General features: G+C 54.9%; 3 protein-coding genes across 3 annotated transcripts; all 3 read left to right on the top strand.

Annotated features, from left to right (window-relative positions):
• The first annotated feature begins 21,370 nt into the window (after window positions 1–21,370).
• Window positions 21,371–41,131, top strand: NLRP4 (NLR family pyrin domain containing 4). Its single transcript, XM_070063467.1, has 8 exons — window positions 21,371–21,710; window positions 25,247–26,816; window positions 28,652–28,813; window positions 29,165–29,332; window positions 34,638–34,808; window positions 36,082–36,252; window positions 36,333–36,503; window positions 40,820–41,131. The coding sequence occupies exons 1-8, from the start codon at window positions 21,431–21,433 to the stop codon at window positions 40,908–40,910; spliced, it is 2,784 nt and encodes a 927-aa protein (XP_069919568.1). The 5' UTR covers window positions 21,371–21,430; the 3' UTR covers window positions 40,911–41,131.
• A 12,864-nt stretch (window positions 41,132–53,995) lies between these two features.
• NLRP8 (NLR family pyrin domain containing 8) lies at window positions 53,996–76,964 on the top strand. Its single transcript, XM_070063471.1, is given in 9 exon segments — window positions 53,996–54,350; window positions 60,742–62,375; window positions 63,692–63,834; window positions 64,344–64,511; window positions 65,314–65,466; window positions 67,106–67,276; window positions 73,100–73,270; window positions 75,244–75,414; window positions 76,865–76,964. Coding segments are annotated over 9 exon segments (3,066 nt in total).
• Window positions 76,965–79,827: 2,863 nt separating this feature from the next.
• On the top strand, window positions 79,828–124,459 carry NLRP5 (NLR family pyrin domain containing 5). Its single transcript, XM_070063470.1, has 15 exons — window positions 79,828–79,884; window positions 80,633–80,780; window positions 86,817–86,876; window positions 88,346–88,705; window positions 91,945–92,022; window positions 94,989–95,045; window positions 99,336–100,941; window positions 103,829–103,999; window positions 105,830–105,997; window positions 109,214–109,384; window positions 113,565–113,729; window positions 114,000–114,170; window positions 116,729–116,899; window positions 119,521–119,691; window positions 124,009–124,459. The coding sequence occupies exons 1-15, from the start codon at window positions 79,828–79,830 to the stop codon at window positions 124,139–124,141; spliced, it is 3,687 nt and encodes a 1,228-aa protein (XP_069919571.1). The 3' UTR covers window positions 124,142–124,459.
• The last annotated feature ends 3,791 nt before the right edge of the window (window positions 124,460–128,250 follow it).

Genomic DNA, 128,250 nt, shown 5'->3' with positions numbered 1-128,250 from the left:
ACGAAATCCACTGGCCCCACGCTTATTTCTGTATGTGCAACCGCTTTACGTAAAGCCCAGATAAACAGACTGCTTTGGTCCTTTAGGTCCTGTCTGGGTTTCATACCCCACTGAACTTCGTTCAACATCTGCCAGCAGCAGATACAACCCAGGCCATCGAAGCCTCCAGACACGGCTGTGCCTCCTTGCGGTGCTGCAGGGCAGGGCCACCTCTCCAGTCCTCTCCTGCCGAGCTCTCTAGCCTTCCTCCGCCTCTCAGCAGGCAGCCCTGCTCTGGAGCCTCCAGCCAGCCTCCTGCTCTGAGCGATGTCCCCCACGTGCACGCCTGTCAAAACGACACCCGACACGTCAGGTGTGGTCACCTTATTCCTTAAGAGGCACCCACATGGCTTGGGCCCCCCACACCTCTGAGTTTCAGTGCCCATCTGACTGTTACCATTTCATGTTGTCATGGTGAGGACAGGCATCGCAGAAAGGTGTCTAAACAAGGACTCATGCCGGGGTGGTGTAGTAGGTAAAGATGCCGCCTGAAGTACCGGCATCCCATAAGGGCGCTGGTTCAAGTCCCTGCTGCTCCACTTCCCATCCAGCTCTCTGTTATGGCCTGGGAAAGCAGTAGAAGATGGCCCCAGTCCTTGGGCCCCTGCACCTAGAAGAACTGGCTTTGGATGGGTGCAACTCTGGCCATTGGAGCCATCTGGGGAGTGAACCAGCACAGGGAAGACCCCCCCAACCCCGGCCTCTCCTTCTGTGTATAACTCTGACTTTCAAATAAAATTTAGAAAAAAGAACTACCGTATGTGTGATCCAGATGGCAAAGGGCTCACAAGCACCCAAAAAGGGGCAAAACACAGGCACGCGGCCCTGTCTCCATGGTGCCCACGTACTACAGTCAGGGTAGGTGGGCTCCAAGGCCCAAGCCCTCTCATCCCTAGGCCTAAGCAGCCTTGTTTTCTCCCTCCCTGACTTAAATATGCAGTGGCGCTGGCAGAAACATAAGGAGGTCGAGACCCAGAGAGCAGTACAGTGCTGGATCAGGGGCGGCCGAGGGAACTCTGGCGGCCTGGAAACGCAGGGTTAGGGGTGTGGGACAAGACAAAGCGAAGCCCGGCGCTGTGGGCGACAGGTGAATCACTGAGGAAACTGCACAGAGCAGAACGTGGCGTGGTGTGCTCCCTTCACAGCCACGTGCCGTGGGGTGGTACGCTCCCTTTGTGGCCACGTGCCATGGGGTGGTGTGCTCCCTTCATGGCCACGTGCCGTGGGGTGGCGTGCTCCCTTCGTGGTCACGTGCCGTGGGGTGGTGCGCTCCCTTCATGGCCATGTGCCATGGGGTGGCACGCTCCCTTCATGGCCATGTGCTGTGGGGTGGCACGCTCCCTTCATGGCCATGTGCTGTGGCGTGGCATGCTCCCTTCGTGGCCACGTGCTGTGGGGTGGCGCACACCCTTCATGGCCACGTGCTGTGGGGTGGCACACTCCCTTCATGGCCACATGCGGTAGGGCCGGAACGGGACGGCTGACAAGCATGGCCTCTGTGTTCCACACTCAGCACGGTTGGGTAGAAGGCACAGTGTCCAGGGTTCTAGAGCCCGCAGGACAGCTACGATTGACAACGGTGAACTGTGTGTTTGCAAACAGCTGTGGAGAGGATTCTGCTTCCAACTCAAAGAAATGATCAACTTTGAGGGGGGAATATGCTAATTAACCTACTGTGCTCATGGCACATAGCACACACGTGTCAAATGCCACACCGAACCCCGTAAATACAATGGGGTTTCCTTGTAGAACAGGGCTTGTTGAGCCGGCGCCGTGGCTCAATAGGCTAATCCTCCACCTTGCGGCGCCGGCACACTGGGTTCTAGTCCCGGTCGGGGCGCCGGATTCTGTCCCGGTTGCCCCTCTTCCAGGCCAGCTCTCTGCTATGGCCAGGGAGTGCAGTGGAGGATGGCCCAGGTGCTTGGGCCCTGCACCCCATGGGAGACCAGGAGAGGCACCTGGCTCCTGGCTCCTGCCATCGGATCAGCACGGTGTGCTGGCCGCAGCACACCAGCCCCAGAGGCCATTGGAGGGTGAACCAATGGCAAAGGAAGACCTTTCTCTCTGTCTCTCTCTCTCACTGTCCACTCTGCCTGTCAAAAATTAAAAAAAAAAAAAAGAGAACAGGGCTTGTAGTGAGGAAACTATGCATGAATGTCAATAACTTTTGCATCTGAACTTATTTAAGATTTATTTGTTAACTTATTTTAAATGCGGAGTTAGAGAGTTAGAGAGTCAGAGAGAGAGAGAGAGAGAGAGAGAAGTCTTACATCCACAGGTTCACTCCCCAAATGGCTGTAATGCTGGAGTTGGGTCAGTCTGAAGCCAAGAGCTCCTTCTGGGTCTCCCACATGGGTGCAGGGACCCAAGCACCGGGGCCATCCTCTGCTGCTTTCCCAGGTGCATTAGCAGGGAGCTGGATCAGAAGTGCAGCAGCCGGGACTGGAACTGGTGCCCATATGGGATGTCAGCATGCAAGCAGCAGTGTAACCCACTAGGCCACAATGCCGACCCTGAACTTATTCTTAAACTCCCTGTTCCATGAAGTGCCCTTGCAATACTGTTACTGTGCATCAGTTGAGCCCTCTTAACTATAGATTTTAAAAGTGAAATTCTTACTGGCTCAGTTTTGGGTCTGAGAAGAACAAAAAAATGTGGTATCGGTTTGGAGTTTCTGAACTTGAGCCACATTTATCATCTGCATGTACTTGTATCCTGGACCCAAATGCACACACGTGTGTCGAAAAACAGCCTATTTTCATCATCTTTCTTCCCAGTATCAGCTAAAAAATTAATTTTTACATGAATAAACTAGACCACCAAGCCACAAAACACTGGTTATGGGTGAGTAATTGGTGTCCCAGAAAGAGATTTATGACACACTAGTGAGGTAAAGAGCAACGAACGGAAGCAGCATCTCCCCAGATCCACACGGGCCTCATTTCAGCCCAAGTCAGCGCTGTCAGGGGCACACAAGAGAGTGAACACAGGGAACTGGCAGGCGCCACCCTGAAGAAGCGTGCGCACGAGCCTGGCCCCTGGAGGGCATCTGGGAACTCGGGGTGTGGCAGGGCCCTACCTCACCCAGGGCTGGGAGGGGCGGCTCATGGGGCCCGGACAGGTTGTGTCCTGCCGACTCCTGCTTACCTTCTAGGAGTCTGGAGTCTGACATAGGCCGTCAGGGCTAGGGAACCTTTTCTCTACCAAGGGCCATTTAAATATTTACACCATCATTTGCGGGCTACACAAAATTATCAACTTAAGACTTAGTCTGGGCTGGCGCCGCGGCTTACTAGGCTAATTCTCCACCTTGTGGCGCCGGCACACCGGGTTCTAGTCCCATTCGGGGCGCTGGATTCTGTCCCGGTTGCCCCTCTTCCAGGCCAGCTCTCTGCTGTGGCCAGGGAGTGCAGTGGAGGATGGCCCAGGTGCTTGGGCCCTGCACCCCATGGGAGACCAGGAAAAGCACCTGGCTCCTGGCTCCTGCCATCGGATCAGCACGGTGCGCCGGCCGCGGCGGCCATTGGAGGGTGAACCAACGGCAAAGGAAGACCTTTCTCTCTGTCTCTCTCTCTCACTGTCCACTCTGCCTGTCAAAAAAAAAAAAAAAAAAAAAGACTTAGTCTGGGGGCTGTCGCTGTGGTGCAGCAGGTTAAGCCTCCGCCTGTGATGCCCGCATCCCGTACAGGCGCCAGTTCCAGTCCTGGCTGCTCCCCCTCTGATCCAGCTCTCTGCTAATGCACCTGGGAAAGCACAGAAGATGACCCAAGCTTGGGCCCCTGCACACACGTGAGAGACCTGGCAGAGGCTCCTGGCTTCGACTTGGCCCAGCCCAGGCCGTTGTGGCCATTTGAGGAATGAACCAGCAGAGGGGGAACATATCTCGCTCTGTCTCTCCCTCCCTGCTATGGATTCATCGAATTTCCAGTCCTGCCTGAGGTTGCCTGGGCAGGGCCAGACCAGATGATTTCTCAGGCTTTGTGTGGCCCATGGGCTGGACGCTCCTCCCGGCCCGGGACACATGGAACAGCACTCTATAAGGTGACCACACGAGCGTGTTACGAGCTTCTGCAGGGGCTGTATTGCATGTTTCTGTGTTGTGGTTCAGGTGTGCCCTGTGTGACCCCACGGGGAGAGGGCTCTTGGGAGCCTGATCCTTTTGACCTTTGTTTCTTCCCTTTGGGCAATGTTGCTTTGTTTTTTTTGTTTTTTTTTTTTTTTTTTTTTTTTTTTTTTGGACAGGCAGAGTTAGTGAGAGAGAGAGACAGAGAGAAAGGTCTTCCTTCCGTTGGTTCACCCCCCAAATGGCTGCCACAGCCGGCGCGCTGCGCTGATCCAAAGCCAGGAGCCAGGTGCTTCTTCCTGGTCTCCCATGTGGGTGCAGGGCCCAAGGACTTGGGCCATCCTCCACTGCACTCCCGGGCCACAGCAGAGAGCTGGACTGGAAGAGGAGCAAGCGGGACAGAACCAGCACTCCGACCGGGACTAGAACCCAGGGTGCTGACGCCGCAGGAAGAGGATTAGCCTAGTGAGCCACAGTGCCGGCTGCTTTGTGTCCTTTTACAATGCACGAGCATCATGCATTAATTTAAAACTCAAAAATAATGAGAACTGGGGCTGGCACTGTGGCATAGCAGGTAGCGGTGCCACCTGTGACATTGAAATCCAATATGGGCACCGGTTCATGTCCCAGCTGCTCCACTTCTGATCCAGCTCCTTGCTAATGGGCCTGGGAAAGCAGTGGAGGATGGCCCACATATGTGGGCCCCTGGCACCCATGTGGGAGACCTAGATGCAGCTCCTGGTTTCAACTTGGTTCATCCCGGACCATTGCAGCCATCTGGGGAACAAACCAGTAGATGGACTCTTTCAAATAAATAAATTTATTAAAAAACGAAGACACCAAATCAAATACTCAAGATGAGCAGAAGCCACGAGTGTGTCCCGTGCATCCTCCCAGCAATCACCAGACCAGAAACTGCTTTGTGACCCCTGGGAGGCAGGCAACCATGAAATATCTTGTGACCTGAATTACGTTTCCCACAGATGAAGAGAATTCAAAAATTACATGAGAAATGGAATTAAGATAATTTTAGGGGCTATTGCTATGGCGCAGTGGGTTAACACCCTGGCCTGAGGCGCCCGGGTCCTATATGGGTGCCAGTTCGAGACCCGGCTGCTCTGCTTCCGATCCAGCTCTCTGCTGTGGCCTGGGAAAGCAGTAGAAGATGGCCCAAGTCCTTGGGGCCCTGCACCCATGTGGGAGACCTGGAAGAAGCTCCAGGCTCCTGACTTCAGATCAGCGCAGCTCTGGCCGGTGTGGCCAACTGGGGAGTGAACCAGTGGATGGAAGATCTCTCTCTCTTTCTCTTCCTCTCCTCTCTCTGTGTGGCTCTGACTTTCAAATAAGTAAATAAATAAATCTTTTTTAAAAAAAAAGATAATTTTAGGGGCCAGGGTTGTGGTGTAGTGGGTAAAGCTGCCACCTGCAGTGCCAGCATCCCATATGGGTGTTTGTTCTAGTCCCGGCTGCTCCTCTTCTGATCCAGCTCCCTGCTGTGGCCTGGGAAAGCAATGGAAGATGGCCCAAGTCCTTGGGCCCCTGCACCTGTGTGGGAGACCTGGAGGAAGCTCCTGGCTTCAGATTGACACAGCTCCAGCCATTGTGGCCATTTAAGGAATGAACCAGTGGATGGAAGACCTCTCTCTCTGCCTCTCTGTAATTCTACCTTTCAAATAAATAAAACTTAAAAAAAAAAAAAAAAAGAAAGAAAGAAACCACAGATGAAGAAAATGAAGATGAAGTGAGAAGCAGGTTTTTTTTTTTTTTTTTTTTTTTACAGGCAGAGTGGACAGTGAGAGAGAGAGAGAGAGAAAGGTCTTCCTTTTTCTGTTCGTTCACCCCTCAATGGCCGCTATGGCTGGCGCACCATGCTGATCCAAAGCCAGGAGCCAGGTGCTTCTCCTGGTCTCCCATGGGGTGCAGGGCCCAAGCACTTGGGCCATCCTCCACTGCACTCCCTGGCCACAGCAGAGAGCTGGCCTGGAAGAGGGGCAACCGGGACAGAATCCGGCGCCCCGACCGGACTAGAACCTGGTGTGCCGGTGCCACAGGTGGAGGATTAGCCTAGTGAGCCGTGGCGCTGGCCAAGAAGTAGGTTTTTAAAAATTTGTCTTACCCAGGGCTCGAGCTCTGGCGTGGTAAGCTAAGCTTCCACCTGTGGTACTGGCCTCCCTGTGGGCACTGATGCACATCCCGGCTGCTCCACTTCCAATCCAGCTCTCTGCTATGGCCTAGCAAAGCAGCAGAAGATGGCCCAAGCCCTTGGGCCCCGGAATGCGTGTGGGAGAACTGGAAGAAGCTCCTGGCTCCTGGCTCCTGGCTTTGGATCAGCACAGCTCTGGCCGTTGCTGCTACTTGGGGAGTGAACCAGTGGATGGAAGACCTTGCTCTCTGTCTCTCTGCCTCCTTGTCTGTAACTCTTCCTCTTAAATAAAATCTAAAAGACAAGAACTCTTGAGAGTTCTGTTTATAATCATTGAAGAAATGCCAACAACCCATTAGATACAGAATTTACAAACAGGAAGTTGTGGGTGGCTAAGACATCCATGCTCAGAACTGTGGTGGAATGAGAAGGTGAGAAGGTCATGCCAAGACGGCCGCTGACAACAGAAACTGCCTGGCAACAGGCTGTGATTGGGTGGCTTCAGAAACCACATGACAACAGAAACTGCCTGGCAACAGGCCGTGATTGGATGGCTTCAGAAACCACATGACAACAGAACCTGACTGACAACAGGCTGTGATTGGATGGCTTTGGAAACTGCCTGGCAACAGGCTGTGATTGGTTGGGGCACAGACCGGCCCTTGACCAGATTGGCTAGTCTTGGCTATATAAGATGTTGTTCCAACTGTAATAAACGAGTCTGTGGGCTGCTCGCCTCAAGCCTGCTTTCACCTGACTCCCGGGGTCTGTGTGGTGACTCTGCGCCTCTGGCCCCCACCACGCTCCTCCTCCCAGAAATGAATCCACAGCAACATCTGGTGCGCCAATGTGACCAAGAGAAAGACAGCGTGTGATACTCGGCGAGGGCCCCCCTGGATTTCGGCAAGTAGGCCCCTCGGTGTTTTGTGCGCTGTTCGGTTCTGTGAGGGTGAGCACAGAACCCCCTCCTATGCCCCTTTCCGAATCCACAGCAACACAGAACTTTTTTTTTTTGACAGGCAGAGTTAGACAGTGAGAGAGAGAGAGAGAGAGAGAAAGGTCTTCCTTTTTCCGTTGGTTCACCCCCCAAGTGGCTGCTACGGCCAGTGCACTGCGGCCGGTGTGCCGCACTGATCCGATGGCAGGAGCCAGGTGCGTCTCCTGGTCTCCCATGGGGTGCAGGGCCCAAGCACTTGGGCCATCCTCCACTGCACTCCCGGGCCACAGCAGAGAGCTGGACTGGAAGAGGGGCAACCAGGACAGAATCCGGTGCCCCAATCAGGACTAGAACCCCGGGGTGCTGGCATCGCAGGTGGAAGATTAGCCTAGTGAGCCGCGGTGCCGGCCCCAGAACAGTCATCTTACACACAGCTCAGTCAGAGGTCAATTGAAGCAATCAGTTTAAAAAGCGAATGCTGGTGTAAGGCAGCATCACACTTGGCAAAGCTAACGCAAGGCCTTTGTGAGCTTAGGGACTCTGGGCTCACTTTTCATGCTGAAATAACCCATGAAGCAGAATTGCTAGGCACTGCACTTCTGTGCTATGTCTTCTTCTTTGGACTACATTCTTTTTTAAAAAATTTTATTTATATGAAAGAGTTACAGAGAGGCAGAGGTGGGGTGGGGGGTCTTCCATCTGCTGGTTCACTCTCCAGTTGGCTGCATGGCCGGAGCTGCGCCAATCTGAAGCCAGGAGCCAGGAGCTTCTTCCAGGTCTCCCACACGGGTGCAGGGGCCCAAGCACTTGGGCCATCTTCTACTGCTTTCCCAGGCCACAGCAGAGAGCTGGATGGGAAGTGGAGCAGCCGGGACTTGAACTGGCGCCCACATGGGATGCCGGCAATGCAGGCGGTGGCTTTGCCTGCCACACCACAGCACCGGCCTCTGTACTACATTCTTTAAATCATCTACATTTAAATAAATGTAGAAATCAGCAACAGATGAAGACTGACAAGGGCACGGTTGACTATCCCTGGTATCTCAGCAGCATGTGTTTTTAATCCACTGAAAAAGTCACCAAGGAACCTAAGAGGTGCCCAGCCCACAGTGTGGAGGGAATGGAGGCTGGGAGCTGCCTGCCGCCCAGCCAGCACCTCTGCCGCCACAGAGAAATGTGTTCCTCAGGTGCATGGCGGTGAACGAGGCCTCATGAGGCCTTCAGCACCCCCGTCATCCTCTTGCCAGTACCCATTTTATTCCAGCTCCATCCCTGCGACTCAGGTTAGGAGCTCCGACCCTGGTGTTATCGGCGGAAGCCGAGGCTCACGGGCTGAATGAGCACCACGTCAGGATAACCAATGCTGGAAGCTCCAAGCGCCACAAACCAGACCCTTTGAAGGATTGATTGCTACACAACCACGCTGCTGGGGGCGCTCTCAAACACCCCAGAGCCCAGGAATACACACCCCAAGCTGGCTATGAGTCAGGACCCAGGAACTGGGGAATGGCTGCCAGTCCCCAGCCATCACTGCCTCGGGCAGCCAAAGTGGAGCAAAAAGGCACAAAGGCTCATCTGGGCCTTTCTCCAGCAGCAAAGCTGTGACTTTCAAACACCCCTTCTGCTTCCAACCTTCCACACGCCAACTAGACGAGGGACCGGTTTCTGGTTAGGAAAAACAGCCTAAATAAAGAGCAGTAGAGAATGGGAGTGATGATGTGACTCAGGGACATTGGAAATCCAGAGGCAAAGGAGAAGTACATGGATTGCAACAGTCAGACACGGAAGCCATCCAAGTGTCCACCAAGCGGTCAACACACACGATGGAGTATTACGCAGCTGTGACAATGGCGAAATCCTGTCGTTTGCGGCAAGACGAAGCACATGAAGATACCGAAGCCAGACACAGCGAAGTAGGCGCAGCGTGTTCTCCTCGTTGTGGCAGCAAAAGTCATGCGGAGGAGGGGGAGGAGGAGGAGGAGGGAGGAGGGGGAGGAGGAAGAGACGAGGGGGAGGGGGAGGAGACGAGGGGGAGGGGGAGGAGACGAGGGGGAGGGGGAGGCGGAGGAGGAGACGAGGGGGAGGCGGAGGAGGAGCAGGAGACGAGGGGGAGGAGGAGGAGGAGCAGGAGACGAGGGGAAGGAGGAGGAGGAGCAGGAGACGAGGGGGAGGAGGAGGAGGAGGAGACGAGGGGGAGGAGGAGGAGGAGGAGGAGGAGCAGGAGACGAGGGGGAGGAGGAGGAGGAGCAGGAGACGAGGGGGAGGAGGAGGAGCAGGAGACGAGGGGGAGGAGGAGGAGGAGGAGACGAGGGGGAGGAGGAGGAGCAGGAGACGAGGGGGAGGAGGAGGAGCAGGAGACGAGGGGGAGGAGGAGGAGCAGGAGACGAGGGGGAGGAGGAGGAGCAGGAGACGAGGGGGAGGAGGAGGAGGAGGAGACGAGGGGGAGGAGGAGGGGAGGAGGAGGAGGAGATGAGGGGGAGGAGGAGGAGCAGGAGACGAGGGGGAGGAGGAGGAGGAGCAGGAGACGAGGGGGAGGAGGAGGAGGAGGAGACGAGGGGGAGGAGGAGGAGGAGGAGACGAGGGGGAGGAGGAGGGGGAGGAGGAGGAGGAGATGAGGGGGAGGAGGAGGAGGAGCAGCAGACGAGGGGGAGGAGGAGGAGGAGCAGGAGACGAGGGGGAGGAGGAGGAGGAGACGAGGGGGAGGAGGAGGAGCAGGAGACGAGGGGGAGGGGGAGGAGCAGGAGACGAGGGGGAGGGGGAGGAGCAGGAGACGAGGGGGAGGGGGAGGAGCAGGAGACGAGGGGGAGGGGGAGGAGGAGGAGACGAGGGGGAGGGGGAGGAGCAGGAGACGAGGGGGAGGGGGAGGAGCAGGAGACGAGGGGGAGGGGGAGGGGGGAGGAGGAGGAGATGAGGGGGAGGAGCAGGAGACGAGGGGGAGGAGGAGGAGGAGCAGGAGACGAGGGGGAGGAGGAGGGGAGGAGGAGGAGGAGATGAGGGGGAGGAGGAGGAGCAGGAGACGAGGGGGAGGAGGAGGAGCAGGAGACGAGGGGGAGGAGGAGGAGCAGGAGACGAGGGGGAGGGGGAGGAGCAGGAGACGAGGGGGAGGAGGAGGAGCAGGAGACGAGGGGGAGGGGGAGGAGCAGGAGACGAGGGGGAGGGGGAGGAGGAGCAGGAGACGAGGGGGAGGAGGAGGAGGAGCAGGAGACGAGGGGGAGGAGGAGGAGGAGCAGGAGACGAGGGGGAGGAGGAGGAGGAGGAGACGAGGGGGAGGAGGAGGAGGAGGAGGAGGAGACGAGGGGGAGGAGGAGGAGGAGCAGGAGACGAGGGGGAGGAGGAGGAGCAGGAGACGAGGGGGAGGAGGAGGAGGAGGAGACGAGGGGGAGGAGGAGGAGCAGGAGACGAGGGGGAGGAGGAGGAGCAGGAGACGAGGGGGAGGAGGAGGAGCAGGAGACGAGGGGGAGGAGGAGGAGGAGGAGACGAGGGGGAGGAGGAGGGGGAGGAGGAGGAGGAGATGAGGGGGAGGAGGAGGAGCAGGAGACGAGGGGGAGGAGGAGGAGGAGCAGGAGACGAGGGGGAGGAGGAGGAGCAGGAGACGAGGGGGAGGAGGAGGAGGAGGAGACGAGGGGGAGGAGGAGGGGGAGGAGGAGGAGGAGATGAGGGGGAGGAGGAGGAGGAGCAGGAGACGAGGGGGAGGAGGAGGAGGAGCAGGAGACGAGGGGGAGGAGGAGGAGGAGATGAGGGGGAGGAGGAGGAGCAGGAGACGAGGGGGAGGGGGAGGAGCAGGAGACGAGGGGGAGGGGGAGGAGCAGGAGACGAGGGGGAGGGGGAGGAGCAGGAGACGAGAGGGAGGGGGAGGAGGAGGAGACGAGGGGGAGGGGGAGGAGCAGGAGACGAGGGGGAGGGGGAGGAGCAGGAGACGAGGGGGAGGGGGAGGGGGGGAGGAGGAGGAGATGAGGGGGAGGAGCAGGAGACGAGGGGGAGGAGGAGGAGGAGCAGGAGACGAGGGGGAGGAGGAGGGGAGGAGGAGGAGGAGATGAGGGGGAGGAGGAGGAGCAGGAGACGAGGGGGAGGAGGAGGAGCAGGAGACGAGGGGGAGGAGGAGGAGCAGGAGACGAGGGGGAGGGGGAGGAGCAGGAGACGAGGGGGAGGGGGAGGAGCAGGAGACGAGGGGGAGGGGGAGGAGCAGGAGACGAGGGGGAGGAGGAGGAGGAGGAGACGAGGGGGAGGAGGAGGGGGGGAGGAGGAGGAGATGAGGGGGAGGAGGAGGAGCAGGAGACGAGGGGGAGGAGGAGGGGAGGAGGAGGAGGAGATGAGGGGGAGGAGGAGGAGGAGGAGATGAGGGGGAGGAGGAGGGGAGGAGGAGGAGGAGATGAGGGGGAGGAGGAGGAGCAGGAGACGAGGGGGAGGAGGAGGAGCAGGAGACGAGGGGGAGGAGGAGGAGCAGGAGACGAGGGGGAGGGGGAGGAGCAGGAGACGAGGGGGAGGGGGAGGAGCAGGAGACGAGGGGGAGGGGGAGGAGCAGGAGACGAGGGGGAGGGGGAGGGGGGGAGGAGGAGGAGATGAGGGGGAGGAGCAGGAGACGAGGGGGAGGAGGAGGAGCAGGAGACGAGGGGGAGGAGGAGGGGAGGAGGAGGAGGAGATGAGGGGGAGGAGGAGGAGCAGGAGACGAGGGGGAGGAGGAGGAGCAGGAGACGAGGGGGAGGAGGAGGAGCAGGAGACGAGGGGGAGGGGGAGGAGCAGGAGACGAGGGGGAGGAGGAGGAGCAGGAGACGAGGGGGAGGGGGAGGAGCAGGAGACGAGGGGGAGGGGGAGGAGCAGGAGACGAGGGGGAGGAGGAGGAGGAGGAGACGAGGGGGAGGAGGAGGGGGGGAGGAGGAGGAGATGAGGGGGAGGAGGAGGAGCAGGAGACGAGGGGGAGGAGGAGGGGAGGAGGAGGAGGAGATGAGGGGGAGGAGGAGGAGGAGGAGATGAGGGGGAGGAGGAGGGGAGGAGGAGGAGGAGATGAGGGGGAGGAGGAGGAGCAGGAGACGAGGGGGAGGAGGAGGAGCAGGAGACGAGGGGGAGGAGGAGGAGCAGGAGACGAGGGGGAGGGGGAGGAGCAGGAGACGAGGGGGAGGAGGAGGAGCAGGAGACGAGGGGGAGGGGGAGGAGGAGCAGGAGACGAGGGGGAGGGGGAGGAGCAGGAGACGAGGGGGAGGGGGAGGAGGAGCAGGAGACGAGGGGGAGGAGGAGGAGGAGCAGGAGACGAGGGGGAGGAGGAGGAGGAGCAGGAGACGAGGGGGAGGAGGAGGAGGAGCAGGAGACGAGGGGGAGGAGGAGCAGGAGACGAGGGGGAGGAGGAGGAGGAGCAGGAGACGAGGGGGAGGAGGAGGAGCAGGAGACGAGGGGGAGGAGGAGGAGGAGGAGACGAGGGGGAGGAGGAGGAGGAGACGAGGGGGAGGAGGAGGAGCAGGAGACGAGGGGGGGGAGGGGGAGGAGCAGGAGACGAGGGGGAGGGGGAGGAGCAGGAGACGAGGGGGAGGGGGAGGAGCAGGAGACGAGGGGGAGGGGGAGGAGGAGGAGACGAGGGGGAGGGGGAGGAGCAGGAGATGAGGGGGAGGGGGAGGGGCAGGAGACGAGGGGGAGGGGGAGGGGCAGGAGACGAGGGGGAGTGGGAGGGGACGAGGGGGAGGGGGAGGGGACGAGGGGGAGGGGGAGGGGACGAGGGGGAGGGGACGAGGGGGAGGGGGAGGGGACGAGGGGGAGGGGGAGGAGGAAGGGGAGGAGATGAGGGGGAGGGGGAGGGGGAGGAGGAAGGGGAGGAGGGGGAGGAGGGGGAGTGAGGAGGTGGAAACCGGGTAACCCAGCAGTTGGAGGGAGGGAAGTGATGGTACTGCTATGTGAGCAGTCCAGAGTTCATGGACATCGGTATTATGAATCTATGCCTACGTTTCAAAACAGTCTGCACCAGAAGCATCTTTTAGCTGCATTTCCCGAAACCTTTCTGAAGCGCAGTAGGATAATTACAGTCTACAACAATTAATTACAGTTCCAAATAACCACAGACGAGGTTGCAGCTTCCCAACACAGAGAAATCGTGTTTGAGATAAAAATGCTAATTATCCTGATTTCATCACTACACGTGGACTCCAAGTTAGAGTCACGTACCCATAAGGAGGTACAAATAGTATATGTCAATTAAAAATAAATAAAAAAATCCAAGGAGGTGAACTGGCAAAAGTAACTCACCAAACCTGACACCAGGACTCCCCGGCGGGGTCCCAAAGCGACCAAGCCAGGAAGTAGAACAGAAAGCGCTCGACCCACTCAGCGATTGCCTGATGGGTCTCCTCTGTTTATCGGCTCACGCAGGCTCTCGATGGGCACAAAACACCGCTGCACCTGGGCGTCCCTGCCCTGTCTACACCCTCTGGGTTTCACAGGCTCTGCTGATTGGAAGATGGCCCAGACCCACCTGGATCCAAACGACTGATTCGGGCCATACCAGCGGGGAAGAACTCTGCCGATAATCTCCACCCCGACTACCACCTATGCCACACGCATAGTGAGGAGTGCACTTGACGAAGGAGCCGTGCAGGCCTCACGGATGCGATAAACACTGTGGAATGACTGCTTTAACCGGTGGCAGAATGTGCAGAAGCACTTCCTGGCTCGGCCCTGCCCGGCCGCAGACTGGAGCCCCTGGGAATCTCTGAGGCTTGCTGGTGACCCGTCCCCACCTGGAGGCACTCTCGTTAGGGCTGGGACTGACAAATTCAACTCCCCCTACTAAACAGATTCAAGGAGAAAAAGAAAGGGAAACACAGAGGATTCAACATCTTTTCATGCTCTTGGGCGGAGCTTTGTAAGTTAGGAAACAAATTTCCTTAACACAATAAAGGGCTCCGAAAAGGCAACCAAAAACCTCACAAGGAGCGGAAAAGTCATACAAGGGTGGCTTTTAAAGCAAGGTGCAGGACAAACGTGCCTTCTGCTGCCTCTCATTGCAACATAGTGCTAGAAGTACAGGCATTTCAGCGGGACAAGAAAGCGATTTGAAAGAAAGGCAAAATGACCGCAGAGATAATTTGAATATCTATGTAAACTTCCTCCCCCCAAGTCTATAGAAAAACCGGGCTTTGACAAGTATATTATATAAAAAATCTGATTAATTTCTATGAAACTATCCATGGGGGACCTGTTCCAAAACCCCTGGTCAATGACTAAAGCTGCATACAGCACTAAACCCATAGGTACTGGACTTGCCCTTAGCTTACACATCGATGATAAAGTTTATTTACAAATAAGCAGAGGAAGAGATTAACAAGAGCAACCAATAATAACGTAGAACACATCACACTACATTGTAATAAAGTTTATCTAGAACTTGGGAATTGTTTGTTCTGGGAATTTTCCATTTAATACGTTTAGACTGCAGAAAATGAGCCTTAGATACAGGAGACTACCATAGTTAGATTTTGAAATTTAAAAGGACTCCATGTTTAGTGATAAGAAAAATGTAAAATCCCTTGGAATGATTCTAACAGATGACAAGTCTGTTGAATAAAATATAAAACTTTAATAGCCATATAAAAGATGTTTAAAATGAAGAATGGGGGCCAGCACTGTGGCACAGCAGGTTAAAGCCCTGGCCTGAAGTGCCGGCATCCCGTATGGGTGCTGGTTCGAGACCCGGCTGCTCCACTTCCCATCCAGCTCTCTGCTATGACCTGCGAAAGCAGTGGAAGATGGCCCACGTCCTTGGGCTTCTGCATCTGTTCGGGAGACCTGGAAGAAGCTCCTGGCTCCTGGCTCCAGATCGGATTGGTCATTGTGGCCAATTGGGGAGTGAACCAGCAGATGGAAGATCTCTCTCTCTCTCTCTCTCTCTCTCTCTCTCTCTGTGTGTGTGTGTGTGTGTAACTCTTTCAAATAAAAATAAATAAATCCTAAAAAAACCTTTAAAAATTAAAAAATAAAATGAATGACACCAAATTCCTATAAAGGAATGCTTATTATTGTAAGTCTATCAATACTCCCCCAAATCTCTGTATTCTACCAAACACCAATAAAATATCAATAGGAATCTTCATGTCAAGATACAAGGCACGTGGCAAACAGGGCAGCTAGGAAAAGCCAAGAGATGTGTGAAGCACAACAGGTGTGTTGGGGGAGGGGTGGAGCTGTTGCTTGAATTGGACCTAATTTACAAAGACTTTATTAAAATGCTATGCTACGGAAGACCTGTTTTTATACGTGGATATACAAACAAATCAATGGAATAAGGCAGAGAGCCCTATCCAAAGGCAGACAAGTATGAAAAATTGATTTATACCAGATTGCAGGACACGGCACCAGGTGAACTCTTCATTCAATGAAGCTAGTGCTATTTTTATTCAAATTGAAAAATATTGGATCCCTTCTCTCTATCCTAGAGAATAACAATTCCAGTGCGTTAATATTTCAAGGCAAAAAGCAAAACTCTACCGTGTTTTGAAAGTTAGTGTAGGATACCCCTATGACTTGGAGTAGGGACTGATTTTTAAAACAAGACTTAATTTATAAAACAGAAGGTAAATCTTCATTTCTTTTCTTTTTTTTTTTTTTAAGACAGGCAGAGTTAGACAGTGAGAGAGAGAGAGAAAGGTCTTCCTTCTTCCGTTGGTTCACCCCCCAAGTGGCCGCTACGGCTGGTGTGTTGCGGCCAGCGCACTGTGCCGATCCGAAGCCAGGAGCCAGGTGCTTCTCCTGGTCTCCCATGTGGGTGCAGGGCCCAAGCACTTGGGCCATCCTCCACTGCACTCCCTGGCCACAGCAGAGAGCTGGACTGGAAGAGGAACAACCAGGACAGAACCAGCACCCCGACCAGGACTAGAACCCGGGGTGCTGGCGCTGCAGGCAGAGGATTAGCCTAGTGAGCCACGGTGCTGGCCGGCAAATCTTCATTTCATTAAAAATAAATACTGTCCAGCAAACAACCCTTATAAAAAAAAAGATATAAGCCACCAATGGGGAGAAGATATATGGATTACACATAACTGCCAACCTGTTATACCAGAATACAGAGAGCAGCTCTACACACCAATTCAGACAGAAAACACCACTAGAGACCTCACAGTGAAAAGGCGTTTCCTAAAAGAGGCAACAAGTGGCCGTGAACGTGTCAAAAACGCTCACCTGTGTTAATAATCAGGTAAAGGTGAGTGAAATCGACAACAAACTACTTTTTCCAATCAACGTGTGGCCACTATTGTAAAATTTTGACAATAGCAAGAGTGGGCTGTGATGGGGATAGCCATGAAAACCTGGTGCTCGTGTGAGTTGGTCAAACTATTATGGGTAGGCAGTCAGTGGGAGACCTGTGCCTGTGTGACCAGCAGTTCCGGAGGGCTGCGGACCAGGGACTACGTACACGAGTGTTCAAAACAGCATCGTTCACGTTAGGGGACACCGAGGAACAAGCCAGCTGTCTCTCACCGAGAACGGATACACTTAAGTATGTAAGGCCGTGACTAGAGATTGACTGCAATAGGAAATCTCAGAGGTGTGAGGATAAGCCAGAGAATCAAGACACGGGATTATACGCTATCATTCAAAACCAGCAGAAACTAAGCCTGCCTCCTTGGGGAACCTGTGTCAGTGCAAATGTGAAGAGGTCCAGGGGCAGACCCTTCACTTTAGTGGAAACTACCGAGGATGGAAGGGACGTGCAGCTGGCAGCCAGGGTCTGTGACGGCCCCAACAGAGCCTCGTTCTCCATCGGGGCCGTGGACGGGTGCTGGTGCAGCTAAGACAGTGGCCGCTCCTCAAATTTCCCGTCATGCTCTCCACACTCCTTATACACACTGTGTGTTCACAACCACCCTACTGAGAAAGCAGAATCTCGCACGGAGGAAGCCATGCGGGGGTTCTAGAAGCACAGTACCTGGAACCTGACCATCTCCGATGAACATCACAGATTAGTGTGATGGCGCTAAGGATGCTGGGACACAGGGGAACGTGTGCTCACCACCCAAGTGTTGACCTCACCCCTGAAAACCACAATGCCCTTCTCCATACTCCCAACAACGGTAGCCAGCACTCACCGGATACGGCGGCCGCAGAGAGATGATCAGGATGCAGAAGTATTCCTCAGGAGTCTGGGTTGTGGGAAGGAATCACACGCTATAGAGCACGGGCAGTCATCCCCGCTCCCAAGCCAGCCTTCCTGGAGGGGGTGGCAGAACCTCCGTGCAGTCAGAAGCCCTGGGGACCTCAAATCAGAAGCTCACTCTGAAATATCCACCATTCTCTTGGGTGCCGGGGCAAAAGCTAGACTGACACCCAAAGTGGGGGTGGAGAAAGCTCTGGTTCACCTGTTCCCAGCGCCAATTAGCAGCAAGTCGTCCTGAGCCAATGGGAAGGGAGGAACTTGTTGGCCAATGAAATGGCCCCACAGAGTTTTTCCTCTGGGCTCCAGCTGCCCCCCATCAAGGACCAGCCGGGGAGACCTGGAGGGTGAGTCAGGGCCCCTGTGGCCGGGCGTCTCTTCCGTCGGTTGATTTCCGTGGCTGCTGCCCGTCTCCATTCTCCCCTCTTCTTGCTGTCTCCTTTCTCACCTGGCCGAGAGGGTCCGTCAGGTCCTCACCTCGAGGTGCTCTCTCCACTTTCGCTTCTCTAGCACGTTCAAGGGCGGCTCGTGGCGGCGATGCTTAACCCCCTGGGTTCAGGAGTAGTCGACGTCCGAGCCTCCCAAGGCTGGTCCCCCTGGATCCAGGGCCAGGCGGCTCCGCTCTGTTGGCTGGCTTTTTTCGACTCTAAGTTAGTGGTGCAGAGGAGCTACAGGTGCCGCAAGCCTCAAGGCTGCCAGGTGAGCTGAGGCCGACCAGCGAGGGCTCTCGGAAACGCAGCCCAGGGAGTGGATCATGGGGCGAGACCTGGCGTGCAGAAGGTGGCCGCCTCTTTCTGGGATTCCTGACGCCGCTCGAGACGATCAGGAAGCAGAAGCTGGAGCACCCATAACGGAATACGCGGTTTTCCATCATCCTGGTTGCTGATGCCTGGTGTGCGTGAATTTCCAATACTTTGGCACCAAGGTAGATTTACCTGGTGGCTCCATTTCCTTGTGAGTCTTCTGAAGGCTTCTGGGCCCTGTGTTCCAGGTGTGCCTGCCTGGGCTGCCAGCACTCAAAATGGCAGGAATCTGTCTTCTCGCAGCCCCTGAGCCTGGGAGTCAAGCCAGCTTCCCGAGGAGATCTGCTCTTTGGCTTTCCCAGTGGCAACTAGGCAAAGCCCCTCCAGCCGTTGGTTTCTCATCTCACCAGAAGCGTGGCCAGTCCTTTCAGTAGTGTGTAGCGGCATCGCACCTCTCCGAGGCTTCATTGTGCTGAAGATGATGTCACTCATCTTTTCGTATTCTTTCTTGCCGCCGTGGATCTTCTTTGATGAAGTAGTTGATCTTTTGCTTATCTTTTATTGGGTTGGTGATTGTCTTGTTGAGTTCTAAGAGTTCTTTGTATATTCTGGATACGAATAATCAGATTGGTCATTTCAAAGGCATTTTCCCCTGGGATGTGGGAAGGCGTCAAGCACTGTATTCATTCTTTTTAAGGCCAAGAAGTGATCTAAACCATGTATTCTTTTAAAGATTTATTTTTTTAAAGATTCATTTATTTGAAAGGCAGAGTTATAGAGATGCAGAGGTAGAGAGAGAGAGGTCTTCCATCGCTGGTTCACTCCCCAGATGGCTGCAAATGACTGCAGCCCTACTGATCCTGAGCTAGGAGCTTCTTCCAGGTCTCCCATGCAGGTGTAGGGACCGAAGGACTTGAGCCATCTTCTACTGCCCTCCCAGGCCCTAGCAGAGAGCTGGATCTGAAGAGGAGCATCCAGGACTCGGAACGACACCCATATGGGATGCCAGCACCGCAGGTGGTGGCTTTACCCGCTACGCCACAGCGCTGCCCCTCTCGTGTTCACTCTTAGCAGTGTCCTCCACTGAGGAAATGTCTCTAAGAATGTCTGTCTGTCTCATGGATTGTGCCTTTCATGTTTTACCTAAAAAAGCTCGTAACGATGCCTTGGGTTCAGTAGATTTTCTCCTGCATCGTCATCTGAAAGTCTTAGTTTTTTGCATCTCCCATTGAGCTCTGTAGCCCGTGTGTACTTGAGTCCTTTTTCTCTTACAGACGGAGAGTAATCGCACGTGCTGTGGGGCACGGTGTGCTTGCTGCACTTACACGGGGCCTTGGGCCACTCGGGGCACTTGAACTATCCACTGTCGCAAACGTTTATTGTTTCTTTGTGATGAGACTATTCAAATCCTGTTCCTGGCTATATTGGAGTGCGTGATTCTTGAGTGTTAACCATACTCCCTCACTGTGTGATAAACACCAGAACCTACTCCTCTACCTGGCCGTGACTTTATACTCATTAACCAAGCTCTCTCCGTTCCTTTACTCTCCCACTGCCCAGCCTTTGATAACCACCATTCTGCTCTCTGCTTCTATGAGCTCAAGGTTTTTTTTTTTTTTTTTTTAAAGAAAAGATAGCTTCTTTAAAATTTCTTTGAAAAGTAGAATTACACAGAGGGAGAGAGAGAGGTCTTCCATCTGCTGTTTACTTCCCAAATGGCTGCAATGGCCAGGGAGCGCTCCATCCAGGTCTCCCAGGTGGATTGGCAGGGGCCCAAGCACCTGAACCATCTTCCACTGCTTTCCCAGGCGCATTAGCAGGGAGCTGCATCAGAAGTGGAGCAGCTGGGACTTGAACCAGGGTCCATGCGGGGTGCTGGTGTCACAGATGGTGACCTAACCAGCTGTGCCATGACGCCGGCCCTGAGCTCAGATGTTACATTCCACATGAATGAGATCATGGGACTTACTTTTGGGTAAGATGTGAAGTCTGTATCTAGGATATTTTTTTCTAATCTGGACTTCGTTTCTCCTGCGTGATTTGTGGAAGAGCTCCTCCTCCTCCATGCTTTTGTCACACACCAGTGGTGTGTTGGGGGTAACCACGCCATCTCTGACTACTGAGAAGGGATGTAGTCTCCCACGACTTACGGCTTGGTCTACGTTTGGTTCTATGTTGAAGAGGGGCCCTATGAGAACAGGCTGAGTGTATCCTCTGGATTCCTCCATCTGTGGTCCTCCTGGGAGGTCCTCCTTGTCCATTATCACACTTCTGCCTTCTCGTTACACACTGTGACTATGGAAGCCTTCGTCTGCAGTCTGGGCTCCCATGGTTGATTTTTCCAGCTAGTTGATACTGGCAGAGTGGACAGTGAGAGAGAGAGACAGAGAGAAAGGTCTTCCTTTGCCGTTGGTTCACCCTCCAGTGGCCGCCGCGGCTGGCGTGCTGCGGCCGGCGCACCGCGCTGATCTGATGGCAGGAGCCAGGTACTTATCCTGGTCTCCCATGGGGTGCAGGGCCCAAGCACCTGGGCCATCCTCCACTGCACTCCCTGGCCACAGCAGAGAGCTGGCCTGGAAGAGGGGCAACCGAGACAGAATCCGGCACCCCGACCGGGACTAGAACCTGGTGTGCCGGCGCCGCAAGGTGGAGGATTAGCCTAGTGAGCTGCGGCGCCGGCCGATACTGGCATTTATTGTAAGGTTTCATCAGGTCGTCCTGGATACTCAAACTGAGTGCTGTGTATGCTGTCTCTCATCAGGCATCAGCAGAGCTGGGACCAGCGCCATCCTTTTGAGTCTTCTCTCTTAGGTGGAGTTTTCCAGGCATCATTGTGTCCATGGCCCTTCCAATGAGAAGGTGAGGGAGGCTCAGTCTTGTCTGAAGGATTCCTCACCCCCATGCCCTGGAGCTAGCAAGGGACTGGACAAGAAGTTGGTGTTTGGGGCCGGTGTTGTACCATACCAGGTTGAGCACACCTGCAACACCAGCATCCCGTTTGGGCTCCGGTTCGAGTCCCGGCTGCTCCACTTCTGATCCAGCTCCCTGCTAATGCACCTGAGAAAGCAGGGGAAGATGGCCCACGTGCTTGGACCCCTGCACCCATGTGGGAGACCTGGTTTTGGCTTGGCCCAGCCCCGCTGTTGCAGCTGTTTGGGGAATGAACCAGTGGATGGGACATCTCTCTTGTTCTCTCGCTCTCTCTCTTTCCCTCCTGCCCTCTGTAATTCTGCCTTTCAAATAAATAAAAATAAAAACAAGAAGTTGGTGACCACCTGAAAGAACTTGGGACTGCCTTACATTTTCTACAGGTTGCACTTCTGTCTTATTTCTGGCCACCGCCTCGTTGAAGACCAGCACCTCTGTCCCGGACAAGATGGCATCCTCCTTCTTCTCGGACTTCGGCCTTATATGGTACCTGGGGGAGCTGAGAAGGGAGGAGTTGGCCAAGTTTAAGGAGCTCCTCAGGCTGGAGACTTCGCAACTTGGAATCCAGCAAATCCCCTGGGCGAAGGTAAAGGTGGCGTCCCGGGAAGTTCTCGCGGACCTGCTGACCAAGCACTATGGGGAGCAGCAGGCGTGGGACATGACCTTGAGGATATTTCACACGATGGGCAGGGAGGACCTCTGTGAGAGGGCCAGAAGAGAGAGCGCAGGTGAGTGGGCCCGCGGGGATGAGGCTCGGGCCACAGCTGGGGTGGCTTCTCCCAGCAGAGCCAGACTGTGCGGTGGGAAGATGCTTTTCTGGTGGGGAGGACACAGAACACGTGGCCTTGGTGGTTCTGTGTGGTGGAACATCGGCGTGTGCCTGAACCTGGGTTGTACCTCTCTCTGGCTCTCCCGGGATTTCACCCTAACTGGAGAACTTGCATCCAGGCCAGGAGCTCTCCAAGGAGACGCTGTGGTGCGGGAACTGTGGGTCTGGCCCACCAAGAGCAGCAGTCGGCAGCTGCCGTACATCATATATGATGTCTATACGTGTATAATGCATGTATGACGTAGACCTGCGCAATGTGTGTAAATACACTGAGGCTCACTGATTGTCACGTGTGCTTCCTCTGCCATCAAGTGCAGCGCTCCACGGGATTTCTGAGTTGTCTCGAATGCATGCATTGTAGAGAGAAGCTCTTGTTGGAGAAGCTGTGATACACGAACGATGTCTTCTTTTTGTGTGTATTATTTAGCTTTAGCATTGCACAGTCTTTAACACTCCACCACATCCGCTTCGTATGCAGACAGTGTACACGGACACATGGATGCTGCTTTTCCTGACAGCAGGGCTGCTAACATCACAGCCGGGGATTCTTGACAATGGTCGTGTGGGGAGAGCGGGGAGGGGCGTGTGGGCAGAGCGGGGAGGGGCATGTGGGCAGAGCGGGGAGGGGCATGTGAGGAGAGTGGGGAGCGGGGAGGGGCGTGTGGGGAGAGTGGGGACGGGCAGGCGTGTGGGGAGAGGAGAGCGGGGACGGGCGTGTGGGGAGAGGAGAGCGGGGACGGGCGTGTGGGGAGAGGAGAGCGGGGACGGGCAGGCATGTGGGCAGAGCGGGGAGCGGGGAGGGGAGGGGCGTGTGGGGAGAGGAGAGCAGGGACGGGCGTGTGGGCAGAGCGGGGAGGGGCGTGTGAGGAGGGCGGGGAGGTGGCCATGGCTGTGTGCTCAGGGAAGCAGTGTTTCCTCTGAAACCCAGTGAAGACAGGAACACAGCTTCTACACTTTCTATGTGTTAACTTCCACAAATAAGAGAAAATGTGGTGTTTGCCTTTCTAGTCCAGCGTACGTCACACATAATGATCTCCAGGCCCACGCAGGGCAGTCCTTTTTAAATTGTACATTTTTGTGGGGTGTAACACGAGACTCCAATACTCGTGTGCAGTATGTAATAATCAAATTGGGATGGTTACTGTTTCTGGTTCCTTTTTTTTGTTTGTTTTTTACTCATATATAGTAGTTACACCCCATTCTGCAATGCAGTGTGATACTTCAGTACATGTCTATAGTTCATACTGATCAAGTTGGGGTGGCTAATATTTCTGTTTCTTTAAGGATCACATTTATATCTATCCTGGCATAAATTGTTACTGTTTCTTTGCATTTTTTTTATTTGACAGATAGTTAGACAGTGAGAGAGAGGGAGACAGAGAGAAAGGTCTTCCTTCCGTTGGTTCACCCCCCTAATGGCTGCTACGGCCGGAGCTGCGCTGATCTGAAGCCAGGAGCCAGGTGCTTCTCCTGGTCTCCCATGGGGTGCAGGGGCCTAAGCACTTGGGCCAGCCTCCACTGCCCTCCGGGCCACAGCAGAGAGCTGGACTGGAAGAGGAGAAACCAGGACTAGAACCCAGCGCCCATATGGGATGCCGGTGCCACAGGCAGAGGATTAACCGAGTGAGCCACAGCACCGGCCCCATCTTTGCGGTTTTTTAAAGATTTGCTTATTTGAAAGGCAGAGTTACAGGTATGCCATAGAAACCGGGGGTAAGAAAGCTCCCTTGGTTCAAACAGGCGCCAGAGACGGTGGTGGGTCAAGCGGTTGATGAGGCCATCAGGCTCAGCTGGAATCCTCAGAGCTGGGCAGCAGTCCCTGTCTTCTACAACATGCAGCCTCCGCATCAGACCTTAGCCGTCACAGCATTGCTGGGTTTAGACTGCAGCCTACATGACCTGGGACCACACTCCAGTAGTCGGTGGGGCCAGTATGTTTGTAAAAAAGATACCAGGGGCAGATTTCTTAGGACAGACTTCTGACTGGAGTTCACAGACACAGAACTTAGGACGTCTTCCCTCCCTAGACAAAATCCCAGTGGCAGCTGCTTCACTAGTTAACTGGGGGCAGCTGCTTTTCAAAGTGAGTGTGTGTGTGTGTGTGGGGGGGCACCTGATTTCCTTCCTTTGTCTCTGTCTATAGGCAGAGAGGTCTTCATCCCAAATGGCTGCAGCAGCCCGAGCTGGGCCTATCTGGAGCCAGGAGCTTCTTTTGAGTCTTCCATGTGGATTAGGGGCCCAAGCACTTGGGCCATCTTCTACTGCTTTCCCAAGCCACAGCAGAGAGCAGGATGGGAAGTGGAGCAGCCGGGACTAGAACTGGCACCCGCGTGGGATGCCGCACCTCAGGCAGAGGCGCGGGCCGCATTCTTTGCATATTTCAAGCTTCTCTGGCAGGAGGTAGCTCTCTGTTAGACTTTGTTCTTTGCCCTCACAGTGACATGCTCCCCAGATAGCTTCAGTAGCCAGAGCTGGGCGGCAGGGATTCACCTAGTGCGGCATCACCCTCTGCCAGGCATTCCAAGAGAGGTGCAGGCGTCCGAGCCACCAGGCCCAACACCCGCCCCGTCACCGTGTTTGACTTGTGAAAAGTGATTTATGCGAAGAACACTCTTTGAACTTGCAACTTCAATACAACAAAAGGGCGTTGCTGGAGTGTACTTCAGGGAGGTCTGAAGGTAGACCTTCCTGTGGGTGGCTGAGCCTTTACCTCCCTCCACAGCCGGGCCAAGGTCGTGCCCATGTAGTTTGTCCTTGGAGAGTTACGAAACACGGAACTAAAATCGTCAGAGCAGTTGACAGAACCAGGGGCGCAGAAAGGCACTAAGGGATGAGAAAAATGCCTAATAAGCCTGGGGCGCTGGTGGATCCTCGCTGACACCAGGCTGCCACTTGGAGCAGCTAGGAACTTCCGGGGGTGGAAAGATTGGGAGAAGCCATTGTCCTGCCTGCCCGGTGGGTTAGTGCGGCATCACCTGCCTTCCCAGGGGCGCTAGATCAGATCCGTCACCTACGTCCAGGCAAACCCATTAACAGTCACGCAGGGACGTAGCGAAAATTTCTCTTCTACAACAGCCCCCCACATACTTGGTCCATCAGCCACCATTCACTCACAGAAAGCAAAGACCACCCCACTTGTGGAAAGAAGAGTCCTTTTTATAAGGGAGTTTGTTTCCAATACTTTCGGGATGGCTGAAGGATCAAGTTCCAGTCTGGTGCGCCTGAAATACAGCTCTGAATTTCACCACCAGGGCAATCTCCCTCTCCCCTCGCCCTCCCCACCTCTCTCCCTCCCCCCTCCCCCCTCCCCCCTCCCCTCCCTCTCTCCTCTCCCCCTCGGCCTGAGGGCTATAGTCTGCAGATCCCCGAGAAGAAAAGCTGCTGTAGAAATGAGTGTCCACCTCTAACACGCGGTGCTGTCTCTCGCCCTCCCAGACTCAAGGCCGACAAAGATGTATCAAGACCACGTCAGGAGCACATTTCCCCACGTGTGGTCCAGAGACTCCTTGTTTAGAAGTCACGAGTTCGAGTGGAAGCTGACCCAAGAGGAACGGGAGACTTTAAAATTCGTCTTAGCTCCGACGGACACCGGAAGACAGTTCCATACCGTGGTCTTACAGGGATCCAGAGGGATCGGGAAGACGGCACTGCTGAGGAAGCTGATGCTGGCCTGGTCGGACGGCAGCATCTACCAAGACAGGTTCTCGTACGTTTTCTACCTCTGCTGCCGAGAGGTGAGGCAGCTGGCCAGCACGAGCCTGGCGTCGCTCATCTCCAGAGACTGGCCTCACCACTCCACTCCCCTGGCGGATGTCGTGTCCCAGCCTGAGAGACTCCTGTTCCTCGTCGACAACGTCGAAGAGATGAGCGGTGACATGGCCGGGCCCCCGTCCGATCTGTGCAGCCACTGGTTGGAGCCGCGGCCGGGGAAGGTGCTTCTGCGCAGCCTGCTGGCGAAGTCCCTGCTCCCGGCCGCCTTCCTGCTCCTCGCGGTCACGCCCCAGTGCCGAGGGGAGCTGCTGAGTGGGCTGCAGGATCCGAGCGTTAAAACAGTCTTGGGATTCAGCAGGAACAGCAAGAAGCTGTATTTCGGCAGCTTGTTTTCAAACAAGCGTAGAGCCTTGGAAGCCTTCCAGTTGGTGAACAGAAACGACCGCCTCTTCTCCATGTGCCAAAACCCCATCCTTTGCTGGCTCGTGGGCACGTCCATGAAGCAGGATATGGACAGGGGCAGAGATGTGGCGCTGACCTGCCAGAGCGTCACCTCTACGTTCATCTCCTTCATCTTCAACGCGTTCACACCCAACGGTGCTGCGTATCCAACCCAGCAGAGCCAGGAGCAGCTGAAGAACCTGTGTTCCCTGGCTGCGGAGGGCACGTGGACACACATACAGTTCTTCAACCAGGAGGTGCTCGGGAGAAACGGGATCGGGGACACGGCCATCCCCACACTGCTGGACACCAAGGTGCTGCGGTGCCGGGCGCCCGAGAACTTGTACGGCTTCCCCCATAAGGCTCTGCTGCAGTTCTGCACCGCCCTGTTCTACCTGCTGCAGCACCCCAGCGCACACCCTAACCCTGCAGTCCAGTGCACACGGACGCTACTGCTGACCGTTCTGAACAGAAACAGGTCTTCGATCTTGCTGGGGTTGTTCCTGTTCGGCCTGTTAAACGAAAGGGAGCGACAGAAGCTGGATGCGTTCTTTGGCTCAAACCTGTCCCGACAGAGAAAAGAGGAACTGGAGCAGTTGCTGCAGAACATAAGTGGGTGTGCAGATTTTCACCCGCAGGTGGATTTCTTGGTCTTGTTTTACTGTCTCTCGGAGATTCAGGACGACGTCTTTGCAGGGCAAGTGATGGCCTGCTTCCAAGAACTGAACTTGACCTTCCTTTCCAGCTCCGACCTGGGGATGGCTGCCTCCTACTTAAAACATTGTTACAACCTGAGGAAGCTTTGCTTTTCCATCCAAGCCCTGTTTAGGGGAGAAGACCCGAGGACGTACAGGTGAGCCCCTCCGTTTCAGAGTCCATCCGTGTGCTCAGACGGGTCTCTTGATGGAATAGTGCCTACTTGTATAGGGTCATGGTTAGACTCTTGCCTTTTCTGTCAAACAGGAGTTAGTTCAAGTCCCCAGTTGGCTCTCTGTGGAAAATTTTTAAGGATGTATTTACTTATTTGAAAGGCAGAGTGATGGAGGTAGGGGAAAAAAGAGAGGGAGAGAGCTCGTTGAGCCACTAGTTCACTCCCCAAATGGACACAACCGCCAGGGCTGGGCCAGGCCAAAGCCAGGAGCCAGATGCTCCATCCGGTCTCCCGAGTGGATGTCAGGGTCCCAACACTTGGGCCGTCTCCCACTGCTTTCCCAGGTGCATTAGCAGGGAGCTGGACTGAACGTGGAGCAGCCAAGACCCAAACCCCTACTAGGACTGGGCTGCCGGTGTTGCAGGCGGTGGCTTAACTGTGTACCACGACACTGGCCTGGTGTCTGACTCCAGTCACCGAACGTGTGTCCCCCAGTCCTGTACATTTTGCTGCAAATCAGAGTTTCATTCTTCTTGTGTTCAGACAACGTAACTGACGCTCAGTGACCTTGTCCCTGAGACGCATGCTTTCCTAGCTGCCGTTGTCCCATGAGGAAACTGGCCGTGGGGTTAGCGTTGGGACTCCCCATAAAGAAGACGTGATGGGATTTTGAGGTCATGGTCATGCTTTTCACCCTGAGTGGGTCACTGAGAACACTGCATTGTGTCTCACATACACCTGCCCATCATTCAGAAAAGCACCCAGAATCAATACTTACATCCCTCCCACTGGATCATAACTGGACTCCTTCTTCACATCCCAGCTTCAAAATACACTTTGAAAGTTACTCTAAGGATCTTATGGGGGTCGGCACTAGGGCTTAGTGGGTAAAGTGACCGCCTGTAGTGCCAGCATCCCATAGGGGTGCCAGTTCAAGTCCAAGCTGCTACACTTCCAATCTAGCTCTCTGCTATGGCCTGGGAAAGCAGTAGAAGATGGCCCAAGTCCTGGGGCCCCTCCACCTGCGTGGGAGACCTGGAAGAATATCTTGGCTTCTGCCTGGCTCTGCCCTGGCTGTTGGAGGCAATCTAGGGAGTGATCCAGCAGATGGAAGACCCCCCCCCCACACACACACACCTCTGCCTCTGCCTCTCTGTAACTCTGCCTTTCAAATAAATAGGTCTTTAAAAAAAATCTTGCAAATTCCAATTTGGTACTAGGCAAGATGGCTAAGAGGTGGATTGTGTTATGGCCATGGGACAGGTGAGGTGTCGCACCCCAAATTCAAGGGAGCTGGCCGGTTCCCAAGGGGAGGACGCTGCACACAGGCTGTTGGGGCTGAGGCAGGGGTGTCAAAGGTTGGGCTCAGCTGTGGTGTCTGGACCCACCTTTCACTGTGGAACGACGGGCACTGGACACAGGCAGGGCTCCTCAACCTTGGCACCAGAGGTGATTTTGGAGTGGCCTTCCTGGGGGTTGAAGGAGACTGTTCTGTGCGTTGTGGGGGGTGTGGAAGCATCCCTGGCCTCTTTTATATGCCAGAAACGCCGCTCCCTCCGGGGAACAGCCAAGCACGTCTGCGGCGTTGCAAGATGACCTGCGCTGACCGGGCTTCTCCCTGACTGCAAGAGGGGCTGGGTCACGTGCCTCCTGCCGCTGTGTCAGTGGAGGGGTGGGCGGGGGGCAGCTTCAGCATCGGTGGGCGGGCGGCTTTGGCCATGGTGGGGGGTGCCTTCGGCCGTCGGGGGCGGGGGCGGGGGCGTGGCTTCGGCCCTCGGCTCACTCGTGGAAAGCGTGTTCTTCCTTCTCCGCGGCAGGACGAGGCAGAACTTCTTGTACTGGTCTCAGATCTGCTCTGTGCTCGCCTCCAGTGAGCACCTCCAGGAACTGCAGGTGGTGGACAGCAGCTTCACGGAGCCTACCTTGGTGATCTTCTGTCATCAACTGAGGCAGCCCGGGTGCCGCTTGCAAAAGCTCATGTGAGTGCAAGGCAGTCCGGACCTGTAGCTCTTGTCTCGGACCAGCTGCGTAGACGGAGAGCTGCAGCCCAGGGCACAGACGCGGAGAAACGGGGTCCTGGCCTCTGCCCTCCACCGAGCGGCGGTCGCTCCTGGTTGGGGTCACAGCCGTCTGCAGTCGTTGGCAACTGTTCTGTGCGGGTGACTGGAAAAATCGGCTGGGGTTGAGAACCACCGGGCTAGCTGGCTGGGTGGTGAACAGTCTGAGCTAATTACGAAGTTGTCGTCGGAAGCCATCAAAGACAGACAGGCGCTCAGGCTGGGCTCCGGGGCCAGAGAGCAGGAAAACCTTAACAACGTTGGTTGTTGCAGGATGAATAAAGTCACCATGACGTGTGAGAAGCTGGCTTTCTTCGAAGTGTTCACTCACAACCCAGGCTTGAAATACCTGAGACTCAACCGCATGGCTCTCTCGTGGGATGACATGAAGTTGCTGCGTGAGGCCCTGAACCACCCGATGTGCGGCGTGGAGGGGCTCCTGTAAGTCTCCCTGGTCCCCAGGTCCCTGGCTGGAGGCCAGAGGGGACCGCGCGCTGTTCTCACTGCCCACCTCTGTCCACCTGTCTGCTTCCTGCCTGTCGTATGCAAACTAAACCTGCTGGGAAACCGAGGGCAGAGTACGGAAGCCAGTTAGTGACGCACGTTCTTGGGAAGAACAACTTGGCTATCATGTGACCCGGAAATTCCACTGTTCGGCGCGTGTTTGGCAGTTGCCTGGTTCCGTTTGCTAAAAGACAGACATGAAACGTTCGTGTCCGTTATTCATAACACTGAAAAAATGTCAATGAACCCTAGCGGCGAGTTCCATGAGAGAGCTGTGGTTGTATGCTCATCTTCCACGAGGGGGAACGGTCTGCAGCATAGGAAAAAATGGAGAGGAAACTCGCATGTCAGTGACGGGACTGTGTCAGACTTAGGGCAGACCGTGTGGTTTTATTGACATTCAAAGAACAGTGGAGATGTTGGTTAGGTTGGCGACAGGTGGGGAGCACAGGACGTAAGGGATGTGCCCACCTGGATGTGTCTAGACCTGGACGCTGGTAGCACAAGTGCATTGACCTTCTGAACGCACTTACAACTGGTGCGGCTTTTCCCTGCTGTACATGTGGTATATATATGCCAAGCATTTTTTAAAATCAAGTAAGAATCCCCCCCCTTTTCAAGACTTATTTTTATTTATTTGAAAGGCAGAGAGACAGAGACAGAGATCTTCCATCCACGAGTTCACTCCCCAAATGGCCGCAACGGCTGGGGCTGGAATGATCCGAAGCCAGGAGCTTCTTCTGGGTCTCCGACGTGGGTGCAGGGACCCAAGCACTTGGGCCATCCTCTACTGCTTTCCCAGGAACACTAGCAGAGAGCTGGATGGGAAGTGGAGCAGCCAGGACTCGAACTGGCGCCCATATGGGATGCTGACAATGCAGACAGGAGCTTAACGCTCTAAGCCACAGTGCCAGCCCCAGAATCCGCATTCATATTTAGTCTCTACTTAGTGCATTGGCATCAACAGGTTCAGATACTTCGCCTTTCGATGCTTTGCTATTTCTCTAAGCTCCCATCAGTCAAACACACAAAGATTCAAAGAGAATTAATGATACAATTCTCATACCAAAAAGCTTGTGCTTTTAAAATATGCAATGTAGCGATCTTAGTGTATAGTCACAGTGACGTGGAACCATCCTGGTCCTCTAATTCTGGAACATTCTCATCGCCTTGATAAGAAACCCCTGGCCTGTGGAAACCACTCCATGCTTGATAGGTTTTCCTCTTCTGGACATCTCATAGACATTGAATTACACAATGTGTGGGTTTTAGTGAGTGGTTTGCTTTCACTCAGCGCCATACTTCCAAAATTCATCAGTTTTACCACGTATCGGTGCTCCACTCCTTCTTGTCGCTAAGTAGTCTTCTTTTGTATCAGTAGAAGTGGTTTTGTTCATCTACTGAGAATATTTACATTGTTTCTTTTTTTTTTTTTTTTGACAGGCAGAGTGGACAGTGGGAGAGAGAGACAGAGAAAGGTCTTCCTTTGCCATTGGTTCACCCTCCAATGGCTGCTGCAGCCGGCGCACCATGCTGATCCAAAGGCAGGAGCCAGGTGCTTTTCCTGGTCTCCCATGGGGTGCAGGGCCCAAGCACTTGGGCCATCCTCCACTGCCTTCCTGGGCCACAGCAGAGAGCTGGCCTGGAAGAGGGGCAACCGGGACAGAATCCGGCGCCCCGACTGGGACTAGAACCCGGTGTGCCGGCGCCGCAAGGCGGAGGATTAGCCTAGTGAGCTGCGGCACTGGCTGCATTGTTTCTGACTCTTGACTCTTCTGAACAGTGTATCATGAACATTTTGGTTCAGTTCTCTTGGGCTAGTCTCTAGGAATGTAATTGCTGGGTCACATTTAACTTTCGGAGACACCATCAAATTACTTAGTGGCTGCACAATTTTATGTTCCCTCCAGCAATGTATAAGGGTTCTAATTTCTCCAATCCTTGCCAATATTTATTTTCCTTTTTCACATTATTATAGCCATCCTGACGGGTGTGAAGTAGAATCTCGTTAGGGCTTTTTAAACAGATTTATTTTATTTATTTGAAAGGCAGAGTGATAGAGGTAGGGGGAGAGATCTTGCACCTGCTGGTTTACTTCCCAAACAGCCACAGTGGCCAGGGCTGGGCACTCCAAAGCCAGAACCTAGAGCGCCCTCCAGCTCCCCCATGTGGCTGGCACAGGGGCCATCACTGGCTGCTCTCCCAGGCTCATGAGCAGGAGCTGGACTGGAAGCAGAGCAGCCAGGTCTCAAGCTGGTTCTGCAACATGGGAGGGGTGTCACAGGCAGGAGCTCAACCCGCTGTGCCACATGCCGGCTCTCGGTGGTTCAGGCTTTCTTTCCCCGGATGACCTGGTGAGGGTGAGCACCATCTCCTGTGCTTTCCGACCACGGTGGATCCTCTCGGGAGAAACTTCACCCCAGTCCGTCTCACGTTTTTAGTTGTGCCTTTGTTGGGTCACGAGAGTTCTTCATATATGTTGACATGCACGTGTGCTGACTGTGACTTACTGCATCCCATTCGGAGTTGTCTTTACTTGGAATTTGTTATTTTGGGTCTCTAGTACTTCTGGTGACCTGTGTCAGAAATCATTACGTAACCCAACATCGTTACGACGAATGCCGCTGTCTTCTAAAGTTTCGTTGGTTCTTCTTTTTCAAATAAATAAATCTTAAAAAAAAAGTCAGAATTAGAAGGAGAGGCAGAGAGAGAGAGAGGTCTTCCATCCGCTGGTTCACTCCCCAGATGGCCACAATGGCCGGAGCTGCGCTGATCCAAAGCCAGGAGCCGGGAGCTTCTTCCGGGTCTTCCACATGGGTGCAGGGGCCCAAGGACTTGGACCATCTTCTACTGCTTTCCCAGGCCACAGCAGAGAGCTGGATCGGAATTGGAGCAGCTGGGACTCAAACCAGTGACCATTTGGGATGCTGGTGCTGCAGGCAGTGGCTTTACCTGCTACATCACAGCACTGGCCCCTGGTTCTTCTATCTGAAGATTCATTCTGAGTTCCATTTTGTGTGCAGTCTGAAGTAGGCTCATCCTGTTCTCACTTCCTGAACATCAGGTCTGGAATCTGGGAATAACTTTGAAACACACCTTCCCCAACAGTCTTCCCAGAGCGATGTGAGCAGCCATGGGCGGGTGACTTTCCAGCTACACTTTCATTTTTATTTTTTATTTGACAGAGTCCGACAGTGAGAGAGACAGAGGTCTTCCTTTCACTGGTTCAGCCCCCAAATGGCCTCTACGGCTGGTGCTGTGCCGATCCAAAGCCAGGAGCCAGGTGCTTCTCCTGGTCTCCCATGCAGGTGCAGGGCCCAAGCACTTGGGCCATCCTCCTCTGCCCTCCCGGGCCACAGCAGAGAGCTGGACTGGAACAGGAGCAACCGGGACTAGAACCCGGTGGCAGCATGGGATGCAGGCACCATGGATGGAGGATTAACCAAGTCAGCCACGGCGCCGGCCCCCAACTTTCATTTTTCGATAACAACCATGGCTGTTTATGTCTTTGCTCTGTTGTCCCTGAGCCTGGTTTATTTTCTGTGGCAGCAGAGGTAAGGAGAGTGCAGGACTTAATAAACCATACCCCTGGCAGCACAGAGCTGCTTGGTCGGACCACAGCAGCAAGCCCCGGGACGCCCGCTCCAGGCTTCCTCTGGGGAATGCTCTTTTAGGAGACGCCTCTTGCCCAGAGGCCCCTTGTTCTAGAGTGGACACGTGCAAAACCTAAGTGGGGCCCAGCTGAGGGGTGAGTTTGGGAATAGCACACAAGCGTCCCTTTAAAACACTCACACATACATTGTGGTCAAGCATGGTTGCCCCGTGGGGATTCAGAGGGTGGGGTGGGGTCCTTGCAGACTACACTGTGTGTTTCGCATGTCTCCCAGGTGCAGGGAGAGGAGTCCCTGGCGGGGGTGGTGCTAAGAATAGATAAGCTGGGACCGAGCGAGTCCCAGTGGACTTCCATCAGGGCCTAGGCGACGGGTCAGTGGGCATCGGGGATGGACTCGAGTTCAGTGCGGTTTACGTGGACAGCAGATGTTTGCTTCTTGTCTGTGGTAGGGTTAGGGGCGGAGACGTCAGTCCATGGGATTTCCCCTTCCCGCAGGCCGGCGAGCTGTGGCCTTGCCCCTGACGACTGCAGAGTCTTGGCCTGGGTCCTCTTCTCCGGCCAGAGGCTGCAGCAGCCCCCTTAGGGGAGGGATGCACCTGCTGCCCGGCCTGTGTGTAAGCAGGCGTCGGGTGGTCTGTCCGTCAGCAGAGGTTTGTCAAGGCGCGGAGCCTGAGAATCAAAGCCTTGGGTTCTAGCCCCGGGTCTGCAGGTGCGCACGACCTCTCGTGCGAGTTGTGTAACCTCTCCCTCTCGGCTTGCTCCTCTGTAAACAGAAGGGGCAGTGACCAGCACGTGAGGTCAGCCCAGGCTCGGGGGGATCCACATCTGTGAGTCCCACCCACCGCAGACCACAAACATCAGAAAACATGGCATCTCATTATTCCCTGAACACCAGACAGTGAAACTCCTGCTGACCTGGTATTGTCATTGTGACGCATTGGTGTCGTAAGTGACCGCAGAGGTGGCTTAAAGTACTCCCTCCCCCTCCCCCCCTTTCCCTCCTTCTCCCTCCCTCCCCTCGTTCCCCCTCCCTCTCCCCCTCACTCTCAGAGCAGTCATGATGATCCAAGGGGCACACCTGTAACCAGTGTGTCCTCAGGGTGTTTGTCTTCCTGTGATCCAAGGTTTCCCCTATTCCACCTCGGCTTTGGGACTCTATCAGTACCCTGGGGTGACCCTCCAGGGGGCAGTGTTGGCTGGGGTTGGGGGGCTCACAGAGAGGCTGGGATGGAAGGTGGCTTCCCGGACCAGGTTCTGATCCGTGTGCACAGCGCAGAGGCCTGGGAGGAGCCTTCTGCGGGGTTCGGGGGATCTGAGCCTGGGGCTGTGGGGCACAGTGCTGTGCCGTCGGCCCAAACCCTCTGCGATCCGGAGGCACCAGGTGGAGGACCCAGAATGGACCCACGCAGGGAAGGAGATGGAATTAGCTTTAAACTCAGCGCTACTCTTATTAAAAAAAAGAATTCTTCAAAGCGAGACCTAGAAGGATCAAGAGCAAGGAAAAGACCGGGTTTGCGGGGGGATTCTGTGTGCGAGGCCGCAGAGCCGTCGGCTGGAGTGGGTGCATGTGCCACGCCGTCCTGGGTGCCTTTTCCCTGCTCTCAGTTCACCTGTGCTTCCGTCCTACAGGTTGACCAGTTGCCACCTCAGTGAGGCCGCCTGGGAACTCCTGGCTCAAGTCCTCATTTCCAACTGCAGGCTGCTGTACCTGGACGTTAGCATCAACATCCTGGGAGACGCGGGGCTGAAGCAGTTCTGTGACGCCCTGAGACACCCCAGCTGCCGCCTGCGGTCTCTGCGGTGGGTTCCCCCGGGGCCAGGATGTCTGCCAGAGCTGGGAGGCGCTCGGTGCCGGGGAGACTGCGGGTCTGTGCTGAGGATGCGGGGTGGGGAGTGGGGGGCGGCTCCAGAGCCCCTGGCTGGGTTCTGTGGCATTGTCCCGGGGACAGATGCACAGCCTGACTCCCGTGCTGCAGGCTTGGCTCCTTGAGAGCGGCCGCACTATGCAGTCAGTGTGCAGAAAGGCTTGGGGGTGGGGGAGTCTGACTAGGCACAGGGGATGGTTTTATGGCTAGAACCATGTCTGCCAGTGTTCTCTGAGAGGGATAAATACCACGGGTGGGTGGAAAAATAGATCCCAAATCCCAGATACAAGGGTAAACCATGGAGGCAGGGTCCCCAAACCACGCGTGGGAATTAGCGTGGATGGAACAAGGGATGCTTTAGAGAGGAATGGGGGAGGAGGGCGTGAGGAGACCACCACATTCGTGCTGTGACAGTCAGGAGAAGGAACTCGTACAGTAAAACCAGCAGAAAGGGTGACATCCAACACGTAGAAATTATCAGTATAATTAAGACTGTAAGAGAGGGGTGAGGCAGGAGATCAGACAAAAGTAAAAGATGGGGACACAGAAGATAGATCTAGCAGGCAACATGGAAGAGAAAAACATGCAAACTATAAAAGAGAAAATGGAACTTGGAGGATGGTGCCAACTCACTTAGTGGGAATCCCCGGGGTGAAGGAGTTAGGCTGGTGCCAGTGGCCAGCAGAACCCATCAAGGAGACAAACTCAGACGTGCGCAGGGCAGAGTGAGCGGTGAGTCTTGGCAACGTGTGGGCGGCGTCCAAAACCAGCCCTGTGCTCAGGACTTCCGACGTGCGACAGCAAGAGCGAAACCCACCAGGGAGCCAAGTTGACGTCCTAGGGCCAGAAAGCGGTAAGGGGATCGCTGGGCTGAGGTGAGGACAGAGTGAGTGTGGGCATAGAGGTCTCCAGCCCGGACACTGCACCCTGGATGTGCCAGCTCTCAGCTCTGCAGAGAGGGGGCACAGGACAGACGGACCTGACCCCAAACAGAGGCAAAAAAGGACCAGATTAGGACTTGCGTCCTTCTAGTCGTATTGAATACTAAGAACGAGTGTTTCCGGATTTTTTTAACGTGCATGGGTTTGGCACAACCTCAGGAGTGTGGTAAACGCCGCTGAGCTGTTCGGCAGTTAACTTCCCGTGATGTGGATCTCCCCCACGCAAAGAGACGCGTGGGGGAACGTGAGACCATTCTTCCTTTGCAGCGTGTTCGAATGTTTGATCACCGCCGCCGGCTGTGGAGACCTGGCCCAGGCTCTGGTCGGCAGCCAGGACCTCAGGTGTCTGCAGATTGGGAGCAACGCTATAGGGGACGCCGGCGTGAAGCTGCTGTGTGAGGCGCTGGTGCAGCCCAGCTGCCACCTGGAGACCCTCGGGTAGGTCCTGCCAAGGCTCCCATCCTCACCATGCGTTGCTTCTCGGCTCACCTGCTTCTCACCCTGTGTCTTGATTGCAGGCTGCAGATATGTGGGTTAAGCAGCGCCTGCTGTGAGGATCTGGCTTACGCTCTCACCGGCAGCAGGACTCTGCAGGATTTGGACCTGTCCTGCAACGCCCTGGACCACAATGGGCTGGCTGTGCTGCTGGCAGCCGTGAGCCACCCAGGGTGTGCCCTGAAGGTGCTGAGGTGAGCTGCCAGGGGTCCTGCTTGGTGGGAGGCATCCTTGGGCTTGGAAGGGATGTGCTGGGACCGGAAATGCACTCTGACCCTTTGCATTTCAAATGCAAATACCATGCCCCCTTTGAGGGGCAGTGAGTGCAAAGTCCTGGCCACCAGTGATGCTCCCTAAATGACCGTTCTTGGTACTAGTATAATGCAAACGGTCACTGCACAAGAGTGGCACACTTACAAATGCAGTTGTGTATCCGTAGATCTCTATGTTGGTAAACATAGCCTCTGTTGACACAGAAGGCCCTGAGTTAGGACATTTTGACTTTACAAAAGTGTTGGTTTGCACTTTCTTTTTTTTTTGTAAAGACATTTATTTACTTGAAAGACTGAGTTGGAGAGAGCAAGAGAGAAGAGAGTGAGAGAGAGAGAGAGCAAGAGAGATATTTCATTCACTGGTTCAATCCCCAAGTGGTGGTAACGGCTGAGACTGGGCCAGGCTGAAGCCAGGAGACTGGAACTTCATCCAGGTCTCCCACATGGGTGCAGGGACCTAAGCACACAAGTCCTCTTCCTCTGCTTTCCCAAGTGCATTAGCTGGGAGCTGCACCAGACGTGGAGCAGCCAGGACTCGAGTCAGTGCTCAATGGGACGCCAGTGTTGCAGGTGGGCAGCTAAACCCACTCTGCCACAGTGCTGGCCTCAGACTGGACAATGTTTGCCATTTTTCCATATTCACTTCATGTGTAGGTGTTGAACACGTATGCATGGATACCTTTTTTCTCAAACAGGGACATGAGTACGAAATGTGGGGTCATGACAGTGATTACAGAGTGAGGAAAGACGGGTATTTTGTCGTGCAGATGATAGCATTCAGTGGAGACAATGTTGATGATGATCTGTATGCCCATATGCCGTCACGTGTCTATGCTCTGCATCTGTTGACTTCCACATACGAGAGAGAGCACGTGGCATTTGTCTTGGTGGGTCTGAGTTGTCACTTAGCACCCAGTTTGTTGCAGATGTCAGGATTTTGTTCTTGTTTATGGCTGGATAGTATTCTATTGTGTGTGTGTGCACACATTTTCTTCATCCAGTCATCAGCTTATGGACCTCTAGCTTGGTTCATATCTTTGCTGTTGTGAATTGAGCTGCTATAAACATGGAGTTGGATGTGGCTCTCTCATACGCTGACTTCACTTTCCAGAAATGGGATAGCCAGGCCGTATGGAAGATCCGTATGTAGCTTTTGAAGAATCTCTATAGTGTTCTCCATAATGATGGCACTAATTAGCATTCCCAGCAACCATATATTAGGGTACCCTTCTTGACTTAGGGTTTTTTTTTTTTTTTTGACAGGCAGAGTGGACAGTGAGAGAGAGAGAGACAGACAGAGAGAAAGGTCTTCCTTTGCTGTTGGTTCACCCTCCAATGGCCGCCGCGGCCGGCGCACCGCGCTGATCCGATGGCAGGAGCCAGGAGCCAGGTGCTTCTCCTGGTCTCCCATGGGGTGCAGGGCCCAAGCACTTGGGCCATCCTCCACTGCACTCCCTGGCCACAGCAGAGAGCTGGCCTGGAAGAGGGGCAACCGGGACAGAATCCGGCGCCCCGACTGGGACTAGAACCCGGTGTGCCGGCGCCGCAAGGCGGAGGATTAGCCTAGTGAGCCGCAGCGCTGGCCTGACTTAGGGTATTTTTAATTAATCAAGATGTATCACACCATGAGTCAAGGAGGATCTATTCTTGTACATACACAGGTATTATAATTGACAGTATGTAAATGTAGAGTTGATGTAATTTTAACTTGCAAAGATATAAAACAAATTATTTGTATGTTATTATTTATTAGGTAACTACACATAAATCCTTAGCATTTCTCTTTCTCTTCATTTTCCTTTACCCTTTTCCGAGAAATATGTGGTCGAGACAATCCTAAGCAGTTACTAGGCCATTCCTTTCTGGAAAATGGATGTATAAGATGTCAGGTTAAAACTGCTGAAACTCCAGAGTGGGGGGGTTGGCGTGGCCGTTGAGGCTGCACTTGGCATGTCCACATTCCACGTTGGAGGGCCTGGGTTCAAGTCCCGGCCCCTCTCCTGATTCCAACGTCCTGTTAATGTGCCGCTGGGGGAAAGCAGGTGACGGCTCAAGTATTGGGTTCCTCCTGACCTGTGTGTTAGACCTAGACAGAGTCCCAGGCTCCTGGCTTCAGTGCTGCCCACCCAGGCCACTGCACATGTGGGTGTCTGGGGAGTGAACCAGTAGATGGGTGGTGTTCTCTCCCCCCCCCCCCTCAAAAATGAAAAAACCATAAAGAACCTTTGAACTGCAGTGCTGGAAAGCAGTCTCTTCTCTTCTCTGCTGAAAGGTTCACTTGCTGGAAGCCCGTCTTTGTAATCTCCGTCGGGGCTGGTGCTGGAAGCCCGTCTTTGTAATCTCCGTCGGGGCTGGTGGTGGAAGCCCGTCTTTGTAATCTCCGTCGGGGCTGGTGCTCTCTCTCTAACTTGCGCTCACAGCTCAAAACGTTCCTCTCTGAGTCTTGGAGATCTGTGTGGATTCCTAGCTTTTTCGTGTTTGGCTCTGTGGCCTGGGCCAGGCACCTGTTCTGTCTGTGGGTCAGTCCTCTTTGAAGAACAGGAATAATTATCTGACGTGGTGATTATGAAAATAGACACCGGATGGTAAGATAAATTTGATGAAACCAGATAGGTGATTTTCACACTCACGTGAGGGTTTTGCTTTGGTTTTTCCCTGACGTGGAATCTTTGTGGGTTTTGACGGAAGACAGTGTAATCTTTCACCACACATCTCAGGTCAGGTCATTAGCATTTCCATTTCCTTATTTCTGTTTGGAGTCTCTCCACTTCTCCCCCATGGACAAACTCACAAAGATGTGTACTAAGACACTTGGGTACACCAAAGAACATAGCTTACTCTGGCAATGAGGTGGAGCGACTTGGAACCTTTGCAGCTAAACAGATACCAGGGACAGGGAGCATTTACGTCTAAGAAGCGAGACAGGATCTTCAGTCCTCTGTCGGATGCAAGGCAACAGAGTGTGGCATACAACAGCAGGGACCCCAGAACCGCGTGGCTGGGATGGGTAGCCTCACCCTAGCACACTCAGGTTTTGTTTAACTTGGGCCAGTTCCTTAACATTGCTTAGCCTCAGTGTCTGCATCACAAATAAGAATGTGAAACTTTCATGAAATAAGCATGTGGGGCCAGTGTTGTGGTGTAGTGGGTAAAGCCACCACCTGCAGTGCTGGCATCCCATATGGGTGCCGGTTTGAGACCTGGCTGTTCCACTTCCAATCCAGCTCTCTGCTATGACCTGGGAAAGCAGTAGAAGATGGCCCAAGTGCTTGGGCCCCTGCACCCACATGGGGGACCTGGGAGAAGCTCCTGGCTCCTGGCTTTGGATCGGTGCAGCTCCGGCCATTGGGGCCAATTGGGGAGTGACCCAGCAGATGGAAGACCTCTCTCTCTGCCTCTGCCTCTCCTTCTCTGTGTAACTCTTTCAAGTAAATAAATCTTTTTAAAAAAATATGCACATAAAACCCTTCACAGAGGGTTGGACCAGGCTCTGGGATGATGGGAACTAGTGCTATTTTGTCTTTATTTTTTTCATCTACCTGGAAGGCAGAACAACAGAGATTTTCATCCACTTTCGGTTCACTCTCCAAATGCTTGCGACAGCCAGGCGTGGCCCAGGCCAAAGCCTGAAGCCAGGATCTCCATCCAGGTCTCTGATGTGGGTGGCAGGGGCCCGAGCACTGGAGCTCATCTGCTGCCTCACGGAGGTGTTGCAGGAAGCTGGATCTGAAGCTGACGAGTGACGACTCGGCCCGGCACTACAATACGGGATACGAGTGTCCCAAGTGGCACCTTAACCCACTGTGCCTCGATATCCACTCCGTTCTACCTCTTCAAAATAAACACAGCTTCAGGCTTCCGCCCCGGCTTCCCGACTCCTCGTGCAAACGTTAATGTTTCCGTGGAGTCAGAGCTTTGGGTATCACAGATTCCGGACGTGTGTGCTGCTGGACCGGGGTGCAGGTGGCAGGGGAGGGGAGACCTGCGTAAGCCTTGGCGCCCCTGTGTGCATTGACATCAAGTCCATTGCTTGAAGTCCGTCATGTGTGGGCTGGAGGACTTAGACATGAATGGGGGCTGCTGTGTTTTCTTTTTTGGAGAGTCGGGAGTGGACACTTTGCAGATCCCACCGTGTGGTGGCCAGGCCCTTCCCCTGGTAGGAAGGGATGGAGAAATTAGGTGCAGAGGGGAGTCCTAGAGAGGTGGGGACTGAACAGGGCCTCTCTTGTATTTGACAGGCTGAAACACATGGAACTCGGAGAGGAAACCCAGGCGCTTCTGACGGCTGTGCAAGAGCGGAATCCCTACCTGAGGGTCATCAGCCAATGACACGGACAGGCCGGGCTCATGAGAGCAGACTCCGCCTGCAGGCACTGTCATCCCATGCGGGAACCGATTGGGGGCTGGGCCTGGGCCCCCGGTTGTCTGCGCTCTGCACTCGGGCGCGGTGGCTGTGCTGGGAACTCGGGCGATGCGGTTTCCCTGGGAGTGAGGGTTTTAACTTGCTCGGTGGCCTTGGACGAGCCACGGACAATTTTAAACGCTCAATAAAGTAGTCTTTGTTTAAACACTTGGCAGACTCTTGAAGTGGGCTTCCTGCTGGTGAATGCCTGCAGCGGAGTGCGGGTTGCAGAGGCTGTGGCCCTCTCCAGGATCCTGGCTGCGTGGGGAGCCCCAGTGAAGCTGGCCTGACTCCACCACCTCTGTCGGCCCCACTGTGGGGCAGCTCTGCCTCTCTCTTCTTTGTTCCTATGAAGGTGTTTTGAAAGTTAGTTGTTGGGGCTGGCGCTGTGGCATAGCAGGTAAAGCTGCCACCTGCAGTGCTGGCATCCCATGTGGGCGCTGGTTATAGTCCTGGCTGCTCCACTTCTGATCCAGCTCTCTGCTGTGGTCTGGGGAAGAAGTTGGAGGATGGCCAAGTGCTTGGGCCCTGCACCCACATGGGAGACCTGGAGGAAGCTCCTGGCTTTGGATGGATCCAGCTCTGGCCATTGCAGCCAGTTGGGGAGTGAACCAGCAGATGGAAGACCTCTCTCTCTCTGCCCCCTCTCTCTGCCCCCTCTCTCTCTCTGCCCCCCCTTCTCTGCCCCCTCTCTCTCTGCCCCCCTCTCTCTGCCCCCTCTCTCTCTCTCTCTGCCCCCCCCTCTGCCCCCTCTCTCTCTCTCTGCCCCCCCTCTCTCTGCCCCCTCTCTCTGCCCCCCTCTCTCTCTCTGCCCCCCCCTCCGCCTCTCTCTCTTTGCCTCTCCTCTCTCTCTGCCTCTCCTCTCTCTGTGTGTGTAACTCTGACTTTCCAGTAAATAAATAGATCTTTTAAAAAAAGGAAAGTTGTTGAAATTCAGAGAGGTTGACATCACCCCTTCACCCCTTCCCTCTTGCAAACACCACAGGTAAGGCAGGGGCCTGGTGAGCAGCACTGCCGTCTCACTGCTGTCTCCCACGTCCCCCGGCCAGGCCTGTTGCGGGATTCCTGCAGAGCCCCAGTACAATTCCGTGTTCCTCTGTAGTGCTGGAGTGCAATGGTTCTTTACATGAGAGGAAGTCCCACCCACTGGCTCACTCCCCGTCGCTGTACCACAACGTGCACAAATAGACAGAAATCTGTTTCAGTTACAGTGAGGGCTTGGTGTGTGGTACAGCAGGTTTAGCCGCCACCTGGGATGCTTGCGGCCCCTACAGAGTGCCGCTTCAAGTCCCAGCAGCTCGAGTTCCGATCCAGTGCCCTGCTCATGTACCTGGGAGGCAGCAGGTGGTGGCTCAAGACCCTGGGCCCCTGCCACTCGTGTGGGAGATCTGGCTGGACTCCGGGCTCCTGGCTCTGGCCTGGCCCAGCCCAGCCCCAGCTGTTGGGGCCATTTGGGGAGTGACCCAGCAGATGGAAGATTCTCCCTCCTCCTCCCCTCCCCCTCCCCCCTCTCTCCCCTTAACTCTGCCTTTCAAAGAAATAAATCTTTACAAATATTAAATCAGAAGAAAGCAATCAGGGAGAGGAGTAACAACCACAAGGGAACAGCTGAAAGTCCTCACCGCGGGTGACTTGATTACACAGCTGGAAACGCGGAGAGACTCCAGGGCACACTGCCGCCTGCAGTAAGAGATCTGGTATCGCAGCGGCTGACAACGGAAGCGAAAGGCAGCGGACTTCAGATACGCCAACAGGACATGGAGAAACTAGGGGAAGAGGACTCCTACTTACTACAGCAAAAAAAAAAAAAAAAAAAAAAAAGATACCCGCTGAGAAACTACAAACCACATCCCCACAAACGCGAAGGCAGGCTTAAACCGGAAGCAAGTGCACGCTGCCTAGTGTGGGAAGGCCCCGCAGCCCAGATCCCGTCTGATGCAGACACAGCCGGGTTTTTCCTGAGCCGAGGAAGTGACCCCAAGCCTGGACAATGCTCAGAACAGAGGAACCGATGCAGGTACGGAGATGGAGATGGCTGGGGCCAGAGGAAGAGCCCCAGGAAGCTTGTTGGCATCCCCTCCTCCAGGGTCGCCCCAGGACCCCCCACCCCTGCAGCAATGCCACAGGCTGAAAATGCCCAACGGGGCTGCTGACTGCATCCTGCAGAGACCTGGGGCCAGCTGCACCGTCCGCCCAGCAAAGTCCCCTGCAGCACCTGGGGCCAGCTGCACCGTCCGCCCAGCAAAGTCCCCTGCAGCACCTGGGGCCAGCTGCACCATCTGCCCAGCAAAGTCCCCTGCAGCACCTGGGGCCGGCTGCACCGTCCGTCCAGCAAAGTCCCCTCAGCTGACGCTGCCACTCCCAGCCTGCACCGGATGCCACGGCGCTTCTGAGGCTTCCTACACGTTCCTGGAAATCTCTGCCAGTTCCTGGAAAATTCAGTCTGAAGCACTGCCCACAGCGCCCCCAGACCCTACAGAGGGATGACCCCAAACCTCGTGGTTGCATCCCTCTTGGGTGTGTGCTTTTGCTTTGCCAACAAATCTTACTCCTCTGCAACCCTTCTCTATGTCTCCTCTTCACATTTTTTTTTTCCAACAGGCAGAGTGGACAGTGAGAGAGACAGAGAGAAAGGTCTTCCTTTTGCCGTTGGTTCACCCTCCAATGGCTGCCGCGGCTGGCGTGCTGTGGCCGGCGCACCGCGCTGATCTGATGGCAGGAGCCAGGTACTTCTCCTGGTCTCCCATGGGGTGCAGGGCCCAAGCACTTGGGCCATCCTCCACTGCATTCCCTGGCCACAGCAGAGAGCTGGCCTGGAAGAGGGGCAACCGGGACAGAATCTGGCACCCTGACCGGGACTAGAACCCGGTGTGCCGGCGCCGCAAGGTGGAGGATTAGCCTAGTGAGCCGCGGTGCCGGCCCACATTGATTCTTGCATGGGCCCCACTAGGCATCGAAACCAAGCAGTAACCTTTATAGTTAAACGTGTGAGTGTTGCTTTGGCACATGTACAGACAGGCTGGGCTGGGGACCAGACTGGAAGATCTGGAAGGAGAATGCAGATTGGCTGAGGACAGCTCTGCCAGCAAGGGACGAAAAACGGACTGGAAGAGGTGCAAGGCGGCGGGTCTGTTTCCCCTGCTGTAGACAGGACGATCTCCAAATGGGTCAGAGATTCAAATGCACAGTACATGAATGAAGTAGGCAGGCAGGAGGAGACAGTGGAATTCCTCTAGGCCTGGTAACATCATTGAATGCAATAGGGCCACGGCCCAGGGCGCCTGGGAGCAATCTGGGATGTGGCCTTTGGAGCAAAGATTTTTTTTAAAACTTTGATTTAATGAATATAATTTCCAAAGAACAGCTTATAGATTACAATGGCTTCCCCTCCCATTACTTCCCCCCCCACCCGCTCTCTCTCCCCTTCCATTCACATCAAGATTCATTTTCAATTATCTTTATATACAGAAGATCAGTTTAGCATATATTAAGTAAAGATTTCAACAGTTTGCACCCACACAGAAACACAAAGTGAAAAATACTGTTTGAGAACTAATTATAGCATTAAATCACAATGTACAGCACACTAAGGACAGAGATCCTACATGAGGAGTAAGTGCGCAGTGACTCCTTTTGTTGACTTAACAATTTGACACTCTTGTTTATGGCATCAGTAATCACCCTAGGCTCTTGTCATGAGCTGCCAAGGCTATGGAAGCCTTTTGAGTTCACTGACTCTGATCTTTAGACAAGGTCATAGTCAAAGTGGAAGTTCTCTCCTCCCTTCAGAGAAAGGTACCTCCTTGTTTGTTTGTTTGTTTTGCCAGAGTGTCTTGGCTTTCCATGCCTAAAATACTCTCATGGGCTTTTCAGCCGGTGACTTGATCAGCCCTTGTCCTGACTGTTGATGAACAACTTAATACTTTATCCCTTTTAGTATTTTTTTCTGTTTGTTCTACTTAATACTATTGGTTGAACTCTGTAATTCACAATTATTCTTTTTTTTTTTTTTTTTTTGACAGGCAGAGTGGACAGTGAGAGAGAGAGACAGAGAGAAAGGTCTTCCTTTTTTGCCATTGGTTCACCCTCCAATGGCCGCCATGGCTGGCGTGCTGCAGCCGGCGCACTGCGCTGATCCGATGGCAGGAGCCAGGTGCTTCTCCTGGTCTCCCATGGGGTGCAGGGCCCAAGCACTTGGGCCATCCTCCACTGCACTCCCGGGCCACAGCAGAGAGCTGGCCTGGAAGAGGGGCAACCGGGAAAGAATCCGGCACCCTGACCAGGACTAGAACCCGGTGTGCCGGCGCCGCTAGGTGGAGGATTAGCCTATTGAGCCATGGCGCCAGCCCACAATTATTCTTAGGTGTTGAAACTTAACTGAAAAGTGATCCCTGTTAAATATAAGAGTGGGAATAAGAGAGGGAGGAGATGTACAATTTGGGACACGCTCAATCGGACCTGCCCCAAATGGTGGAGTTAGAAATGTGCCAGGAGATTCCAATACAATCCCATCAAGGTTGCATGTACCAATGCCATCTCACCAGTCCAAGTGATCAATTTCAGTTCACAATAGATCATAATCAGAGAACTAAGAATCAAAGGAATCACATAAACAAGACTAGTGTCTGCTAATACTGATAGAATAAAAAAGGGAGAGAACAATCCAACATGGGAAGCAGGATACACAGCAGACTCATAGAATGGCAGATGTTCTAAACAGCACTCTGGCCTCAGAATCAGCCCTTAAGGCATTCGGATCCAGCTGGAGCAAAGATTTTATTACTGGCTGGAAGGAGACTGGACAAAGCGACTCGAATCTGCCTACCCCAATCAGGGGCTAGGGGAAAGCCTTTTGGATTGGGTAGGGAGAGCTTATCTGAGAAGTGCTGGCAGGTTCTCACTAGAAGATCTTGAAGTCAGGCTAGCCTGACACATTCATGCCCCAAAGAGCTCTTCTAAGAAAGTAGACACTTTAAAAACTTTCCGATCAGGGGCCTGAGTGGTGGTGCAGAGAGTTACGTCATCGGCTGTGACACCAGCATCTCATACCAGAGTGCTGGTTTGAGTCCCTGGGGCTCCACTTCCAATCCAGCTTCCTGCTAGTGTACCTGGGAGGTAGCAGGTGTTCTCGGATCCCTCTCACCCACATGGGAGGTTTTTTGTTTCTTTTTAAAAATATTTATTTTAAAGGCAGACTTACAGGACAGGGGAGAGATCTTCTATCCACTGGTTCACTCCCCAAATGGCAGCAACAGCCGTGACCAGGCTGGGTCAAAGCCAGGAGCCTGGAATTCCATCTGGGTTTCCCAGGTGGCTGCAAGGGCCCAAGCACTTGGACCATCTTCCACTGCTTTCCTGGAATTGGATTGGAAGTAGCATCCATATGGGATGCTGGTGTTGTGGACAACAGCTCAACCCACCATGCCACAACACCAGCCCCAACATGGAGTTTCTTTAAAAGCATTCATAGCAAAAAGATTATTAAACAAAGAAAAAAGACAAGTGACAAAACTGGAAAATATATTTGCAACGTAGAAGGTATTTATTGGCCTGATTACGAAAAGCTTCTAGGCCGGCGCCGCGGCTCACTAGGTTAATCCTCCGCCTTGCGGCGCCGGCACACCGGGTTCTAGTCCCGGTTGGGGTGCCAGATTCTGTCCCAGTCGCCCCTCTTCCAGGCCAGCTCTCTGCTATGGCCAGGGAGTGCAGTGGAGGATGGCCCAAGTGCTTGGGCCCTGCACCCCATGGGAGGCCAGGATAAGTACCTGGCTCCTGCCATCGGATCAGCGCGGTGTGCTGGCCGCAGCAGCCATTGGAGGGTGAACCAACGGCAAAGGAAGTCCTTTCTCTCTGTCTCTCTCTCACTGTCCACTCTGCCTGTCAAAAAAAAAAAAGCTTCTAAAAATTGGGGAATTATTAGAACTTTGTAAGCAAAGAAAGCCAATGGTGCTGAATTTCCCGCAAAAGAGAAGCACAAAGCTACATTGCACAGAAGGTCTGTTTCTTACACACACGACGAGGAGAGAAACCCGAAACTTTGGCAGCGTATGGTGTCTTTGAGGAGACAAGCACTGGCATGGATGGTGGGAGGGATGCCAAATGGTACATCCCTGTGGACCGAAATGTGGCAACACCAAAGAGACACCATTTCCGTTTGTGCTCTGCCTTGGGAATCCCTGTTCTGGGATGCATCCTAGGAAGATGACAAACAGTGTGTGCACGAGGCAAGCCCCGCAGGGGCACATGGGACTGCCAACGGCCCCGTGTCCACTGCTTGGGGGCTGGCCAAACGCGCAACGATGCCTGCATCAGTGGCTCAGCTGTCCCAGGGCACACACATTCCCAGCCCAGATGCAGGTACCTCTACAAGAAGCAAATGCTGGTTTAAGCAGTCTCCCAACCATCTAGGAAGTGTGTACTAAAACGCCTTTTATTTATCATACATTTTGCCCAAACTGGGAGAGGAAAGCAAAGCCATACGTTCTCCCTCGCATGTGGAAGCTGATGCTGTGAACATAGAGCAGTGAATGTGATGACAGGTGGAGGGGCAGGAGGTCAGGAGAAGTGTTAACAGTGGACACCAGGCTGTGCCATGGCTCACTAGGCTAATCCTCCGCCTGCAGCACTGGCACCCCGGGTTCTAGTCCCAGTTGGGGCGCCAGTTCTGTCCCGGTCACTCCTCTTCCAGTCCAGCTCTCTGTTGTGGCCCGGGAGTGCAGTGGAGGATGGCCCAAGTGCTTGGGCCCTGCACCCCATGGGAGACCAGGAGGAAGCACCTGGCTCCGGGCTTCAGATTGGTGCAGCGCCAGCCGTAGCAGCCATTTGGAGAGTGAACCAACAGAAGGAAGACCTTTGTCTCTGTCTCTCTCTCTCACTGTCCACTCTGCCTGTCAAAAAAAAAAAAAAATAGTGGGCACCAGATGGCGGTCCCAGGGAAGGAATAAGTTCCTGGTCTGCACGGCTTGCTGGGGTGACTGTAGATCACTCCAGGCTCCAATCGCAGTGCAGTGATGCACACGGGGAAGCCTTAATGCCCTGACTTTGTCAGGCACGTTTTCTACATATATACAGTTAGAACATTAATACTACACACAAATCTAAATTAGAATATCGCGGCCCAGGACCCTGCCTGAGAGCCTGTGCTAATCAGCGGGTTTCCCACCGGGACCCCGGCCGCCAAAGCCCATTCTCTACCAGTCCTTTTAGCGTTCACTCGTTCTTCATTCGCCGGCTCACCGGAGCAGCTGGCGCTGATGAGCGTTACGGAGCCATGATGAGGAGAGCCCGCTCGGATTGCCGCCCGGCACGCAGAGCTGCTCACCCCACGGCTTCCCGGTAAAGCCAGGGAACCTGCCGTTCTCGCGGCTTCCCAGGTGGCACTGAGGCCGGCCCACGGGGAGAGGAAAACCCAACCTGGAGAGCCCTGCTTCCAAGATTACCCAGCACTTCCCAAGCCACCTCCGGGGCGGGGAAGACACTTTATCATCACCTGAGGAAAGCCCCAGAGAGCAGGGTCGCCAGGGGGTCCTGGTTCCCCGAATAACACAACCTTGACTGCTTCCACCCTGCTGCTGAGATGTGGTGGGAAACCCCAGGGAGGACTGCCCTTCTGCCCGAGTTGCTGTTAGCCTGGCTGATCCAGAGTCTGGGAGGGTTTTTTCCCTCCACCTATTAGTGATTTTTGTCTAATTTGGCAAACCCACTGCTCCCTTGCACTCTGCACTGCTAAGTTTTCCTTCTACAAGTTCTGTCTCCGGCTCTCCCATCAACAGGGAGGTGTGAGACCAAGCCTGGGCCGTGGGGGTAATGGGAGCCTCCTCCTTCCTCTCCATCATACCCCAAGTGGGGCACAGGGTCGTGGGCACAGGTCACCCCGTGGGATGCTCCAGATGTGTCCGAGGGCAGCGGGACCCAGGGCTCATCCTCCATCAGAGCTCCACACGCCCAAGCTCTTCTCTTGCTCATCCTTCTGGATCGAAGGGGCGGGAGGAGTTCCTTCAACAAGTGGAGGCACCTGTGGAGCCCAGCCTTGTAGCCCATTAACTCCAAGCACAGGGTGCTCAGGGCTTTCAAGTCCCTGTGATGTAGAGGGATAAGGAGGCTGTCCTGGCCAATAGGAAGGCAGGCTGTCACTACCCCGGCCAATAGGAAGGCAGGCTGTCACTGCCCCGGCCAATAGGAAGCCAGGATGTCAGCTGCCGGATGCCCCAGAGCCTATAAGAGCTTCGGCAAGGAACGGGCTCAGTGCTTTTTTCTTTCAGCTTTGAGAGACAGTTTTGACAGGAAGGAGCCAGGAAGCCTAATTCCTTCTGGGGTGAGTGAGTTTTTTTCCTTATTATTATGTTTTCCCTCTGTTTACCTACTATTTTCCGTGTTGACCCATTTTCTTAATGGCCGCAAAGACAGATCCATTGGTTCACCAAACCCAAACAGACCTGTACTGAAAATGCCAAGACCAGCGATTCCACTCTGAAAGTGACCGGCCCTCCTGGATGAAAGTCCTTGCCGGCCTCTGTCTCTCAAGGGGGGGGCTCTACATTCGCAGATTCTCTTCTAGCTCTGAGACTTTTGCTAGCCAAGAGAGAGGCAGAGCCGGAAGAGATCCCCAGACCCACCGGGAGATGGAGTCGGGCCTCCTGGTATTCGGAGACGACGGCGAAATAGCCGAGGATGCCAAGGAGAACTGGGCGGCACCAGCCCAGGAGGAAGTGGGAGTTCACAAGCCCCGCTGCACCCTGTGGCCCCGCCAGGGAGTTTGGGCAGCGCTCGGGGCACCTCTTGCTGGTTTCTGAAGACTGGTTCACTGGCAGCTTTGGCTGGGTTTTCTTTTTTCTAAGTTTCATTTATTTATTTGGAAGGCAGAGTGACAGAGACAGAGGTCTTCCATCTGCTGATTCACTCCCCACATGGCAGCGGCAGCCAGGGCACTGCAGGCTACAGCCAAGAGCCGGGAACTGCACCCAGGACTGGCAGGGACCCAAGCCCTTGGGCCATCTTCTGCCGCTTCCCAGGCACCTTAGCAGGAGTCTGCATTGGAAGTGGAGCAGCTGGAACTCGAACCCGCACTCTCATTTGAGATGCCAGCATCTCGTGTGGTGTTTTAACCTGCTGCACCACAAGGCCAGCCCCTGGGTGAGTTTTCCCAACCCAGCGAAATCTCAGTTTTCTCTTTTGCACAGTGGAGTAGAAAGGATCAGGTGACAGGAATCTTGTGGAAATTTAAAGTGAGTCTGAGTGGTTAAGATTCTACCACTGAGCCAGACGGAGAGTAAGCTCAAATGTTTTTTAAAGATTTATTTATTAATTTGAAAGTCAGAGTTACACAGAGAGAGAAGCAGCAGACAGAGAAGTCTTCCATCCGATGGTTCACTCCCCAGATGGCCACAATAGCCAGAGCTGCGCCAATCCGAAGCCAAGACCAGGAATTTCTTCCAGGTCTCCCACGTGGGTGCAGGGTCCCAAGGACTTGGGCCACCTTCCGCTGCTTTCCCAGGCCACAGCAGAGAGCTGGATCGGAAGTGGAGCAGCCGGGTCTCAAACCAGCACCCATATGGGATGCCGGTGCTTCAGGCCAGGGCATTAACCCGCTGTGCCATAGCGCCGGCCCCCTTGAATGTTTATCCATTAGGATAGCTAGTATTTTTTTTAAGTTACAAGTGTTGGCAAGAACGTGGAGGACGTGGAATGGCAGTGTGTCGCTGACAGGAAATGGGGTAGGGAATGCAGGGTAGCAGTTCTGCACAGAGTTAAGCATACACTGCCCGTGCAGGAGGGCAGGTCCAGCCCAGGGATATACACAGTGGGACTGCAAGCCGGGACTCGAACGCTGTACACCATTGCTCACAATTAGCCAAAGGGTGGAAAGAATCCACATACCCGTGGAGAGCTAAGTGAGAAATCTGGCACACACAGAATGCAGTACAACTCCCTCTTCAGAAGGGCTGCGGTACAGATCCGTGGTGGAGCACGGGGAACCTTGAAACCTCACACTGGGTGACGCAAGGCAGACACGAAAGGACAAATATTGCACGCGCCCGTCTGCTATGAGGCACCTAGAACAGTCCAAACCAGAGACAGCGGTCAGCATAAGCCACCACCTGCGACACCGGCATCCCACGTGGGCGCTGGTTCAAGTCCCGGCTGCTCCTCTTCCTATGCAGCCCCCTGCTAATGATCTCGGGACAGAAGACGGCCCCTGCTGCCCACGTGGGACACCTGGAAGAAGCTCCTGGCTTTGGCCTGGCCCAACCCCAGTTGTTGTTGCCATTTGAGAAGTGAAGCAGCGGATCAACGGTCTCTCTGTCTCTCCTTCTCTCTGTAACTCTGCCTTTCAAATAAGTACATCTTTAAAAAAAAATCAGAAAGTAGAACAGAGATTACCAGGGAGTGGGGGGCGAAAGACGTGGAGAGCAAGGAGATGCCGTTTAATGGGTTCAGAGTTTCTGTGCAGAATGATGGAAGGGCCCTGGAAATGCATCGTGCTGACAGTCGCACAAAGCAAGTGACCTTAGCGCCAATGAGCTGCTTAAAAACGATTAAAATGGCGTTTTATCTTATACAGAGCATCATTTTAAAACAAATAATTTGAAATAACGCATCACGTTGCATTGTTTTACTGTGTTTATTTGTAAATTAAGATAAATTTTAAATAGTTTCTTGAATGTGCGCCATGTGAAAATACACACCGTGGGACCGCGATGAGAAAGTCCGCAGACGTGAGTTACAGGGAGCGCCTCACTGAGAAGTCAAAGCTCAGTCTGCGTGCCGGCTGTCTCCCAGCAGCCAGGTCCTCGGCCACAGCACCATCTCCTGCAATGCCTCCGCCCCCTTCTCCCCTCTCAGTCTCCTCCTGCTCAGCCCCCAGAGAGCCTCAGCCTGCGTCACACGAGGGCCCTGAGTCCTGCTTGAGTCTCCTCCAAGCTCTCGCTCCGCTGACCTTCTCCGTGCAAGGGGCGGCTGCCAGGACGTCCCCTCTCCGATTCCATGCTGCCGCGCTGGCTTCTCCACCCTCCACCTCCTCCGCTGCTCGCCAGGAGACCTCCACACGCTGGTGTGCCCAGATCCAGCTTTGGACACCTTCCCTCTTCTTCCTGAACCCACACTTCGGTGGCCTTGCTTCCTCTCTGTGATTTAATCCCAAAGAAAGCACTAAGGCCCTGTCTCCAGTCCAGGCTTCTCTCTTGAATTCCAGCTCCCTGCTTGGCATCTCCGTTTCATAAGGAATAGGCTGCTTTAAATGTCCACAACTCAGGCCGGTGCCGTGGCTCACTAGGCTAATCCTCCGCCTTGCGGTGCCGGCACACCGGGTTCTAGTCCCGGATGGGGCACCGGATTCTGTCCTGGTTGCCCCTCTTCCAGGCTAGCTCTCTGCTGTGGCCCGGGAGTGCAGTGGAGGATGGCCCAGGTGCTTGGGCCCTGCACCTGCATGGGAGACCAGGAGAAGCACCTGGCTCCTGGCTCCTGTCATCGGATCAGCATGGTGCACCGGCCGCAGCGCACTGGCCCCGGCGGCCATTGGAGGGTGAACCAACGGCAAAAGGAAGACCTTTCTCTCTGTCTCTCTCTCTCTCACTGTCCACTCTGCCTGTCAAAAAAAAAAAAATGTCCACAACTCAGCTCTTGAAGCCCATGGTTTGGTCTTCCACATTTCCAGTAATGGCAGCAGCAGCCTTCTGCTAGCCCAGGCTGATAAATCCTTGCACACATGGTGGCCACTCCCTCTCTCTTACACCTTACACCTGAGGAAATCATCGGCAAGCCCTCGTGGCTCTGACTGCGTTTATAGAAAATAGCTAGGATGTGTAAGTCCGTAGGAACAGAAGGCAAGTTGGTGATGGCCAGAGGTTAGGGGTGGAGAGTGGAGGCTTAGTGGGCGTGCACTATCGTATGGGATGTGTGCTTAATGACAGGGACTTGTTCCCGGAAACACATTGTTAGTCACTGTGCCAGCATCACAGGCGGCACTTCCGCGGACTAAGGCGGCTACAGCGCCACCTGCTGAGACAATCTCAGGAGACCACCACAAAGACAACGTCCCCTGCTGGCCAAGTGTCACCCTGTGGCACACGCCTGTAGATGGAATTGCCGGCTGTATACAACATCGTGAATGACCAAGCAGCACTGGATTGTACAGTTTCAAATGGCCCACTTCATGTCACGTGAGTTTTGCCTCAATACCAACATCTCATTGACTTGCTCTTCGATGGCCCGTTCTCAACACTTCCACCGTTACCACCCATCTGGGTCACCACCCCGGGCTTCCTGTCAGGCTTCCTGCTTCCACCTCATTCTCGGATCAGGAGCCGAAAAGGCTGTGCAGAGGACAATTCCGTGTGGGTCTTCTCAAGGCCGCCAGTGGCTCCTGCCTCAGAGGAGAGCAAAGCTACCAAAAGCGTCCTCACTGCTCTCGGCTTCCCCATCCTCTGGCTCCCACACCGGCTCCCTTCCTGCTTCTCAGACATCTCCAGGCACACTCTGACCTCCGTGCCTCGATGAGTGCCCCTCCGTCTCATGGGACTCTTCCGTCTGACATCCACAGGGCCCGCCCACGGCCTCCTCACCTGCTGCCGGCCTTGGCTCAGGTGTCCCTGTTTCCGTGGACACTTTATCAGCCTTTCGCGAAGGGCAGCATCCTTTCTCTTGCTTCCAGTTCCCTTTCTTGGCTTTCTTTTCTCCGCCGTGTGTGTCCCCTTTGGGGTGCCCTGAAATGCCGGCTCCCCAAGGGCAAGGATGTCCTGTGTTCTTTGCTAAAGTAGACAGCGTGACACCTACTCAACATCGAAACGTTTGAGTGAGGGAACAGGCAGCGACTGTTCTATGACCTGGATGGGTTTCGCCAAACAGAGTAATGTAATCCTATATTATAAAGTGTAATGTACTAACACCTGCGGGGTGATGCACTGGGAGGCGATTAGGTTGTGACGGTGGGTTTGTTCTCTTTCTCGTGTCGCGTCTCCGCAGGTCTCGGGTCTCTCTGATCGGCTGTCTTTGTGCTGCCTGGCCTGGAGCGAGGATGAGCGACGCGATCCCGGGGCCCAGCGCGCTCTCCTCTTCGGTCGTGTACGCCTCCTTTCTCCCCTTCTGGATCACCTCGTGCTGCTCCGCGTCGCCGTACGAGAAAGGGCTCATGCTCTACCTGCTGTACCTGAGCAAGGAGGAGCTGCGGCAGTTCAAGCAGCTTCTGGTGAGGCAGTTCAGCATCTCCGCCCAGCCCGCCGGGGAGCAGCTGGAGACGGCCAGCTGGGCGGAGCTGGCTCACTTCCTCACCCAGTACTTCCCTGGCCGGCAAGCCTGGGATGTGACCCACAACCTCTTCGCCAAGATGAACCAGCAGAACATGTGCTTTCTCGTCCAGAAGGAGCTGAATGGTGAGTGGCGGTCCAGCGTACAACATGGGGGTGGCCTTGGGCTCCAGAATCCAGTGCAGCGACCCCATGGTGTCCAAGGGCATTGGTGTCAGGACCCCCGCCACGGCTCGCGTCCCTGGTGGAAGACGGTGTGGTGTGTGCACAGCGTCCACACACATCTTACCACCGATTCCTCATCATCTCCGCATTACTTACAGTAGCTGGGTCTGTGAGACGCTGTATAGATAACCGATAGGCTACACTGTTGAGGGGAAGAGATCTCCGCGTTTTCAGTATCCGTGTGTTCTTCCAATGGTGTCAACCCGCAGCTGGGAATCCACTGGAAGCAGGGAGGGAGGGGCACTGACTACACCGGCTGCTCTGTGCCTTATCGGCCACCGGAACAAGAAAGCAAACGGAGGACGGTGCCGCGGCTCACTAGGCTAATCCTCTGCCTTGCGGCGCCGGCACACCGGGTTCTAGTCCCGGTCGGGTTGCCGGATTCTGTCCCAGTTGCCCCTCTTCCAGGCCAGCTCTCTGCTGTGGCCAGGGAGGGCAGTGGAGGATGGCCCAAGTGCTTGGGCCCTGCACCCCATGGGAGACCAGGAGAAGCACCTGGCTCCTGCCATCGAATCAGCGCGGTGTGCCGGCTGCGGTGGCCATTGGAGGGTGAACCAATGGCAAAGGAAGACCTTTCTCTCTGTCTCTCTCTTTCACTGTCCACTCCGCCTGTCAAAAAAAAAAAAAAAAAAGCAAACGGTGGGTGATGGACCCACAGTCTGCCATCCTGACGTACTTTTCAAAGCTGATGGGGACTGGGTACTGCTTCCAGGAGATGAGCTTTACATAACACCGTGGAAAAGGAGGAAGAGCAGTGATGGGGAGCAGCTACGGTGAAAACTCCCACAGAACACAGCTGCTGCAGTCACGATGACAGAAATGAAGTGGTTCGGGCGAGAGGATGACATTCTACGAAGGGCCACTTCATAACAGCAGAGGATCAGCCCCACAGGGGGAGACGGCAGCTTTAACCCCCCCTGCCGGGGACACCCCCACATACAGAGCGTCCCCAACCTGGGGTGTTCAGCGTAAGGGTCCCCACTCGACAGTGGCACAACAGCAAGTGAAGTGCCCACTCAGAGCTGCAAGCGTTGAATGTCCATCGTTTCCCAGACCACATATACGTGCAACCGAACTCTCGAATCTGGGCGTTGGCCACAACTCCAGTCAGTTACATAGTCACAAGGGGGAACCAGCAGTGCTCTCCAGCGCCGTGTTGCTAAGCTGTGATGTTTGCCAGGAAGATAGTACCCAGTGCACATGTTGTAGGCTGTGGTGTGTGCTGAGTCAGCTGTACCCAGTGCACATGTTGTTCAGCTATGGTGTGTGCTGAGTCAGCTGTCCCAGTGCACATGTTGTAGGCTGTGGTGTGTGCTGAGTCAGCTGTCCCAGTGCACATGTTGTAGGCTGTGGTGTATGCTGAGTCAGCTGTCCCAGTGCACATGTTGTAGGCTGTGGTGTGTGCTGAGTCAGCTGTCCCAGTGCACATGTTGTAGGCTGTGGTGGTGCTGAGTCAGCTGTGCAGTGCACATGTTGTAGGCTGTGGTGTATGCTGAGTCAGCTGTCCCAGTGCACATGTTGCTAGGCTGTGGTGTGTGCTGAGTCAGCTGTCCCAGTGCACATGTTGTAGGCTGTGGTGTGTGCTGAGTCAGCTGTCCCAGTGCACATGTTGTAGGCTGTGGTGTGTGCTGAGTCAGCTGTCCCAGTGCACATGTTGTAGGCTGTGGTGTGTGCTCAGTCAGCTGTCCCAGTGCACATGTAGTTCAGCTGTGGTGTGTGCTGAGTCAGCTGTACAGTGCACATGTTGTAGGCTGTGGTGGTGCTGAATCAGCTGTCCCAGTACACATGTTGTAGGCTGTGGTGTGTGCTGAGTCAGCTGTACCCAGTGCACGTGTTGTAGGCTGTGGTGTGTGCTGAGTCAGCTGTCCCAGTGCACATGTTGTAGGCTGTGGTGTGTGCTGAGTCAGCTGTCCCAGTGCACATGTTGTAGGCTGTGGTGTGTGCTGAGTCAGCTGTCCCAGTGCACATGTTGTAGGCTGTGGTGTGTGCTGAGTCAGCTGTCCCAGTGCACATGTTGTTCAGCTGTGGTGTGTGCTGAGTCAGCTGTACCCAGTGCACGTGTTGCTAGGCTGTGGTGGTGCTGAATCAGCTGTCCCAGTGCACATGTTGTAGGCTGTGGTGTGTGCTGAGTCAGCTGTCCCAGTGCACATGTTGTAGGCTGTGGTGTATGCTGAGTCAGCTGTCCCAGTGCACATGTTGTAGGCTGTGGTGTGTGCTGAGTCAGCTGTCCCAGTGCACATGTTGTAGGCTGTGGTGTGTGCTGAGTCAGCTGTCCCAGTGCACATGTTGCTAGGCTGTGGTGTGTGCTGAGTCAGCTGTCCCAGTGCACATGTTGTAGGCTGTGGTGTGTGCTGAGTCAGCTGTCCCAGTGCACATGTTGTAGGCTGTGGTGTGTGCTGAGTCAGCTGTCCCAGTGCACATGTTGTAGGCTGTGGTGTGTGCTGAGTCAGCTGTCCCAGTGCACATGTTGCTAGGCTGTGGTGTGTGCTGAGTCAGCTGTCCCAGTGCACATGTTGTAGGCTGTGGTGTGTGCTGAGTCAGCTGTCCCAGTGCACATGTTGTAGGCTGTGGTGTGTGCTGAGTCAGCTGTCCCAGTGCACATGTTGCTAGGCTGTGGTGTGTGCTGAGTCAGCTGTCCCAGTGCACATGTTGTAGGCTGTGGTGTGTGCTGAGTCAGCTGTCCCAGTGCACATGTTGTAGGCTGTGGTGTGTGCTGAGTCAGCTGTCCCAGTGCACATGTTGTAGGCTGTGGTGTGTGCTGAGTCAGCTGTACCCAGTGTATTTTTTTGACAGGCAGAGTGGACAGTGAGAGAGAGAGAGATGGAGAGAAAGGTCTTCCTTTGCCGTTGGTTCACCCTCTAATGTCCGCCACGCTGGCGCGCTGCGGCCAGCGCACCCCCAGTGCATTTTTGATGCATGATATTTTTAGTTGATGGTGGATTACTGGGACATAACTGCACGGAGAGCCATGGAGCACCCAGACATAAAGCCAAACCTGACTGTTGAAAAGCAAAGGGGACAAGTGCACTAACATGGATTGAGGTGGCATCACCCCTCCACTAATAGCTGACGTTGCACGAAGTCAAGGTTCGTACCAACAAGAAGGAATAAGATGCAAACTCTACAGTCTTTACCAGCAAAAACTGGGCATAAGTGATGGCGAGGAGGGACGCTCTCCGTACGGTGGCCCAGGAAGTCCTCCTGAGGGCACGGACCCTGAGGCTGGGCTAACAAACGGGGAAAGAGCTGCAAGAAGGAGATTGGCTGGATGAGGCAGGAAAGGCTCACGGAGTCTCGCGTCTCAGAGGTGGGGGATCGGCAGGTGTTCAGGAGTGGAAATGCTAGCGCTGTCTGGGACCTGAGGGGACGGAGGACAGAGCAGTGTGGGCGTGGGGGGTGGGCAGCCGGCCCTCAGAATTCATGCGCTCCTCTCCCGTGAATTTGCCTGCTTGCTAAATGCGTCTGTAACCTCCCCAGGCACAACCTCAGGCTTTCAAGGCCAAGCCTCGACCTGCGCAGAGCCTCACAAGCTTAGGAACCTTGGGCTGAGCGCCACGCGTGCTCCAGGGAGGCCAAAGCAGGCCGTGTTCTGCCTTCGGCTTTGCATTCTCACCCCGAAAGCAAATAGCCTCTGCGTGATCTGGTTAGTGCCACTTTCGCGCCTTTGATTGGTGGCTTTGCCGTGTAAGACGGTGCCAAACGGGGCGGTGCAGCACCACCCACTCTTCCCAAGGGCAGAGAGGCTGTGCCGTGCATCGTGGGGAAATCCTAGTTACAGACTTCGATGCAGCTGGCCCTGAGTTCAACATTAGTAAGTCAACAGCAGGTATTGGCTAGTGCATCTCTAAGCAAAAACACACATAGAATAAGGTTATTATTCATTAATCAGTGGACTAATCACATATTATCATATATATATACTGTATTATTAATTATACTAATATATTACATTAATTTTATTATAATTAAAATAATTATATTATATATAATATAATGCATGGTATATATTATATATGTGATAAGTATATAATATTATAAATAATATATAATAATATAATTGCAATTATATTATTATAATTAAAACGTGAGTGAGTGTGTGCTTAGAGTTGGACCCCATCCCCAAGATAACTTGTCATTTCTATGCAAATACCCTAAAACTTGGGGAACAGCCCCAGATACTCCTCGTCCCCGTGCTTGGATAAGGGACTCTTAACCTGTATATACTGGCCCCTCAGTGCTCGGCTGGGCGCAGGGTCACAAAGCAGAGCACTTTCCCGTTTCCTAAAGTCGCGTGAAGGAGACCCAGGAGATGTCTGTCTCCCTGAACAGAGGGGCCGCTGGCAGAGTGAGACTCACAGGTCCCTGGCCGCCACGTGGCTCCCCTGTGACATAAATCCGTCAGCCCCGTGGACAGTCCCCTTCCTTGTCTGTTCCAGCCTTGCTGCCTACATTGGTATCGAATGAAGAAGTGCTACTGAAGTTGGAGAAAGAAGAAGTGGGTATGTGACCGTGGCCGTCTGGTGGAAAACGGGCGTGGGTCGGGGTGGGAAGCTCCTCTGGCCGATCCAGGCGGACTGTGGGTTGGCACGTCCAGTGCTTCTGCTGGTCAGAAGTTGGACAGAAGCATGCAGGGCTCAGACCGCTTCCCTGAGGCACGGCACCTCCTCCTGTCACCTGCTCTCTGCCGTGAACTGGGAGCCTTGTGCGGGATCAGTGTCTCCCTCACGTGGTGGCAGCTTTGCCACCGGCTGCGTGAAGCATCTGTAGTGTCTGTAGGCAACACCGGCAGAAAGAGAGGGATTATTGTCCAGGATTTCCAACAAAAACCACAGCTGAATGGGGCCATGTGCTCCTTAGTGAATGGAACATTCTGGTTGGCTAAGACAAGTACAGTAGTCCCTTGGTGTCCGTAGGGAAACGGTCTGACCACCCAAATCCTCAGATGTCCCAGTGCCTATGTAAGGTGGTGCCGTGCTTACCTAGAACCTACGCACTTCTTTCCAGACGTTTTCAATCATCCTTAGAGCACGTGAAATAGTGAATACAACGTGCACGCCATAGTAACAGTTACAGTGTGCTGTTTGGGGAATGATGGGAAGAAAATGCTATCCATTTTCAGTATCAGTGTAATCTTTTCTTCAAGTATGTTCAGTCCTCTGTTGATGGAATCCGTGGGTACAGGACCCAGAGGCACAGTCCAGTTTAACGGACTGAGGGTGGGATGGGACAGTTGTCCAAAGAAAAACTGGAACGCTGTTGCCAGAATAGGAATGATTGGCAAGGGAATGTGGAAATTGAATCCACTCCTCCTTCCCTCATGCTCCAGGGTCCTCAGATTGGGATTCCAGAGAGAGCCCAAATTACGTAGGTGTGAAACATCGTGCAAGGAAACGAGGCGGGAGGGAGCGAAGGGTCCAGGCCATTTCAGTGTGCCTGTGGGTGGTCAGCTCGCGCCATCAGAGCCCCACTGTAGATCCCGAGAGCCTGGTGATTCGAACAGGGCCGTGCGTCACGTGGTGAACTCGGCTCTGATTCTAGAGGTGTGAGGCTGAGAGGTCTGTGACTCGCTGGAGGTCCAGAGGTGCTAATAAGCAGATCACGGACTTCCCGAAGGCTTCCCTCTGCCCGGAGACCAGGGACACAGTGGGAACCAGGCTGCGGGTGATCCTGGTGCAGCTCGCAGCTGAGGAGGCGGGAGAGGGAGAGAGGGAGAGAGAGAGAGAGTCACAGATTAGGACAGAGGTTTACGACATCCTCGTAGCTGCCTACCTGAAGAATTCCACCCTGTACGCTAACGAAGCCCGATGTTACGTACGGGCGGAGTGTGGCCATCTCCCGGGCCATGCTTGTTCTCTCGCCTTGTTAGAGGTGGGGCTCATTCAGTGACAGTGTTTGACCGTGAGGCATGAGTGGGCGGTTCTGTCTGTGCTGATGAAAGCAGACGGGAGCCAATAGCACGTCCCCTCTCCCCAGTATTTCTGACACCATTGCCACTAGCACAGCTAAAGCCAACTGCAGCAGCCTATGGACAAAGGACCGAGAGAGCCCGGTGCCCTTGGCCCTGAGACTGCTGAGTCATTGCTTCCACTCCCACAGCTTTGCACACAGACCCCACGTGCTGCGGGGGTCAACAAGCAAGTCTCGCTTTGCGTAAGCCACTTGGGGCTGGGTTCTCTGTGAGCTCTGGCTCGTAGCAGGAAGAGCACGAGGTCTCTGCCACTCTCCCTTGCTCTGCTTCTTCCCGTGAATAACTGATGCCGTGCCCTGTGTCTCTCCCGCCTCGCCGGTCTAGATCAACTACGAGAGTATAAGCTGTGTGTGTTGCGGAAGTTTTTCCCCGAATGGGACCGTATTGCTTGGCCTGGGAACCGCGTGGACTTCTTTTACCAAGAAGTGCACAAGCACAAGACGTTCTTACCCTGTCTGTTCCTACCCAGAAAACCCCAGGGGAGACCAGCCAAGACGATCATCATAGACGGCGCTCCTGGCGTTGGGAAGACAACCCTGGCCAGAAAGCTGATGGTGGCGTGGGCGAGGAATCAGTTCTACGTCCACAAGGGCTGGTTCGTGTTCTACTTCCAGTGCCAAGAGGTGACTGGCGTCGGGGAGCAGAGCTGCTCGGAGCTGATTGCGCGCCAGTGGCCAGGGTGCCAGGCTCTCGTGTCGAAGATTTTGTCCAAGCCGGACCAGCTTCTGCTCCTCTTCGACGGCTTCGAGAAACTCACCCGGCCCCTCTTCGTGAGACAGCGCGAGCTGAGCGCCGACTGGAGCCGCAAGCTGCCCGGGGCCGTTCTCCTGAGCAGCTTGCTGAACAAGACGATGCTGCCCGAGGCCAGCGTGCTTCTGACCATGCGAATGAACTCGTGGTGGGTGGTGAGGCCCCTGCTGAAGAGCCCCTTTTTTGTCACCCTCCGAGGGTTTACCATGATGGAGAAAATCCGGTACCTGCGGACGTATTTCGGGAACACGGAGGAGGGCGAGCGCGCGGTGGACTTTGCCAGGAGGAACACCATCCTCTTCTCCCTGTGCCGGGTCCCCGCGCTGTGCTGGATGGTCGGCTCCTGTCTGAGACAGCAAATGCAGGCCGGAGTGGACCTGGCCGAGGCTTGTCCCAACGCCACCGCCGTGGTCGCCCTGTACGTCTCCAGCTTGTTCCCTTTCAGGGCGGAGCCCCTGCCCGGCAGGACTCACCTGGAGCACCTGGAGGGGCTGTGCCACCTGGCTGCCCTGGGCATGTGGAGCATGAAGTGGGTGTTCGGTAAGGAGGATCTGGAGGAAGCCAAGGTGGATGAGCTGGACGTCTCCAGTTTTCTCGGCGCGGACATCCTCCAGGAAGTGGAAGGCGAAGAGCCCCGGTACACCTTTGCCTTCGCCGTTTTCCAGGAGTTTCTCGCGGCTCTGTTCCACGTCCTCTATTTCCCAGGGCGGCCCACGCCCTTCCACTTGCTGGGCCACGGAGACATCCAGTACCTGATCGCAAGTCCCGGCGGCAGCAGAAGCCACCTGGCTCACATGGGGATGTTCTTGTTTGGCCTTTTCAACGTCTCGTGCGCCGCCATGGTGAGGCGGGTGTTCCACTGCGAGCTGTCCTGGGGAAACAAGAGGAAGGTGTTGCAGACCGTGTCCTTGCTGCTTGAAGGTGACCTGCCTGCTCTGTGCTGTGGGGTCCCGCAGCTGTTCTACTGCCTGACGGAGGTCCGGGAGGAGGACTACGTCAGCCAGGCCCTCTCGGGCTACCGTAAAGCCGTTTTGAAGATGCAAAGCAATAAAGATGTTCAGCTCTCCGCGTTCTGCCTTAAGCGCTGTCGACGCTTGCAGGAGGTGGAGCTGACGCTCATGGTGAATTTCTCACAGGTGTGGTGGCCGGGCCCTGGGGACTCGCTCCACGCGGCTGAGTAAGTACCGTGTTCCTCGGGCTTGCCCGAGGTCTCTGGGCCAGCTGGGCTCCCTCCCAGGTAGCTGATAAGCCTTCAGGTGTCCCATGTATCTTGCTGCTGAAGTTTGCACGCAGCCCAGGCTTGACCTCTGCAGGGCCACTTAGCTGTGGGATTTTTAGGGAGGGAATTTTTGGGGGGAGATTCACAACAATTTGAAAAAAAAAATGCACCCACTGTGATAGGTGTGTTGTGGGTGTGGGTGCATAACATTTTTGGGTATAAGTAACCTACTATGAAACATACACAGGGCCGGCGCCGTGGCTCTCTTGGTTAATCCTCCATCTGCAGCGCCGGCATCCCATATGGGCACCGGATTCTGTCCCGGTTGCTCCTCTTCCAGGCCAGCTCTCTGCTGTGGCCCGGGAAGGCAGTGGAGGATGGCCCAAGTGCTTGGGCCCTGCACCTGCATGGGAGACCAGGAGAAGCACCTGGCTCCTGGCTTCAGATCAGTGCAGCGCCAGCCATAGCGGCCATTTGGGGGGTGAACCAACAGAAGAAGACCTTTCTCTATGTCTCTCTCTCACTGTCTAACTCTGCCTGTCAAATTAAAAAAAAAAACATACACAAATCTGTTAAGTTGAGGTGCATCGAAATTTGCACAACACCCCCCGCCCTGCCCCTGCAGACCGAGCGTGGTCCCACCCACAGCCAGGAGCAGCAGACAGGCCACGGCCCTCCCATCCTGCACTCACTTCATCTTCCCCTATATGGGGTGTTTTTCCTCTCTCTATACTTGAGTGAGGATTGGGCTGTAAGATACAATGCCGCGGCGCCGTGGCTCACTAGGCTAATCCTTCGCCTTGCGGCGCCGGCACACCGGGTTCTAGTCCCGGTTGGGGTGCCAGATTCTGTCCCGGTTGCCCCTCTTCCAGGCCAGCTCTCTGCTGTGGCCCGGGAGTGCAGTGGAGGATGGCCCAAGTGCTTGGGCCCTGCACCCCATGGGAGACCAGGAGAAGCACCTGCTCCTGCCATCGGATCAGTGTGGTGTGCCGGCTGCGGCGGCCATTGGAGGGTGAACCAACGGCAAAGGAAGACCTTTCTCTCTGTCTCTCTCTTTCACTGTCCACTCTGCCTGTCAAAAATAATAAAAAAAAAAAGATACAATGCCATCCCTGGCCCTCATGGATATGCAGGCTGCTTCCTGAGAGCGTGCCCCCCCGCCCCGGCCGGGGGAATGGGAACCTGGCACCGAGGGAGGCGGGGAGGGCTCTGAGCCGTAACCGGGGTGGGGAGCCCCTGAATTTGCAGCACCGTTTCCTGTTTGCCCCCGCGCGCAGGATACAGGAGAGTGACATGCAGTACCAGTGGTGGCAAGACATCTGCTCCGTGCTCACCACCAACGAGGGCCTCGCGGTGCTGACCCTGACCAAGAGCATCTTGGAGGCCCCGCTAGTGAAGGTGCTGGCGGCTGCGCTGAGGCACCCGCAGTGCAAACTCCAGAAGCTCTCGTGAGTGCGGGGCCTCCCGCGAAGCCCTTCTCGCCCCTTCTCTGCTCAGGCTCCAGGAAGCACCCATGCTCGGTGTCGTATTTCCAAGGGTGGCATCAAGTCTCTGTCTTTGCTGGATTACTGGACGTAGCTCTGGGGTGCTGTGTGATGATCGGGTCAGGGCAACTGGTATACCCATCATCTCGGGGACATCCTCTCTGCTGGCTGCTGTGGGATGGCCACTAGATGGCTGACGGAGTCCCCCACCCTGTGCTGCCAAACGCTGGCACCCACTCCCCCAGCTGACTCTGTGTTTGTCCCTAGTCACCACACCCTCTCCATTTCCCCCTCCCCGTCTCCACACACCCCCTGCTAGCATCTTAGCCACCAGGTCAACGCCCGGCCCCAAGCCCTTGCCTAACTGTCGGCTACCCCGAGAGGCCTTGCGTGACCTAAGCGGCCCAGTGATGGCCATAGGATGTCGGGACTGTGGGCGCCCCGGGGGCCTGAGATGCTGCTTCCTGCTCCAGGTTGAGACACTTGGGCCCCAGCGTGCTGCACGAGGACTTGTTCTGCGTGTTGGTGGAAAACCGTCATCTGAGTTGCTTGGAAATACAGTACACGGAAGTGGGCACGGAGGCCATGAGGGACCTGTGTGCAGCCCTGAGACACCCCCAGTGTGCTCTGCAGTGCCTGAGGTGAGGCTGCGTTCAGGGGACCCTGGCCCTGGGCAGGGGGTGGCTGGAGGCTCTGTCTGCCCGTCTTGCGTCCTTCCATCTGTCTGCTGTTGGTTTCACCCACGTCCACAGGACAGCTTTATAAAGTTCCCGGTGCACCCGGTACTGGGGAACCTGGGTCCCCACTATGAACTCATCCTGGTTTGCAAGAGCCAGTTGTTCAACATTCAGGAATTTCGTGAGCCCATTGTGAAAACGGCACCTGCTAGACATTAGCTAACACAGAGATAGGCACTGGCTAGCAGGTAAGCCACCCAGTGATGTAGGTTCAAGTCCCAGCTCCACTCCTGCGTCTAGCTGTCCACTAATGCTCATCCCGGGAGACAACAAGTGATGGTTCAAGTGGCCGAGCCTCAGCCCCCGTGTGGGAGACCCAGCATGGGTTCCAGACTTTGGGCTTCAGCCTGGCCTAGCCCTGCTGCTGCAGGCCTTTGGGGAGTAGCCCAGCAGATGAGAGATGTCTCTACCTTGTCTGTTGGTCTGTCTGTCTCACTCTCTCTGTGTCTGTGCTTCTCAATTAAAGGGCTTTGTAAATATAACACTCCCGTCCCACGCGGTGGCGGCCCCAAGCGTTTACCGTTATCCATGGATAACGTGGGATGCTGGCCTCCATGCAGGTTTACGGGCTGGGGAAGTTGGAGATAGCCTGCAGGGTCAGCCTCCTGTTCTGAAGCAAGGACGTGAGGCAGCCAAGGGGCTGGGTGGCCAGCCAGCTGCCCTTTTCCCTGGGGGCTGGGCTCAGCCTTGGCCGTGGCTTCTGCAGGCTGGAATACTGCATGGCCACCCCTGAAGATTGGATTGACCTTGCCAAGGGTCTACAAAATGACATCCACCTGGGGACTTTGCTGCTGAAAAGAAACCCCCTGGAGTCGTTCATGGCGAATTATGTGTCAGCGAGTCGACTGGAACGGCTGTCGTAAGTCTCGCTCTTGTTCCTCTTTGGAGTAGACTCGGTGCTTCTGGGAAAAGAGCAGTCATGGGGGAAGGCATATATATTGAAGCAAATGTAAGCGTTATGCTGCCCTGATCATATAAATCAGTCCCTAAGAGTCCAGCCAAGAGAGAGGAAAAAATCCACATGAGGGTATATGTGTGCACCTAATGTCCTAGAATATGTGATTACCATGAGCCCCGAGTATCCACTGTCCAGTTTGCTAAGTACACTTCATCGGTACTGTCTGCTCTCCCCCAACTTGTGCAGACGGCCCAGCCCTACCTCCGTGGTGGCCATCTTGAATTAGGTTGGGCAGATGCCTAGTTAGGCAGCCATCTTGAATTAGGTTGGGCAGACGCCTAGTTAGGCAGCCATCTTGAATTAGGTTGGGCAGACTCCTAGTAAGGCAGCCATCTTGAATTAGGTTGGGCAGACTCCTAGTTAGGCAGCCATCTTGAATTAGGTTGGGCAGACTCCTAGTTAGGCAGCCATCTTGAATTAGGTTGGGCAGACTCCTAGTTAGGCAGCCATCTTGAATTAGGTTGGGCAGACTCCTAGTTAGGCAGCCATCTTGAATTAGGTTGGGCAGACTCCTAGTTAGGCAGCCATCTTGAATTAGGTTGGGCAGACTCCTAGTTAGGCAGCCATCTTGAATTAGGTTGGGCAGACGCCTAGTTAGGCAGCCATCTTGAATTAGGTTGGGCAGACTCCTAGTTAGGCAGCCATCTTGAATTAGGTTGGGCAGACTCCTAGTTAGGCAGCCATCTTGAATTAGGTTGGGCAGACTCCTAGTTTACTTGTGCTACAGCACGTTCGTCCTTCAACAGGGCACCATATGGTTCACATGGCTTTCAATGTGACATAAATGGCAGCCACTGCTCCACGCTCATTTTCTGATCAGCACTTTAGGACCCATCAGCGTGCAGCTGCTCCTGCAGCCATTACTGCCCAGTGATGTTTCTGTGACCACGCATGTTCGTTATCCGTCCTATGTGCACGTGAGGTCTGGGCTGCCTCCTGTGGCCAGCTACATGTGCACACATGCATGTGCACACGTGTGCATGCATGCTACAGTGAGCAGCCTAAGGGAAGAATTGCTGGGATGTGCTTCCTGGCGGATTTCCAGGCTGTACCAATTCCAGTCCCATCAGCAGTGGGTAGAAAGTTCCGGAAGCTCCAGATTCTCACTCAGCTCATTACTGTCAGGCGTCTTGGTGTTCTTGCGATTATGTTGAACAAAAACAGTGGGTTCTTGTTTTGACAGTTCATGTCTCCTCAGTGACTAAGGGCCACTTTCTTGTTCTCTTACATTTGCCTGGTCATATAGTGCACTCAGCTTTCTGTTTTCCTAACGCCTTAACACATGTAACCTCCTGGGTTATCTGTGTCGGCTAGTGCACTGTGGTCACCGATGGCCTCTCTGTCTTCCCTTTTACTCTCTTTGTGCCACTCTCTCTCTAACCCACAATTCCTTCAACTGCCATCCTCCAAGCAAAGCCGCTACCCTTTCTTTAGGAGGCGCCAGCAGAGGTGTGGGGAGGCTTGTGCCTTCAGAGGGAGTGCTCGCCCCCGGTCCAAGACCAGGAATGAGGGAGTTACTGTCCGTGTGTTCCTCCCACAGGCTGGAGACTTGTAACCTCACAGGGCTTGCCTGCGAACGTCTCGCCTCCTCTCTCCAGCAAAGCAAGATGCTGTCACACCTGAGCTTGGCAGATAACCCCTTGGGGGATGAAGGGGTGAAGCCTATCTGGAAGGCCCTAGAACAACTAGCGTGTCCTCTGCAGAGGCTGGTGTAAGTCCCCAAGGGTTTTCTCTTGCAACTCTGTGTGGCATTGTTCTGATGCTGAGAGCAGAGAGGAGACGCCGTTACCACTTCCGTTTCAGAGGCAAATTTGCTAGTGGCAGGGTTCTCAAACTGTGCCGTGGCACCCAGCAGTGAACTCGCAGGACCTACGGGACACGTTGAGTTTGAGGGATGTTGACATCCATCTTCACTCACTGGGGATAGTCCGACGTCAGATCGCGCTACATTCCCTCTGATGGCATCATTTCTCTGCAAAGCTGGGCTTGCAGGAGTTATGGTCTTGGGAGTATCACAGAATTTAATGGAAAACAAGGAGTACCTGAAAAATTACCAAGCCGCTAAAGGCGTGTGAACCGAGAGAGCTTGGGGACCTCCGCCGTCAGGTATGTCCCCATCTCTGGGTCAGCCTCAGGCCCCTGAGACCAGATGACTCCTCGTGAGCTCACACCCGGCTTTAAGAGGTCACTGCCAACTCCACGGCATGGGCCAGAAAACGGGGACTCCTCAGAAAGCTCAGGGAACAGGTACTGAGGAAAAGTCTGTAAATTGCAAACCAAAGTCTGGCAGCAGTGGGAACTTACCTTTCAACTCCATTTTTCTACAAACTTGTGAAGTTCCCTGGTAAATACTAACTGAGAACCTCTCGTGTTTCTCTTACCCGGTCGTGAATTCTAAATGACTCCCCTTAGGTGGCAGAGTGCTTTTGTCTATCTCACACCCAACTGCCTTGAGCAGCAGAGACGTTTGCTGGGTCAAGGACCCAGAGGGGCAGAGACGGAGCAGCCTTCGCGGCTGGTCCCCGAGGCCGCCATGGCTCTTTTTCCCGAGCGAGTCTCACCTCCAGCTAAGTCTTACAACAGGGTGGCCTGAGCCGTTGCTGGAGCTCCGTGTAAGATTGCAAGATTCGGAGGGGGAGGAGGAGACTTGGGAAGCTCCCTAGGGAGTACAGCAGACATGTCCCAGGGGGTTCTGCAGATTTCCCCTCTGTCCTCACTGACAAAGGCGGTACTGCCCTGGATGAACAAGTTGCTAAGAAGATGGGGTACACTTAGGGCATCCAGAGGAACCGCCGTAGCTGGGGTGCCATCAGCTTCCTTAGGGCACGTGGGCCATGTAGGGAAATAGCATTTCCTGAGCAAAACTGGGAGGAGAGGGAGAACGCATGCAGCTGATGGCGGCTTTGTTCCATTCTTGTATTTCATTTCAAGGTGGAAAACCAGAGACACGTGCACGACCTGTGAAATGCAGGCGTGTTGGTCGTCTGTACGATGCGCCCTGAAGCACCGGTGGCACTGCTCTGAAAGCCATGTCCAAGTCAGGTCCACACACAGGGGATGACCGGTTGCCAGGGCTTCAGAGCAGGCTTGGAGGTGAGCGTGGAGCAAGGCCACCGTCAGGGCTGTAGGTGACCGTCCAGGGGAAGTGTCTCAGGGTCTACCTGAAGCTTTATGGCGAGCCGTCATCAGAGAGCAGGATCCTGATTCTAGAACCACCGCTCCCTGTGTTGGGAAGAAAACTGGACACCCTACAAAAGGAGCAGAGAAAGAGGCAGGGTGGTGCGACACTGGACAGCAGCCTACAGTGTGTGGGATGCTTGTGGTGGGGGCGGTCTGGCCTCTTCAGGGGACATCACGGTGACTGAATCTCACAGCTTGTACGTGAGCGTGACAGAGGATGTCAGTTGCATAGACGGTCCCAACCCAGCTCTCAGCCAGGTGTGTGACTGCCTGGGACAGAGCCAGATGCAGGTAGCTCAGGCGTGAGAGGGGGCTGGGTGCACAGGAGGAGCTCCTTCACAGGCTTAGCAGAAGTTGGAGGAACTGGCTGGCGCCGCGGCTCACTAGGCTAATCCTCCACCTGCGGCGCAAGTACTCCGGGTTCTAGTCCCGGTTGGGGCGCCAGTTCTGTCCTGGTTGCCCCTCTTCCAGTCCAGCTCTCTGCTGTGGCCCGGGAAGGCAGTGGAGGATGGCCCAGGTGCTTGGGCCCCTGCACTGCATGGGAGACCAGGAGGAGGCACCTGACTCCTGGCTTCGGATCGGCACAGCACCGGCCATGACGGCCATTTTGGGGGGTGAACCAATGGAAGGAAGACCTTTCCCTCTGTCTCTCTCTCACTGTCTAACTCTGCCTGTCCAAAAAAAAAGAAGAAGAAGTTGGAGGAACTGTATCCAGCAGGAAGAAAGGGACGCGACAGCTCCCAGGCCCCTTGCAGGGCAGGATCTCCCAGCTACAGCGTTCACGGGGGGCGAGCCTGTGACAGTCCCTCGGAACTCAGGGTTCAGGCTGCATTCCTGTGCCCCGTTCCTCAGGGATGTCACCTCTGAGGGGCGAGTCCATGTCACACCTGTGTCCCCTGACTAGTGGCAACCCGGGAAAGGGAGTCTTCCTCTCCTTTGTCATCAGGGGAGAGAGGTGAGCGGCTGTCCCCACACAAGACAAGGCTCCACAGAAGTATGAGGAGATGGGTGCTGGCAGGCAGACGCCCTGACTCTGAGAACCTGCTGCTGTCTCAGGAGAGTTCTGATCTGCTGCTGGCCAAGCTCGCACTCTGTTCTCCTCATTCTCCCCACGGCATCACGGGTGCTTAACCCCTGCTCCATAAAAACCGCTCAGTTACAAGGTGCTGTGTTTCTCTAACCCAGTGCTTTAAAGTTCCTTCCAGGGGAAACCACACGTTGGCTTTTTCCTGCTTAAATTCAGAGATTGTGTGTGTCTGTTGTGCATCAAGCCCTGCCTATCGTGTGCGATGACTGTAGAACCAGATAGCAGCCTCCCTCTCCCACGTCTCTGAGTAGCTTCAGATAACTGGTCTACCGGGACATCCCGGGACCCACAATACCTAACTTTCTTCTTTGGTTTTTGTCTCACATTAAAATATGAGCATCAGAGGCAGAGGCCTTGCCAGAAGGAATCCCCAGCGCCAGGTTCAGTGCCTGAAGCCTGAAGCAAGGCGCGTGAAGTGGCATAAAAGACCCCCTACACCACTGATGCATCTAGCTCCCCAAAAAGAGGCAGAAGACGGCACCCTGCTTTGGCAAACAGTCTCGGGGCTCCCAGTAGTGGAAGCAGAGACTGCTTGAGCCCCAGGCCCGCTTTTAGGACTGTACATGAGAGGATCGAAAGCCCACACGCACACGGAGCCCTGTGTACAGATGATCACGGCGCATTGTTCACGATAGGCGAGCGACGTGCAGGGCGCCCTCTCCAAACGGGGACGTTGCCCCACCCTGCCAGGGAAAGAAGTGCTAGCCCGTGCCATGGCGAGGGTGACTCAGGAGAAACTGTGCTGAACGGAGGGAGACAGCCGAGCACGGAGGGATGAGTCCCTTTGTAGGATGTGTCCAAGTCCACAGGGAGGGCGGGCAGTGGGTGACTGAGCAGAGAAGGCGTGGAGAGGGAGCAGGTGCGGAGTGGAGTCTACGGGTGGAGGAAAATGTTCCAACACTGGTTGTTGTCATGATCGCACAACTCTATGAGACCAGTGGAGTGCATACTGTACATGGTGACTACCTCTTGAGAAAGCTGATTTACACACACACACACACACACACAAAAGGAAATATAATGTAATGGTGTTGTGGTTGAGTTTTTTTTGTTTGTTTGTTTGTTTTTTTTTTTTTGACAGGCAGAGTGGACAGTGAGAGAGAGAGAAAGAAAGGTCTTCCTTTGCCGTTGGTTCACCCTCCAATGGCCGCTGTGGCCGGTGCGCTGCAGCCAGCGCACCGCACTGATCCAATGGCAGGAGCCAGGAGCCAGGTGCTTCTCCTGGTCTCCCATGGGGTGCAGGGCCCAAGCACCTGGGCCATCCTCCACTGCACTCCCGGGCCACAGCAGAGAGCTGGCCTGGAAGAGGGGCAACCGGGACTAGAACCCGGTGTGCCGGCGCCGCTAGGCGGAGGATTAGCCTAGTGAGCCGTGGCGCCGGCACATGGTGGTTGATTTTAATTTTGTGTTGGTGTCACATCTAAGGGGGACAGTGTGACAATGCAATGCGTGGATTCAATGTGTGGCGATCAAATCCAGTTTGTCAGCATTTTCATCTCCTTAAATGTTTTGCTTTGTTTTTTGATGAACAATACTCGTGTGTATTTCTGGGGAAGGTGTGACCTTCTGACGGGTGCACACCTGTGCTGTGGTCACATCCTGGGGATAGTGTGACCTTCCAACGGGTGCACACCCTGTGCTCTGGTCACATCCTGGGGACAGTGTGACCTTCCGACGGGTGCACACCCTGTGCTGTGGTCACATCCTGGGGACAGTGTGACCTTCCGACGGGTGCACACCCTGTGCTGTGGTCACATCCTGGGACAGTGACCTTCTGATGGGTGCACACCCTGTGCTGTGGTCACATCCTGGGGATAGTGTGACCTTCCGACGGGTGCTCACCCTGTGCTGTGGTCACATCCTGGGACAGTGACCTTCTGATGGGTGCACACCCTGTGCTGTGGTCACATCCTGGGGCAGTGACCTTCCGACGGGTGCACACCCTGTGCTGTGGTCACATCCTGGGACAGTGACCTTCCGACGGGTGCACACCCTGTGCTGTGGTCACATCCTGGGGACAGTGACCTTCCGATGGGTGCACACCCTGTGCTGTGGTCACATCCTGGGACAGTGTGACCTTCCGATGGGTGTACACCCTGTGCTGTGGTCACATCCTGGGGCAGTGTGACCTTCTGACAGGTGCTCACCCTGTGCTGTGGTCACATCCTGGGGACAGTGTGACCTTCTGACAGGTGCTCACCCTGTGCTGTGGTCACATCCTGGGACAGTGTGACCTTCCGACGGGTGCACACCCTGTGCTGTGGTCACATCCTGGGACAGTGTGACCTTCCGACGGGTGCACACCCTGTGCTGTGGTCACATCCTGGGACAGTGTGACCTTCCGACGGGTGCACACCCTGTGCTGTGGTCACATCCTGGGACAGTGTGACCTTCCGACAGGTGCTTGCCCTGTGCTGTGGTCACATCCTGGGGACAGTGACCTTCCGACGGGTGCACACCCTGTGCTGTGGTCACATCCTGGGACAGTGACCTTCCGACGGGTGCACACCCTGTGCTGTGGTCACATCCTGGGGACAGTGACCTTCCGATGGGTGCACACCCTGTGCTGTGGTCACATCCTGGGACAGTGTGACCTTCCGATGGGTGTACACCCTGTGCTGTGGTCACATCCTGGGGCAGTGTGACCTTCTGACAGGTGCTCACCCTGTGCTGTGGTCACATCCTGGGGACAGTGTGACCTTCTGACAGGTGCTCACCCTGTGCTGTGGTCACATCCTGGGACAGTGTGACCTTCCGACGGGTGCACACCCTGTGCTGTGGTCACATCCTGGGGAGGAGTGACCTTCTGACAGGTGCTCACCCTGTGCTGTGGTCACATCCTGGGGACAGTGTGACCTTCCGATGGGTGCACACCCTGTGCTGTGGTCACATCCTGGGACAGTGTGACCTTCCGACGGGTGCACACCCTGTGCTGTGGTCACATCCTGGGACAGTGTGACCTTCCGACGGGTGCACACCCTGTGCTGTGGTCACATCCTGGGACAGTGTGACCTTCCGACAGGTGCTTGCCCTGTGCTGTGGTCACATCCTGGGGAGGAGTGACCTTCCGACGGGTGCACACCCTGTGCTGTGGGTACATCAGGACCACCCATCCATGCTTTCCTTCCCTCCCCCTCCCCTATGTGCCTAGAGTCTTGAAGCTGCTCTCTTTCCACCTGGCCGCCGCCTGGCCGTGGAGCGCTGGGCACCTCTCCCTCCATCCGCCTGGACCGGGCGCCCATGACCCTGGCCTGTGTTTCTCTGCAGGCTGAGAAAATGCGCTCTGACCTCTGCCTGCTGCCAGGACGTGGCCTCTGTCCTCTGTCAAAGTCAAACCCTGAGGAGTCTGGACCTCAGCTTCAACAGCCTGATGGACAAGGGGGTCACCCTGCTCTGCGAGGCCCTGAAGAACCCTGACTGCAGCTTGCAGGTCCTGGAGTAAGTGCCCCGGGCCCTGCCCCAGAGCAGCGCAGCCGTCCACAGAGCTCCCTCCGGACGGGGGAGGGCAGAGTGCGCTGGCATCCAGCTCCATGACCTGAGGCTGGAGGGCCCACCCCAGACCTGTGCAATCGCAAACTCGGAGTGTGGGACCCAGCAATCCATCTGTGCTTAGCCGTTGTCCCCAAATGCCCACAATGGCCAGAGCTGGGCTGATCCAAAGCCAGGAGCCAGGAGCTTCTTCCAGGTCTCCCACATGGGTGCAGGGGCCCAAGGACTTGGGCCATCTTCTACTGCTTTCCCAGGGCACAGCACAGAGCTGGGTTGGAAGTGGAGCAGCCAGGGCTCGAACCGATGCCCATACGGGATGCCGGCACTGCAGGCAGTGGCTCTACCTGCTATGCCACAGCACCAGCCCTGATAAACTTATCTTTAAATTCCATTCCCACCAGCTTATTGAAGTCCCCTCATGTCCCCTGCGCACGTCTCCCATACACTTCCAGCTCTCCCTGGATCATCTGCAAGTCCTAACGTGACGTGAATACTGCAGAAATCGGTGTTGTCCTTTATTCTGTAGGGAGCAAGGGCAAGGGGGAAAGACTGTCGGGGTTCAGCACAGATGAGTTTAATGTTTCAGACCCGGGGTTGGTGAATCCATAAACGCACGACCTGGGGGTGGGCAGAGGGTGTAGCCTGGCTCCTTAGAGAGCTCGTGCTCCATGTCCCAGGATGGGGTCCAGGGCTGGGCCCTTCCCTCTTACACACGGGCGATGAATCTGTGGCACACGGTGTTCTCGTGTGCTGTGAGTCTGTTTCTCCCGGTCTGCCGTGAGTGCTGTGTGGCAGCACACAGTGACTAACTCACGAGGGACCAGAACACTTCGCACAGTGGCGTGACGAAGCCACAGTACTGGAGTGACCGGCGGCTCTGGGTCTGCATGTCCACGTCCACGGCAAATTGCTGCATCTACTGAACACGTTACGGTCGTGTCTTGTCATTAATTGCTGAGCAGTGTGCTGTCACTGTTTGCATGGCATTTACCGTCATGGTGTTAGCGGCCATCTGCAGGACAGCAAGTGCACGGGAGAGTGGGCACAGCGTGGCATTTCCTATACGGGGCTTGACCACACGCAGATTTTGGAGCCAAGCCCCACAGTCTCTGGGGGACAGCTGCGTTTACCTGGTCCCCAATTCCCTCTGTGCCCAGGCAGCTGTGAGTTCTGGGGAGCCCAGGATGGTGTCCGTCTTGCTAACGCACTGCTGTGCCCACAATACCCAGTGCCAGGCACAGAGATGGACGAGTAAAGATTTTGTTCAATGAGCAAAGAAAAGTAGTTACAGTCCATTTTTTGAAAGATACATCGGGCTCAGGGCTTCTCAGAGTAAGGGATTCCACAGCCTATTCTTTCATTTTTAAATACTTACTTTATTTATTTATTTATTTTTTATTTATTTATTTTTTTTTGACAGGCAGAGTGGACAGTGAGAGAGAGAAAGGTCTTCCTTTGCCGTTGGTTCACCCTCCAATGGCCGCTGTGGCCGGCGCACTGCGGCCAGCGCACCGCACTGATCCGATGGCAGGAGCCAGGTGCTTCTCCTGGTCTCCCATGGGGTGCAGGGCCCAAGCACCTGGGCCATCCTCCACTGCACTCCCTGGCCACAGCAGAGAGCTGGCCTGGAAGGGGGGCAACCGGGACAGAATCCGGCGCCCCGACCGGGACTAGAACCCGGTGTGCCGGCGCCGCAAGGCAGAGGATTAGCCTAGTGAGCCGCGGCGCCAGCTAAATACTTACTTTATTTATTTGAAAGGCAGAGTGATGGAGAGAAGGAGGTCTTCCATCCACCGGTTCACAAATGGCTGCAAGAGCTGGGGCTGGGTTAGGGTGAAGCCAGGAGCCTGGAACCCTGTGCGGGTCCGGCCACGTAGGTGCCAGGGCTCGTGGACTTAGCCGCGTCTCTTTCTGGCCCACAGGCTGGAGCAGTGCCTGTTCACCTCGGTCTGCTGCTCGGCCATGTCCTCCATGCTGCTCAGCAACCCCAGCCTGCGGTACCTGGACTTGAGCAAGAACAGCATCGGCCTCCTGGGCATGCTCACCCTGGTCGGGGCCTTCCCGAGCCAACGGCAGAGGGACAAGGTCCTCCTGTGAGTCTCTGCTCGGGCCGCCCAGGGAAAGCTCCGGGACAGGGAGACGTGCCACGTTCCCACCTCGCTGCCACGCTCCCACCTCGCTGCCTGGGGTCTGCGGTCACGGTTCAAACCCCGGCTCCGGGATGGGGAGACATGCCACGTTCCCACCTCGCTGCCTGGGGTCTGCAGTCACGGTTCAAACCCCAGCTCCGGGACGGGGAGACGTGCCACGTTCCCACCTCACTGCCTGGGGTCTGCGGCCATGGTTCAAACCCCAGCTCCGGGACAGGGAGACGTGCCACGTTCCCACCTCGCTGCCTGGGGTCTGCGGTCACGGTTCAAACCCCGGCTCCGGGACAGGGAGACGCCATCACGCTCCCACCTCGCTGCCTGGCGTTTGCGGTCACGGTTCAAACCCTGGCTCCGGGACAGGGAGACGCTGCCACGTTCCCACCTCGCTGCCTGGGGTCTGCGGTCACGGTTCAAACCCCGGCTCCTGCTTTGATCTGACAGAGACGGGGACTGGGTTCTGCTGTCTGGCCTTTGCTTCCTTCTCCTCCTGCCTGCTCTGTCTTGGGCACCTGCATCTACACTTGATCCTAGCCAAAAGGCCGAGAAGCGACAGGCACCCACGTCTGTTCTTCCGTCTCACCAGCCGTCTCTTTGCCACCCTAAGCCTCTGTTTCCCTGTCTGTTACGCCAGCTCGGCGTCTTCTCATGGAGGTTCCACTGGGACGGGGGAATCGGACACTGAGTACGAGGCACTCTGACGCTGTTGCGTCCCCGCAGTGGTGGATTTGGGGGGAAGGTTGGAGCCACGCGTGGTGTGTTCTCTGTCTATTGCGGTGTGACAGGCAGCCCGGTGACAAGCATCTGTTTCCTGTGCAGAATCTCCTGCTGGTGGCGGGTTCATGTGGGCGTGGTTTCACGGGAAGGGTCTGGCTGTGAGTCCTCAGTTAAGTGGTTGGGGGAGGAGCTGTTGGACCTGCGTCTGTGCCCACTCACCTGGCTGCAGACAGGAGGCTTCCGGTGCTGTGAATGGACATGTGGCATCCCCCCAAAACAGTGACAGGAGAGGGACAGACAGGCCAATGGACGCGGGCACACACACACGCACACACACACGCACACATTCATTCTTTAGCCTAGAAACTGACACCCCGCCCCGTGCCTTGTTCTATTGACGGCACAGACCAGGCCTGGTCCAGTGAGAGAGGGGCCATACGAGGGTGTGGCTGGCAGGAGGAAGGGCTGGGGGGGGCACGTCTACCATGTGGCTGGACCAGGGCACTTTGAAGCCATGTCTGAGCCCCCTTTGGTCTCCATCTACTCCGTGGGGCCACGGTGGTCTCCTGGGTGGTCAGCTTCTGTTCTGGGGGGGTGGGGGTGGGGTCTGCACGCTTGCCCAGGGCTGCCACAGAAGCCTGAATGTGAGAGAACAAAACCCTCTTGGTGTCGTTCCCAGGGAGAGAAAAGCAAAAGGGGATGTGGAGATGCTGGCGCGGCTGAGCGGCCCCACGGTGAAGAGCAACTACCTGAAGATAGTGCAGGACTGGAACTCCTAGTGCCGCTGGGGGCCGTGGACTGGCCGCCAGCCGGGCAATGGCTCCCTGCTCTCTGGGCCACGCGGGGTCCAGAGCGGCGGGGTTTGTGCTGGGAACGGTGCCCTCGGGTTGTGCATGCTGTGGGTTTAGATATAGTGGAGCACCCAGCTGGGGGCCCCCAGGCAAGCAGAGCTCCAGCCAGTCTACTCCTGGCTCCTGGGCTGTTTTTAATGTGTTGTGCAAACGTGTTCACTGGGAAATGCCTGCCTCACCTCCTAGGGTGTTGGGAGCAATTAATTAAAAATGTGCATCAGTACACTTTGAAGACTTTTCAAGTGTGATTTCTTTACCAGTAAGCTCTGTTAAGAAACCTGATCCTTACACTGTCTAAAAAGTACCCACAGGAAATCCCCAAGGAAGATAATACGAGGATATTCTCAGAGGTTCATGGAAAATGGAATTAAGGCTACGGTTACTTTGGTGCAAAAGTTTGAAGTCCATGCAGCTTTCTCATAATGTGAATTTTCTGTGGGCTTTTGGAAGAACCTTCATAGCTGGTTCAAGGAACTTCAGAAATGAAACCTGATTCCTAACTTAGTCCTAGCTAACTAGTATACTCTTTAAAAAAATATATATATATATATATATATTTTGGCCGGTGCTGTGGCTCAATAGGCTAATCCTCCGCCTTGAGGCACCGGCACACCGGGTTCTAATCCCGGTCGGGGCACCGGATTCTGTCCTGGTTGCTCCTCTTCCAGGCCAGCTCTCTGCTGTGGCCAGGGAGTGCAGTGGAGGATGGCCCAAGTGCTTGGGCCCTGCACCCCATGGGAGACCAGGAGAAGCACCTGGCTCCTGCCATCGGATCAGCGCTGTGCGCCAGCCACAGCATGCCGGCTGTGGCAGCCATTGGAGGGTGAACCAACGGCAAAGGAAGACCTTTCTCTCTGTCTCTCTCTCTCACTGTCCACTCTGCCTATCCAAAAAAATAAAAAATAAAATATATATATATTTTTTTTAATTTGAGAGGCAGAGATATAAAGTTTATATTTACTGATTTATTACCCAAGTGCCCACAACAATCAGAGCTGGGCTGGGGCTCAAGCAGGAGACCGAGAACCCAGGTGTCCTGTGCGAATGTCAGTGACCCAGCTACGTGAGTCATTACGGCTGCTGCCCAGGGTCTGCCCTAGCAGGAAGCTGGGATCAGGAGTGGGGCCAGGGCTGGATCCCAGCCGCTCTGAAAGGGCTGTGGGTGTCCCGATGCCAGCGCCACCTGCTGGCCATTCTCAAAGTAGTCAGGACAGTTTTGGGAATTCAGTCTTTTTTCCCCTTTAAAAAAACATTCTCTTTATACACAGTGGAGTGATCAGCTGTTGTCCTTGTTGGTGTCTCCACTCCCCGAGGGAATGTGTGTGTGTGATTTATTTTTCTGGAAAACAGGGGCATTAATATCACAAGCGAGGGATTCCTGACAGTGATCGTAGCGTGGGGAAAGAAGGGTACGTTGTCTCCTACGTGGCGTGACTTACTGAGGCAATGTTCGTAACTGCACACCGGATGTATGGCACCCACACGGTCTGTACACTCCACGCTGACCTCCACAGATAAGGGAGCAGGATGCTAGGTTTGGAGCACAGCCAGCCGGCTCCCAGCCCCAGACAGTCCCACCCAGTCACGATGGTGTGGCCCAGGCATCAGTTTCCCAGGCGACTCTGGCCTCAGCGAGGTTTGAGAGCAGTCATAGTGGAAGTGGGAGATCTGTTGTGGAACTGAGCTTCCTGGTAGCGATCAGGATGAGGGGCCGGGTGGGTGTCGCTGCCACAGTGGGCGGCATGGCGAGGGCTGCTGCTCGCAGACGGTGGCCTTGCTCGGGCTGAAGCGGGCTGGCATTCACCAAAACCAAAAAAGGAAGGTGGAGAATCCTGGTGTTAGGGCTGCAGCATTGCAGAAACCAACTCTAAACACAGCACCATCCACAGCCAGCTCTCAACCCAGAGCCCTCTGGTGGGAGGGGAGGCTGCACCTCGCCTGGAGTGGGAGTCGTGCAAAGCACAGGTTGTGTGCACGCTGGTGAGGTCTGCACCTCCCTCCCCTTGAGTAACAGCGCCCGGAACTGAAGACCTGAGTCATTCGGAGGTGTGCACGAGCTGCTGTGGACACCAGACAGAAAGCACGCCCAAGCCATCACGCGTGAGGCACTCACAGAGACCGGGGGATGCTCATCGCACCGGGGGCCACGTGGGTTCCGTTCCTCGCGTCCCTGAGTGTGTGAGGGATGGAAGCACCTCGCAGCTGCCAGGAGCCCCGTGTCGGCTTCCTGTGCTGCGGGACGAACCCCGAGATGGAAGGAAGGGGCACGTGGGAGCCCCTGATGTGCCTTCCTCCAGCAGTCACAGCTCAGCAGAGCTAACCGGGCCAGGCGGGATGCAGCCTGGAGACTTCAGGGTCGCAGGAAGGGGACGCCCACTCTGTCCCTCCTCAGTTTCCCAGGTGGACCCTGACGACCCACCGAGCTGCAGGTCCCCTGCGTGTGTCTCTGGTGGGGCAGGGAAGGGCTGGCGGAGTGAGGGCGCAGACGCCCTCCCCCAGACTGATCTCAAGCAGCACAAAGGAACTTCCTGGGCTGATGGAAGGGCCCCGTGTCTCTGGGGATGGGGTAATGTGGGTGTCTGCATTTATCGAAACTCGCCAGCCCCGGGCTCAGACACTGCACTGTGTGCTAGCCTCACCTCGTGAAAGCAATGACTGAAGGGGTAGGAGTGTGTGTGTGGGCACCCACATCCCATACTGGAGCGCTGGTTGGAACCCCAGCTACTCTGTTTCTGCTCCAGCTTCCTGCACCTGGGAAGCAGCAGATGATGGCCCACAGTCCCTGACACCCATGTCGGGGGCCCAGATGGGGCTCCTGGCTCCTGGCTTCAGCCTCGTCCAGTACCCGGTACTGCAGTCATCTGGGGAATCAGTGGATAGAAGATTCTCTCCCCAACCCTTTTAAATAAATCAATAAATCCCTAAAGTAAAAAAAAATAAGTATTGAGCTCAGTTTTGGTTAATTAGATTAATTATGCCACATGGTATACATATAAGACCCCCATTGTATCCCACAAATGTGTGCAGTTATAATTTCCTGTTTACAATAAAGTATTTTTATGAGCATTCTTTTTTTAAATATTTATGTATTTGAAAGTCAGAGTTACACAGAGAGAGGTAGAGACAGACAGAGAGTCTTCCATCCGTTGGTTCACTCCCCAGTTGGCCACAATGGCCGGAGCTGCGCCGATCTGAAGCCAGGGGCTTCCTCTGGGTCTCCCACGTGGGTGCAGGGGCCCAAGCATGTGGGCCATCTTCCACTGCTTTCCCAGGCCATACAGAGAGCTGGATTGAAATGGAGCAGCTGGGTCTTGAACTAGCGCTCATATGGGATGCCGGCGCTTCAGGCCAGGGCGTTAACCCACTGCGCCACAGCGCCGGCCCCACAATAGAAGTATTTCTAAAGACACTGAGTGCGGCTCCCAGCTGTGTGCAATGAGGGCGGGCAGTGCAGGCTGCAGTGGTCGCTCTGAGACAATCAGGAATAGCTGGGCAAGCCTGGGACTCCCCAGCACAGGTGCGGGCAGGCGCAGAGTACGTGTGGGCACAGGTGCAGGGAGCGTCGGCCCCACTCCCGCTCTGGCCTGGCTGCTCAGAGCCTGCTGCAGCCAATGAGGAGGAGGCCTCTGGCCGGAGAGTCCTCAAAGGCCACGGCCGCGTGGGCGTGGGGTGGACGCCGCCTTATTTCCGCGATCGCCATTGCCCCTGGCGTGCGGTCCACCATGGCGGAGGAGAGGCAAGTGGGTGAGTGCTTCTCCTGCCTGGTGCCTTTCTCCCTCTCCTTCTCTGTGACGGATGGAACCCACTTCTCCCCCTACAGCTGTGCCAGTCAGGGCTCAGGGTCCCAGGAATCCCTCGACAGGGCTAAGTCTCATTTCTCCAGGTTGCTGGCAAGTTCCTGGGGTTCTCGGGAGAGCCCCTCACCCTTTCCAGGCTTCGGGTCTGAAGGAGACGGTGGGGTAGGGGCTCTGTGCTTCCAATGCCATGGTCAGTTCAAGTCCGCCCACACTTGGTGGCTGTTGGTGGAGCCGATGCAGCCTTACGTGACTGGCTGTTACTAGAACGCCAGAACGAACGGGGCGGGGGGTGAGCCCCAGGTGGGTCCGTGGTTTGCCCCAGGGGGAGCAGGCAGTGCGCTGGGTTCTGGTGGCCTTCAAGCCCTCTGGTCTTAGTGGTGCCTTTGGAGTCAAGAAGGCGTAACAGGGGTGTTAGAGAGCGCCGTGGCAAGTCCATCCTCAGCGACCCCTCAACAGCCAGCCTCGCCTTAGAGTCCCCAGCCATGGCCTGCTGGGGCTGGACCTCCCAGCTCCCTCTCACCCCCACCCCATGCTACAGCGACAAAGGGAAGCGTCCCCTGAGCCGCGGTCCCTCCCGCCCACCTGTCCTTGGCGTTTGACTGACGGGGTGTGATGAGCTGGAAACGGGGGAGCTTCACAACCTGGTGTGCTTTTCCCTGAGGCGCAGGGCAGCTGGTTCGGCCTTACAGGACCTCAGCTGTGGGCTTAGGGAGACCAGAAACGCTCCAGGTCTGTGGTACGCTGCAGGCCCTAAGGCGGGGGGAGACTGCGCCTGCGGCTCTGCTCCTTGCAGTCTTTGCACGTCTGCACTCTAACCATAGGAGCTGGCCCGCGCTCTCAGCCTGAGGATGGCTCCGTTACCTGGGCGCGTGCTGCTTCAGTTCCCGCCTGGGTCCTCGGACGCCCCTGGGGACTGAGGTGCAGCCGGGCACGTGTGAGTCAAGTCGGGTGTGACCGGGAGTGCTGGGATTCTTGACGTAACTTTCCCGGCCCACCTCAGTCCTTTAACCCGACACTTGAGAGAGCTTGTTTCTCATCGTCGGTCTCTGTGTATCTGAGGTTTTCATGTTAAGTTAGAAGTGGAATGGGAAACTAGGAAGTCTTAATTACTCTCTGGCTAGGATGTCACCGTGTTAGTTTATTTATAGAAAGGCTGAGATTGAGGGAGAGTTAGCTCCCATGTGCTGATTGGCTCCCTAAAGCTAGGAGCCAGGAACTCCATCTGGTTGGTCGCACGTGTGGCCAGGACCTTACTCCTGGAGCCATCGCCTGCTGCCACTCCAGGTGCCCGTTAGCAGGAGGTCAGAATGGAGCACAGAGCCAGGACTCGCACCCAGGCACGCACCCCAAGCAGCGTCTTCGCCACTGTGCCAAACGCCTGGCCCAGGACTTTACCTTCTTTGTGTATCTTTCCTCTTACCGCTTGCATGGTCGGTGTTTTCCCTATACACGTGGGGGTGTGTAGAGAAACCCTCTTGTCTTGCTGTGGCTCTGTTCTGAGTGGGGGGCACGCAAACAGCAGTGTTCCGTGAACAGCGCTCCTCCGTGGCCTTGGCTGGCTTTCGGAGGTGGGTAAGGTGGGAGCCCAGGTGTTCTTGGTGAAATGCATGCGCTCTAAGATGGCCGTTTAAAGGGAGGGGTGACCTTGGGCATTCGCTGGAGAAAGCAAACGGTGAGGAGACTGGGATGTGCTCTACGGCAACTCCCTTCCCACAGCTGCTGCTCATCCAGAGGTCTGCACGCCCGTGGGGCTGATGCCCCTCTGTGTGCTGATTGCTGAGCGTGTTTAAGGTTGCAGCTTATCCACCTGGTGCTGATCAGCTCCTGAAGCTGGCTCTTTTAAACAAGGCTGTGCCCAGCAATTCTCGCATTTTTTTTAAAGATTTGAGAGGAGAATTGGAGAGAGAGATCCTCCACCCGCTGGTTCACTCCCCAAATGGCCACAATGGCCAGAGCTGGGCTAATCTGAAGCCAGGAGCTTCATCTGGGTCTCCCAAGTGGGTGCAGGGGCCAGAGCACTTGGGTCATCTTCCACTGCTTTCCCAGGCCATTAGCAGAGAGCTGGATAGAAAGTGGAGCAGCCGGGACTCGAACTGGCACCCACATGGGATGCTGGTGCCACAGGCAGAAGCTTAACCTGCTAGCCACAGTGCTGTCCTCCAATTCTCACATTTGAAATGGGTGGATGGTGGGTGAGCCTTTGGCACAGCACCTAAGACACTGGTTGGGATGCCTGCTTCCATACTGGGCTGTGGGGGTCCCAGTCCTTGTCTGGCTTCTGATCCCAGCTTCCTGTTAAAGCACGCCCCGGGAGGCAAAGGTGATGGCTCAAGTGGTCAGGGTCCCTGCCACTGACCTGAGAGACTCAGGTTGAGGTCCCAGCCATGGTCAGCTAGTGGGAGTCACTTTCCCTCATCAGGCAGAGTGTGGGCACTGCAGCTGCAGGCGTCTGGGGAGTGACCAGCAGATCCGCTGTCCCCCTCTACCCCAGCAAAATAAAAACTTTAAAGGAGTGGGTCTGACTAACTTGCCCTCCGAGAGGATGGCACCTATCCGTACCTCCACTAATGCAGGTAATGAGGCCGTGTGTGGTCAGCATTATCGACATGGCCAGTTCATGTGGAATGTGGCGCATCACAGGGACTCCCGTTTACTGCCTTGGGATCATTAATAACATTGGCCCCAGCCGGCACCGCGGCTCACTAGGCTAATCCTCCGCCTAGCGGCGCCGGCACACCGGGTTCTAGTCCCGGTCGGGGCGCCGGATTCTGTCCCGGTTGCCCCTCTTCCAGGCCAGCTCTCTGCTGTGGCCAGGGAGTGCAGTGGAGGATGGCCCAGGTGCTTGGGCCCTGCACCCCATGGGAGACCAGGAGAAGCACCTGGCTCCTGGCTCCTGCCATGGGATCAGCGCGGTGCGCTGGCCGCAGCGCGCCGGCCGTGGCGGCCATTGGAGGGTGAACCAACGGCAAAGGAAGACCTTTCTCTGTCTCTCTCTCTCTCTCACTGTCCACTCTGCCTGTCAAAAAAAAAAAAAATTGGTCCCAAGTTCACTTGAAGGCCATAGACAGTCCAACTGCTCAGATCCTTCGTTCATGCTAGTAAGTTGAGTTGGGCTCACTTTGGACTGAAAGAGCTCCAGGTAGTATTTTGTCGGATTTTAGATGTTGTGTTTATTTGCACCATTTATTCAGAGAAGATTTTGAAGGCTGCTCAGTAGGGAGGGGAACGGGTTGGCTTTGTCACCTTTGGCTCACTTCTGTTAGGAGACAGTGCGTTCCACTTGTAGATTAATTAGAAGTTGGGTAAATAGGAATTCATGAACATGAATGTTTGCAAGCCTAGAGCATTTTTTGCCTTCAGCCTGGGAAGTGGCCTTCTCCCGTGGATGTCAGTCTGGCTTAGACATCAGCAAAGTCAACACAGCCTTCTAGAATTTTCTTGCCTACCTGGGGCTTTTTACAGAGCATTAATGAGCTTCCAGTCCCAGTACACAGACATCAGCAGAACTCAGATAACAGCTGCTCACTTTAAGGTGACCTTAAGTTTTAAAAATGAAATCTTCTGTCTTAACACGTTGGTTTTTATCAGGAGATTTTTATTTGACAGAGTTACAGACAGAATGAGACAAAGGTCTTCCGTTGGTTCACTCCCCAAATGGCCGCCACAGCCGGTGCTGCGCCGATCCCAAGCCAGGAGCCAGGTGCTTCCTCCTGGTCTCCCATGCGGGTGCAGGGCCCAAGCACTTGGAACATCCTCCACTGCCTTCCCGGGCCACAGCAGAGAGCTGGCCTGGAAGAGGGGCAACCGGGACAGAATCCGGTGCCCATATGGGATGCCTGCGCCACAGGCAGAGGATTAACCAAGTGAGCCATGGCACTGGCCTCTCTCATTTAAAAAAAAAAAAACTTTCAAAGCATACCTTTCTAAGGTGAACACTTGTATAATTTCACCTGCTGTCTGACTGGCTATTAGTACCAACATGGAACTTTAGCAACCCAGTTAACGACTTCATGTGTTCTGTAACACTTAAGTAGCTTTGTGCGTGTCAACTTCTGCGTCTCCCACTTTGACACCTTTGTCAGACTGTTTGCTACTAAGTACAATGTAAATACAGGCAGTAGTGGGGAGGACACAGCAGGGCTTTGGGCACAGAGTGCAAAACCCAAGGGAAATCCTGAAAGCGGACAAGGAACCTGCTTATCTCCGGGTGGCGCTGGCGGACCACGGCTTAGCAATCAATCCCACCCAGCGAGGCGTCCATGGGGCACAGCTGCCCTGGGTCATCCAGAGTCTACAAACGCGGCCCCTCCGAGCCGGGTCTGGGCCTGGTGACCCGGTCCAGGGAGTGCGCTGGCCGCACTCTGCTGCTGTCGGGCGAGCGGGCGGTTCTGTCCATGCCTTGGGGCATCCAAGGAGGCCAGGTTTCCTGCTCTGCCTTATTTCCAGGTAAACCGGCGTGCCCCTGCTCCCCACACCCACGTCATCGCTCGTTTTCCCTGTGGTGGGACTGTGGCCGGTCCCCCTTCCTCGGTGGTGTCTCCCTGCTCACCTCGAGGTATGTCCCATCTACTGGTTCACTCCCCAAACAGCCACGGTAGCCAGGGCTGGGCCAGGCTGAAGCCAGGAGCCTAGAACTCCGTCTGGGTCTCCCACATGGGTGCAGGGGCCCAAGCACGCGGGCCATCCTCTGCTCCCCACAGGCGTGTTAGCAGGGAGCTGGATCAGAAGCGGAGCAGCCAGGACTTGAACTAGAGCCCCACTGTGGGATGCTGGCCTTAACCCGCCGTCTGGCAACACCGGCCCAGGGCCCATCTATTTACATGGTAGAGAATTTCTGCTGGCAAATTGGAGTCCATCTGCCTACACAGAGGAGCCTTGCCTTCAAGGGGCACGATACTGATAAAAATTAACCAAGTCAACAGGTGCTACAGACATTTTGGACTTGAGGGCATTTTTAATCTTGTGTTTGTTCTCTTTGGAGCAACTGATGTGTCTATTCCAGATTGGAGGGAAAACAACTTGTTACTGTAGCTGCCTTAGTCGATACAGAAAGCAACACTCATAGAAATAGGAATATTTTCCCTAGAGTACTGAGAAGTCGTCTATTTTGGTTAATTAGAAGCTGTAGACTGGATTAGATCTTTTTTTTATTTTTTTTAACAGGCAGAGTGCACAGTGAGAGACAGAGAGAAAGGTCTTCCTTTGCCGTTGGTTCACCCTCCAATGGCCGCCACGGCTGGCGCGCTGTGGCTGGCACACCGCGCTGATCCGATGGCAGGAGCCAGGAGCCAGGTGCTTCTCCTGGTCTCCCATGCGGGTGCAGGGCCCAAGCACCTGGGCCATCCTCCACTGCACTCCCTGGCCACAGCAGAGGGCTGGCCTGGAAGAGGAGCAACCGGGACAGAATCCGGCGCCCCGACCGGGACTAGAACCTGGTGTGCCGGCGCCGCAAGGCGGAGGATTAGCCTAGTGAGCCACGGCGCCGGCCTGGATTAGATCTTAAATCTCCATGTCCTGAATTTTAGGTGGTCTAGGGTTGTGAGAAGATAGATACCTCACCTCACCTGCACATCCACAAGTTTAAATCCGAAGCCAATTTTTGTGACAATAACTGTGTTTACGGAGTACAGGTTGCTATTTTGATATGCATATATTGTAGAAAGAACATACCCATCGCCGTACCTATTTTCTATGGTGAGACATTTAAAGTCTCATTTAGCAACATTGACATATATATTAACTACCCTCACGGTGCTGTGCTGTAGATCTCTCAAACACTCCTCTTAAACCTGTACATAGTTTAAAAAAATGCAAGTTGATTTTCAATATTTAGTCTCTTTAACCAGCACTCGCTCTCGGGAGGTCTCCATCCATGTGCTAACTGGATCCTATCCTGCTTAGAGAGCAGGTAACGCAGGCACATTCAGAGTGATGTGGCCCCAGACAAAACGGGTACCTTTTGACTGACATCTGCCCCTTCCAGGTACTGGTTACCACCATTCTACCCTCTGCTTCTATGAACTTGACCTTTTAGGTTCCACAGGTGAGTGAGATGACAAATCCGAACATGACCCAGCAGTGTCTTAAGCCTGAGCGCCACTGTTGGGACGGTGCCTCTGGAGCCTCGATCCCAGGGTGCTGTAAGGTTTGCATACACGCTATGCCGTCCTGCTGAGTGCTTCACTTCACGGAAGCCGCGCAGCAGCCCTGGGAGATGTGGTTCTGACTCCCGACTTCCTCAACGAGGCAGGGGTGTGTCATCAAAATCACAGAAGTCAAACTTGGGCTCCCCCTCAAATCTTGGAGCCCACAGCACAGAAGTTCACACCCTCCTGCAGTGGCATGACAGCAGGGTTCCCTCTAGTGGCAGCCACCTGTGGTCCATCTCTGTCTGAGGCACAGCACGTCATGGCAATATGCTGTAAGTCTCATGAGCACGTTCGTGCGACTTCCGTTACAGCATGTTGCTATTAAGACTGTCTGATCTGTAAACTTATCAGAGGTGTATATGCAAATGAGACACAGCAAATACAGGGTTCAGTACCATTGATGGGCTCCGGGATCCATGAGGAGTCCCAGAAGGCCCCCCACTGTTTCCCTGTGGAATCTGACCTCGTGCCAGCTAGAAGATGAGCCGAGCAAGGTGTGAGTAGCAGGAGCTGTCCTGAGGGCCAAGGATTCTTCATAGACTCATTTGTCTGTATTTCTTTGAAGAAATGTCTTCAGATCCTTTGCCCATTTTAGATCACTTGTCCCCCCTTTTCAGAGTTTTTATATTTGGATATAAGTCCTGTATCAATAGGACTTCCAAATATGTATTTTATACCAAATATTTTTTTTTTTGACAGGCAGAGTGGACAGTGAGAGAGAGAGAGAGAGAGAAAGGTCTTCCTTTGCCGTTGGTTCACCCTCCAATGGCCGCCACGGCCGGCGCACCGCGCTGATCCCATGGCAGGAGCCAGGAGCCAGGTGCTTTTCCTGGTCTCCCATGGGGTGCAGGGCCCAAGCACCTGGGCCATCCTCCACTGCACTCCCTGGCCATAGCAGAGAGCTGGCCTGGAAGAGGGGCAACCGGGACAGAATCCGGCGCCCCAACCGGGACTAGAACCCGGTGTGCCGGCGCCGCAAGGTGGAGGATTAGCCTATTGAGCCACGGCGCCGGCTTATACCAAATATTTTAATATTCCAAACATTTTATAAAACTGTAATTCAATATTAACATGCACAATTGATCTTTAAAAACCCATAGAACTGCTAAAAACTGAAGAGCCATTTGTCTGAGTCCTGAAAATTCTCGGACGAACTCTCTTGGCTCCTCCGAGTGTGCCAGGTGCTGTCTGACAAACTAACGGGACTTCTAGCAACAGGATAAGCAGGTGCAATGGTGACCGGCCTTCTGTCTAGGAAGAAGTCTTACCAAAGGAGAGGATGCTCATCTAATGAGTCGGTTGAGGTCCGATGTGTTAACCTGGAAACTTGCCACAAATTTCGGTCTTGTTCCTCTTCCCACAGATCCTATCTCTTCCAAATTACCGAAGAATCTACTCTCTGACCAAAATCTGAGCTCTCAGCCTTGTGTCACGAAGGAAGATGACCAATGGGTCTCCTTTTCCAACTACGGTTTGCAGTGGTGTCTCAAGGAGCTGAGCAAGGAAGAACTGCAGACGTTCAAGGAGTTGCTGAGGAAAAAGCATTCGAGGTCAACGACGAGTGCTCTCCCGTGGACTGAAGTGGACAACGCCAACACGGAGAGTCTGGCCTCCCTCTTGCATGAGTATTACGAACGGCCCACTGCCTGGACCATGGCCATTGACATCTTTGAGGAGATGAAGCTATTGACGCTCTCTGAGAAAGCAAGGGATGAGATGAAAAGTGAGACTCGGGGCAAGTCTGGGGCTGGGGGGAGACGGGGGTCCCAGGTTCTTGTGACAATAGGGCAGACTTCTCTCTAGTTGCGTCCACCCCTGTGGTGCGATCACCAGTCCTCTCCACTGGCGGACATCGGTGCTGTCTCTAGTGTGTGGGAGATAGGAGGAGGAGGCATGAGTGTCCAACTCTTCCCGGAGAAAATTCAGTTGAGTGTATAGGTAGGATTTGGAGCCTAACCTTGAACTCTGGAGTCTCCAGGGTCACATGTGAGAGTTAGGGCAAGTCTCTTCTTGTCCCAATCCTGGGATTTCATGCCTCGGAACAGGAGCTGTGAAACTAGATGAGCCATGGCAGAGAGTCTGAGATCCCGTGTGGGAGTTGGCTGCCGCCCATTGACAACACGGGAGTGTCTCCCACTCGGCCCCAGGTGAAAACAGGGACTCCATAGACTGTCAGTGCCCACGTTAAGCAGTGGTCTTAAGGTGGATGATTACCTGGGTGTAATTAGGGGAAAGGACTTTCTTTAAAAAAAAAAAATAGTCCCCTTTTATCAGGAGAACGTCTCCCACCGTTGTGGACTGGAAACTTTGCTAAGTGGTTTCTTGACTGGGCAGCCAAAGTGGCCCTCAAGATGGCAGACTCTGCACACAACATGAGCCTGCTCGTCAGCCACCAGGGCCCCATCAACAGCAAAGGCTGCAAGGGACCACAGACATGGTGCTCTCTCTGCACCTGGGAAGGCCCTGAGCAGAAGACACGGTGGTACTACCTGCCCGAGTGAGGGGAAGAGATTCAAATGCTAGCTGGCGTCGCCTGGGCAGTGCTGCAGGTCGGGCCCCACACTGAGGCCCTGGGTCATGAAATGGCCTCCCCAAGCCCCACAGACCCCCAAATCGGGGCTCTTCCGTGTCCGATAATTTGACCAAGTTCACAAGCTAATAAGCGACAAGGATGAGGTTCACTGACGTCCACTTAGCATAGATGTGAATTCTCATGTCAAGCTCCAGGGGTATCCAACAGTTCTCGGTGTGGGAAGGAAGAGAGAAACGGGCAATTTTAAAGATGAAAGGTAGGGGCCAGCCAGTGCTGTGGTGCAGCAGGTTAAAGCCCCAGCCTGTAGTGCTAGCATCCTATACGGGTGCTGGTTTGAGTCCTGGCTGCTCCATTTCCAATCCAGCTCCTCGCTGGTGTGGGGAGATGGCAGATGGAGGGAGGTCTTCCACCTGCTGCTTCACTCCCCAAATGGCAGCAACAAGAAGCTGGGCCAGGCCGTCTCCCTCTCAGTGTCCCTCTGTAACTCTGCCTATCGAATACATAAAAATATTTTTTTAAAAATTAAAGATATAGGCCGGCGCCACGGCTCAATGGGCTAATCCTCCACCTTGTGGCGCCGGCACACCGGGTTCTAGTCCCAGTTGGGGCGCCAGATTCTGTCCCTGTTGCCCCTCTTCCAGGCCAGCTCTCTGCTATGGCCAGGGAGTGCAGTGGAGGATGGCCCAGGTGCTTGGGCCCTGCACCCCATGGGAGACCAGGAGAAGCACCTGGCTCCTGCCTTCGGATCAGCACGGTGCGCCGGCCACAGCGGCCATTGGAGGGTAAACCAATGGAAAAGGAAAACCTTTCTCTCACTGTCCACTCTGCCTGTCAAAAAAAAAAAAAAAAAAAGAAATGTAAGTGGTTCCTATTCTAGGCTACTGGAAAGTGAGGTCTAGGATCACTTCATAGAAGAAATAAGCCTTTTAAAAAATTTTTTTGAAAGTTACACAGAGGCAGAGAGAGGTCTTCCATCCGCTGGCTCACTCCCCAACTGGCTGCAGCGGCCAGAGCTGCACCGATCCAAAGCCAGGAGCTTCTTCTAGGTCTCCCATGTGGGCACAGGGGACTTGGACCATCTTCTGCTTCTACTGCTTTCCCAGGCCATAGTAGAGAGCTGGATTGGCAGTGTAGCAGCTGGGACTTGAACCTGCGTCCATATGGGATGCCGGCACTGCAGGTGGTGGCTTTACCCGCTACAGCACAGTGCCAGCCCCAAGCTTTTGTTTTGTTAAGATTTATTTCTTTGAAAGGCAGAGTTAGAGAGTCAGATCTTCCATCTGTGGGTTCACTACCCAAATTGACTGGAGCTGGGCCAAGCCAAAGCCAGGAACCTGGAGCTTCTTCCAGGTCTCCCACATAGGTGCAGGGGCTCAAGGACCCAGGCTGTCATCCACTGCTTTCCCAGACGTATTAGCAGAGAGCTGGATCAGAAGTGGAGCAGCCGGGACTTGAAGTGGCACCCGTGTGGGACACTAGTACTGCAGGTGGCAGCTTCACCCACTATGCCACAGTGCTGCCCCAAAGAATAAGCTTTTGGGCTGGAGCCAGAATGATGGATAAAAGCTGCCTTGTTCACCGGGCATGGCACCAAGGAGCACTCTGAGAATCATGAAGTTTTCCATGTGGGAGGGCGTGGGAGGTGTGGGCCAGACCTGGGGAAGGAACAGGCGGCAAGGATGGGATGGACTGGGAGGCAGGTACTCGCGCTGAAGGTCACTTCATAGCAGGTCTTAAAGGGGCGGGGTTGCAGATCGCGCTGGGGTTCCTGCAGCCTTGCTGATGTGTTGGGTGCCGGAGCCCAGGTGCAGGCGTGGGGAGAGCAGTCACAAGGCTGCTGAAGTCCCCTGAGGCGTGAAGGTGGCCTGGGCTGTGGGGTGGCGACTGTCAGAGAAAGAGATGGGAATAGAACCGGGAGGTGGTTCAGGCGCAGATAAAACTGTTCTTCGGCACTAAAGGCAGGGACAGAGTACGGCATCAAAGGTGATCCCCAGGTTGCTAGTGAGAGACGGCTGGATGGGGCTTCACAGCCTCGCCCAGGAAAACACTGGAAGCAGTTTCCTAACAAAAGGACTGGGGCGTGAATATCCAGGCTGGGCCTCGTGCGCAGAGGATCTCTCTGTGGGACAACTCCTGGCGTTGTGTGTGTGGGTCCTGAAGACGGACGCGTGACACCTGTCACGGACGGCTCATCAGGGGACCTGCCCAAGGCCCACAGCAGAACTGAGGGAGGACGACGCTTACAAATCCCAAACCAGAGCATTCTTTGCTAGGCATCTGCTGGCCAAGAGGGCTTCGTCATCTCCAGCGGGGGCTGCCCTGGGGATAAACAGATCCTGAGATCCTTCTTGGTGCCCCTCAGTCATGGAGGAGAAGGCTCCTGCCCTCCCTGGCTTGGGTAACGGCTGTGACTCTACCCTCTGTTGCAGAACACTCCGCAGATACAGTACCAGAAGATGCTGCCCCAGTGAGGACTGACCAAGGACCAAGCAAGGAAGAGGCGCCAGGTTTGTGTGGGGTGGCGGGAAACCAGGTGTGCCTGAAGCCACGGGGTGCGTGCGTGCGCGTGTGGCACTGAACTCGGGACTCCTGTTAGGCTGGCTGTGCTGGAAAGCACTGGCCTGCTGTTAGCTGGCCAGATGGGTTCTGAGGACCTGGTCACTCTTGTTCTAAGCCCAAGAGTTCTGGGATGATACTTTGTGGCGATCCATGAGGCTCCTGTCAAATTCGGTGTGGGTAACTTGATGATCTAGAAAGGCTTGGCTGCAGAGGCCCAGATTCCTTACGACTCGCCTACGCTGGAGCACAGACTCCGTGCCAGACGCTTTTCCGTGTGCTGATGGTACAGCCGCGACTGCAGTTCTTGGGAGTCCCCTGCTTTGGGTGGGCTCCCTAGGTAGAGGCAGGAGAGAGAAACCAGAAAATGCAAGATCAGCTCAAACCAGTGAAGGCAGAACCTACAGGGAAGTGCGGGCTTGGGTAGCAGCTCGGGTTCCCCACTGCTATCCCCACTACCGCCTTTCGTCCCAACCTCCCAGCAGCCAGAGTCGTCCGGGAAATCTAACTCCTTGACTCCAGAGCTTGGTCCGGGTTGTGGTTGGAAACTGCCTTTTAAGCAAAAGTCTGAGTGTTTGAGATCTGAGGCACAAGTCTCCCACTTGTAGATGACAAATGGCTCCCAGCTTGGTGTAAGTCTAGGCTTAAGGTATCACAAGCTGTATGATCCTTAGACCCACAGAGCTGTATCCTGCTTCTCGGAATGTTCAGAGCTGAGCAATGCTGTGGAACACACACTCGGACAGACTCGTCTGGGCAGCCAGAGCAAAGCAAAACTGGCCAGTGTGGGTCTAATCAAACGTGTTAGGGAATTCTTCATGGCTGCCATTGTGTTTAAGAACAAGCACTGTGCCAAGTGCCTTGGCTTACAGAGCTTAGAAGGATCCCATATGGCAGTAGACGTCTTGACGGTGGTCCAGTAACTGGGATCCAGAGGCTGAACGGAGTGCCCATAGCCTACACAGGTAAACTGAGGCAAGCGGGGCTTGTGCAGAAGATCTGAAAACTCAACCACTAGACCACACTCTGCCATGGTGAGACTTGGGTAGGAAGAGATGACACAAAGCATTCTGCCAGGGGCCGGTGTGCACTCGTCTCCCGTCTCCTACCCACTGTCCCACTGTTCATAATACAGCTGTGAGCCAAGCAAAGAGCTGTGAACAAATGGATTTTCACATCTTCTAGTTACATCTTCAGGGAAGCATAGATTCTTGGCCCATTTCTGGGTTGTGATCGTAGATCTGTGATGCTTCATGTTTTGAATTCTAGAGCTTCGGCACATAGGTTTTGCCAATACTCTCATTTAGTGGATTTGCATATCACTTTCTTCATGTGTCCTTTTAAGCACAAAAGGTTTTAATTTGTACAAAGATAAATGCATCTTCTCATGCTGCATTCTTGGTATCAACTAAAATATCAATGCTGTATCATGATTTACATCAGTATTTTGTTTTAAGGGTTTTATAGTCCTGGATCTTAGCAGCATTTGGGTTTTTTTTTAATCCATTTTTCACATCATTGTTGTACATGGTATGAGGGAGTGACTGGGGAGTCCAATTTCATTCTTCACGTGGCTGGCTACACAGTAGTTGGGCCAACTTCTGACTAAGTCTATTCTTTGCCCTGCTGAATTGTCCACTCTTGTCTGATGTCAGTTGGCCGTGGATGTGTGTGTGTCAATTTTCACTCCACTGATTTGTGTGTGTGTCCTTGTGCCAGCGCCACACTGACTGTACTGCTTAGCAGAAAGTGAGATTCTACAACGTCAACTTTTTTTTTTACTGCTCTGGGTCCTTTAGATTTCCATATCTATTTTAGGAAGAGCTTGGTAACGTGTGCTAAAACAGCAGGTATTTTGGTATGGATTACGTTAAACTCTGCAGACCAGCGTTGGATACACTGCCACATTAACAATATTAAGTCTTTCTACTTTAAGATTTCTTTTTTTTAAAGATTTATTTATTTGAAAGTCAGATACACAGAGGAGAGGTATAGAGAGAGGTCTTCTGACAGTTCACTCCCCAGATGGCCGCAACGGCCGAAGCTGTGCCAATACGAAGCCAGGAGCTTCTTCCAGGTCTCCCACGCGGGTGCAGGGGCCCAAGGACTTGGGCCATCTTCTACTGCTTTCCCAGGCCATAGCAGAGAGCTGTATTGGAAGAGGAGCAGCTGGGACTAGAACCAGTGCCCATATGGGATGTCGGGGCTTCAGGCCAGGGTGTTAATCCACTGTGCCACAGTGCTGGCCCCTTAAGATTTCTTTAATTTCCTCTAATAATGCTGCTTGGTTTTCAGTATGTTAAGTCTCAATATCTCACTTCTGAACTCTATTCCTAAAATTTTTTTTTGGTGACAGGCAGAGTGGACAGTGCGAGACAGAGAAAGGTCTTCCTTTTGCCGTTGGTTCACCCTCCAATGGCTGCTGCGGCCGGCACGCTGCGGCTGGCGCACCACGCTGATCTGATGGCAGGAGCCAGGTGCTTCTCCTGGTCTCCCATGGGGTGCAGAGCCCAAGCACCTGGGCCATCCTCCACTGCACTCCCGGGCCACAGCAGAGAGCTGGCCTGGAAGAGGGGCAACCGGGACAGAATCTGGCGCCCCGATCGGGACTAGAACCCGTTGTGCCGGCGCCGCTAGGCAGAGGATTAGCCTAGTGAGCTGCGGCGCCGGCCTATTCCTAAATATTTTCTTATGCCCCTGTAAGTGCAGTCACTTTGGTTATGCCGGTGTATAGAGATCTGATTTTGAATCTAGTGCCTATTCAGTACATTCTACCCACCTGTTACACCAATGGTTGCCCTGTTCCTAACTGGCTGTAAGATGAAATCTGGCATGGCAAGTACTAGTGGTTTGGGCTGTCTGACCTCCCTTCTGTGAATAATGGATGAGTGTTGGATTTCATTCTCTTCTCCTGCAGAAACCTCACAAGCCAGAGGACAAGACGAGGCAGCAGCAGCAGAGACCCAAGACCAAGGTGAAGGGGACAAAACTGCTCCCTCTGTTGCTATCTGGAAGGAGGTTGGGTGCAAAGATGGTCCAGGGAGTTCTGGTAACAGGGGAGTTCAGTTTCCCTCTTCATCCTCACTTGTCTTTGTCTGCCCCCTCCCTAGGAGACCTGCAGATGGGCACCACTGATGGCCCTGTGTGCCCACTAGGACTATCCATAGTCACACCCTAAGGAGATCCCAAAGAGCCACCATTCTGTGACCAAGCACAGGCTAGTCTGACAGCCCTGTGCTCCCTTTAGCTTCACTTAGTCCTTCCCTAATTCTGTCAACCAATATTGACTACTACCATCTGAAGACCCGTGGTGGAATTAGTGGTGACAATATACTTACTGCCTTCCTGGTGTTCATGGATTGGAATTGCAGTCACTAAACCAAACAAGGGTTAAATGAAAGACCGATCCCAAGGTTCTGTGACTGTGAAATGTTTCTTGATTTTTTTTTTTTTTTTTTGCCTTGGGTCGAATTCCTGTACCTTAAGATTCACCCTCCTAAGTGTACAGTTCAGTGTGGTTTAGTAGATTCAGTCATCTGACTGTCACCACCATCTAATTTCAAAGCTTTTTCTTCTCCCGCAAAAACACCCCATATTTGACAGTCCCTCCTCTCCCTCCTCTCCGGCTCAGCCCTGGGAAATCACTCATTTCTGTTTCTATGAAGTCATCAACTTGATCTTTCCTGTGAGTGAATCACATGGCACGTGGCCCTTAGTAACTTCTCATTCAGCGTGATAATTTCAAAGTTCATGTTGTATGTGTCAGTGCTGCATTTTTATTGCATGTCTTTGTAGGCGCACTCTCGCGTAGCTGTGTAACATTCTGCGTGTGCACGCCACACTTCCCTTACCTATTCTGCGATAAATAGGATTTCTGTTCTCCTCACTTCTTGGCTGTTAAGGATTCCGTTGTGAACCTTTGTATACAAAGAGGAGGTGATTTGATCTGCGTGTTAGAATCAAGATGTAAGATGACTAGAACTTGGCGTTTGAGGTTCAGAAAAGAGGCATCAGGAATGTCTCTCCTCCTCCTTGGAAAGTCTTGAGGTGATGCTCGGGAGCCAGTGGCTGAAACTGTAAATGCTGAAGTCAGTCCAGCTTCTATTCTGCCAGTCCAGCATGTTGACCCTGTGGGACTTATTTGTTGAATCAATGTTTGAAAAACTAGTAGGTAGGCCGGCGCCGCGGCTCACTAGGCTAATCCTCCACCTAGTGGCGCCGGCACACCGGGTTCTAGTCCTGGTCGGGGCACCGGATTCTGTCCCGGTTGCCCCTCTTCCAGGCCAGCCCTCTGCTGTGGCCAGGGAGTGCAGTGGAGGATGGCCCAAGTGCTTGGGCCCTGCACCCCATGGGAGACCAGGAAAAGCACCTGGCTCCTGGCTCCTGCCATCGGATCAGCGCGGTGCGCCGGCCGCAGCGCGCCGGCTGCGGCGGCCATTGGAGGGTGAACCAACGGCAAAGGAAGACCTTTCTCTCTGTCTCTCTCTCTCACTGTCCACTCTGCCTGTCAAAAAGAAAAAAAAACTAGTAGGTGCCAGCGTGAGGGATTCTTCAAAAAGACCATGCGAGTGTAAATCATGGAAATACTATGCATGGACTTCAACTTTTTGCACCAACGTAAGCATCTTCTTACAAGTTCATTTCCATGAGCTTTTTGATAACCTCTTGTGCTGTCGGCTTTGCGCTGGGCTGAGGAATAAGTACAGATACTGATGCCGTTTCTGGAAGCCTTCCTCTGGGCGAGGCACTGTTCTCCACGTCTTGTGATGGTCGTGGCAGCCTCCTACAACCATAGAAGGGGAGGCACTGATGTCCCTGCTTCTCAGGTGAACAAACTGCCATAGAGGATTGCTAGGAGGCAAAATTAGAACTGTGTGTGGAATAATGACATCGATACCTTTTCCAAAGAGATGTCACAAGTGTATGCTTTTTCTCAAGTGTCACTTATAGAAAACATAAGAAATTGGCTCATTTGAAGATTTATTTTATTTGAAAGGTAGAGAGGGAGAGAGAGAGAGCTTCATCTACTGGTTCATTCCACAAATGTCCACAGCAGCCAGGGCTGGGCCAGACTGAAGTTTCTTCCAAGTCTATCACATGGGTGCAGGGTCCCAAGGACTTGGGCCATTCTCCACTGCTTTCCCAGGCACACTAGCAGGGAGATGGATCTGAAGTAGAGCAGCTGGGACTCAAACTGGCACCCATATGGGATGCTAGCATCGCAGGCAGCGGCTTTACCCACTATACCATGATGCCAGCCCCAGAAATTAGCTTTTTTTGGAAACCAAAGACAATGTTAGTTTTTTTTTTGTGTGTGTGTGTGTGTGTGTGTTTTGTTTGTTTGTTTGTTTTTTTGACAGGCAGAGTGGACAGTGAGAGAGACAGAGAAAGGTCTTCCTTTGCCGTTGGTTCACCCTCCAATGGCCGCCACGGCCGGCGCACTGCGCTGATCCGAAGCCAGGAGCCAGGTGCTTCTCCTGGTCTCCCATGGGGTGCAGGGCCCAAGCACCTGGGCCATCCTCTACTGCACTACCGGGCCACAGCAGAGAGCTGGCCTGGAAGAGGGGCAACCGGGACAGAATCCGGCGCTCCAACCGGGACTAGAACCCGGTGTGCCGGCGCCGCTAGGTGGAGGATTAGCCTAGTGAGCCACGGCGCCAGCCCAGTGTTAGTTTTTGATACTTGGAAATTGAGACCCCTGTGGCACCTGGTGGTGAGTTAGACACCTCAGCGTGGCTTCTCAGGGAAGATTTGGGGCTCCTCAACGCAGACACAACTGAGTCCTAGGAGAGGCAGACGTGGCTGAGGAGGAAGCGATGAAGGCCGGTGTGAGCGGGAGACTTCTTCCCTGGGTTCTCAGGAAATCCACAGTCCAGGAGCAGGGCCAGTCCTGAATGGGAATTGGTGAACTTGATCCCATCGGTCTGAATTCGGTCAATAGAGATTCAGATCTCTGGGTTTTATGTGTGTCTGTTAAAGGCTTTCCTGATAGAGCAATGGAGTAGATCTAACAGGACTTCCATTTAAAGGTTTTTGAATAGAGTTAGCAACTGTACTACACATTTTGTGTAGAGAAAATTTTGCTGTCCTTTAAAAAAATGATAGAACCAGAAAATCTAAGGTCCAAGGATATGGATTTTTTTTTCCATATGCATTGATGTCAGATTGTTGAAGTTAGGCATGCTAAGACAAAGTAGCTTCCTCAAAGGGCTTGCATTATAAACTGAGCAAGGAAAAGTTAAATGCATAAAGGAATTATAGTTGAGATAAAAGTAGAACAGAAATGAGAAGATCATGACTAACAATAGGTGCAATTTATCATTTTCCAGATCCTGTGTTAATAAATGCCAACTATACATTTTTTCCTTAAATATCACAACCTCTGGAAGAATGGCGGCTCCTTGGTAGGGAAATAAAAACCCAGAGAACAAGGCAACTTGTCTCAAACAGGTATCAGGTACTTCAAAAGTTCATGGAGAATAGTGAAAAGTAGATTTTGGTGCAAAAAAAAAAATTGGGAGATGCATACATATGGCGTCTTAAAGTTCCTGAAGAGATGAAGGCCATGTGTGAATTATTTTTTGAACAAAAATTTTTAATCCCATCTTCGGTCATCTTTTGAAGTACCCTTGTACAATTCAGTAGAGCTTGCGTTCCAAGAAGGGCTTATCTGACCTCTGGAGGTGTCCTCCGTTTTAGAGTGGAACCCCCTCACTCACTCGCCACACCCTCATTGCGTAGAGGTGTGCTTTCTCCCATGGTAGCCTGAGGATAACACGAGATGCTTGCCTGTCCCGGCAATGTAGCATTAGGTCACTGGGCGATGTGCCGTCGGCTCTCCTAAGCTTGTCTATTCTGGAGACTGTCTGGTGTAGGTTATCCATCCAACAGATACTGGCGTGCTCACAGGATACCAGGCACTGTTAGAAGCACTGAAGACCCAACAGTGAGTAAGAAAGTCTGTACTTAGAGTCTGCTGGTGGACGGACAGTAAGCAAACGGGATGCTTCAGGTCTTCAGTGCTAAAGAGAAATCGGGTACAAGAGACAAATAGAGTTGAAGCTTTTCAGAAAGGGAGTCTCCCGAGAAGGGAATGAGGGATGGGGCTTGGGGAGGGTTCATTGCTAGGAAGTAACGAGGCGTCTGTGTGCGGGCTGTCTCTCACATGGTCCACTGGTTCGGAGGCTTGTGTCTGGTATCTGACTTATATACTATAAATCAAAGCGTTCTTCAAATTGTTGCTGTGTCTTTCTCTCCCGTCCAGTTTCTGATGATAACACTGACAGACGGGACTACAAGGCGCACGTGAAGAGCAAATTTGCCATCAAGTCTGACTCGCACAACGGCTCTGAAAATGCGGCTTCGGACTGGCCAGAGATGCAAATGCTGGCTGACATCTTTAACCCAGACCAGCGGGGCTTTCGGCCCCGGACCGTGGTTCTTCATGGGAGATCGGGAGTCGGGAAGTCGGCTCTGGCCAGGAGGGTCATTCTGCGCTGGGCAGAGGGTGCGCTCTACCAGGACCTGTTCAATTATGTCTTCTTTCTCCATGCTAGTGACATTAAGTGGAGAGAGGAGAGCAGCTTCGTAGAGCTCCTTGCCAGGGAGTGGCCACACCCCCAGTTTCCGGCCACGGAGATCCTGTCCTGCCCGGGAAGGCTCTTGTTCATCCTTGATAGCTTTGATGACCTGGACTCTGCACCTGGGCTTTGCGCCGGGAAGCTGTGCACAGACTGGACTGAGAGGCGCCCCCGGTGTGCTCTGGTGCGCAGTCTGCTCAAGAAAGCCCTGCTGCCCGAGTCCTCCCTGCTCGTCACCGTCCGGGACGTGGGTATGGAGCAGCTCAAGTCGCTGATCGTGTCTCCCCTGTACCTGGTGGTGGGAGGCATCCCCGTGCAGAGGAGGATACAGCTGCTCCTGGAGCACATCCCCAGCGAGCACAGGAAGATGCAAGTGTTGCATTCGGTGGTGGACAACCACCGGCTCTTTGACCAGTGCCAGGTCCCCGCCGTGTGCCTGCTGATCTGCTCAGCGCTGGAGCTGCAGGAGGCCGTGGGGAAGAGCCTCGCGCCCACCTGCCAGACCCTCACTGGCCTGTACGCCACGTTCGTGTTCCATCAGCCCACTCCAGGGGCAGCTTTGCAGCGTTGCCTCAGCTACGAAGAGCGAGCTGTCCTGAAGGGCTTGTGCCACGTGGCCGTGCAGGGCGTGTGGAGCAGGAAGTCCGTGTTCAGCAGTGATGACCTGAGGGCTCACGGGCTGAGTGCGTTCGAGCTGTCCTCCATGTTCCCCATGAGCCTCCTCCTCCAGGGCGTCCACGGGGAGAGGCGCTATGCGTTCGTCCACCTCAGCCTCCAGGACTTCTTTGCCGCCCTGTACTACGTTCTGGAGGCTCTGGAGAAAGAGACGTCTTCCTGCTCCCTGTTCTTCGAGGCTGCGCAGAGTTGGCTGGAGCTGAAGCAAACTGGAATCGACTCCCGCTTGGCTCGCGTGAAGCATTTCTTGTTTGGCCTCATGAGCAGAGAGGTGATGAGGACCCTGGAGATCCGGCTCGGGTGTCCCGTGCCCCAGGGGGTGGTGAAACGGGAGCTTCTGCACTGGGTGTCCCTGCTGGGGCGGCAGGCCACCGCCTCCGCCCCTGCGGACGTCATCGAGTCCTTCCACTGTCTCTTTGAGACTCAGGATGAGGACTTTGTTCTCGAGGCGTTGGACAGCTTCCAAGATGTGCGGCTTCCGATTAGCCAGAGGATGGACTTGATAGCATCCTCTTTCTGTCTCCGACACTGTCGTCATCTACGAAGAATCCGGGTGGACGTCAAAGACCTTTTCTTAAAGGATGAGTTTGCTGTGTGGCCCACGATTCCCCCGTGGTGAGTACCCCCATGGAATTGCGTCTCCGTCTTCCTACCGCCAGTCCCTGATAGGATTTCCAGAAATACCTGAATCCCCAGGTTGTCCCACCAACGAAAACCATAGGACTTCAATCTGGTGCAACAGCGATGGCTGCATGCGCTCTTCCAAAGCACCCCCCACCCCCCCAAGGTTATTGGAGATGGCGCTGAGTTTGCAACCCAGAAATGAGGGTTTTGAAGCTCCTCCTTTAACAGGACAATGCAGGTGGATGCACTGCCTGCCTGGTGTCGGGTCCAGAGCCGTGAAGTCCAACAGAATCTTCTGTGATGGTACAAGTGTTCCACAGCGTCTCGTCCAGTCTGGTGGCCTCTGGGCGTGCTTGCTTACTGAATGCTTGGAATGTTGTGGGACTGAGGGTGTGAACTCATTTACTTTTTCATTTTTTGGTAGATGTTTTTTTATTTGAAAGACAGTTACAGAGAGGTAGAGAAGTCTGGGGCTTGCACTGTGGCGTAGCAGGTAAAGCCGCCACCCGCAGTGCTGGCATCCCATATGGGTACTGGTTCTAGTCAAGGCTGCTCCTCTTCCAATCTAGCTCTCTGCTATGGCCTGGGAAAGCAGTGGAAGATGGCCCAGGTCCTTGGGCCCCTGTACCGGCATGGGAGACCTGGAAGAAGCTTCTGGTTTCTGGCTTCGGATTGGTGCAACTCCAACCATTGCAGCCATTTGAGGAGTGAACCAGTGGATGGAAGACCTCTCTATCTGCCTCTGCTCTCTATGTGTAACTCTGACTTTCAAATTTTTAAAACAAGAGGTCTTCATCCACTGGTTCACTCCCCAAATGGCTGCAATGGCCAGAGCTGAGCCTATCCAGAGCCAGGAGCCTCTTCTGGGTCTCCCACATGGCGGGAGCCCAAGGACTTGGGCCATCTTCCGCTGTTTTCCCAGGTGCATTAGCAGGGAGCTGGATTGGAAGTGGAGCGGCTGGGACTCAAACCCAGCGCTGTGCCCTGTGCTGTAGGCAGGGGCTTTTAAGCCGCTGTACCAGGGCACTGGCCCCTTATTTACATTTAAACAACCACCCGTGGCTAGTGCTTTCTCTGAGTGGTGCTGAATGCCAGTCCTCCTGTTACCCAAACTTCTGACATTGGTCAGGAGGTGGTGCTGTCAGGGTTTATGTCCCTGGTCTGCTGCCACTCAGCAGTGTGGCTGTGGGCAAGTTATTCGACTTCCTGTGCTGATTTGTTCGTCTGTAAAATGGAGGCAGAGGTATCTATCGATCTGGTAGTTAGGGGAGTTGATGCAGCTGAAGTCCTACGAACTGTGCCTGATGATGAATGTGTAGATGCTGGCCAGAAATAGGAAAGTATTTTAAAACTCCGTGGAAGACAGAATTTCAAAAGCTTAGCCTAGGGTCAAAAAAGAATCAAAACCCATCCACGGGGGGGGTCTTCAAAAAGTTCATGGAAACACACATTATGAAAACTATGCATGGCTTTCAAAATCTTTGTTCCAAGAAATTATCCTTTTAGTTCTTGTTTATTTAAAGGAAAAACAGTGAGCTCTCACTTGGTTAGCTCCCTAAATTCTTAGAACAGCCAGGGCTGGGTCTGGCTGAAGCCTAGAATTCAGTCTTGGTCTCCCATGTGGTGATACTTGAACCAGCACCGTTTGCTCCTCAAGGTGTGAGTTAACAGGAAGCTGAGACTGGGAGCGGAGCCGGGACGTGAACCTAAACATTCCGTATGGGATGCTGGTATCCTAACCAGCAGGCCACACACCTACCCCGTGCAGTTGATTCTTTGAGGCGACCCCGAGAGAGTAGACAGGTCCCTTTTCACGAACGTGGGAAGGTGAGGTTGGAGGCGGGACAGCAGCCTGTGCTCAAATTCCACGTGGCAGCACGGTGTTGGGAACCACAGGCGCCAGGCTGTGTGGTGGTCTTGGATTTCTCTCGCGTAACTGACACTTTGTGTCCACTGAGCACTGCTTGCTCCCCGCCCCCACCCCAAGCCCCTGGGAACTGTCATTCGGCATCTGTGGGCTTGACTGTTCTAGGTACCTCGTGAAAGTACAATCATGCCGTATTTGTCCTTCTAGGATGAGCATATTTAATTGAGCACGTGGTCCTCTGTTAAAAATGGCCAGGGTTCCTCCTTTTTTAAGGCTGGGTGATCCGCCATTGTGTGTCTACACACACCAGAGTGTCTTTACCCATTCACCCATGGATGGATACTTTATCTTCTATTTTTGTTTCAGGTTTGTGTGTTTTGGAAGTCAGTTACAGGGAGAGACAGATCTTCCATCTGCAGGTTCATTTCCCAGGTGGCCACGACAGCCAGCACTGGGCCAGGTCAAAGCCAGGAGCTTCCTCCAGGTCTCTCACTTGGATGGCAGGGAGCCAAGCACTTGGGCCATCTTCTGCTTTCGCAGGCTATTAGCAGGGAGCAGTAGCCGGGACATGAACTGGTGCCCGTATGGGATGCCAGCCTCAGCACTTTATTTTCATATCCAGACCTCTGTGCTATCTCCTTGAGGTCCCTATACTGGGTCCTTTAGGGAGATAGCCAGGATGAGATTGCTGCTTCCTGATAACTATTTAATTTCTTAAACTTTGTTTTCCATAGAAGCTGTTCCATTTGTACGTTCAAAGGGGGAGCTAGAACGTGAACAATTTCAAGAGCTGGTGTCCAATTCTAGTATGCTCCCATGGGTATCCGTCTTCAAGGGGCAGCTGGATAGAAGGCTGAGGGTGAGGTAGCGCCCTGGAGCTGGCCTCGGGGCCTCTGAAGCCAGCCCTGCCTTGCCTGAGCAGCTGGCTGCTCCCCGACACCGTCAGGGTAGCCGCTCGTGTGAGGATGCATTCCACGGTCGGACACCTGTCTGTCTCTCTCCCCCACACAGGATGCAGACCAGGACCCTCATGGACGAGTGCTGGGAGAACTTCTGCTCTGTGCTCGCCACCCACCCAAGCCTGCGACAGCTCGACCTGGGCAGCAGCATCCTGAGCGACTGGGCCATGAAGGTGCTCTGTGCCAAGCTCAGGCACCCGGCCTGTAGAATACAGACTCTGATGTAAGGGCTGCCCCACCGGCACGGGCAAACCCCTTCCCCTGGCGCGGCCACGGCTCCCCGCGGCGCCGCTGGGACCCCTCCAGTGTATTCTGCGGGATGCGTGCTGGGAGCGGTCTAGGTGCCCAAGTCCAAAAGCCAAGAACGGGGAAGGACAACAGGCCTCGGAGGGGATTGCTGGAGTGGCTCCGTTCCCTCTGGGTTTGGCAGGGTGGGTAGGAGACAGGAAGGAAGGCTCACGGTAGAACGTGAGCCCGAGCCGAGGTCAAAGTCTGTGCAACTGTTGAGCAATCCGAACGCTTCTAGGCTAATCAACAGTTACACTCGGCACTCTGAGTTTGCGGGTCTGTTGTAGGCACGAGGGCACCACCGTGGGCGTTTGGAACAGGAGATGAAGTGTCCACCCACATGGGAGCGCTCTGGGACGAAGCAAAACCCAGGGGGCGCCCAAGAGGAGCGCACGTTCCATTGCGAATGTCTCGCCCTCCTTGCCACTTCTCCCTCCTCTGGTTTCTTCAAGCTGGGTTACGCTGAGGAGTTCTGTAATCCTAGGACAACCCCTGTTCACCTGAAATCGCACACCAATATTGCATCTGCATGCTGCAGCTCCCATGCCTCTGTCCATTCCACGTGCTTGAATGTTTGCCATCCAACCAGAGCTGTAGGGAGGAACTGTGAAGGCATTGGGGCCTCCTGATGCCCCACACAGCTTCCTAATTCCCTAAGTAACCACACTCGCATCTTTGAAATTTCTGTAAGGTTTTTCTTTCTTTTTTTTTTTTTTTTTTGACAGGCATAGTGGACAGAGAGACAGACAGAAAGGTCTTCCTTTGCCGTTGGTTCACCCTCCAATGGCCGCCGTGGCCGGTGCGCTGCAGCCAGCGCACCACGCTGATCCGATGGCAGGAGCCAGGTGCTTTTCCTGGTCTCCCATGGGGTGCAGGGCCCAAGCACTTGGGCCATCCTCCACTGTACTCCCAGGCCATAGCAGAGAGCTGAAATGGAAGAGGGGCAACCGGGACAGAATCTGGCGCCCTGACCGGGACTAGAACCCGGTGTGCCAACGCCGCAAGGCAGAGGATTAGCCTAGTGAGCCGTGGTGCCAGCCACTGTAAGGTTTTCATGCAGTTATGAGCATACACACATTGGCATACGAGTGCTTCTCTCCCAAGTAGTGTCCGATCACAGTCTTGACATTTGACCTCGTCCTCTCTGACTTGGCTAAATATCTGTAGTGTGTCCCACACTCAGTAGGCTGCCTCGTGTTTTCTGCTTCAACGCCATCATGTTCAACGCCTTGTTGAATGTGGCCCCTGTAGACTAGGCTCTGCAAGAGTAGGGACTGTGTGTTGCACGTTCTGTTCCCAAGGGCTGACACTGTGCAGTGGCTGAAGCTGCCACTTGGAATCCCATGTTGGAGGCTGGTCTAAGTCCCAGCTGCTTCACTTCTGACCTAGCTCCCTCCTAACGTGCCTGAGAAGGCAGCAGATGGGCACCGAGGTGCTGGACCTCTCTACCCGCACGGGGAGACCCGGGTGGTGTTCTGGCTCCTGGCTCTGGTCAGGCACAGCCTCGGTCATTCGGGCAGTGAACCAGCAGAAGTAAGACATATTTTTCCTCCCTGTGTCTGTAGATCTGCCTTTCAAATCTAAGATTTTAATAATCTATTCCCAGTTTCTATTACTGGGAGTCCTAAGTGCTCAATTATTTACTGCTTCAAAACGAAACTTAAATCATTAGAGTTGGAACAGGAGAAGCGTGAGAAGGAGAAACTGGGACGCCACTAAACCTCCCCAGCGTCTGATCCGTCTTTGGTCTTTTGCCCTTCTGCAGACTGAAGGGCGCACAGGTAGCCCCGGGTCTCCAGCACCTCTGGGTGACTCTCCTCACGAACCGCAACATCAAGCACTTGAACTTGGGGAACACACTCCTGAAAGAGGAAGATGTCAAGATGGCGTGTGAGGCGCTCAAGCACCCCAACAGCCTGCTGGAGTCTTTACGGTAGGTTGGTAGGGTTTTCCTTTGTTTTTAACATTGACCAAAGATTGCAAAAAGAGTCAACAGTTTAGAAAAAAATGTACTAGAGATGGATGACGGTGACACTTCAGCAAGGAGGTGCCCGGTGCTGCCCAAGTGTGTGCTTGAAAATGTAAGTTTTGTGTTAACTCTCTGGCCACGATAGAAATATTTCAACATTTCCTGAAGATTAAAAATACTAGGTCTCCTGGCCCTCCAGACGGCTTCTCTCAATGGTTGTGTTTAACAACTCTCAAATGATGTCTAGCTTGGGTAAAGCAACATGGAGGCAGAACACACGTGTCCTCCTGTGCCGTGATCACGGGTGCAGATCGTGTGGCCTTCGCTGCTACCCACGGCAGCCACGGTCTTCACTCTCCATTCCAGCCGCACACGCCCTCCCATGCCTGATCACTGACACCCACTCGTGCTTTCTACCAGCACGATGTTGCCATCTTGACAACCCTAGAAAAGTCGAGTCAGTTCCGTGTGGCTCTGCCCACTGCTCTCAGATGGCCTTGAGTTCCAGCCAAGTTCTTGCGTCATCGAGTTCATCTTTTTCCGCTCTGAGCGCTTACTTGGTGGCATGGGTATGCTGCAGTTAGGTTTTCTTTGTCTTTTTTAAATATCTTATTCGAAAGAGTTACAGGAAAAGGTAGAGGCAGCGGTCTTCCATCCGCTGGTTCACTCCCCAGACAGGTGCAACAGCTGGAGCTGTGCCAATCCGAAGCCAGGAGCCAAGAGCCTCCTCCAGGTCTCCCACATGGACGCAGGGCCCAAGGACTTGGGCCATCGTCTACTGCTTTCCCAGGCCACAGCAGAGAGCTGGACTGGGAGAGGAGCAGCCGGGACTAGAACTGGCACCCATATGGGATGTCTGCACTTCAGGCCAGGGCTTTAACCTGCTGTGCCACAGCGCCGACCCCAATTGTCTTTATTTAAGCTACTTAGATTTTAATTACTTCTTAACATTCTAATTAACATAAAATACTTGTACATCTTTATGGGATGCGGTACAATTTTTAACTTGGCATAAACTGGTGAAGGCAGGCAGTAAGCCTTCTCCTTTCGTCTGGAGCCTTACCAGCTCTTTATACAGAATCTTCCAGTTCTTTATACAGGAACACACAGAACCATGTATCCAGAGACTTCCTAGTTGTTTGCAGGGGTGGGCTATTGCTACAGTTCATAAATGCTCGACACTGCTCCCGGATGTTTGTGGGACCCTGAGGCAGGAAGCGTGAGCCCTGCATTGAGCTTGAACTGATGCGTAGCAACTGTGGAAGAAACTTTGTACTCTTTGTGTCGTTCCTTGGTAGCTAGGCAACTGGGCTTTAAGCATGGAACCCAAGGAAGCCAGGTGAGCGCATGGGTGTCATTGCAGGGTGGAAATGCCTCTGTCTTCCCTGGAAGCCAATAGGAGGCAACTCTCCCCTCCATCGATGCCTCACAAATACGTAACTGGAGTTTGGACTTGGAGTAAGTGAGGTGCACATTGTCGGGGAAAAGCAGGACGGGTTACTGGTGCCAAGGAAGGAGTGTGGGGAAAGCAGCCCATTTCTGGGAGCGCAATGGCCGTGCCCTCCCACTGTGGGGAGCATTGCTCCGTTTCTTTCGTTCAGAACTCCCAGAACCTAGAGGTGCTCTGTTCCCAGCACCTGGGCGTGGCATGCCCCAGGCGTGTACTGGCTGCAGGGCTGGGATGGGGTGAATTTGACAGAGGCAGCATTGTGAAGGAATCTGGTTGAAAAGCATCACATCGAGGCGCCGTCATTGTCCAGTGTTCAACAAGCACAGGGATTCCTCTATCTTGTCGTGGGGAAGGCACAAGCGAAGGGGGTTCAGTAGGGAGGTTTTAAAGCCTGACCTGGAAGTGGTGCAAATCACTTCCCCTCACATCCTCTCAGCTAGAATTCGGTCATGTGACCCTGCCCGCTCCAAGGCAGGCTGGGAAAGAGTACAGCTCTGTCCAGGAAGAAGCCAAAGCAGGCTTGCACACCAGTCTGCACCCCAGTTTCTCATCGGAGACGGCAAATTCAGTCATGAGAATGCTAAGCTATTTCAGTAGCTGGTGAAGTGCTGAGGGTAGGATTACTAGGTCATAGGCTAGAGAGCGACTCGGCTCTCACAGACGTTGCTGATTGTCGGAGGAGATTGTGCCTCCCAGCCGTTGCTTGCAGACCTACTATGTGCTCTCGCAGCTGCCAGAGATGCAATAGGGGACAAGGCAAGTCTCTACCCTCACAGAGGCAATGTCCCGGGGATGGGGCAGGGGGGTGGACAGCAGGCAGGTGCAGATGCCAGCTGGTGGTCGCTGCCATGGCTGGGATCATGTCTGCCCAAGGGGAGGGGAGCAGAGTGGGGCAGGTGGGCAGGGTTAAGTAAGGAAGCGAGTCCGGCTTCCTGTAAAGAGAATTGAACGAGAAATAGAGCCTGTGACGACCTCCAGTGGAGAGCGGGTGGCATTGCCCAGGGTGTCGCTCCCCCTCTTCATGGGGGAACGACACTAAGCCCTGCCTAGGCTTCATATCCGAGTCACGGCACCATTATGTCGCTCCCCGTCTTCGTGGAGGAACGACACAGGACCCTGCGCTGTTCTTCTGTCTACTCGGCCCTCCCCGGGTGGGCTGCTGGTCCCTCCCGGGTGGGCTGCTGGTCCTTCCCGGGTTGGCTGCTGTCCCTTCCACCTCCGTGGAAGGGCAGTTCCCCCTGCCACATTCCCCACTTCCGCGGGGGAGCGGCACACCGCCGGCCGGCTCTCTCGGGGGCTGCACAGGTGTTCCCTCAGATGTTCCCCTTAGATGTTCCTCGTGCATGCCGTCTCTCTCCTCCTTTATAGTCCTCTTCCACCAATCCCAACTCTGCTACCCACACGCCGAGTACGCTGCTCTCCTCCAATCAGGAGCAGGTCCCACAGTTTATTGGTTGAACTGGAGGCAGCTGTATAGAAGCTGTTTCCCTTCTCAGCACCATATTGTGGGAGAGCAGATGCATAGAATAAGTCTTAATTCCAGTAACTTAGTCTAGTCCGAGTTGCTCCCAGTTGCTCCCCACACAGAGAAGGACCCGAGAAGGCTCAGACCCCGAGGGGCAGCGGCAGGCAGGGTCCCCAGGCCAGAGTGGCCGCTGGTCTGTGCCGAGGAGATGGGCGTTGCTTCTGGGGAGCGCTGGGGCCGTGTGTCACGCTGCCTGTCTCTGCAGATTGGACTCCTGTGGACTAACCCAGATCTGCTACCTGATGATCTCCCAAGTCATTCACAAATCCACCAGCCTGAAGACCCTCAGCATAGCAGGGAATAAGGTGACGGACTGGGGGTTGAAGCCCCTGTGTGACGCCCTGAGGCTGTCCTGGTGTTCCCTGCAGAGGCTGATGTGAGTGCTGTTTTCCACTGGGGTTGTCTGACCCGAAACCCTCCAGGTTATGGGAGGGAGGGGAATGGGCTGGTGGGCATCAGCCGCGGGTGAGGGTGGGAGTCGGTGCCCCGATGCTGGGATACAGGAAAAGACAGTGACTTCCGGGTCTGCGCCTGAGCTCTAAGTTGATGTGAAAGATGGGAGCGGGAATCCGTCTACATGGAGGCCGACCCGTGGTCTTCCTCGGAGCATGGGGCTGGCCTGCATGCGTGGGTGGGTAAGCCTTGAGTGGGTTATGACTGTTCCACCCCGCAATTGGAGAGCTTTGCTTGGCCAGTTACCGGAAGGGGTTGGTGAGAAGCAGCAGGGTTCAGACCAGAGCAAAAAGTCACAAAAGGGAGGGGCCAAGGCGAGCATCATCCAAGCAGCCAATCAGAAAACTCCTACCTAGGCAGAGAAGAGGGGCTGAGGGCAGGGGCAAGTCCCAGCAGTAGTGCTTCCACGTGGAGACACAAGGGGGCAGCAGTCCTGCACCTGGAACCGCGGAGGGGCCTACGCGGGTGTCCCTTTCTTACTGGAAACTTCTCCAAAGGGAAGGGGGGAGGGAGTAACAATTAGAGAAACCACTGACAGACGTTTTAGCTGTGCCAATCACAGTGCTCGAACTTGTCCACACCTACTCGCTTATCCAGCTCCAAAGGTCTGTCTTGAGCTAACTGTTGATGGATGGGAAGACAGTCTTGGAAAGGGGCACCCAGGTCTAGGGGGGAAGGTGAGGTTCAAGGCTGTGACTGATTTCCCACAGCCGTGCTGTCCACGCACCCGCTCACCACAAAAGTCTCCAGTTAAATAACAGGATTTAGCTTCTGAGCCATGCTGGGCACACAGCTTCCTCCCGGGGAAGGCAGCTGCTTGCTTCAAGCCATTCCAATCGATTGCTGCCGTGTCTCGGTCTTCTGGAGTAACCTTAGAATTCACATTTTTGTGAATCTAAATATTTTCCAGTAACCAAAACCTTCTTAAACTGCTCACCTAAATAGAACCTTGAACCCTTTGTGCCACGTGGGCCTCCAGGCTACATGTGGCTGAAGGTAGAGCCAGCAGTAACTTGGGACTGTTGATATGAATTGAGAGCCACTGCGTAAGTTCCAACTCGCTGCCTGCACCCCACAATAGCCATGTGGCTGGTGGGTACCTTAGTGGACAGCGCAGGTCCAGGACATTGATCCACAGAAAGTTGAATTAGAAGCACAGATCCAGGGCCAGCACTGCGGCTCAATAGGCTAATTCTCCACCTACGGCGCCAGCACCCCAGGTTCTAGTCCCAGTTGGGGTGCCAGATTCTGTCCTGTTTGCTCCTCTTCCAGTCCAGCTTTCTGCTGTGGCCCGGGAGTGCAGTGGAGGATGGCCCGAGTGCTTGGGCCCTGCACCCCATGGGAGACCAGGAGAAGCACCTGGCTGCTGGCTTCGGATCAGCGTGATGCGCTGGCCAGCTGCAGCAGCCATTGGGGGGTGAACCAACGGAAAAGGAAGACCTTTCTCTGTCTCTCTCACTGTCCACTCCGCATGTTTAAAAAAAAGGCATAGATCCAGTGTGCTCAAACCACCTGGGCTGTGTTTTTATTCTGAGTTAGAGAAGTAGAGTAGAAGCTTAAACGGTGCCTACAGTTGCCTCTATGAGTAGGGCTGGACTTCTCAGTACCTTAGGGACTTTGGGTCATGAAATAAGTTTGTGTTTTCCCCTTGTTTTGAACAGCTTTTTCTTTATATATCTCCCCTGAATGCTTAAAACCAACGCCAGAGTCCCAGAGAGCAATGGCTGTGGTTGGTGCTGCAGCCCCTGTGCTAAGTGCTCTAATCCCGCTGGCCCAGTTTTCATGAGCAACCTTAGAGGGAGATGATTTCGACCCATTTTCTGACCATGAAAATGCAGTCCATGAGAAGGGGTTTCTGCTGTCCAAGGTCACTTGGACTCGACCCGAATTGTGAGCTGTTCCTGGTGCCTAAGAGCTGAGCCCTGGCCCGGAGGCTCTCCTGGCCATCTCCCGCTCCGGGAGAAAGTGCTTCTCCTAACTGTTCTGGAAGGGTGCCACGGCAGCCTGTGTTCCCTAAGCTCTGAAATCGGGGCAGAAATTAAAATCCGAGTGCACAGAGGGGAGATGCAGCTTGCCTCCTCCGTCTGTCTACCCAGTCTGTGTTTCTAAGGGAAGAAGTCGCTGTATGTTGACTGGATTTTGCCACACCTTGAGGAGGTCATGGTTAGAATTCTCCGGTCCCAGAGCTCTGCGTTATGTGGGCTAAAATAAGATCTCGGAGCACAGATTCACAAGTCGCTCCACTGACTGTCCCGCACAGGCCATGTCTCCCCAGTACTTGAGGAGGAGGAGGAGGAGGACAGGGATTGTGGGGAATATGTGCACTAGACAGGGAAGCCCAGCCCCCCATGAGTGTACTTAAACTCCAGCTGACTGGGCAGAGGCAGGCCTCTACGGAATGGAAAACCTAAAGACTGAGGCCACGCTCTGTGTCTGCCGGACTCTTGGCTTATGGATCCTGAAGTCCAGTCACTGACATCAGTGCCTCACACAAACTCTATCAGGTTTTTTTTTTTTTCTGTGATAGGCAAGAGTGGACAGAGACAGGGAGAAAGGTCTTCCTTTGCAGTTGGTTCACCCTCCAATGGCCGCCGCGGCCAGCACACCACGGCTGGCGCACCGCGCTGATCCGATGGCAGGAGCCAGGTGCTTCTCCTGGTCTCCCATGGGGTGCGGGGCCCAAGCACTTGGGCCGTCCTCCACTGCCTTCCCAGGCCACAGCAGAGAGCTGGCCTGGAAGAGGGGCAACCGGGACAGAATCTGGCGCCCCGACCGGGACTAGAACCCGGGGTGCTGGCGCCGCAAGGCGAAGGATTAGCCTAGTGAACTGTGGCGCCGGCTTTTTTTTTTTTTTTCTTTTTAAGATTGATTTTATTTGAAAGTCAGGGAGAGACAGTTTCCATCCACTGGCTCACTCCCCAAAGGGCTGCAATGGTTGGAGCTGGGCTGATCAGGAGCTTTATCCGGGTCTCCCACGTGGGTGCAGGAGCCCAAGCACTTGGGCCGTCCTCTACTGCTTTCCCAGGCCACAGCAGGGAGCTGAATTGGAAGTGGAGCAGCCGGGACTTGACCAGTGCCCATAAGGGATGCCGGAGCCATGGCCGTCAGCTTTACTCGTGGTCCACAGCCACGGCGCAGGCCCCGATCTGTCAGGTGTGCCGTCACATTCTCCAGAGTAGGGAAGTGCACTCCACGTCCTGGTCACGGATACGTCACTCATGTGACAAACTCTAAGTGGGGTTCTCTTCAGAGATACACAAACAAGTCTTGAAAAAGGTGGAGTATTTGGTTTGTCAAAGACGTGGCATGTTAAGTGTCACACCTCTAACTTTTAACTGACACATGGCATCTCTGTATTCAAGCATGGACCGTGTGTTTTAGTGTGTGCAGTGTATGACCAAACTTGAATAATTAGCAGATCCGTCACTTCAAACGTGTATCCTGTCATGGTGAGAATATTCATAAACCCTTTACCTCTTGAAAAACACAATGGATCTCCAGAAAGTTCATGTAAATATGTATTGTGGAAAAACCATGAACTTCAAAAAATTTTTGCACCAAAATACATCATTCAGTGCCATCTTCCATGAAGTTTTTGCTGCATCATACGATACAGTCGCGTTAACATGAACCGTAGTCTACTGTGTTGGTATTAACTGTGTTAACATGCACTGAAGGTTAGCCGTGTAAGCCAGGCACTGAGGGAGACTGGAACCCCTCACTGAGGAATGTGCAGAGATTGGTCTTGGCAGTAGAGTGGAGTGGGGGTTACCCTCGACTTGGCAGGGTCGCGAGAGGAAGGGGCTGGCTGGGGAGGGTTTGACCAATGGGAGCAAAGTCCTAGCAGCAGGAAAGAGTCTAGGATTCTAGGAGAATCGCTCAGCTGGGCCTCACACAGGGAGCAGATCCGTGTCTCCTGCCGTGGCTGTTGGACCTCATCACGCACAGTATTCGGTAGTGAGTGGAAGCAGGGGAGTGGCGTTTGCAGGGTAAAGGCAGACACTACGAGGGTGTGCTTGGACACTTTCCTCTCCTTGCAAAGGAGGAGGAGGCGTGTTCCAGAATGCTCCTCACTGTCTCCCCTCCGGGCTCTCTTCTTACAGACTGGAGAACTGTGGCCTCACAGCTGTCAGCTGCCAGGTGCTGGCCTTGGCCCTCACCGACAACCACAGCTTGACGCACCTGTGCCTGTCAAACAACAACCCGGAGCACGAAGGCCTGAGTCCACTGTCCCGTGCCATTCCCGACAGTGGTCTGCGGTGGCTGCTGTGAGTCCCACTGGCCTCCCGGGGCCTTCTCTGCTTCGTAACAGGTCCTGTGGTGCAGCTCAAGGCACAGAGCAGCAGGGCGGGATTCGGTGTTCACCGTTGTCCACAGTTGCAGGGCTTTGGTTCCAGGAATCCCCCGTGGACACCACACTCAGTGGACTCCCAGGCCCTTCTGCAGACAGCGTGGTGTCTGCGCGCCCTCTCGTCCACCTGCTGTCATCTCGCCCAAGAGCAGACGTGACCCTGTCTGTCCCTGTGTGCTTCCCGCAGACTCGACCAGTGCAACCTGGATGTAGCTGGCTGTGGCTACCTTGCGTTCGCGCTGAAGGACAACAGAAGGCTGACACACCTGAGCCTCAACAAAAACCCCTTAGGGGACAGTGGGGTGAAGCTTCTGTATGAGGTCATGAGGGAGCCGTCTTGTCACCTGCAGGACTTGGAGTAAGTCGCCCGTGGGCATTGGGGGTCAGCTCTGCTGTGCTGGGACCTGAGGCTCCTTAGAAGGTCAAGAGGGGTGAGCAAGGGAGACCGGAACTAAAAACTGGACCCTGGGGTCAACTGATGCTCACCTCCCCATGGACACTCCAGGGGTGTTGATGTGTCGATGCCTCAACAGCTGTCGGAGAGAAATTAATCCCAATAGAAGCCCCACGGGAGAAACAGTTCTGTGTCCCCATCCCTAAAATCTGCGGGCACCTCAGGTTATCTTCCTCCATAGATGGGGAGGAGGTGCCCGTCTGTCTCTCGATCTTGTTTATTCTGGCCCCTGAGTTTCTTCACCCTTTGTTGGAATGTTTCTACTCTATAGAAGTAGTTCATCACCAAATAGCCTACAAAAAGGTAAAAAGATCTGAGCGAGCCACCAATCTTCAGTCTCGCAAGCACAAAGTCACAGCTGTTAGCAGTTAGGTGCGTGCCTCCCAGGATTTTTTCCCTGATGCGTAAATACATCTAATGTTTTACGAGGAAGGTGGCGGATAGTCAACACTTGATGCATTCTTAACAGAGAGCAGGCTCAGGGCTCTGTTCTGAATACCTGACCTCCTGCAGGCCCCCATTTCCAGATCTCTCCAGCAGGGAGCTAAACCCCCGAGGAGGAATCCAGATGTTGGAGTGGATGCCTTTGAAACACAGATCATAACAAATGCAGTGTGGTATTCCATTTGATACTGCATTATAGCCAAAAGTCTCTCAAACTGGACACTTACATCCAGTGTTTTAGTTAGAAGAGCCTTATAAATCCTCGTATACTTGATGGTATTTTCAGTGACAACAATATAATCAATGGACCAAAAAAGTAGAACCATGTTGCAATCTCTTCCATTGATAAGAGAATTGGAACATAAAACGTAGTCCACAAACCTCTGGGTATTAATTCTCTGCCTGTTTTAATTGGGCTGGGAAAGTTAATCTTAGTTGGAGATAGCCTCTATGGGATCGCATTGAAGGGCTGGGAGGTCGTCTGGCCCTTGCCATCATTCACGCATGCTGGAATCGGACTCTGCTATCCCCACTTGACCGTCAGTCCTAAGCCCTCACTACCTAGTTCCTCCTCGTTCATAACCAACGTTGCCTCTGAGGAAGAACTCTGCATCCCAGTGGGCTCATCCTGCTCTTGGCTTACTAAGCTGGAGATACAGGCCGAGTATCCCCTATCTAAAATGCATGAGACCACAGTGTTCTGGATTTTGTAATATTTGCCCTCACGTCCTAAGGTACCTTAAGGACCGGGTCCCAGTCTAAACAGAAGATCTGTCTTTCATACACACTTTATACACAAAAGCTGTAACACAGCATTCTGGTGTACCTCTGGTTAGCTTGCCAATTGTCTGATAATGTAGAATTTCCTACCTGTGGCATTGTTGGCACTCAGAGTTTCAGATTTTGGGTTTTCACATTACAGATTTTTTTTAAAAAGATTTACTCATTTGAAAGTCAGAGTTACACAGAGAAGGAGAGGCAGAAAGAGGTCTTCCATCCGCTGGTTCACTCCCCAATTGGCTGCAATGGCCGGAGCTGCGCTGATCCAAAGCCAGGAGCTCCCTCCTTGTCTCCCACATGGGTGCAGGGGCCCAAACACTTGGGCCATCTTCTACCGCTTTCCCTGAACACATTGGAGAGCCGGATCAGAAGTAGAGCAGCCAGGACTCGAACTGGTGCCCATATGGGATGCCAGCACTACACCACAACGCTGGCCCCACACATTAGACGTTGAACATGCATGGGATCCCAAGACTTTCTGTCGTTTCTACTCAATAAACCAGCAATGACACCGGGGTCTTCTCTGCCTCATGTTTTCCCCCTGTCTGGGGTAGAACAGGACCCCTCCCCACCGGGGCACTCTATCAGCATGTCGGTGACTCTGTCACTTCTCTTCCCTCCTCATGACTCCACACCTTGTCCTCATCCAGCTCTTCCATTTCTCTCCCCCTCCCCCATAGAGAATCCTGATCCCACCTTGCTACCCCCAGGTAGGAAATAAAGATGCCGGTTTCTTTTTCTGATACCTCAAGTCCTGTTCAAAACTTCCCAGTCCTGTAGGCTATCATCTCTCTCCTAGGTTTGTTTTTAAGATTGATTTACTTATCTGAAAGGTAGACAGGTCTCATTCGCTGCTGCACTCCTCAAATGGCCACAACAACCAGGCCTTGGCCAGGCCCAAGTCTGGAGCCAGTAGCTCCACCCTGCTCTCCCGCATGGGTTGGTGGGGGCCCAAGTACTGGAGCCAGCATCAGCTGCTTTCCAAGGTGCATTAGCAGGGGTCTGGATCAGAGAGGAGCCCCTGGGCATCGAATTGGCACCCAGCCGTGGGGTACCAGCGTCCCAAGCTGCAGCCTAACCCACTGCGGCACACTGCTGCTCCCCACCCCGAAGTTAAGGGAGATGGCGCCACCTAGGCTGTCCCCCTGTTGCAAAGGAAGAGAGGAAACCCTATGAATGGGTCCTAACTTTGATTATCCCCACGTTGCACTTTGCCGAGCTTCTCTGGTCTCCCGCAGGGTGGCCGACTGTCGCCTCACGGCTGCCTGCTGCGGGAGCCTGTCCCATGTGATTGTGAGAAGCAAACACCTGAAGAGCTTGGACCTCGCCGGCAACGCCCTGGGGGACACTGGGATGGCAGCACTGTGCGAGGGGCTGAAGCAGAGGACCAGCGTCCTGCAGAGACTCGGGTGAGCTCCCGGGGCTCAGAGGAAGGGTGCGGAGGGGCACCCAGGCATCAGGGTGCCCGGCCCAGCATTCTGCAGAGACCCGGGTGAGCTCCCGGGGCTCTGAGGAAGGGCGCGGTGGGGCACCCAGGCGTCGGGGTGCCAGGCCCAGCGTCCTGCAGAGACTCGGGTGAGCTCCCGGGGCTTGGAGGAAGGGCGTGGTGGGGCACCCAGGCGTCGGGGTGCCCGGCCCAGTGTTCTGCAGAGACTCAGGTGAGCTCCCGGGGCTCGGAGGAAGGGCACGGCGGGGCACCCAGGTGTTGGGGTGCCCAGCCCAGCGTTCTGCAGAGACTTGGGTGAGCTCCCGGGGCTCGGAGGAAGGGCACAGTGGGGCACCCAGGTGTCAGGGTGCCCGGCCCAGCGTTCTGCAGAGACTCGGGTGAGCTCCCGGGGCTCGGAGGAAGGGCGTGGTGGGGCACCCAGGTGTCAGGGTGCCCGGCCCAGCGGTCTGCAGACTCGGGTGAGCTCCCGGGGCTTGGAGGAAGGGCGTGGTGGGGAGCCTGGCCAGGGACAACGACCCGACTTCACAGCCCTGCATCCAGGATGGGACCACAGGACCAGCTCAGCTCCTGTGCGTGAGACGAGTGGAAAGACGAGAGCTTGAGGCTGAGCAGCAGAGGTAGGAAGGCCTCGGGTGTCCGCTGGACATCCCCCAGGTGCTAAATGAGGAAGTGTTCCAGACAGAGGTGGCAGTGTCCCAGCACTGTGAGCTGCCCTAGGGTGTGGCTGCTACCGCTTGTTGGGCACCAAGCGTGCCTCATCTGTAACCCCTGTCACCCCGGCAGGGATGGCGTTCCTGTCTTGCTGGGCTCGGGGCTTATTCCAACGACACACTGCCTTCTCTAAGGACATGCTGTTCTCGGGACTCGCTTGGCTTCTCCTGTCTTCTGGGCTTTTCTGAGGTTATGTCTTGCCTTCCGTTCCTCCTCGTCTCTCCTGGCTTTTGTGTTTCATCCAGCGCTGTCTAGACGTCTCCCCCGCCCCTGTGCTACAAACACTACATGCTTCCAGCACTTGTCCCTGGGGCGCTGAGAGCTGCAGGCGCTGGGAAGGGCAGCTGGGTGCTGTGTGCCCTCAGTGGACATCGATGTGAATTTGTCTTCCCTGTAGGACTTTTTAAGTTGTCCCCTCTCCCAGGCACAATGATCTCAAACTCTGTTCTACAGAAACTATTGAGCCTACTTTGTTCTTGGTCCTTGACAAGTGTTACCCTCTTCAAACATGTAGAAAACCACTTCGTTAGGGAAGCCCTAAACTCTGCCCAAACACCAACTACCACCGGCTCCCACAAGCCACTCCTTCAGTAGCAATGGGGAAGCCCCCCAACAGCCGTGGTTTCCCCAGATTGGTCTGTGCAGGAACCCACAACCAAGTGTGCAGCACCTTGCGCCACCATCAATTCACCACTCCTAGCCCCTGTCCTCATCCTCTCTACTGGGAATTCCTGTCTTTATAAATACTCAGATATAATTTTAGAAGGAAAACTTAAAAAGCAAGCTTTAATTGAATCTGATTCCCCACCCCCATCTAGCTATAGTTGGCTAGCAGCCTTCCACAAACTCCTTACTGTATCACAAGGACTCCAGGGGCCACTGGTACGGAACAGCAGGTTAGACTGCAGGTTAGATCTGGAGTTCACTATGGGTGCTGATTCCAGTCCTGGCTGCTCCACTTCCCATCCAGCTCCCTGCCCATGCACCTGGGAAAGCAGCAGAGGATGGCTCAAGTGCTTGGGCCCCTGCACCCACTTGGGAGACCCGGATGAAGCTCGTGGGTCCAGGCTGGTCCAGCTCTTTCTGTTGTTGCCATTTGGGGAGTGAACCAACTGATGGAGAATCAATATGTTTCACGGTGTGTGCAACTCTGCCTTTCAAATCAATCCAAAAAAACCCCACAACACGGAATCTGAAATGAGAATTCAGACCCACTCATCCACTACCCAGTTTTCGGTCTTCAGTACTTCGCTATACCAGTCAACTGTCTGTCCTGACAAGTCGGCGATTCTGATGTTCTGGCCCTGAGTATCCCAGTACGCATCTCCATGCAGTACTGTTACCATACCCGACATTGGTCTTTGGCTTCCCACTGCTCCTACAGATAAAAAAATTTTTTTGACAGAGTGGACAGTGAGAGAGAGAAAGGTCTTCCTTTGCCGTTGGTTCACCCTCCAATGGCTGCCGCGGCTGGCGCATTGCACTGATCCGAAGCCAGGAGCCAGGTGCTTCTCCTGGTCTCCCATGCAGGTGCAGGGCCCAAGTACTTGGGCCATCCTCCACTGCACTCCTGGGCCATAGCAGAGAGCTGGCCTGGAAGAGGAGCAACCAGAACAGAATCCGGCGCCCCAACCTGGACTAGAACCCGGTGTGCTGGCGCCGCAAGGCGGAGGATTAGCCTATTGAACCACAGCGCCGGCTCCTACAGATAAACTCTTATTAAAGTAAAACTGGAGCAGCAGCAGCCCCGGGAGGCACTCGGGTCCCTCCCAGGATGGAGCAGAAGCCTTGGGTGGGGGTGAAGCCCCCACTGGCACTCTCGTGGGGCCAGGGGAGGACCCAGTGCTAATGTTTGCTGTCTCTTGGGTGCAGCTTGGAGGCCTGTGGGTTGACTTCTGATTGCTGTGGGCCACTGTTGCTGGCCCTGTCCCACAACCAGCACCTGACCAGTCTCAACCTGGTGCGGAATAACTTCAGCCCCAACACAGTGAAGAAGCTGTGCTCGGCCTTCGCACGCCCCACGTCTAATCTGCGGATAATCGGGTGAGTGGCAACTGTTCTGAGACAGACATGCTCCTCGTACAGGCAGCCGCCTGGCGGAGTGGAGACTGGCTCGGCTAGCTCAGCTCTATGGCAGGGACACGAGAGGTGCAGGCAAGGTGCCGGGTGTCAGGGAGCTCACTTTGCCGGGGGTTAGGGCTGGTGGAGAGATGAACGTGCAACTGTTTATGCTTGAAAAAAAAAATGGAACTGCTGTGCGACCTACGCTTTCACTCCTTGGAAGCAAGACCTTGGAGAAACTTATATGCCCATGTGCAACAGCATTGTCGGTAGTGATGGCCAAAAGGTGGAGGCGGCCCAGGGGTCCAGACGGGTGGATGGAGACTCGGATGTGGCACACAGACGAAGGGGATTCTGACCCAGCCACGGGCGTGCACGAGACTGGGGTCACACAGATCAGTGTCGTCAGCAGGTCCCTCGGGCAATCGCTGTTGGAGACAGAGCTGATGAGGGTAGCGGGGCTGGGAGCTGTCCCGTACCAGGGACATGGTGTGCTCTGCAACGGAGTTCTATACATGGTGCTGCCAATGGCCGCCCAGACAATAGGAAGGCGTTTAATTAATGCCGCTTAACTGTACGCTTACAAGTCCATGTTCTCTGGCTCGTTCTGGCTTGCTCTTGCATGCTCTCTGGCTCGCTCGCTCTGTCCCACCCCCCTGCCTCTCAAATGGTGAAAGATTGTCACAGGGTGAGCTCCTGGAGCCGAGCTACTGGTTAGGACGGCTGCCTCCCACGGCACAGCGCCTGTGTCTGAGTCCCTGCTTCTGTGCCCCCGAGAGATGGCAGTGATGACTCGATGCTCCAGCCCCAGCCGCTCGAGTGGGAGAACAGTGTGGGGTTCTCCCAGCTCCTTGGCCCCAGCCACTGTGGGCTTTGGGAAAGGAACCAGGCTGGGGGGTTTCTTCTCTCCCTGCAGCTGTTTTTTCCTGTAGCTTACCATAACTGAAAACTAAGCTGGGGTTACTACAGGGGGTAAGGGTGATGGCGTGCGAGCTTGACTTTGGTTTACGGGGTCAGAAGTTTCCACCAAGGAACTGCTGTTTGACCTGGGTCCCCCAGAGCAAAGGTGGCTCCGTGCAAATCCGAGGCAGGAGCTTTCCTGAGTGAGAGGATTTGGGAGTGGACACTCCCAGAGCAGCAGGCCTGGAGCTTGCAGGAGAAGGACGCGCCGACAAGAGGTGAGGCTGACAAGGCAGAGGACCGACTCACGGCCCCGGGAGTGTTTTGTGGTCCCTGTTACGACATTTAAGGCCAGAGGGAATTCTCAATCTGTCCTCATCTTTTTGGTGATAACATGGGCATACTGTGAGACTGATCCGACCCACAGCAGAGCCAGGACAGTGCCTGCAGAACGTAGCCAAGGGTCTTCACTGGAAGATGAGACAGGAACAGGATGGTAGCATCCTCGCCTGCCGAGGGGCGAGTGGCTGAAAACCCAGCCTTGCAGGGCTGACTGCGCACAGCGGGGCGGGGCCTGGACCGGAGACACTTGGCGTCATCAGGACTGTCAGAGTGAGGGCTTCCTTCACAGGCACGTGGCTCATAGACGCGCTTCTATGCCTGACGGTGCAAACGCACTCGCCATTTAGCTCCTTAGAGCTGGACGGCGTGGAGGCCGAGGGTGCCCCTGAGCTAGGTGAAGGCATCGCTGGCAGGAGCAAGCCTCCGGTTGAGTGACCATCCTCTGCAGTGGTCCCAGCCAGCGGCAGCCGGATTTCGGTGGGATTCAAGCCCGGAAACAGGCATGCAGCCAGCAAGGGCCCAGGAGCAGCTTTCCCGGGGGTGGTGGGACCGTGAGGAGGAGGAGAGTGGGAGATGTGGACCACGGGGTCTGCAGATCGCGCTTCCGGAACGGCTCCCGGGAGCCCTGGAGCAGTGGCCGGGAAGGGCAGGACGCTGGGTGCAGAGCAGAAGTGTCAGACCTGCGTCTTACTTCTTGGTCAGTTTCCCGTCTGAGAAATGGGGATGATTTTGTTCATGTATTTAAACACTTGTTTCCCTCCCCCTCTCCCCCACCTCCTCCCCTCCACCATGTCTGTCTCTCCCACCTCCCCCCGCGTCTCTCTCTCCCACCTCCCGCCCCCCCCCCCGGACTGTCTGTCTCTCTCCCACCTCCCTCCCCCCATCTGTCTCTCTCCCACCTCTCCCCCGTCTCTCTCTCTCTCTCTCTCCCACCTCCCCCCGTCTCTCTCTCTCTCTCCCACCTCCCCCCATCTCTCTCTCTCTCTCCCACCTCCCCCCGTCTCTCTCTCTCTCCCACCTCCCCCCGTCTCTCTCTCCCACCTCCCCCCCGTCTCTCTCTCCCACCTCCCCCCCGTCTCTCTCTCCCACCTCCCCCCCGTCTCTCTCTCCCACCTCCCCCCCGTCTCTCTCTCCCACCTCCCCCCCGTCTCTCTCTCCCACCTCCCCCCCGTCTCTCTCTCCCACCTCCCCCCCGTCTCTCTCCCACCTCCCCCCCGTCTCTCTCTCTCCCACCTCCCCCCCGTCTCTCTCTCCCACCTCCCCCCCGTCTCTCTCTCTCCCACCTCCCCCCCGTCTCTCTCTCTCCCACCTCCCCCCCGTCTCTCTCTCTCCCACCTCCCCGTCTCTCCCACCTCCCCGTCTCTCCCACCTCCCCGTCTCTCCCACCTCCCCGTCTCTCCCACCTCCCCGTCTCTCCCACCTCCCCGTCTCTCCCACCTCCCCGTCTCTCCCACCTCCCCCCCGTCTCTCTCCCACCTCCCCCCCGTCTCTCTCTCTCCCACCTCCCCCCCGTCTCTCTCTCCCACCTCCCCCCCGTCTCTCTCTCTCCCACCTCCCCCCCGTCTCTCTCTCTCCCACCTCCCCCCCGTCTCTCTCTCTCCCACCTCCCCGTCTCTCCCACCTCCCCGTCTCTCCCACCTCCCCGTCTCTCCCACCTCCCCGTCTCTCCCACCTCCCCGTCTCTCCCACCTCCCCGTCTCTCCCACCTCCCCGTCTCTCCCACCTCCCCGTCTCTCCCACCTCCCCGTCTCTCCCACCTCCCCGTCTCTCCCACCTCCCCGTCTCTCCCACCTCCCCGTCTCTCCCACCTCCCCGTCTCTCCCACCTCCCCGTCTCTCCCACCTCCCCGTCTCTCCCACCTCCCCGTCTCTCCCACCTCCCCGTCTCTCCCACCTCCCCGTCTCTCCCCTACCTCCCCCGTCTCTCCCCTACCTCCCCCGTCTCTCCCCTACCTCCCCCGTCTCTCCCCTACCTCCCCCGTCTCTCTCTCTCTCTCCCCTACCTCCCCCGTCTCTCTCTCTCTCTCCCCTACCTCCCCCGTCTCTCTCTCTCTCCCCTACCTCCCCCGTCTCTCTCTCTCTCTCCCCTACCTCCCCCGTCTCTCTCTCTCTCCCCTACCTCCCCCGTCTCTCTCTCTCTCCCCTACCTCCCCCGTCTCTCTCTCTCTCCCCTACCTCCCCCGTCTCTCTCTCTCTCCCCTACCTCCCCCGTCTCTCTCTCTCTCCCCTACCTCCCCCGTCTCTCTCTCTCTCCCCTACCTCCCCCGTCTCTCTCTCTCTCCCCTACCTCCCCCGTCTCTCTCTCTCTCTCCCCTACCTCCCCCGTCTCTCTCTCTCTCTCCCCTACCTCCCCCGTCTCTCTCTCTCTCTCCCCTACCTCCCCCGTCTCTCTCTCTCTCTCCCCTACCTCCCCCGTCTCTCTCTCTCTCTCCCCTACCTCCCCCGTCTCTCTCTCTCTCTCCCCTACCTCCCCCGTCTCTCTCTCTCTCTCCCCTACCTCCCCCGTCTCTCTCTCTCTCTCCCCTACCTCCCCCGTCTCTCTCTCTCTCTCCCCTACCTCCCCCGTCTCTCTCTCTCTCTCCCCTACCTCCCCCGTCTCTCTCTCTCTCTCCCCTACCTCCCCCGTCTCTCTCTCTCTCTCCCCTACCTCCCCCGTCTCTCTCTCTCTCTCCCCTACCTCCCCCGTCTCTCTCTCTCTCTCCCCTACCTCCCCCGTCTCTCTCTCTCTCTCCCCTACCTCCCCCGTCTCTCTCTCTCTCTCTCTCCCCTACCTCCCCCGTCTCTCTCTCTCTCTCTCTCCCCTACCTCCCCCGTCTCTCTCTCTCTCCCCTACCTCCCCCGTCTCTCTCTCTCTCTCTCTCCCCTACCTCCCCCGTCTCTCTCTCTCTCTCTCTCCCCTACCTCCCCCGTCTCTTTCTCTCTCTCCTACCTCCCCCGTCTCTCTCTCTCTCTCCTACCTCCCCCGTCTCTCTCTCTCTCTCCCCTACCTCCCCCGTCTCTCTCTCTCACCTCCCCTGCCCCCACCTGACTTCTGCACCGTGCCCGCTCTCCTCTGCAGGCTGTGGAAAGAGCAGTACCCCGCGCAGACACAACGGCTGCTGGAGGAGCTGCAGCGGCTCAGGCCCGGGCTGGTGGTGGACGGTGACTGGTATTCCCACGGGGAAGACGACCGGTACTGGTGGAAAGACTGAAGACGGCCCCTCCCCACCCTCACACCCGCCCTGGCGGGGACACTGAAGCCCGTGTCCGCAGCGGGCTGTGCCGGGAGGGAGGCTCTTCCTGAGGAAGGGGAGTGAGTGAGCCCCCGATGGCGGTAGTTCTGTTACGTGGGACTCGGCTGCCGCGTTTGAAGGTTGCCACTGACGTCTGTGTCTCAGAGCGCAGAGCGAATCGGAATAAACACTTGAGCATTGGAAAGCATACCCAGTGTTCTTGTCCAGGGGACGTGAGGCAAGGGCAGGGCGTGGGGGCTCTGGCTTCTCAGAAATCCCCTCCAAGTGTGGGCACAGCAAAGCCTGGAGTGACTGCCGCTCCACGGGAAGCTGAATTCCTTCAGAGCTGGCTCAGCAGGGTCTTCTGATCCCTGTAGGTAGGGTGGGGGGCTGGGGGCTGGGGCTCAGGGACGGCTGTTCAAGCTGTGGTTGCGTGGGTCGTCTTGGAGACCCCCTGTTTGAGGCCTGTCTGGGTAGTGGTGTGTCGCCATGGCTACAGAAGACAGCCTTCGCCAAGAGGAAAAGTCTTGAGCTCTCACTAGGAGATACTGTAGACCCATAGCTGTTCGCACTGCAGGGGACAAGTGTGGTGTCGGCAGGAGTGCGGCAGCTACTTTGGACAATGGAGGCTGGGAATGCTACTTTGTTGGTTCTTCAATGCTTCTGGTTTTCCAAGTCCGGTTTGGGGTATAATTTTCATAGAGCAAAAATGCCCCCACTGCCCCATACTTTAAAAATTCTTAGAACTCTCTGAACGCAAAGCAGCTTCAAAAAGCTCATGGGAGGCATATTGTGAAAAGACTATGTGGCTTTCAAACTCCTTTTCACACCAATGTTTGTTTTCATTCCAGTTTCCCATGAAATTTGTGAAGTGCCCACGTACAGTTCTGGGTTTTGATGCCCGGCTGACAGCCGCGACAAACATGCGGAACAGCTCGTCTCCCCCCCCCCCCACCCCCCGGGCTCCCTCAGTCCTGTTTGTGTCGGCTCCTCCCCTATACTCTTCTAGATATTTAAGCTGAGACCCTACACCAAGGAGGCCCCCTCCACCCAGCCCTCCCTGGTGTCCACAGGCAGGAGGCATTCTGCCGGCGGTCCAGGAGAGGTTCCCTGTGGTGCCCTGTGGGATGGTTTCCGTGGGTAACGGCACCGACCCACTCCTACAGGACATGGCGGCACTGTTGGAAAGCCGCAAACCACCCTGTGATTCTGGAACTCTGCCCACGGCCGCGGAAGTGCTTCTGTGGCGTGTGCTTGCGCCGTGACAAGCCGTGGGTGAGAACTCGACGGCTCGTTGCCATCTGAGCCTAGACCCTCCGTGGCTGCTGTAAAAGTGGCCTCCTGGGGTTTCCACTCGTGTGTGTGCACGTCATGCTAACCTCCTGGAGGCCAGCTGCTCCACCCCAGATGTACCCAAGTCGGGACTTTTCCAGGGCCCCGGTAGCAACTCAAGCCACGTGCAACTAGTTCCTGTGTGGTATGGGGTTCTCTGCAGAGCAGCAAAACCTCTCGGTGAGACCGGAGTAGGGGCCGGCGTTGTGGCACAATGGGTGAAGCCACCACGGACAACATCAGCATCCCATATGGCAGCCGGTTCTGGTCCGGCTGCTCTGTTTCCATCCAGCTCCCTGCTAACGCGCCTGGGAAAGCAGCCGCAGGTGTCTTGAGTGCTTGGCCCCTGCAGCCACGTGGGAGACCCAGACGGAGCTCCTGGTTTCTGCCTGGTCCAGCCGTGGCTGCTGCGTCCAGCTGGGGAGTGAACCAGCAGGTGGAAGGATGCAAGGGCTTTGTCGCTCTCAAATAAAACAGAACTCCTTGAAGAGAAAGGAGTCACATCGCAACACGCAGGGTTGGAGATGTCCACATCCCAGCTGTTTTCTCGCCTTTGTGGAGTCTGGCAAGTGGGCCTGGAAGTTTAGGCAGCCTGACCGCAGGCCAGCAGGGCCCCCTCCCCTGGTAGCTGGAACCCAGCTCCCGAGGGGTTAACTGGGGTTCCCCAGGGAACACCCAAAGCACTGCTGGTACTTTGGCAGCTGGGTCCGTGTGTCCCAGTCGTTCATCCTCTGTGTCCCTGCTTCTCTTCCACAGGTCACAGCAGGAGGACCTGGGTCCCTGTCCTGGGGGTGAGCGTTGGGGGTGCTGCCTCCGCACCCGGCCCTTGTGATAATCCCCCCTCAGACTCTCTATCCTCACCCCCTCCAGAGGACCCGGGATTCACCTGTGAATTCGCTGTGCCGCTGCGAGCTGTGTCTAACGGAAGCCCCGAACTGGACTCACAAGGGGGTGAGCATGCGGGCAGGCAAGTCCAGGCTCAGCGAATTCAGCAGGTGGGGACAGAGCCTCCATCTTCGCGGAGGAGGGCGGAGCAGGAGGAAGGTGCTTCCTCCCAGGCCCCCTGGAGGTTTCCCGTGGTCAGTGCCTCTGGGTCTTGCGCTGGCCAGGTCTGGGCCGCGGGCTGTCCTGTGCACCACCAGGCGTCCCTGGCTTCTCCCCACAAGATGGCAACAGCACCTGTGCGCCCCTGCACTGGCTCCGGACCCCAAGGGATGTTGCCCAAGCTCACAATCTCCCCCCACCCCACCCCCACCCCTGGTGCACAGTGAACGGGGTCCTCCATCTGAAGTGTTCCTGGAGGCTTTCCCCGTCACCCTGCAGCCAGCGTCGGAGCCAGGCACGGCAGGCACGTGCTGCCTTGCCTCCGTCATGGGTCCAGCAGGTGGCCAGCACTGCACGCCTACTCATGGCCGAATGGCATCGTCACCTGGCCCGCCATGTTTGGACATCTGGGTTGCTGTGTCTGCTTCATCTCCTGGCCTGGCCATACTGCAGGTCCAGCTCCTGGTCCAATCAGCTGTGACCGAGGCTGTCACACAGAGCCCACCCCGTGTGTGTCTCTCTTTTTTTTTTTTTTTTTTGACAGAGTGGATAGTGAGAGAGACAGAAAGGTCTTCCTTTGCCATTGGTTTACCCTCCAAATGGCCGGTGCACCGCACTGATCCGAAGGCAGGAGCCAGGTGCTTCTCCTGGTCTCCCATGGAGTGCAGGGCCCAAGCACTTGGGCCGTCCTCCACTGCACTCCCAGTCCACAGCAGAGAGCTGGCCTGGAAGAGGGGCAACCGGGACAGAATCCGGCGTCCTGACCGGGACTAGAACCCGTGTGCCGGCGCCGCTAGGTGGAGGATTAGCCTAGTGAGCTGCAGCACCGGCCATGTCTCTTGTCTTCTTGAAATCCTTAACTCCTGAATGAAGTGCCCCACACTTACATTCTGCATCTGTCCCCATAGATGATGTGGCAGTTGTAGGGGGGAGGGGACCCCCTCCCTGAGGGACCTGGGGCCGATGTCCCCCCAGCTCACTCTGACAAGGAAACGGTCTCCTGATGTTCCCTCTGCAAGAACGTAACACTGGTAAGTCGCTGTTGTTTCTCAAATATCTCTGGACCTTCTCCCCACCCTCCCCAGCTCCCGATTGCGCTTCCGGGTGATCTGGGACAGCAGATGAAGAGAATGTTTGCTGGACATGGGCATCTCCAGGCCACGAGAGTCGAGGAAGAGCTGAGCCGAGCCCAGTTCAGCTTCCACCAAGGAATTTAAGACTTCTACAGCCTCGCTCTGCTGTGTTTCAGCTGGACTTTTTTTTTTTTTTTTTTTTTGAGAGAAGGCTGAGTTTCACGGCTAAATCAAGCAGAAAATAGAGATAGCCCACGAAACCCCTCCTCCTACAGGTGGACACATTCCTCCACTCAGCTCTGGAGAAGCAGGTGGGCAGCCATAGGCACCAGGTGAGGAGGAGTGACAGCTTCCTGGAAGGAGGGGGGGAAGGAGTGAAGGGCTGAACCAGAGGATGGGGATGGGATCTCTCCCTCTCTCTCTTCCCCTCCCCCTCCTTCTCCCCTTCTCAAATTCCAAATTTTTTTTTAAGGATTTATTTTATTTACTTGAAAGAGAGTTACAGAGGGAGGTAGAGAGCTTCTGTCAGGTCTCCCACACAGGTGCAGGGGCCCAAGTACTTGGGCCGTTTTCTACTGCTTTCCCAGGCCATAGCAGAGAGCTGGATCAGAAGGAGCAGCCAGGACTCGAACCGGCACC

Source organism: Oryctolagus cuniculus, chromosome 18 (genome assembly GCF_964237555.1).
Source record: "Oryctolagus cuniculus chromosome 18, mOryCun1.1, whole genome shotgun sequence".
NCBI lineage: Eukaryota > Metazoa > Chordata > Mammalia > Lagomorpha > Leporidae > Oryctolagus > Oryctolagus cuniculus.
This window is presented reverse-complemented; position numbering and strand designations above follow the sequence as displayed.

Bases quoted from the DNA above. Each gene is read 5' to 3' on its own strand.
- NLRP4 (XM_070063467.1), top strand. From the start codon at position 21,431: ATGGCATCCTCCTTCTTCTCGGACTTCGGCCTTATATGGTACCTGGGG. The intron at 29,333-34,637 runs GTAAGTCTCCCT...TCCGTCCTACAG, and splicing joins TGCGGCGTGGAGGGGCTCCT to GTTGACCAGTTGCCACCTCA. The intron at 36,253-36,332 runs GTAGGTCCTGCC...TCTTGATTGCAG, and splicing joins TGCCACCTGGAGACCCTCGG to GCTGCAGATATGTGGGTTAA.
- NLRP5 (XM_070063470.1), top strand. From the start codon at position 79,828: ATGTCGGGGGCCCAGATGGGGCTCCTGGCTCCTGGCTTCAGCCTCGTC. The intron at 80,781-86,816 runs GTGAGTGCTTCT...TGCCCCTTCCAG, and splicing joins GGCGGAGGAGAGGCAAGTGG to GTACTGGTTACCACCATTCT. The intron at 88,706-91,944 runs GTGAGACTCGGG...CCTCTGTTGCAG, and splicing joins AGCAAGGGATGAGATGAAAA to AACACTCCGCAGATACAGTA.